The sequence below is a fragment of the Cornus florida genome, unplaced genomic scaffold (genome assembly GCF_030987335.1).
Source record: "Cornus florida cultivar Cherokee Brave unplaced genomic scaffold, ASM3098733v1 CherokeeBrave_3.0.0_Hap2_Chr01, whole genome shotgun sequence".
Classification (NCBI taxonomy): Eukaryota; Viridiplantae; Streptophyta; class Magnoliopsida; order Cornales; family Cornaceae; genus Cornus; species Cornus florida.
The window spans coordinates 110,500,017-110,622,564 of NW_026775571.1; the positions used below are offsets into that span (position 1 = coordinate 110,500,017).

Sequence of the window (122,548 nt, forward strand, 5' to 3'; positions counted from 1 at the left end):
TGGAAAGAAGACAAAAAATCCTTGAATTTGAGCTCAAGAATGACCCAATTTCGATTTAAAATGACTAAGTTATGACCGTTTTAATTTCTAGTGTCGAATTAGGCCAACATAGTTTACCACGCGCGCCCACGTGCTTACTATGCACTTGCACGCGCTGGATTCAAGCCTCCTTGTGTGCTGGTATTGGCTAAGCTCTTTCAGCTACCGTGAGCTCACCACACTGAATCCATCACTTCCTTTATGCCGCATCCAATGGTCATAAATGAGTGCGCAAATGAACACGCTCACACTAGATTATTTTCTATTAACTATAATAGATCTAAGGTCCAGATCAACGAGTGCACCATCTTTTCATGGTCTGCAATACACCAAATAATCCATAGTTGACCAGACCACTTCTATGGTCCAGATACACCTGCGCACCAAACTTTTATGCGCCGCGATGCACCATATCAATTCACATAAGTTTAATTAATCAAATGGCCCTAATTGGCGTATACACCCTATTATCCTACACCGCGCTGCACTGGATCAATTCTTTATTGTGCCGCCGCTCCACATGCGCCAGTTACCTAGTATATATATATATATATATATATATATATATATATATATAATTATTTTCCTAACAAATAATAGGAAAATAAATCCTAATAAATTCCTAAAAATATCAGAAAAATTCCAGAAAATTACAGAACAATTCTAGAAAATAAAGAAACCATAATTAACTCTCTTGGGTCACAAATTCACCTATAGATTGATTTTAAAATATACATAACACCTATATATATCAATTAAAATCCAATAATCTAAAAATCAAATATAATAGTTTATACTTTTTAATTATTCCGATCTAACCATAATTTTAAACAAATAAATTTAATTAAAGCCTTGATACTCAAGGTGAAATCCTTATGAGTTCTAAGAGGAAAGTTAGAGAAAACTCGCCTGAAGGTTTCGAAACGAAACCGACGCTTTAAGCTTTAATTATCTCTTCCAATTCCGACGTCCTCCTTTTCAGATCCGACCTCCTCCTTGTCAGCCCTTCTTCTTCCTCTCTCTCTGTCTGTTTTATTTTTCTAACGTGTAAAACCTTTAACCCTAAAGCCTTATGTGTATTTTTATACACCTTAAATTCCAAATCCTATTCCAACTAGTAGTATGAATTAAAATAATAATCTTTAAATAATTTATATCTATAAACATATATATATATAAATATATATTCCTTCCATAATTAACTCATTAGTTAATTAAATCATATATACTTATAAATATCAATAAATATATATCTATATATATATCTTTCCATAACAATTATTAATTAATTATATTTATATATAATTATATATATATATATATATATATATATATAATTGATACAAAAGTGATCATTTAAATAATTAAATAACCACGGACCTTCATTAATTAACCCAATAAGGTTTCATACAAGCCTAAGACCACATCTTTTGGTCCAACTTTCCTTAAGCCCAATCCAATTAATTTAAATAAATAAGATAATTAATTAAATACAGAAATTAAAATAACTAATTACATGAAGCACATAAACAAACAAGAATTTACAACTAAGTCATATAATACCAATAAAATCAACACACCAATAATTCAATCAATAATCAACCACACAAACAATCAATCATCATACATAATCACGAAATATAACTTAATTAAAATAAGATAATTAATCTAGCACTCAATAAAATAAAATAAATCATTGAAAAATAAAATAAAATAATTAATCCTAATTAATAAATCTTTTAAAATTATCGGGGTATTACAAATAATGACACCACCAACAAACCATACCCAGTTCCGTAAAGAGTTAAATTCATCACAAATTCTTTACTAAAACACACGAACTGTAGCTTCCAAAGTAATCTAATCAATTTATTTAAAGAATCCAGAATTAATCGAACATGCATAGGGTACGAATCAAAGGAGAAGAGTTAGAAAAGAACTTGCCTTTAGGGATTAGATAAAAACCCTAACCTCCTTCTTCCTTTTCTCTTCCTTCCTCTTCCTTCTTTCTCTCTCTAAAATATAGTACGTAATATATTTTCTAACCTCTTTCACAACCCTATAATTATATATTTATAGTCAAATAAAATAACACTAATCCTTTTCCCAATCCAAGCCAAACTAATAATAAAAATAAAATAAAAATCTAAATACTAAAAAGGTAACTAAAATATATGGTACGTATAATCTATGTGTAATCCTTTTTATATGTAATATATAAATATATATGACTTTCCTTATATATATATATATATTTAAATTCCTAAATAAATACACATCATCACACACAATTTCATTTAAACAATTAAATCAATTAACACATTTAACAAATAATTAAATCAATTAAACAAGTAAACAATTAGCCAAGAAATCAACTAAATAATTAAATGCAATTAAAATAATTTTTTTTTTTAAAAAATACCGAGACTATCCTTTTAAAATCAGGGGTATAACATTCTTCCCCCCTAACAAAAGGAATTCCGTCCTCGGAATTCGCCCTTACCTTCTTCCATTATATCTGGAAACTGTGAGCGAATGACATCCTCTTGCTCCCAAGTAGACTCAGCCTCATTATGGTGACTCCACTGGACACGCACTAACGATATGACTTTATTGCGAAGAACATGATCCTTACGGTCTATAATGCGACACGGTGGCTCCACATAAGTTGCATCCGGTTGCAACTCAATCTCACCCACATCTATGTGCTGATACCTATCCTCATCGCGCAGAAATTTCCGCAACATGGAAACATGAAACACGTTGTGGATGCGATCCAAATGATCCGGAAGTGCCAACCGATAAGCTACAGCTCCCACGCGATCGGTAATCATGAATGGACCCACAAACCGTGGTGATAACTTCCCTTTCTTTCCAAAGCGCATTAAACCTTTCATAGGAGACACTTTGAGCAGAACCTGATCCCCAACCTGAAACTCCAAAACACGAGTACGACGATCCGCATAACTCTTCTGCCTACTCTGGGCAGTGCGCATGCGATCCCTAATAAGAGCAATCTTCTCAGAAGTATCCTTAATGAACTCAGGACCCAAAAAACGACTCTCGCCAACCTCCATCCAACAAACAGGAGATCTACATGGTCGTCCATATAATGCCTCAAACGGTGCCATACCAATAGTCTTCTGAAAACTATTGTTATATGCGAACTCCACAAGTGACAAATACTCCTCCCAATGGCCCTTAAAGTCAAGGACACAAGAACGAAGCATATCCTCCATTATCTGATTAACCCTCTCGGTCTGTCCATCAGTTTGAGGATGATAAGCAGTGCTAAGATGCAACTTTGTACCCAAAGCCTGCTGAAAACTCTTCCAAAACCCTGATACAAAGCTCGAATCCCTATCCGATATAATAGATAACGGAATGCCGTGCAACTTCACAATCTCTGTAATGTAAAGTTTCACCAACTGTTCCGAAGTGTAATCAGTGCGAATAGGCAAGAAATGAGCAGATTTAGTCAACTTATCAACGATGACCCAAATGGAATTGTGATTCTTAAACGAGTTAGGTAATCCCTCTACAAAATCCATAGAAATGCTCTCCCATTTCCACTCCGGTATCGGCAGTGGCTATAGAGCTCCTGGCGGCCTCTGATGATCAATCTTGACCATCTGACAAGTACTACATCGTGAGACAAATAGAGCAATGTCCCTCTTCATACCTGCCCACCAAAACTGCCGCTTCATATCCTGATACATTTTGTCACCTCCAGGATGAACCGAAAACTCAGAGTGGTGAGTCTCAGTCATCACATCCTTCCTCAACTCATCAGCAGAAGGTACCACTAACCGTCCCTTGTACCTCAAACCTCCATCAGCCCCAACATAGTAGAATGGAACCTCTCCGGAAGTTATCTCTGCAACTTTATCAATGCACTGCTGATCCGTGAGTTGTGCCTTCAAAACTTTGTGAATGATAGAAGGTGTAACTACCATGCAAGCCAAGAAAGTATCCGACAATTCATCCACCCTCTTCAACGCATTCCACTCAGTAATGAACAGAGTGGAAAGACTACCAACAGGTCGACGACTGAGTGCATCTACCACCACATTCGCTTTCCCTGGATGATACTGGATAGAGAAATGATAGTCTTTCACAAACTCCAACCATCGGCGCTGTCTCATATTCAGCTCTCGCTGAGTGAACAAGTACTGCAGACTCTTGTGATCACTAAATAATCTGAAGGATTCACCCAACAGATAATGCCTCCAAATACGTAAGGCAAAGACCACAGCTGCCAACTCCAAATCATGTGTTGGATAATTAAGCTCATGAGGCTTAAGTTTCCGAGATCCATACGAAATTGGTCACTCCTCCTGCATCAAGACACATCCCAGACCCTGTAAAGAAGCATCTGTGTAGACAAGATACTCAATCCCGCTCTGTGGGGTAGACAAAACCGGTGCAGAAGTCAACTTAGTCTTCAGTTCATCAAAAGCTTTTTGACAATGTTCATCCCACACGAACCGTACACCCTTCTTAGTCAGATGAATGAGTGGTCCCGCTATCTTTGAGAACCCCTGGATGAACCTTCTATAATAACCTGCCAAACCGAGAAAACTCCGAATCTCGGTAGGTGATGTAGGCTGTCCCCACTCAACCACCGCTGAAACCTTGGCTGGATCCACCGCTATTCCCCTTTCTGACACCACGTGACCCAGAAATTTCACTTCCCGCTGCCAAAATTCACACTTCTCAAACTTGGCATACAACTGATGCTCACGAAGCGTCTGTAAGACTATCCGAAGATGTCTAGCATGATCGTCCTCTGACCTCGAGTAAATCAAAATGTCATCTATGAAGACAATGACAAATTGATCCAAGTAAGCTCTGAAGACTCTATTCATTAAATCCATGAAAACCGCTGGTGCATTAGTCAACCCGAACGGCATCACCCGAAACTCATAAGATCCATATCTAGTGAGAAACGCTGTCCTCGGGACATCTTGCTCCCGAACCCGAAGTTGATGATATCCAGACCGCAGATCAATCTTAGAGAAATAAGTAGCTCCCTTCAACTGATCAAACAAGTCATCAATCCTGGGCAAAGGATACTTGTTACGAATAGTAACCTTGTTCAACTCCCAGTAATCTATACACAAGCGGAGCGAACCATCCTTCTTCTTCACAAATAAAACCGGTGCTCCCCAGGGTGAAGTACTCCTGCGAATGAAACCCTGGCTGAGTAGCTGCTGAATCTGATCCCTCAGCTCGCGCATCTCCACTGGTGCCATCCTATATGGTGCCCTAGCAATAGGCGTAGTGCCTGGAGCTAAGTCTATCACAAAGTCGATCTCGCGACTAGGCGGCAACCCTGGAATCTCCTGAAATACATCCGGGTAATCCTGTACAATTGGTATGCTATCCAATAATACAGTAGTCCCCTCATCCGTTTCCTCCTCCATATGAAACAAATAGGTGCTAGTGATCCCCTTAGAACGCGGCATAGCGACGACGTACATGTTCTGACCAGGTATAGTGAAAATAACTGATCTATCATAACAATTAACTTGGGCATGGTAATGCGATAACCAATCCATCCCAAGTATCACGTCATAAGTGTGCATGTCCAGGACCAATAGATTGGTTAGAAATCTGAGTCTACCAATATCTAGTGTCACAGGCCCATCACTCTCATGTAAAATGGCTGTATCGCCCAATGGTGTAGAAATACCTTGAGGTTTAGTGCATACCCTCGTCCTCATCACAGATAAAGCAACAAAAGTCCTAGCTACAAATGAGTGTGTAGCACCAGTATCAAATAAAACACGTCCATGTAAACCATGAATAGGAAACTTACCCTCAATAGCCTGAGGTGCCCGAACATCCTGTGGCATGAGGTTGTACACCCTGCCATAATGTAACTGCTGCGATGCCTGTCCCTGAGGCTGCGGCGGCGCTGGTAAAGCTGGATATGTCTGTCCCTGAATCCGTGGAACCTGTGGAGCTGGTAAAGGCACCGGTGCCCTCTGCCCCTGCTGCACATGTTGTCCCTGTCTCTGTCCCTGTCTTACTGTAGGACACTGCCTGGAAGTGTGACCATACTCTCCACAAGTATAGCAACTACCCTGGAAAGTACCAATTGGCCTCCTCTGTCGGTTAGCCTGTGGCTGACCCTGTCCTGCCTGTGGTCCCCCATTCTGCTGCCTCTGAATAGGTGCCCCATTCTGCTGAGCATCTGAACCACCCTTGTGCTTCTTCCAAGGCTGATGTCCCTGGAATTTGCCCTTGTCATTCTGTCGGTGTCCGTTCCCATTCCCTTTCTCAGCTGACTGATTAGCAGAGTCTCGATCACCCCGCTTCTCACCCTTGGCCTGTCTAAAATCCACGGTCAACTGATACTGCTGTAGAGCGGCGTCTACCACCTGAGCATAAGTAGTATAGGCTGGACTACCCGTAATAGCTCTCTTGATAGACCACATCAGTCCCTTGACGAAACTGTTGCGCTTCTTCTCCTCTGTATCCACCTCCTCCGGTGCAAAGAGAGACAAGCGTGTGAACTGCTGCTCATACTCCGCTACTGTCATGTTCCCCTGCTGCAGATTAAGAAACTCAGTCTTCATGGCTGCCCTGATTGCATAAGGGAAATACTTTTCATCAAAGCGTGCACTGAACTGATCGTAAGTCAATGCCATCCTCTCCGCTGCGGTGGTAACTGACTCCCACCACTGTAGTGCATCCCCAACTAGCTTGAAAGTAGCAAGCATCTGCTTCTGAACCTCCGTGCACTGAACCAAGCGAAGATGTCGCTCGATGTCCTGTTTCCACTGATGAGCTGCTCTCGCATCGGTGGAGCCTGTGAACTCAGGTGGGCTCCCCTTTGTGAAAGAACTCCTAGCCTTCTCCCAAGTATCAATCCGAACAACCGGTGCCGGTAACGGTGCCGGCTGTACTTGAGGCTGATTCCGAAGTGCAGCGGTTACTCCTGCTTCTATAGCCCGAGCAATAAGGTCATTGATGTGAGGAGGAAACTCTGGATCTCCTCCCTGATCCCGAGTCTGCTGAACTTCCTCATGCTCCTCATAGAACTGACCCTCATCCTCCTGACGCTGCCTACGAGCCGCCTCCCTTCGTTGCCTGTTTCTCTGATTGTCCCGTCCTCTTCTAGCGTTAACCATTCTGTTAATATAGAAAGACAGACATTAGTACGATTTAACCGAACCGTAAAGAATACAACGAATCCTAATCTTAGGCTCTAAATAAAAGAATACGCTACGCGGAAGTCTTAAAACGATAGATCCCTAGAGACACTTGAACCTGGAGTGCTCTGATACCAACTGTGATACCCCTCGATTCTAGAGCCACGGGTGATCAAGTCCGAACACAGAATACAAGGGATATCAAATAATTAATATTTAAACAAGCATTGGAACACAAGATGAATTAAAAATAAACAGATAAGCTGAAAGGAAAACTAAATAATAAATTCTTATTTAAAAATCCTCAAATAAATAATGATTAAAACTCCATAATAAAATCCTCCAATCTTCTGATACCAGTAATTAATTAAACTACAACTCGGGAATCCATACTGTGGACCCCTAATAATATCCTAACTGACATAACTGAATCGAAAAAAATAATAAGTTACTAATGAAGAAGAGTCCTACGTAGAGTCGGAAGAATGAATGGCTGTCTCTGCTCGGCACGAACAATCTCTAAGACTGGAACTGACGAACACCTGAAAAATAATGGTGGGTCAGGCCCACATACAAGTTCTAATCTACTACATCCCAAACAGAGACCCGATACACGTACACATCCTAATTAATTCGACAATAACTAAATAATCCATATATAGATATATACACACACTAAAGGAACCTCACTAGACTATAGAGTTGTCTCAACCTGAATAGTAGGCAACATGCAAAACGCACATATAGTGGGCATGAGTACCTAGACCTACCAGGGTACACAACTACGCTATATCTAGCTACACATCCCTGGCAATATACGCACCCTAACCACTGATCCTGAGACTCAAGCTCATATCATGGTGTATAATTATATATTTAAAATCCGTTCTATCCAACCATCAAAAATAAACTATCCAATTATTATTTCAATACTATGTCATCCAACTATTCCGTTGACCTGACACGACTAAGTAGGACTTAACACTATGGTTAATCCGTTCCCTTATTAAAAATAGGTAGGACTTAACTCGTAAGTTAATCCGTCCCTAATATGCCCCCATCCCATAATGGTGCATTAATCCACAACATATCCAAATAACAGTTTCCAATCCAAGGATAATGTAAATATATATATATTTTTACATCTAATAAACCAAATAAATATGATATAAATCTTATACACGTCCTTTGCATTTATTTCAGCAAAAATATCAATTCTAATTAGCATGCATTTAATTTACATCACAAGAATTTAACATGCATCTCAATTAAATTGTACATCCCCATGTACTCATTAAATTAATTTAAATCTAAACAATTGATTAAACTAATTTAATCCAACAATATTTAATTAATTTATCCTTTCTAAAATTAATTAAATTCCATACTTAGCATGTACACTTAAAACATGCATTCCAACTCTTAATGAATCTAATTAAATTAAATAAATATTTAATTCAGATTCATCAATCAAAAATATATTAATTTAATATTATAACATTAATAAATATATATATATATATATTTAAAAACTGTTTAATGCATAACTAATTATTATTATTATTTTCCATGAATACAAGATTTACCTAACCAAAAATTAAATTTCAATTAAAATTAACAAGCTAATGCATTATTAAAAAAAAACGAAATTTAAATTTACAAAGCAAACTCACGCGTCATTTAGAGGAGAACGAAATTTACACTAGAAAGCACACTGATGCATCATTATAAGAGAAGGAAATTTAAATTAGAAAAGTAAACTGCTGCATCATTATTTAAAGCCTTTGACTTCATATCCCTTCCTTCTCATTCGGCGTGCTTAGTTTATGCAAAACGAATTCTATTTGTGGTAACAAACTGATTCATTCTTTTAAGCCATTATTCATGCAAACAAATTCATGTTTAAAAAAAAATACTAATAATGACACCACCAACAAACCATACCCAGTTCCGTAAAGAGTTAAATTCATCACAAATTCCTTACTAAAACACACGAACTGTAGCTTCCAAAGTAATCTAATGAATTTATTTAAAGAATCTAGAATTAATCGAACATGCATAGGGTACGAATCAAAGGAGAAGAGTTAGAAAAGAACTTGCCTTTAGGGATTAGATAAAAACCCTAACCTCCTTCTTCCTTTTCTCTTCCTTCCTCTTCCTTCTTTCTCTCTCTAAAATATAGTACGTAATATATTTTCTAACCTCTTTCACAACCCTATAATTATATATTTATAGTCAAATAAAATAACACTAATCCTTTTCCCAATCCAAGCCAAACTAATAATAAAAATAAAATAAAAATCTAAATACTAAAAAGGTAACTAAAATATATGGTACGTATAATCTATGTGTAATCCTTTTTATATGTAATATATAAATATATATGACTTTCCTTATATATATATATATTTAAATTCCTAAATAAATACACATCATCACACACAATTTCATTTAAACAATTAAATCAATTAGCACATTTAACAAATAATTAAATCAATTAAACAAGTAAACAATTAGCCAAGAAATCAACTAAATAATTAAATGCAATTAAAATATTTTTTTTTAAAAAAAAATACCGAGACTATCCTTTTAAAATCAGGGGTATTACAGTACTCTTGAAGTATACATAAATGAAGTTGAAAAATAACTAGATGGAAAAGTGAAAATCATAAGATCATATAGAGGTGGTGAATATTATGGAAAGTATGATGAAATGGGTTAATACTCTAGCCGTTTGTTAAACTCCTTAAAATGCATGGCATTTATGCTCGATACACTAAGACAGACATGCTACAGCAAAAGCATGTAGCTGAAAGGCGTAATCGTACAATGTTAAGTAATTCCTTATTACCCATAATGTTATGGATGTTAAGTAATCTAAAGGGTACAAGTTTTACTATCCTAAACATAATACGATAATTATTTAAACCGGTAATGTCAGATTTATTGAGAAGGGTGAAGTCAGTGGGAGTGATAAAAATGATAATGTGATCATTCAAGAAATTATGGTATAAATTTATTTATCTATAACTTCTAAGGAAATAATTGTTCCTTTAGTTGTTAAATCGTATAACAACGAAGAACAATTGAATGATCAACAACTCTGTAATAAAATTGTCACCAATGAATAGATTGTAGAAAAATCATAAGGAATAAGATGAAGACGATCTCAAAGAGAGAGGAGATCTGCTATTCCGAATGACTATGTGATATATGTGTAAGAATCTGATTTTGATATATAGTGAGATACATACGGATCCGATTACATATTCACAAGCCATTAACAGTAATGATTTTACTAAATGGATTAGTATCACGAATGAAGATATTATAAATAAACTTTCTCTTTAGTATTTAAGAATGAATCTTTTAAAATATCATGGCATTAGTAACTTATTATGATTTATAGTTACATCAAATGGATGTGAATACAGTTTTTATGAATAAGAGTTTATAAGAGGAAGTTCATATGGAACAACTTGAAGGCTTCACATTAGAGGGTAAAGAATTCATGGTCTGTAAACTTAAGAATTTAATATATGAACTTAAATAAGTTTCCTGACAATGGTATATTATGTAATACCCCTAGTTTTCAAAAGGATAAAATTGAGAATTTAATTTTTAATTTTGCTTTTTATTGATTAATTGATTTAATTATGTGATTTAGTTGTTTTGTTTTCTTGAATGATTAATTGTGTGTTTTTAAATTAATATTGTCTAATTGTGTATTTATTTAAATTATTTAACTGTAATTGTTTGTGTATTATGAGTGATTTATTTAATTATAAGTACTTATTTGTTTTCTTTATTTGTTTGTTTTACGTGTAATTAATTAATTAGTTATTTAATTGTAATCATCGTTATATTCGTGGGGGACATAATTCTTTGGCCACTGTTTAATACAATGGTTGCGTTATAATTAAGTTTAGGGTTTTATGTTAAGTAAATTGGTTAGCCGACTTATGTTTAGGCTGGACTTAGGATTAGGGTTTTTCCATGAATCTATATATATATAAGTTTTAGGTCTTCAAGGGTTTTAGGATGAGTTTTCCCCGTAACTAGATAATAGAGAAGCAGAGAGGGTTGGAGGGGAAAAACAGAGGGAAAATTAGGAGAATCAATTAGGAGTTCAGTCGTGGACTGAAGGACGTACCATAGAGGAAGGAAGGGATGGTTTGTGGGATTGAAACCGAGCAGTAGGAGGTTTGCCGGTAGGCGGCAGTCGTCGGAGAATTGAGATATGACGTTGAAAGGTTTCAAACCGAAACCTAAAGGCAAGTTTCATTCTATCTCCTTCCTGTAAACTTGTGTTCTGTGCATTCTTTATAGTCTCCAGGGATTAATTCAACTTTTAAAACTGATAGTTGGATTGCGTGCTGTTTTTAAAACTGATCCAGATTCCATGTCAATTTTAAATTACAACAGTTTTATGTAAATTGTGTAATGTTTATTTTGATCATGCCGCTTGGAGGCATCTTTTGAATAAGAAGGAAACAAAACCTCGTCTGATAAGATGGATTTTGCTTCTTCAAGAATTTGATTTCGAGATCAAAGATAAGAAAGGCACCGAAAATGTGGTTGTTGATCATCTTTCAAGGTTAATGGTAGAATCTTCCCTAAGCCCACCAATTCATAATTCTTTTCTGGATGAACAACTCTTCCAAATTTCTAATGGAAAAATGCCTTGGTTTGCCGACATTATGAATTATCTCGCAATTGGCAAACTTCCCACTAATTGGTCAAGGCGAGAAAAGAACCGATTATTTGCCAACATCCGGAAATATTATTGGGAAGATTCCATTTTGTTTCGATATTATCCGGATCAAGTTGTGAGGAGATATATTATGGAGAGTGAGGTTCCCAGTGTCCCTGTGTTTTGCCATACCCTTGCATGTGGCGGGCATTTTAGTGCAAAGAAAACCGCCTTAAAGGTTCTTCAAAGTGGACTATTTTGGCCCCCCATCTATAGAGATGCCTACAATTTTCACAAGGAATGTGAAAAATGTCAAAAGATGGGATCGATGTCAAAAAGAGACATGATGCCCTTGATAAATATTCTTGTTGTGGAGGTTTTTCATATTTGGGGCATTGATTTTATGGGTCCGTTTCCTATGTCTTATGACTTTCAATATATTCTACTTGCCGTTGATTATGCTTTTAAGTGGGTGAAGGCTTGTACTACCAAAACGAATGACCACTCTGTGGTTGTTCAATTCATTAAATCCAACATCTTCACTCGTTTTGGTATACCAAGAGCAATGAGAACTGATGTAGGAAAGCATTTTTGTAATCAATTCTTGAGGCAATTATTTCTTAAGTACTCCATTACTCATAAAGTTGCCACCTCATACCATCCTCAAACAAGTGGACAAGTAGAAGTGTCAAATCAGGATATAAAACAAATTCTTGAGAAAACAGTAAACATAACCCGGAAAGATTGGTCGCGCAAATTGAATGATGTTTTGTGGGCTTACCGAACGGCATATAAGACTCCCATTGGCATGTTTCTTTTATAGACTTGTATATGGAAAGCCTTGCCATCTCCCAGTTGAGCTATAACACAAAGCTATATGGGCGATTAAAAAGCTTAATCTTGACCTTGATAAAGCCGGAGAGAATCGTTTACTACAATTGAATAAGATGGAAGAGTTAAGACATAATGCTTATGATAATGCCAAACTTTATAAAGAAAGAACTAAAACTTTTCATGACAAACATATTGTGAAGAAATCTTCTGAACCCGGTCAAAAAGTATAGCTCTTCAATTCTAGGCTAAAACTCTTTCCTAGGAAGTTGCAAACCAAATGGGAAGGCCCATATGAGATCATTTTTGTTGCGGCTCATAGGGCGGTTGAAATACAAAGCTTAAAAGATGGAACTACATTAAAAAAAAATGGACAAAGGTTAAAGCCCTACATTGAAGGGTAAGTGTTCCAAAGACATATGGAGTTTGCCCTTTTGGTGGATCCAGTCTATGTAGCATACATGTTAGGAATGTGTTATGATCTAGTTTAGACACTTAGGAACTCTAGCAATGGAAGACAGAGGGTCTGGAACACACCAAAGAAGGAAAAAATTGAGGCTGGGAGAGTGGAGACGGCTCTACCCTTCAATGGAGGCGGCTCCATTGAAGTGGAGCCGGCTCCACATGATGTAGAGGTGGCTCCAAGAGGAGTAGAGCCTGCTCAACTTAAATTGGAGCCTCCTCAACTTAAATTGGAGCCTCCTCAACCTAAAATTGGAGCCTCCTCTACCTTTTGTAATTGCCCAGTAAGTGTTTTTTTTAGGTTTCTCGAACTGTAGGGGCTAAAGTGCAATACTAAAGTTTGATTGAGGGTTTTAAAATATTATATATAACATATTTAAAGACCCAGGAGTAATGGTTTAGGTTGTGGGTAAGGGACATCATGAATTATAAACATAATTATGCATGGTGTCAAGGAAGGAGAAATATTTAAATTGTTAGTTATTTTAGCTAAATGAATGGACTGAAATGGAAGTTGTTCTTGGGATTTTCTATCAATGACATATATAATCTAATCAGGTTCTAGGAACAATGGTTTCTGCTGTGGTTATAAATATCATGAACTTTAGATAAAAGTTACATGCTGTCAGGAGTTGAGGGAATTTTAATCACCGGTTTTGGTTTAAACCAATTTATATGGATTAGTATAAAATACTTTTGGGGTTTTATATAATGTGCAATTTAAATTTCTGAGTGTCATTATATCAGGCACAGGATTTACAATTGGGAATTAAAGGGACGTCATGAGATTTGAAGATTAATTTACATGCCGTCAATGATTGAGAAGGTTTTAAATGCTAGTCTTCGTTTTAATAATGTAAATGAACTAGTATGGAAGAATTGGTTGGGAATTATAGTATAATGTTGCTCAGTTTATAATTCTGGTAATCATTATATCATGTTATGGATGTTAATTGCTGAACTGTTATAATTTATGTTCTGTCAATTATATGGAAATGGATGGTTTAAATTTTTTATTATTATTTTAACAATTTAAAAGAAGGATTTATGATTATAATCATGTACTGGTTGCATGATGGGATCTTATCTATATCTGATTTCTATTATGTTGGTTTCTGGATATACTTGATGTTCATTTGAGTGTACATCATTTATGGATCATATGCATTATATGCACCGGTATGGGACGGTAGCATATGGAGGGACGGATTAGATCAAAACGCTAATTCCTACCCATTCATACATACGGAATGGATTAACTAAAACAGTTAAATCCTATATGGATGCATGTCCTGTCAACTAAAACAGTTGAACGATATAACAGATGATTGCCTTATTTTTCTGTATTAGGAATGATATTAAATATATACTTATGGACTGTGATACGAGCTTGAGTCTCCTGATCACGGTTAGGGTGCGTATATCGCAAAGGTTGAGTAGCTAGATATAGCTGATGTTCACTGGTAGGTCTAGGTATGTGATACCCATCGGATCCGAGACACGGGTTGATCAGGCCCAGGCTCAAACCCGAGGGAATATCAAACAATTAATATTTTATAATGAACACGGAATACAAAATAAATTAAGAAATGAAATTAAAGCTGGAAGAAACTAAAAATAGAATCTGCAAAATATTATAATTATTAAAATCCATCAAACCCAAACTCCAAAACTCCATCAGTTTACAACTTGGGAATCCATCTCTAGTGGACCCCTATTAAACATCCATACGGAAGATAGAACAACTGTAATAAATGTCCAGAAATAAAACTATAGAGAGAGCCCTACATCGTCGGAAGAGTGAATAGAGACCTCTGCTCAGCACGAACACGTCTAAGCCTGGAACTGTCTTGTACCTGAAAAAATAGAAGTGGGTCAGGCCCACGCGCAAGTTCTATACTACTACAATCCAAACAGAGGCCCGATACGCATGTACATCCTAAACAATTCAACAATAGTTAATAGTCTGTAAATATATATATAGTCACACTAAAGGACTCCCACTGGACTACAGGCCGGTCTCAACCTGAATAGAGGTAACATGCTAAAACGCATACGAAGTGGGCATATGTACCTATACCTAAACTGGGTACACCTCCAACCATCATAGCCAGCTACACATCCCGATGCATATACGCTCCCTAACCATCGGTCCTGAGGCTCAAGCTCATACCGAGGCACCATAACAGTACATATATAAAATCCATCCAAAATCCCTGGTATTGCCGCTCAACAAGTAGTTGCCATGATAATACAAATCCATGGGACTTAACTTTTAGTTAATCCCATCCTTATTCCAAGTAGGTGGGTAATGGTATTGTTTTAAAAACCAAACCCATCCTTAGTATGCCACCGTCCCATACCGGTGCCTACTTCCCAATCCTCCAGTAGTCAATAATACCAATAAATCAAGTATATATCAATTAAATTCCAACATCTAACATTCAATGTTAGCAGTGATAAAATAAGCATTGATAAATAGGGTCCCAACAACAACATATACATGCCCAGTTTACGTTGTTCCTTTTAGTCTGATATAAAGACAGAATTAATTAAAACTTCCATTTAACACCTTACAAATGACATACAGATATGTAGGGTATGTATCACAAAATCCTATCCTCCACAGTTGATACTAACTGTGATAATGTAAGCATCCAAACAATATTCACAGTATGTATGTAGACATGCTCAAATTATAGTGTTCCAAAAAACCGATCTAGTGTTAAACTCAAATCCTCCTACTATTTAAGTTCCAACAGTTGCTATTACAGAAGTTAAGATAGCTATCATCTAGACCCATCCTTCCAATAATTTATCCTAGCAGTGGTAAGGAAAAACGTGAACCACAGAACCACAATGCATCCACAAACATGCTTAGTCTAGATTGAACAAGCATACAACACTACTGTAACTACCAGTTTCATAGCAAAACAGATATCATTTTTGTTTGGTTTAATCTTCATTAATCCTGGAATCATTTAAGAGTGCAAAGAGTATGAAGCCTAAGGGAAAGAGTAAGGATAGAATCTTGCCTCAGAAACTTTTGTTCAAAGTTTCAACGTCGTCTTCTTAAAAAAAATCCCGGCAAGTTCCAAAACCCGGTTACTGTTCACGGGTACGAAACACTATTCCAGAACTCAAAATCTGATCTCCACCGTTCAGATTGTGCGACACTGAGTCATGAACCTATCCTACAAATTTCAGCTCGATCGGACCACGGACGAAGCAGGATTGGATGTTTGATGAAATCTGGCAGAATGGAAAAAACCTGTGCGACCCGGTTACTGTTCATGAGTACGAATCACTGTTCCCAAGGTTAAACTCTGATCTCCACCGTTCAGATTGTGCGTCACTAAGTCGTGAACTTCTCCTCCAAAATTTAGCTCGATCGGACCACGGACGAAGCAGGATCGGATGTTTGATGAAATCTGGGCAGAATGGAAAAAACCTGTGCGACCCGGTTACTGTTCACGATTACGAATCACTGTTCTCGAGGTCAAACTCTGATCTGCACCGTTCAGATTGTGCGTCACTGAGTCGTGAACCTCTCCTCCAAAATTCAGCTCGATCGGACAACGGACGAAGCGGGATCGGAGCTTTGATCAAACCTTTGCAGAATGTGAAAAACTGCGTTTTTCCTTCTCCACTTCCACAAAACGTGTGCTTTGTTTTAAAAAAAACCCTACACAGACATCTACCTTATACTTATAGAGTTTTCCTAAACCCTAGTTTCATTTAAGTCCAACTCACAATCCTAACCGGCCCATCCAATTAACGTAGAAACCTACGACGGTTATAATATAAAATCCTAATTTAAACTGTAATTAAAACCCTAGTTAGATGTATTTACCTAATTACTCTATTCACCATTAAATACTTAACAAATAATCTAATTGAACAAAATAATAATTAGTAAACCCAATTAAATCAAATAAGACACACATAAAATAAGACACACATAGAATAATTAAACCAATTACACTTAAACCATTAATGCCAATTAAATAATAAAAACACTAACAAGTAATTCTAATTAAATAATTAAAAATAAATATCATTTAAATAAATTAAATCACCACAAAAGAAAATAATTAAGCACATAATAAAAAAAATAATGACACATAATCAAATAAAATGCACTTAAATAATAAATTTAATACCATTAAATACCAGGAATATCCTTTTTAAAATTAGGGGTATTACAAGGTACTTGGCCGCTGAAAAGCGTTTTTTATGTGTTACCTTTTACCCAGGCTGAACTATGTTATAGGCTAGTGAGCATCCTATAGTGTGTGTGTGTATATATATATATGGACTATTTTAGATATTGCCGAACTATCTAAGATGTATCTGCATATCAAGTTTATGTATGGATTGTAGTATGATGAAACTTGCATGTGGGCCTGACCCATTCTTATTTTTCAGGTGTTCGTCAGTACCAGGCTTAGAACTTGATCGTGATGATGCAGATACAGACACTCACTCTTCTGACTACTTAGGATTTCATTTCTTATTTTAGTTTTGGATTTTGGTTTTGTAATTATTGTTCATTTGGGATTATTAGGGGTCCATTTGATGGATTCCCGAATTATAAAGATTGAAAATTAAATAAATTTATAATATTTTATTTGGAGGATTTTTATATTTAGATTTCCGTTCAGCGTATTATTTTATTCTTATTTCATTTTGTACTCTTACTTGTTTACATATTAATTGTCTGATATCCCTCGGATCTGTGCTCGAACTTGATCACCCGTGGTTCTAGAATCGAGGGTATCACATATTAAGCTCAATGATACCATTATTTCTTTTGGTTTTAAGAAAAATACTGTTGATCAGTGTATATACTAGAAAGTTAGTGGGAGTAAGTTTATATTTCTGATTCTATATATTGATGATATTTTATTTGTTAGTAGTGATCTTAGTTTATTATATGAAACTAAAAGTTATCTCTAAGAACTTTGAAATGAAATATATGGATGACGTATCCTACGTGATAGAAATATAAATATTTCATGATAGATCACGTGAATTTTTAAAATTGTCTCAGAAAGTATATATTGAAGAAGTTCTAGAAAGATTTGATATGGACTATTGTTCAATTAGTATTGTTCCATATCAAAAAGGGGATAAAATCAGCCTAATGCAATCCCAAAGAATGATTTAGTTAGAAGTTAAAGAAACGAAAAATATTCCTTATGCATATATTGTGGAATTTGATGTATATACAAGTTAGTAAGGGATAAAAGATTATATGCTCACACTTAAAAAGATATTTTTTAATTGGTTATTTGTTTATTTTGGCTGAAAGAACAATATTATGAAAAAATATAAAGTAATTTTTTATTACTTTGTCTATTATAAATTTATAGTGTACACTGCTGATTATTTTACTAAACCACTACAGAAGTTATCATATGTGCCAAGTGAGAGAATGTAAGATTATTTATTTAATTGTGGCCCACATGATTTAGACATGTGACATATTATTTGGTGGTTAAATAAAATAGATATCAGATTAATATTATATTATTTGGTCAACTTATAAATTACATTTTTGGTAATTATTTATTGGAGAAGTGTTTTCCTTTCTTGTTCCTTACTTTGGTGGAAAGTGGAATTAGGTTACTAAAAGGAAAATGGGTTCTCTTCTACCTTTATAAAAGTGCATATACTCTATCAATTATGTACACACAACACGTAAAAGTTTTATGTGTGCAAAAGGCCAAGAGAGATAAATCGGTTTCCACGTTTTGACGCAGTTTAGCATGTTGTTCGTTTTATGTGTGCAAAAGGCCAAGAGAGATAAATCGGTTTCCACGCTTTAACTATTGTAGTTTAGTATGTTATTCGTTCCGCAGAAAGGACCTCGACGTTTGCCTTAATCTCTTCGAGTTTTACAATTACAAATCGAGGTATTTATATCTAACTATTTATTTATGTATTATATATATGTGAAAATCATGAAGTTCTAAGATATGGGATTCATGTAAATTTGTGATTAATGGTTTTCACGAATTATTATAGTTTACAGTACAAAGATAATACCTGAAAAAGTGTTTTTCTTCTACGCGTTAGTATTTCCATGTGTAAGTAATAATTTCAAAAAATTATTGCTGGGCCATATGCTCAAGACTACTAGTATTAAAATGGTCTTATCGATAAATAATAAGTACATATATATAAATTGTTAAAAACTTAATAAAATTACATGAGAATGAAGGTTACTTTAATCAAATTTGGAAAAAGAAAGAGAATATATAAAAATATGACTAAAGTGTGTGTGATTTTCTCCTTTTGTTTTTATTTGGATGTAAAATATTTTTAAATTTTTATTTTTGGATGTGTGGTTGTCGTAAGTAAAGTATTTAGAACAAAAAAATATAAAACTTAACAAAAATAACTTACTCATCAAATATGGCAAGTTATTTTACACGATTCACCTCATTAAACTTGACATCAACCTTGACATTTATCAAATATGGAAAAAATAAAAATAAAAGTATATATTTTATCTTAAAAATATATATCTTTTCTAAAAATTAATATTTTATTTCGAAACAATGGAGGCCAAATAAATTTTAATTTGGCTGTGCAATCCTTGCATAGAGCGAGCGGTGGACTGTAGTCTGCAACAAAGCACTTCAAAACAAGACAATTCACTTCAAAATAGCTTGTATCTTCTAAATCATTTATTTATCTCTCTCCTCTCTCTCTTAAAAGAACTTCCAAAAACATGATTTCCCGTCTTTTATTTTTTCGCAATGGGACAAGGGAAAATGGGCAATATATTTACTTTTTCCTTTTCGTCCATCAAAAGTCAAACCGTCACAGTGGTTTGTCTTTGTAGCAGTTTGTACCAATGGTATATACTTTTAACACCTCGTGTACAAATTTAAATTGTAAATTGTTTAGTAGGGATAAAAGCCGCCATGGCACCATCGTAGCTTTAGGGGACCAACACTTTGATGTAGGACGTTAAGATATAAAAAACAATGGCACGACCCGGTATATATATATTTATATATTGATGATATAGTGAGTGGTGAAAAATATATATATATATATAGAGAGAGAGAAGGATGGTTTGTCATCATAGATGTAAGACAAGAGGTTAAAATGGTAATTTGACAATTGTCTTTATGTAGTTGTCTCTGTTGAAAGATTCCTGATCCCTTATATTTGTCGCATCATTTTTAAATAAAAGGCTACTCAATTGCAGCACTATTCCATGGTATCCGCGATTTTATCTTTTTATATGCCTATTTATTTCATGTGGCTCAACCTATTCACATGAATTGATGGATGACAAACAAGTCCCAATAATTGAGTAAATTATTGAATGGTTCTTCTTTTTCAGCTTATCTCTAGCTAGCTTTTTTTATTTATTTATTTTTCGAAATCATTCCACTTGTGATTAAAATGATCAACTCTTGCTTCTTTTTAAAGGAAAAGTTAACCTTTTATTTTTCACTCAAAAGGCATACTTCCCACCTAGTAAAACACCAATAATCAACGATCCAGTGATGGTTGAACATTTTCAAGTTTAAAAATAATAATGCTTTTAAAATAAAAAATGGAATCAAAATGTTTTTTTATAATGTTGGGTACTTTAAAGCAGAATTCAAAGAGATGATAAACACGCATTTCTTCTAATTTGATGTATTTTTTTCTTGTTGTCTGGAACACTTGCATTATTAGATAGAAGATTCACAAGCGGTTTCTTCTAATAATGCCAGGCAAACAAAAAATTATATGTAAAAAATGATGAGATAGAAGATTTACGAGCCGTTTTGAGATAAAATAACATCAACTTTTAGTACTACTATATGATATATATATATATATATATATATATATATATATATAATATTTTCGAAATATGATATTTAACTGCTGTATCTCAAGTGATCAAAAAGAAAAGAAGTTTCAAGTGATCTAAAGTGGGAAAAATGAGAGTAGGTACTAGGTATCATTTCAATAATATTTACAGGCCCAATAAATTTAAGACCAGCCCGAACATGAATCAATACAACCAGTTCAGCAGAAGCAGATCAGGCCTATATACACTCAACCTGAAGGTTCAAGTTTGGGCTGTGTTTGGGGTGACCCATTTGGGTTGATTACAGTAACTTAGCTCGTTATTGTATGAATGTGCCAAATTTGAACTCACTTTTTTCTTTTTCGGTAAAATAAATTTGAACTCACTTTCTTGTCCCATACTGTAGTAATTCTGAGAGTCTGACACTACATTTGACGGTTTGAAATTATCTACACATTTAAGGCTCAACCGCTACTTGTTGAGTTTGTTCACTCCAAGGTTGATCTTCCACTTCTCACACTTTTACTTAAAATTTAAAGTTTTATGTTAGAGATTAAAATTAAAATATAGAATTTTATGTTGTTTGATAAAATTTAAAATTAAGTATTGAAAATATTAAAAGTTATCAACAGAGTCAAATATGTGAGAAATCAATTAGTACTTAGGAGTTGTTTGGTAACGTTTTCATTTTTGTGTTCAAGCCTGTGCGTTATAGCCCAACCCGTGGATCTTGGATAAAAAACCTAGAAACTGTTTGAGCAAAGTAATCCAGATTCAATCCAATATTTTGAATTTTTTCAAGCCTTTAACTAGAAAAAATAAAAAATAAAAAATAAAAAAATGAGCACATTCTAACAATGTAATATTATATTTATCACCCAATTTCTAAGCTATCAATCATTTATATATCTATTGGTATATATTTTTTTCCCTGTACAACAACATATATCTTTGGTTTTTGATTTGGCCAATCTCTAAGGTTTGAATCATAATAAGATTGAGAGAATCAGGCATGATTAAGAGATAAAAAGTGAGAGTGAGTGACTGGCCAAATATTTAGGGTTTTAATTATGGAAGAGTAAGTATCAAACACAATGAGAATGATAAAGGTTAACTTTTAAAAAAGAACAAAAAAATAAATACTTGAAGAGAATATGGCATGAGTGACTGGCCAAATATTTAGTGTTTTGAATATGGGAGAGTAAGCATCAAATACGACGAATATGGGAGAGTAAGCATCAAATACGACGATAATGATAAATGTTAACTTTCTGAAAAGAACAGAAAAAAAGACTCGAGGAGAACTGGACATGAATATGAAGAGAAAATAAGGAGCAAATTTAAAAGATTTATGAGCTATATAAAAAAAAGGTACTAGTAATAAATGTATAATTTTGGAATAAGATGGAATATATTTTCCTTAATTCAGTCAGTAACAAATAGAAACAACTTATTTTTGTTTCATAAAACGGGAGCTTTGGAGATTATGTTTCCAAAATTAAAAATAAAAATAAAAATACCAAACATGATTATTTATTTTCTAATGTTTTGGAAACAAGAAACATGTAATAGAAACATTAACAAAAGACCCATTTACTTTTTTTTTTTTTTTGTTTTTGCACGAGACACACTCATATACTGATTTTGTTTATTTGGGATGCCAATTCACCCGGTCCTAACCCTATTGAGGTGGATTTAAGATTATCCCAATAAAATTTAAATCTTGCACAACTCCAAAACTGCTGCATAACAGTTAATATATAAAATAAATATTTTTTTATTAGTTATAATTTTTTTTTTCATTATAGTTTTAAGTTTCTTAGTATAATTGTTAAATATTTAACTTTATTATAAATTATTTATAAAATTTGTTTTAAGTTTGAATTATGACATATTCCAAACTAAATTAGAAAAAAATAAAAAAATAAATAATGGGACGGGTTTGAAAATTGAAGGCTCGGTGCCGACCTCTGTCCCATTTAACATCTCTTGCATAAACCGGACAAATGGTCGTGTTATTGAGTTGCAAGTTGTTCCATAAAAGGAATCAATTTGCGTGAAGCCCTCAACACCTGGATGCAAACGACCCTTGTAACGGTTGTTCCAAGAATCGATTCGATTCAACAAAAGTGGTCCCCACCTGCTTTTGCCACGAACTCACGCAGAACAGGCTTGAAGCAAAGCATCAAGCAAACCAAGTTGACAAGAGAGAAGACAGCGTCAATAGGGGAGAGAGAGAGAGAGAGAGAGAGAGCGAGCGAGAGAGAGAGCGCTTCCATGGCCAACGCGAATGACGAAAAGCCTCTCAGGAAGATCGCAGAGGCTTTCAAGGACCTCTCCAACACTTTAAATTCCCAAACCCTCGATGTCGGCGTGGTCGACCTCGAGCTCGCCCCTTTCTCTCGCGCGTGCTCACTCGTGTCCCCTCTCTTCGGCTGTTTAGGCATCGCCTTCAAGTTCGCTGAAATGGACTACGTCGCCAAGGTACCTAAATCTCTCTCTCTGTCTCTCTCTCTCTCTATATATATAGATATGCTTTGATTGATCGATGGGGAAATTTTGTTCATCTTGATTTTGTTGATGCAAACAGGTTGATGATCTTGCGGAGTCGTCAAAATCGATTGCTACATTGCAAAAATTGGTTGATCTGGATATTAAAGAGAATTGTGTAAGGAAATCCGGAAGTCATACGAGGAATCTTCTGAGAGTGAAGCGTGGGTTGGACATGGTTAGGGTTTTGTTTGAGCGGATTATTGCAATGGAGTACGTTTTTCAACTTTTTTTTTTCTATTTTAAAGTTATTTCTGACAAATAATTGTTTGGTTTTTTGATTTTTCCTTCTATTGACTTGAAGGATTCTCTCTAGATGATGAATTTGATTCCATGCAACTCGTCAATCTTATTTCACACCATATAATAGAGACTTGATTAGTGTGTGTATATATATATATATTGGGTGCAATTTGATGGCTTGTAGAGCTTGGGTAAATATAGATTATTTCACTCCTTAAAATTCCAAAAACGTAGGGACACATTATTTAGGAGTGGAAAGAAATAATATGTCCAAGACACTTGAAGGATTCTTTCTAGATGATGAATTTGATTCCATTCAACTCGTCAATCTTATTTCACACCATATAATATAGACTTGATTAGTGTGTGTGTGTGTATTTGGGTGCAATTTGATAGCTTGTAGAGCTAGGGTAAACATAGATTATTTCACTCCTTAAAATTCCAATAACGTCGGGACACATTATTTAGGAGTAGAAAGAAATAATATGTCCAAGACACTGTTGAAGTTGAATGACTGGTCTCACAATAAGCTAAAATTTGGTAATTGTAGAATTAACTTTGGGAATAGATATGTGTTACCCCCTGGGAAAAAAAGGATAGAGGTACCTTTCAGGATTTGAGGGAGAAGGTGGAGAAGATTTTATTGGGTTCATGGGAAATTGTGTTTGTAGCGTTAGAAAAAATGTCATGTTCTGACATATTTCTTGGCAAGAGTTGTATTTTGGTCTATGGCGTCATGTCACTCCCTCAAAAGGTTGGCATCAACATTGAAGTTGTGTTTTTTAGAATGAAGATTGTAGCGAAAGATCTCATTGAGAGCTTGTTTCAAGCTCCATCAAGAACAATATAAAGAAGTTAAGTGACTTTATAATATAGAGAAGAGAAGTCAATAACCATATTGATTTAATAAGTTTCTAGTTGATCATGAAAATTTGGTTAAAATTGGCTTAGATCAAATTAGAAAATTTGAACTAATTTGGATACAATTATGAAGTTAAAAACTGAATATCAATTACTTTATTGTTTTCTGATTTGGATTGTTTGATTATATGATGATACACTCAAGCTTGATTAATTAATGAATTGAAATTGGTTAAAATTAAAATTAACCTCAAGTCTAATTGGGACAGAGCATACTTTGATCCCACAGGTGGTTGTAGGGCATGATGTGGACCTATACCATTTAGTTACTTATGGTTTGGACCTGTCTTGGTCCGTCAATTGAACAAAATGAGTGGAATCAGAAATTGGTCTCAAGATTTTTAACATATTGGTGATCTCAATGACGTTCTAAGCGAGTATGATTCAACTCCTCTTCTTTTTCCCCCACTTTAAGAAGTTCAAAAATTTCCCCTTACCGAAAATAGTAATTAATCTTAATTGTGGGGGTAAAATGAACATTTTCTCTGCCTACGACAATTGAAAATTAACAAAGAGATGAAGAAAACCATTAAGAAAGAGAATTGAGGGATTATTTATTTATTTTACTAGAAATTTAGACAAAGGGAAACACATACGGCTTACCCTTGAAATACTGATTTCCCAAATAGGTTGTGTGGATTTTTTTTGTTAAGTAAGAAGTTGGAAACAGTACGCTTAACATTTTAGAGGTCCAAGGTGGAATGAGATATATAAAAGTCGACCTTGGATAGAGAGAGAGGGAGAGAGAGAGAGAGATCTGTAGATCCCTTGATTGTATGGCCTCGATAAGGGCTAGTCCAATTCTGGAGGGAGTTCTAGACTTCTAGTTCAGTACTCCTAACGTCTCAATAAGTCAGTTCCTTAAGTTTGTTTGGTTCCTTTCTATAGTGGAGCACTGGAGCATAGAACTATTTCTAACTGCAATCGAGAGCAAGAGGTGCTTATGGCTACTTGGTGGCCTTATGAAATCCTACCATGCTGCCATAATGTCACCAAATGGATACTGCCATGTACTTCTGGGCTGTTTTATTGGGAAGTGATAAGGCAGCATTTCAACCACTATGGATGGCTAGTGCAAGCAGCGATAGTAAGGTGGCATTGAGACATGTCACATATCAAAAAAGCTTCAACACGGTCCAATAGATGCCTCCACGTGTCAATTTGGTGACCCCCTATGCAGTGGTAGTGAGGATGAGATGTATGCTGACTTCAAGAGGAGATCACCTCTGCAAGCCCTGTACTTCAGCCACAGAGCCAAGTGGTTCTAGGACCAAGGACCATGTCATTTCTGCATATCACAAAGTGGCTCATATTAATAATAACATAGAAGGATATGACATGTCCATGTACCTTGATGGGACAAATGATTGCTGCAGAATCCCTTTGGCTCTTGCTCATAACCAGGTAGTGCATTATGCATTAGGGTTCACAGTTCTTGACAGAAAAGAGCCTATGAAGAAGGCAATAAGCCTTATTTGAGGAGAAGAGATCGTTGTAGCGAGACATATAATGGGGATAAGAGGTTCAGACTATGAAACTTGTATAATAGAAGAGGTCCTTGAAGCAAGACTTACCAAAAAAATGGTCAAATACTTGCCAAAAAAAAAAAAAACAAGTAAGGATAAGAAGTTGTCTAATATCATGTAATACTTGTGGAGAAGGCTGGAACCCATTGGCTTGAGGAGAGAATGCTTTGGCTGTAGTCAGACGAGTCAGTTCCACACAGATAATAATAGGAGGGGCTGACTGTAGAGAGAGACAAATTGCAAGATTGGAGAAATAATGAAATCAATTCCCATTGAAGGTCATACGCCTGGCAAAGCTAATAAGCCTGTAGATAAGGCGGATCTCATTGTCAGAGAAAGGAAGGTCCGGTTAAGATGGGTTTACCGAGGAGGCATAAGATAGAGATGCTGAATATATCAATATAACCTTGTAGAGGATACATAGGATAAGTATGCTGGTAGGCATTAGATATGTGAAAATAATAAATATGTTGATAACAGTTGACAAAGATGGTTTGCATGTTGAGAGGTCGCCGTTTCCTTAGCAATATGCAAAATAGATATATCTCCACCTGGACCAATAACCTTGGGTCATAATGATCTAAAAGCTTCTTGTATTCAAACTTCAAAGAGAGCTCTTGGATGCCATTAATGTGGAGGGGTGTACACATCATGTTGTAAGATTACATGTGGATTATGTGGAATGTGCCATGTGGCAGAGGTGAAAGTGGCATGCAGACTACCACTGTAGAATCACGTGGCAAGGTGAGATTTGCCACCTCTGTGATTTGTGTGGTATATAAATTAGGTACCATAGGTTGCAAATTTGATTAGCAATTATTTTGGAATAATTCATTTTACAGATAACTAATGCCCCTTCTTAATTATTTTTACGTGCATGGTCTTCAAACCTAATGTATAATTTTTATTTTTTATTTTACCTAAAGTATAATTTTACCATCATATTCGTTTTTCTGGTTAATATTTTGTTTTTCTTCTTTGTGGTTAACTTATATGGATAAATGTGCAAAGCTCTTAGCATATGGTATTATAGTGCTAGCATGTCACTTAAATGGGTGGGAGGGGTGAGTCTAAGGCTCCGTTTGTTTGGACGTAAAATATTTTTCAGATTTTTTTATTTTATTTTCTGGTGTTTGGTTGTTGTAAAATATTTACGAAAAAAAAAAATAAAAAAATAACAAAAATTAACAAAAATAATTTATCCATAAATTTTCGACAAGTTATTTTACGTGCCCAGTTCGATGGATTCGAGCTCAACCTCAACGTGTACATTTGCCAATCACCGACAAGTAAAAATAAAAGAATATATTACCTAAAAAAGAAAAATATTTTTCAAAAAGAATATTTTACGTCGAAACAAACGGAGTCCAAGTGTTAAATTCCTATTCTTATCAATACTAGAAGAAGAAAAAATGTGGATAAATGTGTAATATTTGAATATTTCTGTTAACAGGGGAAATTCCCTAAAGGATCCAGCTTCAAAAGCCTATGCACAGGTATTTGCTCCCTACCATGGATGGGCCATCAGGAAAGCTGTTGCTGCAGGGATGTATGCTCTTCCTACAAAGGCACAGCTACTGAAGAAGCTTAACGAAGATGGTAAGTTTATGTGCCTATAACGAGTTCCTTTGTTTTTTATTTAAAACCTCTTCCCGTTATGTGAAAGCCATTCTAATTGACAGTGAAGTGTTTAAACCTGCATGTCATCTGGTTTGCAACTTAAATTGCTGCTGTATTGTTCAGGGAAAAAAATAAATAATAATTGTTGCCTTGTAGTGGTTGACCAATCTTTGGATGGTTAAATATAGGCTTTTATGCTGCTGGTCTATTTTTTTGGTTGAAGTATGTCAAATTTGATTTTTGGATGTGTTGGGTAAATAAATCTTGATTTGTAGTACAATGCAATTTATCACTTAACCCAATCCAGCCTACAAACAACCCAATACTAAGTGCTGGTTTGGTTGTTTCTTGGGTTAAGCATGTTAGTTTTGATGCAGAAACTGCTATTCAATCTAACTATCCCTTTAAATACAAACTAAGTTCCCTTTGTAATGATTATGGAAAAGATTATGAATTCCAACGTCCCTCAAACTGAGATTGTATTCCTTAACATGGTTGTGCTAATGGCATGTTTGTTACCACTTTTGTTCCTTTCAGAAACCGCGGCAAGGATTCAGATGCAAAGTTATGTTGCCATGTCTGCCCCTGTTATTCTATACATCGAAAAACTTTTCCTCTCAAGGGAACTGGGTACAGATTGGTAAACTTGGACTGCATTTTATTGGGTCGGTTTATTTTTATGGCAGTTGTCTTGATGTAAAATGTAAATTAGATGCAGATTGGTAAACTTGGACTGCATATTATTCAGTTAGATATATTTTTATTTTAATTGTCTTGAAGTAAAATGTAAATGAGAAACTTTTCTTCTCATAAATTAAATTGTATCCTTTTGAACTCTATTTTAGTGGAATAGACATTTATTTTAAATTTGCTAATGTAATGAGTTGGAATTGTTAGTATTCACTTGTTTTTTTTCTCATAACCTTTTCTTCTCATAAATTAAATTGTATCCTAATTAATCGTTTATTGTATGATATATATAAATATTATATTTTCGAAATATAATATTTATCTACTACGTAGTATAATCATTTAAGTGATCAAAGGGACAGAAGTTTCTAGTGATCTACACCGGAAAAAATGAGAGGAGGTATCATTTCAATAATATTTACAGGCCTAATAAATTTAAGCCCAGCCCGAGCATAACTCAATATAACCGTTCAGCAGAGCCAGATTAGGCCTATATACACTCAACCCTAAGCTTCAAGTTTGGGCTGACCCATTTGGGTTGATTACAGTAACTTATTGTATGAATGTCCCAAATTTGAACTCACTTCTTGTCCCATACTGTAGTAAATCTGATAGTTTGACGGTACATTTGACTGTTGGAAATTATCTACACATTCATATCAACTCCATCAGTGCTTTTTTGGCGAAACTGGGTCAATTTTTGAAGATTGAATGCTCCAATGGACTGTGGAAAAAGTGGGCCCCAAAGAAGAACTCTTGATGGACGTAGCTAAAAAGCAAGAGTGGGTTGGCGATTGGGCTCACTTTTTGTGGGCCCATTTTTGTTTTCTTTTATTTTTAAAATTCAGGCCAAAATATTATTCCCAAGCCCAGAACACTATTTCTAAGGACATGTTTAGCTGAAATAAAAGTTAAAATTCAGATTTTTGGCTTACTTTTTTTTTTTTTTTTTTTTTCTCTTAAAATAATTGAACCAAATAGCCGTTAAGGTACTGTTCGACTGACACAAACAGTGCCTTAAAGTTTTTTTAGGCAAAAAAAAAAATTCAAAATATTGGGAAAAAGTGATTTTTTTTTTCATTTTTAAATTTTTTAGTGTTCTTATTGACAGTATAGCAATTAGAAATATAGTCGTTAGGAAAAAGTTAAAAAATAAATTTTATTTTAAAATTTAAAAATATTAAAATATTAATATTTTTGGAGATCGAAAGTGCCCCATTGGAGTTTATGCGTTAGTTAAAATTTAGAGACTCAAAAATGCTGACGTGGTTATGGGAAATGTTTTTGTGGCTATTGAAAAATGCTGATATAGCAAATTCGGATAGCCTAATTTTAGAGACTCTATTAGATATGCTCTCAAGGCTCAACCGCTACTTGTTGAGTTTGTTCACTCCAGGGTTGATCTCCAACTCATCACACTTTTACTTTAAATTTAAAGTTTTAAAGTCAAAGATCAAAATTAAATTTTAAAATTTTACGTTGTTTGATAAAATTTAAAATTAAGTATTGAAAATTTTAAAAGTTGAAATTTTAAGGTGTGGCAAGTAGAAAATAAATATATGTTTTTTGGAATTTTCAGCCTTATTGTCATTTTAAGTGGCGCTCAGGTTTTAGGAGAGAGATAAAAAAGTTTTAATAATAAAGGTATTTTTTTGAAATAAGAGAATATATTTTCCGTATTTTAGTCGGGAACAAATAGAAACAACTTATTTTTGTTTCATAAAATGGGGCTTTTGAGAACATGTTTCCATTCGATTCAACAAAAGTGGTCCCCACCTGCTTTTGCCACGAACTCACACAGAACAGGCTTGGAGCAAAGCATCAACAAACCAAGTTGACAAGAGGGGGAAGACAACGTAGATAGGGGAGAGAGAGAGAGAGAGAGAGCGAGCGAGAGAGCGCTTCCATGGCGAACGCGGATGACGAAAGGCCTCTCAGGAAGATCGCAGAGGCTTTCAAAGACCTCTCCAACACTGTAAATTCCCAAACCCTCGATGTCGGCGTGGTCGACCTCGAGCTCGCCCCTTTCTCTCGCGCGTGCTCACTCGTGTCCCCTCTCTTCGGCTGTTTAGGCATCGCCTTCAAGTTCGCTGAAATGGACTACGTAGCCAAGGTACCTAAATCTCTCTCTCTCTCTCTCTCTCTCTATATATATATATATATATATATATATATGCTTTGACTGATTGATGGGGAAATTTTGTTCTTCTTGATTTTGTTGATGCAAACAGGTTGATGATCTTGCGGAGGCGTCAAAATCGATTGTTACATTGCAAAAATTGGTTGATCGGGATATTGAAGAGAATTGTGCAAGGAAATCCGGAAGTCATACGAGGAATCTTCTGAGAGTGAAGCGTGGGTTGGACATGGTTAGGGTTTTGTTTGAGCGGATTATTGCAACGGAGTACGTTTTTCAACTTTTTTCTATTTTAAAGTTATTTCTGACAAATAATTGTTTGGTTATTTGATTTTTCCTTCTATTGACTTGAAGGATTCTCTCCAGATGATGAATTTGATTCCATTCAACTCGTCAATCTTATTTCACACCATATAATAGAGACTTGATTAGTATAGATATATATATATTTTGGGTGCAATTTGATAGCTTGTAGAGCTAGGGTAAACATAGATTATTTCACTCCTTAAAATTCTAAAAACGTCGGGACACATTATTTAGGAGTGGAAAGAAATAATATGTCCAACACACTGTTGAAGTTGAATAACTGGTCTCACAATAAGCTAAAATTTGGTAATTGTAGAATTAACGTTTGGAATAGATATGTGTTACCCACTGGGGAAAAAAGGATTGAGGTACCTTTCAGGATTTGAGGGAGAAGGTGGAGAAGGTTTTATTGGGTTCATGGGAAATTGTGTTTGTAGGTTTAGAAAAATGTCATGCTCTGACACATTTCTTGAGCAAAAGTTGTATTTTGGTCTATGGCATCATGTCACTCCCTCAAATGTTTGGCATCAACATTGAAGTTGTGTTTTTTAGAATGAAGATTGTACCGAAAGATCGCATTGATAGCTTGTTTCAAGCTCCATCAAGAACAATATAGAGAAGTTAAGTGACCTTATAATATAGAGAAGAGAAGTCAATAACCATATTGATTTAAGAAGTTTCTAGTTGATCATGAAAATTTGGTTAAAATTGGCTTAGATCAAATTGGAAAATTTGAACTAATTTGGATACAATTATGAAGTTAAAAACTGAATATCAATTACTTTTTTGTTTTCTGATTTGGATTGTTTGATTATATGATGATACACTGAAGCTTGATTAATTAATGAATTGAGATTGGTTAAAATTAAAATTAAGTAAAAATTATCATGGAATGCTAAAACCCTGTTCACCCCTCAAGTCTAATTGGGACAGAGCTTACTTTGATCCCACAGGTGGTTGTAGGGCATGATGTGGACCTACACCATTTAGTTACTTATGGTTTGGACCTGTCTTGGTCCGTCAATTGAACAAAATGAGTGGAATCAGAAATTGGTGTCAAGATTTTTAACATATTGGTGACCTCAATGACGTTCTAAGCGAGTATGATTCAACTCCTCTTCTTTTTCCCCCACTTTAAGAAGTTCAAAAATTTCCCCTTACCGAAAATATTAATTAATCTTAATTGTGGGGGTAAAATGAACATTTTCTCTGCCTACGACAATTGAAAATTAACTAAGAGATGAAGAAAACCATTAAGAAAAAGAATTGAGGGATTTTTTATATTTTTTTAACTATAAATTTAGACGAAGGGAAACACATACGGCTTACCCTTGAAATACTGATTTTCCCAAATAGGTTGTGTGGAATTTTTTTTTTTTTTTTTTTTTTTTTGAGTAAGAAGTTGGAAACAGTACACTTAACATTTTAGAGGTCCCAGGTGGAATGAGATATATAAAAGTCGAGCTTGGAGAGAGAGAGAGATCTGTAGATCCCTTGATAGTATGGCCTCGATAATGGCTAGTCTAATTCTGGAGGGAGTTCTAAATTTCTAGTTCAGTACTCCTAAGGTCTCAATAAGTCAGTTCCTTAAGTTTATTTGGTTCCTTTCTATAGTGGAGCACTGGAGCATAAAACTATTTCTAGTTGCAATCGAGAGCAAGAGGTGCTTATGGGCTACTTGGTGGCCTTATGAAATCCTACCATGCTGCCATAATGTCACCAAATGGATACCGCCATGTGCATCTGGGCTGTTTTTTTGGAAGTGATAAGGCAGCATTTCAACCACTATGGATGGCTAGTGCGAGCAGCGATAGTATGGTGGCATTGAGACATGTCAAATATCAAAAAAGCTTCAACACGGTCCAATAGATGCCTCCAGGTGTCAATTTGGTGACGCCCTATGCGGTGGTAGTGAGGACGAGATGTATGCTGACTTCAAGAGGAGATCACCTCTGCAAGCCCTGTACTTCAGCCACAGAGCCAAGTGATTCTAGGACCAAGGACCATGTCATTTCTGCATATCACAAAGAGGCTCATATTAATAATAATATCATAGAAGGTGACATGTCCATGTACCTTGATGGGACAAATGATTGCTGCAGAATCCCTTTGGCTCTTGCTCATAACCAGGCAGTGCATTATGCATTAGGGTTCACAGTTCTTGACAGAAAAGAGCCTATGAAGAAGGCAATAAGCCTTATTTGAGGAGAAGAGATCCTTGTAGCGAGACATATAATGAGGATAAGAGGTTTTTTTCATACTGACGGTACTGTATATGTGCCTATTGGGAAGACTATGAAACTTGTACAACAGAAGAGGTCCTTGTAGCAAGACTTACCAAAAAAATAGTCAAATACTTGCCAAAAAAAAAAAAAAAAAAAACAGGTAAGGATAAGAAGTTGTCAAATATCATGTAATGCTTGTGGAGAAGGCTGGAACCCATTGGCTTGAGGAGAGAAAGCTTTGGCTTTTGTCAGACGAGTCAGTTCCACACAGATAATAGTAGGAGGGGCTGACTGTAGAGAGAGACAATTTGCAAAATTGGAGAAATAATGAAATCAATTCCCATTGAAGGTCATACGCCTGGCAAAGCTAATAAGCCAGTAGATAAGGCGGATCTCATTGTCAGAGAAAGGAATGTCCGGTGAAGATGGGTTTACCGAGGCGGCATAGCTGCATAAGATAGAGATGCTGAATATATCAATATAACCTTGTAGAGGATACATAGGATAAGTATGCTGGTAGGCTTTAGATATGTGAAAATAATAAATATGTTGATAACAGTTGACAAAGATGGTTTGCATGTTGAGAGGTCGCCGTTTCCTTAGCGATATGCAAAATAGATATATATCCACCTGGACCAATAACCTTGGGTCATAATGATCTAAAAGCTTCTTGTATTCAAACTTCAAAGAGAGCTCTTGGATGCCATTCACGTGGAGGGGTGTACACATCATGTTGTAAGATTACATGTGGATTATGTGGAATGTGCCATGTGGCAGAGGTGAAAGTGTCATGCAGACTACCACTGTAGAATCACGTGGCAAGGTGAGATATGCCATCTCTATGATTTGTGTGGTATATAAATTAGGTACCATAGGTTGCAAATTTGATTGACAATTATTTTGGAATAATTCATTTTACAGATAACTAATGCCCCCTTCTTATGTTTTTTACTTACATGGTCTTCAAACCTAATGTATAATTTATATTTTTATTTTACCTAAAGTATAATTTTACCATCATATTCGTTTTTCTGGTTAATATTGGTTTTTCTTCTTTGTGGTTAACTTATATTGATAAATGTGGATAAATGTGCAAAACTCTTAGCATATGGTATTATAGTGCTGGCATGTCATCTTGAATGGGTGGGAGGGGTGAGTAGTGTTAAATTCCTATGCTTATCAATACTAGAAGAAGAAAAAATGTGGATAAATGTGTAATATTTGAATGTTTTGTTAACAGGGGAAATTCCCTAAAGGATTCAGCTTCAAAAGCCTATGCACAGGTATTAGCTCCCTACCATGGATGGGCCATCAGGAAAGCTGTTGCTGCAGGGATGCATGCTCTTCCTACAAAGGCGCAACTACTGAAGAAGCTTAACGAAGATGGTAAGTTTACGTGCCTATATTTAGTTCCTTTGCTTTTTATTTAAAAGCTCTTCCCGTTATGTGGAAGCCATTCTAATTGACATACCGAGTGAAGTGTTTAAACCTGTATTTCATCTGCTTTGCAACTTAAATTGCTGCTTTATTGTTCAGGGAAATAAATAAATAAAAATTGTTGCCTTGCTTCGTGTGTAGTGGTCGACCAATCTTTGGATGGTTAAATATAGGCTTTTATACTGCTGGTCTTTTTTTTGGGTTGTATGTCAAATTTGATTTTTGGATGCGTTGGGTAAATAAATCTTGATTTGTAATACAATGCAATTTATCACTTACCCCAATCCAACCTACAAACAACCCAATACTAAGTGCTGGTTTGGTTGTTTCTTGGGTTAAGCATGTTATTTTTGATGCAGAAACTGTTATTCAATACAAATATCCCTTCAAATACAAACTAAGTTGATCCTTTGTAATGATTATGGAAAAGATTATGAATTCCAACGTCCCTCAAATTGAGATTGTATTCCTTAACATGGTTGTGCTAATTGGCATGTTTATTACCACTTTTGTTCCTCTCAGAAACCACGGCAAGGATTCATATGCAAAGTTATGTTGCCATGTCTGCTCCTGTTATTCTATACATCGACAAACTTTTCCTCTCAAGAGAATTGGGTACAGATTGGTAAACTTGGACTGTATTTTATTGAGTCAGTTTATTTTATATGGCAATTGTCTTGATGTAAATGTAAATTAGATGCAGATTGGTAAACTTGGACTGCATATTATTCAGTTAGATATACTTCTATTGTAATTGTCTTATGTAAAGTGTAAATTAGATTCCTCTAACTTTTCTTCTCATAATTTAAATTATATCCTTTTGAACTCTATTTTAATGGAATAGACATTTATTTTAATTTGCTAATGTAATGAGTTGGAATTGTTAGTATTCACTTGTTTTTTTTCTTCCCCGGAAATTTTTGGTTCTCATTTTTGATGCCCCATGTTGTATGAACCAAGCTGTTGAGTTGAATGTTGCAACCAGAAGCTGAAAATCAGCTTGTTTCAAGATTGATTGGGTCAGAAAAGCCTACTCCCTTCCTCTATCTATGCATCAGTTTTAAACTTGGTTACTCTAATTGCTTCCTTATGAAAATTGGCAACCATTTTCTTTCTACATTGTTGCGATTCTGGCAGATCCCTTTTTTTTGTGTGTGTGTGTGTGTGTGTGAAGTGAGGTTTGTTTTTAACAATTCTGATGCAGCAGCTCATTCATTTTTCATACTTCGTAACATGTAAATTCACATGTTCATATCAATTATAATTTTTATTATTTAATTTTTTTTTTTTTTGAGTTTAACCTTTTTTTGACTCTATTGTTGTATGTGTCGTAAGGTCAACATCGGAGATTGAAGAATTGAAACCTTTGGTTACTTATATTATTTATTGGACTTTACGTCAAACTTATCCATTCTCAAAAGAGGTTAAACTTGTCCATTCTCCAAATGCATTAGGAAATAACTTTAGAAAAATGTTAAAGTAGTTGAAAACTCAAGAACAACTCGGTGCTAAATATTTACAATTCTTAAAATTAACTAGTTAAATGTGCATCATAGTTATTTCAATCAAATAATAATTTTATTCAATCCGATACAATATATATATATATATATTGAAATCTTACGAAAATTACACTTTTCAAATCTTAATAAATCCAATTAAATAATAATTTTATTCAATCCGATAAAATATATATATATATATATTGAAATCTTACGGAAATTACAATTTCAAATCTTAATAAATCGAACGAATATAGTGTTTATTTGATTCGTATTTGATCAGATTACCAACAATTTCATTCTAATTTGTAAATTTTCCCCAAAATAAAAATAAGAATTATTTTTCTGTAATAAAAAATATACATATGTGTGATACGTATATTCATACACATACACAGTAGGTTATTGGATATTTGGATTATATAAATATATTATTTGATTTAAAGGAGTTTGATAAGAAGTCAAGGGCGCGCCTCTTTTTCCAGCATAATAAGTTGATTTTCTAAAACAGATATATATATATATATTTTGTTTGAATTAAAACAATAGATTATTATAATTAATATACCATGACAAAATTCCAACTAATACAATTACTAAGCATTTAAAAATAAAATATAAAAAAAAAAAAAAAAAAAAAACCGCTATACTGAATCCCATTCCCCTTCCCCTTCTCAATTCTGCATCCAAAACCGCAGCTTCCTTCTTCCATTACACACGCCTCCCTCGTGCCACTCCCAATTCTCTCCTCCTTGTTTGCATTCGCCACGTCTAGACTGTAACTCTAACTAATTCACCTCTCTCTCTCATATATATATATATATATATATATATGCTTTGCAGAAACCCTAACTAGACTGCTTATTGAATATATCCATCGATGGACGACGGGGAAGGAGGTCTAAGCTTCGACTTTGAGGGCGGCCTCGATACGGGTCCCAGCAACCCCACTGCATCCGTACCGGCAATACAATCCGATGCAGCAGTCACGGTGGCGGCTAACAGCTCTGTCGTGACCACCTCCGCTGACCCGGTGGCGGGCAACCTACCGGGGCGGCGGAGTTTCCGTCAGACCGTGTGCCGGCATTGGCTGCGAAGCCTTTGTATGAAGGGTGACGCTTGCGGGTTTCTCCACCAGTATGACAAGTCTAGAATGCCGGTGTGCCGGTTCTTTCGATTGTACGGCGAGTGTCGGGAGCAAGATTGTGTGTATAAGCACACTAACGAAGATATCAAGGAGTGCAACATGTATTTTCTATCTGTATCTCTTATATTTGGTTCTTATATGTCACAACATATTGTTTTTTATGTGAATTTGATGTGTTTGGTTCTACGGTAGTTGTTTCCATTGTTGTTGTCTTATTAAATTTGATGAATTGGGATTCAGTAATATACTAATGATCATGGGTTCTATGGAGACCGAGTTAATTATAATTTTGTGTTTTCTTTGAAGATATGTACGCCCTCACACACACATATTAGGTTTCTTTGTGTTTTTAGTTTATACACACTCCTCCATACATTTGGAGGAAGTTGATCCTTTTTGGAAGACAAATTGAACATAGAGAAGAAGCAGAAAGGAAGACAAATTGAAAAAAATGATCCTTTTTGGAAGACACATTGAACAAATTGTTATGTTCCATCCACTTTCTCTCTCTTCACTTTGAGGGGTGTTGCCTAGTTTAGCGAGAAAATGCTTGAACATCAGTGTTGTTGGTGCGAGTTTGAGCTTCAGAGCAGCTACTTTTTAAAAATATTAAATGTAGTCTATTTCGAGTCCTCCGTCCCCAGGTCTATGTGAGACTAGAACTGAGTAATGTCCATTTATTTTTTTTTTTCCTTTTCCTTCTTTCATTTTTTCTTGTAATTGTTATTGTCTCATGTGATGTATTTGATAGTATATTTATGCTGTAAGGTTTTAAATTAGAAGTTTATTGGAATAGCCAAGTCAGATGTTGGGTGTAGAATTCGTTTACATTTTTTATGACTTCTAAGATTCTAAGTTCTAGTGGGATCATGATAATCCTAAATGGTTCGTTCTTCATTTTACTCTTTTAAGGCATTATGGTAATTTCATTGGGGTGGAAGATATAGAATTGATTTTGTTTTATATATTGACTTGTCAATCAATAGAAAAATTACCTATCTGGAGGAATGCATTTTCTTATTGCTGAAAACTATTCTTATTGCATTGTAGCCTAAAAAAAGCAGTCAACATCTTTTTAGTTAGGTCTACACCTTTTTTTACCAGATTTAACTGCTCAATTTTTTTGGTGTTTTGTTTAAGTAGAAAGTTTCTCTCATGACGGTTTTTTAGTAGTTTGAGGAAGATAGCCTTCCTCTCGTGGGAGCATTATATGTATGTTTCTGAAAGGGTTGTTCTATAATTGCAGGTACAAGTTGGGGTTTTGTCCAAATGGTCCCGATTGCCGGTATAGGCATGCAAAGCTGCCTGGTCCTCCACCTCCTGTCGAAGAAGTGCTCCAGAAGATCCAGCATCTGGCTTACAATTATGGCAACTCAAATAGGTTCTTCCAAAACCGGAATGCTAACTATTCTCAGCAAACAGAAAGAACTCAGTTTCCACAGGGCTCCAATGCTTATAGTCAAAGTGCACCTGCAAAACCTTCAACAACAGAGTCCCCTAATATGCAGCAACAACAAGTTCAACAGTCCCAACAGCAAGTCAACCAGGCCCAAATACAGAATCTTCCCAATGACCAGCAAAATCAAGTGAATAAAATTTCTACACCCCTGCCTCAAGGAATATCTAGGTGTGTTCATAGTTCAAAGGTTTTTAATTGGGTCATGTAAAATGACTTCGTGTACTTGAATGTTGATTTTTTTTTAAGAGGTCTATCCTCACATATCAGCTGTAAGTTAGTTTATTTGCAACCTACAATAGTAAACATAGCTGTTTCCAAACATTTAGTTTTGTACTTCTGTTTTAGTGATGTATAAATTTGATTTTTCCTCGTGTGCTTTCTTTTGTTTTCTCGTATTTATCTTTGCTCGCATGGAGTTGCAAGAAAAAAATTGAACAATTGTGGTTTTGCCCTGTTAAGTTTTGCTGTAGGTGAAGCTTTTAATCCATAAATAACTGGATATGCATTTTTGTTGCTTTTCTTATAAAACATATTCCTTTTCAGAAAATTACAAATTTGAGGGATGATGAATTGCACTGAAGTTAAGTGTATGGAATACAAGGGTCTGAATAAGAATATTTTTCTTCAATATCACTTTCGTGTAGTTCATGCTCCTTAATTGTTGAGAAAACGCATCTCTATAAATTTTTTTGCTTGTTTTGCACAGTCCAGCTGATTTTGTTGGCTTCCAAGGTCCCAATAAGCTATTTTATAACGTGCAGGTAAGACTGGTGTCTTGAAACTTGCATTTCTTCTGGCTTAAGGGAAATTTTTCAGGATGCTGCCTTAGATTTTTACTTGCTCTCGTTTTGGACATCTCTTCTCACGTCCAAAATTTTGTGTTGAATGATATGTTGCATTTTATTGTTCTTGTGATGCTTTGATTTTGTCCAGTGATATGCATGTGCTAACTTATAAAAAAATAAATAAATAAAATGCATGTGCTACACGCTCATTGGGGTTTGACTTATTCTGTCCTTAAGGAGTACACCTATTTTCTCATACTACAATATCTTCGTTCTACTATAAATTTTACAATGTCCTGCAGGTTTTTTTATGCTTCTTCTTTGACTAAGTTTTAGTAGCCTGTAGTCAAGGTAAGAGATAAGAGTGCACCTTGAATGTTAATCAACTTTCGTAATGCTAGTTGCTGTTTGCTAATGGCCCAATGATCATAGTTTTCTTTTATTTTCATTGAAATGGCCAAAATGTTCCCATTTTTTTGGGAACTGCAACGAGACATGGGTGGAATGTAATTCATGTGTTTCCTTCGAGACCTAGAAGTTATCGAAATAAACCAAGAAACGGTTGAGATTTTTTTATTGTGTGGATAACAATTACAAAAATGGATAAAAGGAAAGGATCTTATTCTTCTTCTTATAAGACTTATATAGTTCATGCTTATTATGTCATAATGTTTTAGTTGCTCACATTAATTTTATATCAAATGATTGTTGATTGAGGCTATGGCCTTAGATACGGAAAAATAGGATTCATGTAGCCGACTCCTAGTAGTTGGGAAAAAGGCTTTGTTGATTTCAGCTGAGTATTGCATCTATCTAAATATTCCACGAAATGGTTGAAATCTTTTTCGTGTCTATAACTATTACAAAAACAGATTAAAGGCAATATCTTCTTCTTATTCTTGGTTAAAGGGGGGAGACTGAAACTCAAAAAATAATTGAACATCTCTGATCCTTGAATAAACAGCATAAGAGGTGAAGTTGAAGAGGAGTTAGGAGAGGAGCTTATCACAATACTTAGATGTTAGCGACTGTAGTCCAACTTGCTGATTATTTTGCTTAGGTCGTTACTCTTAAAATGTCAATATGTCTACCTTCTTCTAAAGGTTCATCCCTGTAATGTCATAGCTTTTATTATACTAATTTAATTTCACATTAGAGATTTAGCTTTACAATTTTTTGTACTTTTTTCTTTACGAGTATTGTATTGTTTAACATTATTTTGATGAGTTACACAATTTGCATCTACTTCTCAACTCCACCAGTGTCCCCTTTTCTAGATGGACGTCTATGTCTGAAACATATTAGTTTAATAACTTATTTCACTTATCTTTGCTCATTAATATATTTTACTTTATGGTTTTAAGCATTTCCAAATTGTTTTCACCAGTCCATTTAATTTCTAAAGTATTTCAGAAACGTTTCCATTTTGGAGCCGACCAAATGACATTCCAAAAGGTTTTGTTCCTTGGATCCGCAAGTATAATGTACTGGATATGAGGCCATGGTACATGGGGAATGTACTGATTCAGAGAATTGTTTGAAGGCATTATTTGTCACGAATAATTTAAATGATTATAGCTATTAACAACAATCAGTATTTGTAGCTTTATCATTCTTTTTTACCTTTTCAGAAATTTTAAGCTATAATTATTGATCATACTTTGTCCATGTTTATCATTTGTTCTTTAAGAATTTGTTGCTAATTTACTACCGTCACTTCAATATATGAAAACCTAGGTATTTTATTGTCAAAAGTTGCAACCGTGAGAACCTGGAATTATCAGTACAACAAGGAGTATGGGCAACCCAAAGAAGCAACGAGGCCAAATTAAATGAAGCTTTTGACACTGTTGAAAATGTTATTTTGATCTTTTCAGTCAACCGGACTCGACATTTTCAGGTTTGTTTATTTATTACAATTCTGGATGTGATTTGGTAACTGCAGTCTAGATTACTGTGGCTCCCAGTAAATAGATTTCACATAACTCGCAAAGGTTGTAAGGGAATCCTTAGCATAAGAAAAAGTTTTACCTTTTGCTTTATATGAAGTGTTTGAGTATAAAAATTACTATGGTTTGCTAGGGTTGTGCAAAGATGACATGTAAAATTGGTGGCTCTGTTGGTGGAGGGAACTGGAAGTATGCACATGGAACTGCTCATTATGGGCGAAATTTCTCTGTCAAATGGTTAAAGGTACATTATTTTAAGTTCGTTTTTTCTTTCTTTCTTTCTTTCTTTCTTTTTTCCTCTTTCCTGATCCTGTAAACCATTCAAGTTTTCGATTTGCTGTCCTAGATTATTACCTAGTGTTTATTTTTAATAAATTTTCCATTTTTTTTATGGGCTTTCTTTCATATGAACGCTGTTGCTAAAGGCATGATTAGGCTCTAAAAGAGCCCCATGTTCATTGAGCCTAAGCTTAAGTGCTTCGACCTATTACAAGGAAGCTCTTTTAGTTAGACATACATAAAACCATCAGGTGTGTGCTTTTAGTCTCCAGACAAAAGAAATAATAAAAAATATTTTAAATAACACATTTAAAAAATGGCGCCTTTACTTTTTAGTCACTGAATCCTCCCCACCTCCCTTCTTATCTTAAGTATTGTTATTCGACATGCTTCATTCATTGGTGATGTAGTGGTGGCAATGGCAGTAGTAATGGTGATGGTGCAGATTGGGATAGCAACAAAACAGTAACGGTGTGGAAATTGGAATGGCGGCTATAATGTGGAGGTATTGGTCATGTTGGCAATGCTGTGGTGGTGGCAGGCAGTGCCTGTATCATATGTGGCGGTAGCTACGGTGTTGGTTGCTGCAATGTGATGGCGTCAACAACAGTGTAGTGGGTGCAGAGGTGGCAATGGCATGGTAGTGGTGGTGGCAGCAAAATGGAGTTGGTAATTGCTAATGGTAGCAGCAGTGAAGATAGCTATTCAGTTATTTCGATCCCTTGCCTTGGGGATTTTTAGAATGATACCATTAGGAACTCATACTATCCAAATACGTCATTAAACCCCACAAGAAATATCAGATATTCTTTCCTTAGTTTGTTAAAGGATAAGAGATTTTAAATTCCCAACCCTTTCGGAAGTGAAGTTTCCCACAAAATTTCCCAGCCAAGACAAATAAATAAATTGGAGAGGTAGTAGATATGAGGTGGTGTAGCTAATTCTGTTTTGGATTTCAAAGTCAAAGGTGCTCAAAACTTGGCCTTCTGCTGGTTGAAAATTTACAGTAAAGTGCTTTAGAGTGAAATGGTAACCTGCTGCAAGAGCTCTATTTACTCGCAGTTCAGTCTGAAATTACAATGCCGTTAAATTTATGTCAGTTTTCATTCTCATGCATTCACACATGCAAACATGCACAAACATGAAAATCTTGTTTGTATTGGTTGGTGACTCGTATACTTTTACTACATCATTGGACATAAAATACCTGTAGTGGAATTGTGTTTTCATTAATGCACTCAATTGAACTGTGGACATGGTGGGAATCAGTTACTTCAGGGCCTTGAAAGAAACCTTTCTTTGTGCCTGGCCAATTTACAATTATGTATTTTATATATTATTTTTTTAAGGCCGGGTATGCAGTTTTCTGTTTGATTTGCTACTTCTGTTTTGTTGCCAAGTTAAATTTACATGTGAAGGTAGATAGTGAAACACAAAAGTAATATTTTGTACTCCTAATTTTTATTGCTTTAATTTCATGGCTTTAATATATCAGGAAGCTGACACCCATCCATGATAGCTGGGTAATTGATTTCTTTTTTAATTTGTCTAATCTTTTTGATTGAAATCATACAATCTGTGTATGCAACCAATAATTTTGTTTGTTCATAGAGTTAGTATTTCCACATAGAATGGAATGTTTATTTGAAAGTTTCATAAGCATACATTTCTTGAAGACATATCTAAATTGTTTATTGGCAGAAATAAGTACTAAAATAATTATGAGGTGAAAGCTAATTGCAATATCTTATACGCAGCTGTGTGAACTTTCCTTTCACAAAACTCGCCATTTGAGGAACCCTTACAATGAGAACTTACCAGTGAAGGTAAAGCCCTTGGATCTGTTTTTAGTTTCCTATGACATGTTCAACAGTGTTAAATTACTTTCTTGTTGTTCTCCTTCCTCTTCTTTATATGGCAAATACAGCTCTGTGCTTGCAACAAGAAGTTACTGGTTTGTAAGAATCAATTTAGTTGGATTGACTTTAATGATGCATGGAAGTATGCAATGTTTTGGAATCAGGCCATAAGATTAGGCCATGGGTTAAACTTTCTACTGTTGGGGCTGCAAGTTGAACTGTGACATCAGCATTTTGTCATATATAAATTACTTATTATGTAAAAATATATACTAGATATACAAGCTCTGAACTTAATTTGTTAGTTTTCTTTTTTAAACAACTCAACTTTTGAGTTTGGCTCAGCTGATAATGGGGTTGTTGCCTTTTAAGTACCCAAACATAGTGCTACAAAGTCTGTTTGAGTTTGGCGCAGCGGATAATGATAGAGTTCAAGTTGGGGCTTGGAAATTGGAATAAAGCTGAGCAACTCGAGTTTGGCTTGAGATGGCTTGTTTAAGCCAACTTTTATTAGAAAAGTTATCTCCTCTACAAATATATGTTAAAAAAAGTAACTTGTCTTGGGTGCTTTAGAGACATAGTAGGTGGTATAATTTATAAAGGCAGCCTTTTGAAACAATAAACGCATAATGGTTACATCACTCTTCATGTTTATATACAATGGCCAATACCTTCTCATAATTACTTGTAAAGCTTCCCTTAGTCCCTTATGGGCTTATATGTAATGTATGAATATACGTATGTGGATCGCCCAACGAGCTGAACCTTTACCTGTTCAGGGTAGGCCAGTTCACTTAAATATAAAATTCATGCTTAGTCACTAGATGAATATATGAGCTTGAAAAGTTTAATGCCAAGTCAAGCCCAAACCGTTAATGTACAACTCCGTTTATTAACAGCCTTAGCCAAATTTAGTATGTATATATATACACACACCAGTTTTTTCTAATGCAAATCGGTTAAGTTAAATAGGTTTAATCTAAAATTATGTTATTTAAACTGCAGATCGAAATAAACAACTTGGTGAATGCTTATTGATCTTAAATATAAGTGAGAGAACCACCACAATTTGGGAAAAAAGATGATCCATGTTTGGTGGTGAGCGGTTGAACTCCGTTTGGATTATTAAGTAGAAAAGTAAAATATAAGTGATATTCCAAGGAGAGATATCAGGGATAAAAAAGAAATAGATGAAAAACTGAGGAAATGGGAAAGAAACCCAACCAAATTTGGTCTGAGAGAGAGGATTACGGTCTAGGCAGCCAGTACAATCCGGTTTTATGAAATTTTATTTATGTTACTGACGAGGAGGTGTTCCATGCAAGGTTTTAGCATATGAAACCATGTATTTTGCTATTGAAATAAAGAGTGATTGACATAATTCTTTTTTTGCACTCTTTACCGAGCAATTGTGAAGGTGAAAGTAGCTTTATTTGCACGAGGCTTTGATTTGCGTGTATGAACAACTTGAGAAGTAATAAAGGAATCACGGAAACAGCCTCTCCGCATGCAGGGGCAAGACTGCGTACATCCCCTCCCCTAACCTCTCAATGGCGGGAGCCTCGTGCACTGGGCTAACCCCTTTTTAACAATTTCAGAAGTAATAAAGGAAAATATATAATGCAAAACAAAATTAAAATATGATGACAAAGTTCTCACTTTGGTTTAAAAGTGGCTCTAGGTTTTCAGCTAAGAACATAGCATATTGCAGTGAGCCTGGATTTGTGCATCTTTAAGGTCGATTTTCTAACCAGAAAAGGGGAAAAAAAGAAGAAGAAGAAGAAGAAGAAGAAGAGAGAGTTGACATATTTTAATGGTTTTCTATATATTTTTAAAATTCGTGTTTGTTGGAAGTAGAGATAGAGAGTTGGCATCTCCCCTAATGGTGGGGTGGGTGAATTTTGGGGTTGGGGGACACTCTCATGACTAAGCATTGCTTAATTGATCACAATTCTTGTATTGAGGGATTCATTAGATAATTGATCTTGATTCTATGAGATGTGAACAGGACATGATGAGATTGAAAATATATGTAACAATGATCTCCTGTGTATTGGATTTTAGTTTAATTGTTACATAAATTGATTGATAGCTGCTTTTTAGCATATCATGGTAGTAGATAAGATATGTGACCTCAAATGGTCAAATATGTAACCATGATCTCATATGTACTGGGATTCAATTTAGTGTTCATTTGGTAGGAGGGATGGATAAAATGGAGGGAATAGATAGGAGGAAGGATGGAAGCAAAATGTAAGTGTGGTATTTACTTCTGGGAACTTCAGCCTTCAGGTTGGAGCACGACAAATAATGCTCAATGTGCTAATTTTACATGATGGACATATCAATTGCCATCTGCGTTTGTGAAAACCACCATGTGTGTACATGTTGGTGGATTGATCGGTATGAACCCATGCTATATTTTTGTTCTTCGAAAGACCCATGCTAATTGAAATTGTGTAGATTCGGTAGCTAAAGACATTGTTTATAGAGGAGGGTTATTTCATGCCGCTTTGGGGAGGAGAGAGGGGGATGGGCCTCTGTGGAAATTCATTCGGAAGGGCTGGGATGAGTTCTCTAAGCACATTAGATTCAGAGTTTGGGAGGGTTGGGACGTTTGGTTCTGGGAGGATGTTTGGTGCGGTGATCGCCCGTTTTCTTGTTTTTTCACAAGACTTTTCAGGATTGTTGTTGATAGATATGTTTTGGTAGCAGACTGTTATCGGATCGATATCGGTAAGCTTACCTGGGACGTGTGATTTTGGCAATCCTTTTAGGATTGGGAGCTGGACGATGTTTCTCGCCTACTGGACCTTTTGTATAGACAAGAGGTGCCTTGTGATACCCCCTGATTTCCAGGCCGTGGGTTGATCAAGTCCAAGCCCAAAAGCCAGGGGATATCGAAACAATTAATATTTTAAATCGAACACAGAATACAAAAAGAATGAATAATAAAGAAATAATATCGCTGAATGGAAAAACTAATAAATAAATAAAATAATATCCTCTGAATAAAATCTTTTAATTTTCAAAGATAAATGCTAAAATCCTTATAGAATTAATTCTCCAAAGAATACAACTCAGGAATCCTCAAACATGGACCCTTAATAAAATCCCATAATTGAAAATAAATAAATGTCTAAAACTGAAATAACTAATCAGAAGATAAAATCCTACGTCGATGACACTGGAAGAGTGATGATGCCAAGTCTCTGATCTGCACGAACAACTGCTAATCCTGCTATTAATGAGGACCTAAAAAATATAACAATGGTGGGTCAAAACCCACAACAAGTCCTTTCTACGACAACCCAAATAGAGACCTGAAGAAACTACACATCTATAGTTAATTCATGCAAGAGCTACATAGTTGATAAGTATATAAATATATACACTAAAGACTCTCATTGGATTAAGGCAGACTCAACCGTGTAGTGGATATCTCATGCAAATCGCACACAAAGATGGTCACAGGTCCTCCTTCTTCCAGGGCATGACATCCCTAATCCTGCTACCCATCTCGATTGGCAACATACGCCTACATTCTAACCACTGATCCCAAGACTTCAAGCTTGTATCATGGTACACATAATATCATTATAGATATAATTAGCCATATCTTGACAATGGTTAGCTAACAAATAACAACCATACCCATATCCTGAGAATAGGCTGGAAGTTATAAAAATATAATAGCTATATCTCAATAATGGCATGTCATCCATATCCTGATAATGGCCTGACATAGAATGAGTCTAAGCTTATTAGCCAGCTCATCCACAGAATACAAAGCAAAGCCATATCTTGACAATGGCATACATAGAACCAAATCCTGACATTGGTCCTCAAACAAATCCAAACACGCACGCGCACACACACACACACACACACACACACACATATCATGTTTCAAGATTATAAAATACAGATATGCAATTGATTATAATCATATCATATCATAGCAGCACATAACATAAAATTTCATGTTATCAAATCACAGGAATGACTTATAATTTATTTAAGCTTCGTACATCATTTATCTCACATAAACTGAATCTTAAGTATGTTGATATTTATTTTTAGAGCCAAGTAAGCATTCTCCAAACACATCTCATGCTAAACATTTAATCTCAATTGTTAACACAAATGAAAAGATTAAATTCATCAATTCTCAACAATTAAATTCAAATTGTATGCATCATTGTATTCATGCCTATTTAAATTCACATAACGTCATCCCATCCCTATTTAGTGTGCAGGATCTTAAATAATCAATTCGGGGTCAAAAATAATCTTTTACCCAAAATTTCCCAGAGCTCGAGCACTATTTCGTGAAACAACTCGAGAAACTCAATTTTAAGCCCTATTCTCCATTGTTAAGGGTCTTAAAACATGTTACTAAGTCCCATCAACACCTAAGCACGAAAATACATCAATATAGCAGGTAGAAATCCATTAAAAATCAGATCTAAGCCATAAATTTATCAATTCATACAATAAGAACAACCATAAACATAAACTCATAAAGACCTATGTTCTAGATCAATTTAAAAATGGATTCAGATTTTAATAGTCCTTTAAACATCCCCAAAGTTATACTAGAGACATATAGATCATAGATCTAAGGGAGAAGTATAGAGCAGAGAACTTGCCTTAAACTTTCGGATCCTTAAACTTTCGGATCGAAAGTTCAAGGTAAGTTCAAATGGTCCTTTTTTTTCTTCTTCTTCTTCTTCATTCTCTCTCTTTCTCTTTCTCTCTCTACTTTCTCTTTTTCTCTTTCTAGATCTACTATATATGTATATATATAGATAAATATATACTACATATATCCTAGACCTAACATACGTCTGACAATCTCAAACTTGGTAACTAATTTAATAAATCATTATTTTTAATGAAAATAATATAGATATATATATACACCTCATTATATATATAACTACTAATTCCCATTGGTCACTATCCAACCCATTTAGGATCCCACTCAAATAGTCCAAGACCCATCTAGTTGGTCCATAGGCTATAACCAAAATCCATAAACTTTAAAATAAAATAAAAATAAAACCAAATGAAGCATTTAAATATCAAAATAAAAACATTTAAAGACAATTCAATTACTCAAACACATCACATGGAATCAAATAAAAATGCACATACAATTAGCCAGCATAAATTAATTTAACTAATTCAAATAAAACAATTCAATAAAACAATTAATCAATTAAACACACAATTAAATATAAAAGCAAATAAGCAAATAGCCATATAAATAAAGAAAAATGTAATTAAATAAATTCCAGAAAATTAGGGGTATTACAGTGCCTTCTTCTTCTCAGGGGAGGTTTGCGGTCTGTTCCTTATTTCTCTACCTTTCCAGATTTCATCGTTCCAACTTCCCATTGAAGACGGTTTGACGCTCAAAGGCTCCTCTCAGGGTGGCCTTTTTTGTTTGGATTGCACTTTGAGGCAAGATTCTGAATTTGGCTAATCTGACAAAGAGAAGACAGTTCACAGTCAACTGATGTTATCAGTGTAAAAATGATGCAGAGTCCATGGATCACCTTCTTTTGCTTTGCCTTGTGGCTCATGGTTGCTGGAGTCTTGTTTTGGTTTGTTTGGCGTTCATTGGGTTATGCCTTGGTCTTCGAGGGATTTGATTGATGTTTGAAGAGGCTACAATGTGGGGTCCTACGCCCGTGATTTTTGGAGGGCCACCCCCTTTTGTGTTTGGTGGTGCATTTGAAAAGAGCGGAATAGAAGACCTTTTGATGGGGAGAAATCCTCCATTGAGACGCTGAAATTTTCTATTATTAGTTATCTTTGTAGTTGGGTGATGGGGAGAAATTGTATGGATGAAATCGTGGATTTTTTGGGTTCTTTGGGTCCATAGGACTCTCTCTTTGGCTTCGGCCCTTGTATAGATCTCGGGATGCGTTCCCATTTTGAACGATTTCTAATACACTTTTGCTTATAAAAAAAAAGTGTGTTGAAAGACATTATGCTTGGATAATTTACAAAAACGTTAAAACTAAAAGCCAAAACCTGCTGGCAGGTACATTATTAAGTTCAAAATTCAAATGCTAGATAAGTATGTTAATTGTTTGTTTAGCTCCTATATTTTGTAAATATTAAATGTTCACCATTCATAATTTCATCACACATCTTTCTTGGTACAATTATTTTTTTTGACGGCCCATTTCGCTCTTGTAATTATTTAGTTTCTGTAGCCCAAATCTTATGACCTCCAATCATCTTTTGAAATTGTTGTTTTGTTTGTATAATTACAGATAAGCAGAGACTGCCAGGAACTTGAGCCCTCTATTGGTGAGCAGTTGGCTTCCCTTCTCTATCTTGAGCCAGATAGTGAACTGATGGTATGTTCATTTTTTAAATTATTGACTCTGGGAGATATAATTTCATGGACTTCTACGAGGTCCTCACATTTAGGGGTGCAACTCGGGCGGTTTAAGAGTCAACCATAGGTCAACCTAAAATATGACCAATATTACCCAAGCCTGAGTTGAACCCGTCCTCATGTTGGAGAGACCTCGCCTGAGCTCGACCCTACTTGGGTTGGTCGGGTTGGGTTTCTATCACAATGGGATAAAAAAAAAAATGGCAAATAAACAAAACACCACTACAAACTCAGAATACACAAGGCAAATGAACTCATATGTAGTGAAATAAGAATACAAAGGAAAATGAACAAAACATATATGTGTATATGTAGAGAGAAAGAGAGAGAGAGGGGATGTCTAAAATGAATGAAACAACATGATAAAACTTAATTACAGGAGGGAAACATATGATAGTTTGCCCGGAGATGAAGATTAACACAAATGTGTAACCCGCAAGCATATGGTTCCGGCTTATGGTGGCAGCTAGGGTTCTCTCTTCTCACAAGCTGTCTGCCTCACTAGATTTTCTGAAAATGGATGGGTTAGAGACTTGGAGATAAAGGAGATTAATATAACAAACAGATGGGGCCATTGGAAGAAAAATTATGGTAGGATTGATCTCTAATATTCTAATAATAATAAAAATACAAAATATAATTATGGCATAAATTGGTTTGGGTTGGGTTCGGGTAACAAATCTCTTGACCCTAGGCCAAACCAAAATGAGATCGGTAATTTGAGCCCAAAGCCCAACCCCTAACATGTGAAAACCTAGCCGAAGTCCGTCCCTCACTTTGGTTGGGTTGAGCCCGATCAACTTGTACCCCTACTCACATTATTGGAAAATTTCAGGTTTCAGTTATCTGGAAAAGTTGTCTTCACCTGTGCTGCAAAGTTCCATAAAAAATGTAAACAGTGTGGGTGCATGATGCACCACGTGAGGTACAGTAGGATGCATAAAGAGGTAACAAAACTTAGCTGTAGAGAGGTACTCATAAAATAACTAGCCATAGTGAGGTCTGTCCATGGGAGGGTGTCATCACAAATAGGTGTCTGTTAGAAATTGGTGTTCATTTGGGGATCATAAGTGGAAGGGGATAAGGCTTGCGTTGTCTGTCTGCAGCCAGACCCACACAAACAACAAGTGCTGGGGCTTTTTGTTGCACGAGAACGATATGTTTGCAATCAAACCTCATTGGAAGGCAGAAGTCCACAAACTTCAGTACATGAAAAATGATATATCTTCCAGATGCAGAGGATGCCCACTGATTGTTATGTGATCCCCACTACATGACATCACCCTAACATCATGTGGTGGGACCCACACCCCAACTCACATATCCCCCTTTCGGCATCCTCTGAATTCGGAGGATGTATCATTGCTTGAAGTATATAGCAAAACCAGAACTAGACAGAGGTGACTGTAGTTAAGTTAGTTTAGTTCCGGAGATTTCTGCTCACATAGAACATGCTGTGGAAGTAGTATTCACCTCATAAATACTGTGGAAGTAGTATTCACCTCGTAAATGGTCTAGAAGTTAGAGGAAATATAAGTAACAACTTTGTCAAGTTAATTATTTGGCAAATCCTGTGGTCAGATGTAAGTTGTGATATATGCAAGTAGTTATCAACAGAATAAACATTGATGAACTGAAGTCAGGAAGGGCTGAGACTATTTGTTGCGCGAGATTGAGCGGGGATGGCTGGAGATGTTTCCAATCAAACCCCATTGGAAGACAGAAGTCTTTGAACTGAGTATATAGCAAAACCAGAGCTAGACAGAGGTGACTGTACTTAAGGTAGTTTAGTTCTCGAGATGTCCACTCACATAGAACACATCATAGAAGTAGTATTCACCTCATAAATGGTGTAGAAGTTAGAGGAAATGCAAGAAACACCTTTGTCAAGTTAATAATTTGGCAAATCAAGCGGTTAGATGTAAGTTGTGATATTGCACAGTCATCAACAGAATAAAAAATTGATGAACCGAAGTCGGGAAGCATCAAAGTAATCCTGTACAGGACCTTTGTTTACCTGTTGGTGTCAAGGTATATGAGGTGGACTCATGACGTGCCATGCTGTGATGTAAGTTGCCACGTGTCAAGGCAAGATCATGTGCCACTCGGTAACCATGTATGAAGTTAAGAGTTATGTACCCACAATTGCAACTGTGCTGTGCAATTGTGTTAAAGTATACTTCATTTTTATTTTTTTAATCGACCCCCTTAAACTATGTAGACACTTTTACCATTATGTTGCAACAGTTTTGAAATTGTTGTTAGTCAAGGACCAAAATCTAAGTGACAGTTACAACTTTCAGGTTTCAATATTTGTTTCCCTATTTTATAGCAAAAATTCATGGCCACTGTTGCAAATTTCAATCTGTTTTATGGTTTGCTAGGTGTACTGGGAATTGGTATATAATGAGATACTACAAATTGGTCTCTTACACGATTATTTAGTTTCTCATTATGTTGAATATCTGTTATATAATTTTGGACTTTGGGGTCAGCTCTGGAAGAGCTGACTCAGGCAGCTGAGTCTTGTTTTACACGTAGGTAGCTGTAGCACAAATTTCTACTTTTGATTTCTTGATTTTATTTATCTTCTTCTTTCTTCCTTCAGGCAATCTCAGTTGCAGCAGAATCAAAGAGAGAGGAGGAAAAAGCAAAGGGAGTCAATCCGGACAATGGGACTGAGAACCCGGACATTGTCCCGTTTGAGGACAATGAAGAGGAGGAAGAGGAAGAAAGCGAGGAAGAGGACGAGAGCTTTGGCCAGGGATTTGGGGCAACAGCTCAAGGCAGAGGAAGGGGCAGAGGCATGATATGGCCTCCTCATATGCCTTTAGCACGTGGGGCCAGGCCTCTGCCTGGTATGCGGGGCTTCCCACCTGTCATGATGGGTCCTGATGGATTTTCTTATGGAGCTGTCACACCTGATGGGTTTCCCATGCCTGATCTTTTTGGTATGGGTCCCCGTGCTTTTGGACCATATGGTCCAAGATTCCCTGGTGACTTTACAGGTGCTGCATCTGGCATGATGTTTCATGGCCGACCTTCCCAGCCTGGAAATTTTCAAGCTGGTGGATTTGGGATGATGATGGGTCAAGGACGAGGCCCTTTCATGGGTGGAATGGGTATTGGGGCTGCAGGCCCAGCTAGAGCTGGTCGGCCAGTTGGTATGCCACCATTGTTTCCACCACCACCATCACAGCCCTCTCAGAACTCAAACAGGATGGTTAAGAGGGATCAAAGAGCACCAGTGAATGATCGGAATGACAGATACAGTGCAGGGTCAGATCAGGGCAAGGGTCAAGATATGGCAGGTTCAGGTGGTGGTGGGGTTGATGAAGACACACAATATCACCAAGGAGTAAAGATTGACCAAGAGGATCAATTTGGCTCTGGAAACAACTTCAGAAATGATGAAAGTGAAAGCGAGGATGAGGCACCAAGAAGGTCAAGACATGGGGAGGGAAAGAAGAAGAGACGAAGCTCGGAGGCAGATGCCACCACCAGCTCTAATCAGCAGATCCAGTGATGCATTGACAAGGGAGGCCATCTTTTGCGTCCACACCCACTCATAACCGTATCTCATTTTGTAAAACTCATTTCACCATCTATTCTTCAGTTGCGGGTTGTATTGTTGTGAAATTCAAAAAGCTGGGCAGCTAAAGATAATTTGAGTTAACATTCTGGGGTTTTTATTTTCTGTACACTTTTATGTTTTTTGGTCAAGATTTTTGAATATCTTGCCTAGTGTATATTATAGTTTAACTATAAATATAACCAGAATCATCGAAGCTATGGATGGAATACGATTAATTTAGTTGCTTTGTGTTATCCCGATCAACATGATTAGCTTAACACTGTTGGGGAAATGGAATAGGATGAATTCTTGTGCTTGGTTCTTTTAAGCCAAGTTCAGGGTGGAAAAGTGGAAGGTGGTTTCTTCTCAATAATGGTATTCAAACTTGGATTCAGTTTGAATCTTATGATCCGCTTTAAATCTGAATATTCTTGCCTTTCTATCTTCAGTATATGATGGATTTTATCACGAGAAAGCCAACCTCGGGCTTCTACTTCTCTCGCAAGTCGCAACTATGCTTCCTACCTAACTTGACAGCATTGGTGGATGCAACTATGAAGATTGTGTAAAAAGAGTAAAAGCAGCAACCCAATTAGATGGTTGAAGGCCTGGGACCATTTTAGTCTAACTATTGCCAAATTCAATTAATTTATATGAGTAGAGGCTCAAGTCATTATGACGAGAAATATGAATAACATCGTGATGTTGTCCTTCATTCAAATAAATAATTGAAGTTGCCTGACTTTCAGACACCAACCCATTATCCAAATAAAATTACACTTAAATCTATCATATAGTTATTTTATTTTTATTTTTTATATATATAAATTCTGTATCCCAGAAAACACAAGGGTTGCTAGCGAAAAAATACCACTATAGCATGCATATAGAGCGTATAACCCCCTATACGTTTTAAAAGGTCACTAACATTCAATTTTAAAGCAAACAAGCACCGGAATACTGAAAAGACTAAAATGTCCTTCTATAACTGAATAAAAATAGATAAAAAAAACTAATTAAATGTGAAATGACCAAATTGTCCCTCTTTTCTTTTCTTTTTTTTAGGTTTCTTCTTCATCATCACTACTAAGGGTGTTCAAAAAATCTGCTAAACCGAAAAATCAGACCGGATCGTATTGAATTGGGCGGTTTGGTTTGGTCTTGGGCCAAAATTATGGAACCGTAATTTTTCGATCCGGTCCTGGTTTAGGGTCGTGCTAGACCGGACCAGCTCGGACCAAACCATTCATATGTTACATAATATATATATATATATGTATGTATATCATATCGTAAATCTAAATTGAGTAAAGTTCTCACGTGCCCCCTTTCTTTCATTTGTTCTTTAAATTCCTTAAATTTCTTTAAAAAAAAGTCAAAATTTCCTTTTCAAATATATCTCAATTTTCTTTCCTTTTAAATATATCTCAATTTTCTTTCATTTTTTCTTCTTAAAATTCGTTTTTTTTTGCGTGTTATATCGATGTTAGTTGATATATATATATATATATATATATATTTAAAAAAAAAAAAAAACTTTGCCCCCTCTAAATTAAAAAAAAATAAAATAAAAAATCAACTAAAACCGTCAAACTGAACCGAACCAAATCGGGTTTTCTCGGTTTGGTTTGGTTTGGTTCCATGGAAATTATGGTTCGATTTGGTTTCAAAAATAATAGAACTATTATAAATAGTCTGGTCTCAAAAAATTCCCAATCTGATCCAAATCGGACCGTGTGCACCCCTAGTCACTATTACCAGTAATGGAACAACGGCTTGATATGTTCGGTATATACAGGGTAATTTATATATAAGGACATTATCAAAAGATATAAGGACATTTTTTAAATTTTAAATCTTAACCATGACTTCAAGCATATTTGTATACATAACATAAACCATTTATTTGCTCATTTTTTAAAACATATATGTATTATTTATCAAAAATATAAACACTGGGATGGTTTTTCCACTTTGATTCTCTTCAAATTTGCCATCTTTTGTTGACATTTTAACATTTACCATTTTCAAAGGTTTGAAAATTGGAAGATCATAAAAATCAAAATGGAGGTTGTGAAAAGGTGACGCATTAATGCCAATGTTGACATCAAACCTCCAATTTCAGAGGGCCTAAGGGCTATTAGCCAAAGCAAATATTTGGCATTTCTATACAAATCAATTAACTTGTATTATATGCCATATATACATACATATACATATAAATTCGATTTATGTAGATAATTTATCCACGTCCTATTATTTTCAGACCCAAAACACTCTCACCTTCTCGCCATTGCAGGTAAATTGGTTTCTCTGTTTCTAATTCTCGAATCGATGGATTCCAATTCCTCCAAATTTAGGGTTTATTCATGATGTGGATCTTTCCGTCTCTTCACCAGATTTAACGACAACAATTTCTTCGTTTCGTAAGCGTTTTGGGATTCTAGGGTTTGACGTTGCAGATCTTCGGAGCCTGTCTGCGGAACACACAGAGGATTGCTTCTGAGGCGTTAGGGTTTTTGCGTTGACAGATCCGAGTTTAAAACTTTTGCAGAAGGCCATTTTGCAGTTCGATTCAAGATGTTTTGGCGTATGGCAGGATTGTCCACTGCGTCTCCTGTAAGTTATCGGTTCTCTTGAGCGACGCTTTGACTATTTTTACGATCCATTACTCTTGTGAATAGTGTGAAGTCCTTAAATTTTCTATTTATCGTCTTTTTGAATGCTGACAAAATGGAGGAAAGCGAAGAAACTAACATTGATTCCATGAGGTCTTTATTTTTGTTTCCGCGGGTCCAAATGATGGAAAATATAACTTATCCTTATTTTTTTAAAAATTTAAATCTACAGCCAATCTGATTACATGAAGGGGTTTTCGGATTTGTTTATTTTGTTGTTTTTAGTGTTTCACGAAGTATAAAGTTTATTTGACAGCATTTCTTGTTGAATTATAATGTTTTTAGTCAACTGATACCCTTTTTTGTTATTATCTACCTTAGCAGCCTGGACAAATTTATTTGAATTGTAAACTTAAGAATTAAAATAATGTTTAATCACCACATTCCAGCCCTGTAATTACCCATAATTCAATGCAACAGTCTCAAGGACAGCAGAATTTATGCAACAGTCATATTTGGTCGGACTTGTTCATATTGATTGCCAACTTTCTGTTGGTAAAGGAAGATGGCGGTAGATATTATGTAGTTTGCACTACATAAATAGGATGAACAAGCATTGGTATTGAATTTAACTAACAATATGTTATCTACAAAGGCTTGTAATTCAATATTTTACTTAATTGTTTCTTGTTGACTTTAATTGAGTTATAAAGTAAAACTTATCAAAAAAATTGAGTTATAAAGTAAAAAAATTGGATATTTATGAGATACTATCAAGTTGAGCCTTTTCATTTATTTTTATCACCTCTTGAGTATTTGAACTCCGTGGCAGCGTGGCTTCAATTGCAAGGAAGTAAGTAGAAATAGGATATGTTTGATTGGCTTTAGGTTTGAGTTTAAATTGTTTAGTACTCAAGGAGAACTTGGATTTGTGGGTGTAAAACCCTTGTATTCAACTGGGGATTTATGGGTGTAAAACTCTTGTGGGGTTTGCAAATGTTCAGCTTGGCATGGTAGGCACTCAATTGATTTTCCTATTCTGTTAGTTGCCAGTGGATCATCCTTGTTTATACAATTTCCAAGACAATTCTAGTATATTTCAACAGTTTTTATTGTATATTCCAAATAGTTTCTTGTAGGCCTTAAGCTTCCGATTCTTGCTATAAGTGAGTGTGATTAAGATAGGCCTTGATTATCTCATCCATATTTTTTATTTATATTTTTTCCAAACTACCTACAGTGTTTATCCTCACCACTCTAGCAAGGTTTTCTGACTGATCCTTAAACATTTGAGGTAATTTAGTCCTTGTAATTATTAGGCTGATCATATTGTATAAACGGTTTTTGTTTTAAGGTTCATCAATTAGTATCATTATTTGGATCTAGTCGAGTCTTAACTAAAATTTAGAAAGTCTTATTTCAGTGGAAAATTTTTACTTTAGAAGTTTAAAGTTCTTTTAACTTCTTTTTCTTTTACCCCTCGCCCCATGAGTTTCCTCTTTTTAAAGGTTTTACTTAAGAGTCCAACTTGGAGTATTTTGTTTGGTATTTTGCACCATATATACCCATGCATGTATATAAATATTAAAATTGCTTTGTAGGGGAAATTTTATGTTTTGTTTACATTAATTAGTCTTATTTTTATGAGGTTTTTACTTGCATAGGAAGTTTTCTAAAGCTTATGACGTCCACTGTCTCAAGAAGATTTTGAGTGATATGAGATGAGTGTATAAGATCAATTTGGTTGTGTGAAAGCAAGATACACACACACACAATTATATCTCGGTAAGTAAATCACAGACACACCCATTCCACCAGGACTTGAATCCTCAATCTTCCTTTTAGAAGTTTATGCCACTTAGACTAAGCCCTTGGTGAAGACAACATTAAGAACTTCGTATCATGGGATTGGTCATTGACATGGGGAGTATTGAGATGACTTGGTTGTGGTGTATCAAATTGATATTAGGCCAGCTACCTCTAAGGCTCAAAATCTATAACGATATGAAAAACTTAGAAATAGTAAGAACCTAAAACTAGGAAGACCATAAAAAAATATAAACAAAATGAAAAATATAAACAAAATGTGTAAATATGTTTTATAAGATATGAAAATGTCTTAAATATCTATAACTATGCTGCCAAGTTGGTGGTATAAAAGGTGACATAGCACGATATTACATTCAATAAAAAATAAATATATGGTATATTGTAAGTTAATTTGACATAAATTGGCTCCATCACCAACTCCAACATTATCCTTTGAACATCATCCTTATCATTCTCAGAACCCTGCCTGACTCTTAATTTCACTTACCTCATTCATTCTCCGGCAATTTTGGAAGTAATTGCACAAATCCAACCATGGTACCACAAATTTATTTTTGTTAAATTTATTATATACCTACAAAGATTGTTGACATTTGAAATAGTTTGTTTTCCTTTCTTTTTGAGAAAAAAGATATGTAAAAAAGGGTTAAATTACCCCTACCTTCCGTGAAGTTTGATCGAATTTTCATCGACTTTTAAATTTTGTAAAAGTCACCTTGACACCTCGGTCAATAGGCTCGAAATGAAGCAGATCCGGATCCATATTTTAAAATCACGAGCCATATCCGGATCCAAATCCTATGGACATGATTTATATACAATCCATATTATATTTAAAAAAAAGAAGGAAAGAAAGTATAAACATGATCAAAATATAGCAAAATATACTTGATCTGGGTTAGTTCTTTTGTGAAATCTGATACATTTAAGAAGTACCTGGATCCATATCTGGATTGAATCTGTGGAGTTTATAACCAATATCTATATTAGACCTGTTTTTGAGTTCGGGGTCAAAATTAAAGTCCAAATATGTTAAAATGGGCTTTGGATTGGATGGGATCTCAGGTCAAACAAGCCTTACTTGTCAGAGTTAGTCAGTTAACATCACAAAGCATTTTACAATTTTATCCTCTCAATGATTTTTTACTCTTTTGAATGCCTTTCCATTTCTCCCTCTTACTTCACCCTCCCCATCACCATCTCCAATACCGTCCCCTCTCCCTCTCCGCCATGACCACTTTCGCTTCCCTTACTAAGCGATTCTCGATCCAAACCCTCTCTGGATTACATTACTGGTGTCAGATTTTGATTGCATTTCTGGCTAAACAAGGGTAAATTCTGCTAAGAATAGTAGCTCAAACGCCATCTCTCTCTCTCTCTATATATATATATATATATGTATGTACGTCTCTTTGTTACACTAAAGTGCTTAGTTTACCTTCTGTTTGCTAATTTTTCATATATTTAACAACTATACATTTGTTATATGTTCTTTTGAGCTGATATATATATATATATATATATATATATATTTATTTATTTATTTATTTATTTCGATTTTGATCTATTGAATTGTTGGGTTGAGGTGTCAATTACCCGAGCCCAATCTGAAGTTGAATTTTAACTCTAATTTTTATGTATTTGTAATTTTAAGTCTACTTTGAGGGTCTAACTTTTTGTGGCTATGTGAGTCTAATTGGGCTGCACGCCCTGTTTTGTGTGCTCTTCAATTTATTTACTTATTGAAAACAGAAATTATATATACTTTATGTTATGATCAACCTTTTCATTTCAACTTATTTTTCTTTACATTTTCAATTTAGTGTATATATATATATATTTTTGATAAATAAAAGAATATTATTAAAAGACGCTCGAGAGGGGAGCGAATCCCAAGGAAATACAGAGGAGCACAAAGGTCTCAAGCCTTCAAAGAGGCCAAAAAATCAGCAATTTCCTCCAACGATCTATGATCTGTAACGACCCGAACTCGAGGGTCCGAATCGCTAACCGGGTCCTTACCTGAACCCGAGGTTAACTATAAACGTTACCGTCCTTTTCTATATCAAAACATAATATAAGTGTCGTCCAAGGGTTTATAAATAATAATAATAATAATAAAAATGAGATCATAGTTACAAAGTAGGTCAAAACGATCTACTAACCTATTGAACCCTGTGGAGGAGCGTCGTCCGCCACTTCCCGACCGTGTCCTGAAAAATGTTAAATATAAGGGGTGAGCAAATTGCTCAGTAGGAGGTGCCTAAGACACACCTCTTATGACCCCGTGAATCCACATAGAGAATAGAAAGCATGAAAACGGGATCATACTATATCGGGGATGTGAATCATAACCACAACATCCAATATAAACACAAATGTCATCTAAGTCACAAATACGCCATGTATGCCAATGAAGTGCAATGCCATGCTCGACATTTCCGTTTCAACTTCCAAACTGTTAGTGTAATCCGACCCAAGGCACCTCCAAGGCGTCACGAGGGAGGGGTTGGCTAGTCTTCACCGACCACATGGCACCTCCATGGCGTCGTCTGGGTAGCTCAACCACACTAGAGTCTCTCTCTAACCCCCTCTAGATCACACTAACACCACGGACCACTAGGCGCCTTCTAGACGTCCGGGTTTCCGCAAACACTTTTAGAAAACATTTTTCCTAAAATTTAATTTCCTTTATTTTAAAAACACTTTTCCCATTTCTCTTCCCAATGGATGCAGGAATGCTCCATGTTTCAAATCATCAATTCAATAATAAAATTTTCACACATACCATCCAACATAATTTTCCAAAACACATAACTCGTGCTTTCAATCAACATCAATTTAATATGGTAAGCATTTAAAACATGAATTTAACTTCACATGTATAAAGAATCACCACACAACAAGTAACAAATAGTCATGTGTTCCATAACCAACATTTTAACTAATTTTGCAAGAGATTATACAAATTGAGCATGCTTAACATCAAATTAAACAAGAAAACTCACAAAAAACACAAGAATTTAAGTATTAGAACACCCCTACCTCTTAGGATGCAAAACCCCCAATTTTGCCCAATCCAAACCCTAGAATTTGAAATTCCTAGGGTGCCCAAAAGTGTGAATTGCTCCTATCAATGTGTAGATCTTATTGTGCTCTTTGATTTGCCGCAAACGGCATCCAAAAATTCCAAAGGATGAAGGAGAAATCAAAGCTTGAAATTGTAGAAGAAAAAAAAAAAGAAAAAGAAAAGGGAAGCCACTGGACGCAGAACTAGACGTAGAAAGAGAGAATAAAAATGATGTGTTCTGTAAACCCATAAGTCATGTGTAATGGCTTATGTTTGTGGTGGGTCCCAGGCCAAATAAATTTTGTTTTATTAACTTAACTTTATATATATATATATATATATATATATATATATATATATATATATATATATATAAAGTTAAGTTATATATATATATAAACAAAGCCCAACCATTACATGATCTCTCCCTGAAACCTAACAAAAAAGAGTGGAAATAATCGAGAATTTAAGTACCAAAATCGACAACGCCTTTCCTTCAAAGTATCTCCTATTCCTTTCAAGCCAAATACACCACCACACACAAAGCGGCGTAGCTCTCCACGTATCCTGACTGAGAGCCCCCACATGGCAACCTCTCCATATCTCAATCAACTCTCTAGTAGATCCTGGCATAACCCAATAAAACCCAAATAAGCCAAGCATCAAATCCCAACACTCTCTAGCCAAAGAGCAATGAATGAAGGTGATCCATAGATTCCTCGTCACGAAGACACATATAACAACGATTGACCACCACCTGGCTTCTCCTTCTCAAATTATCCTGGGTTAAGATCCTACCCAGAACTGAAGTCCACACAAAGAAAGCCACTTTGAGAGGAGCCTTGGAACGCCAAACAGACTTCCAAGGAAAACGAACTCCAGGATCAAAAGAGAGGCACTTGAAGAAAGACCTCACCTCAAAACACCCCTTGGAGTTTGCGACCTAAGACCAACAATCCGAATCCTCCACCATAATCCTCTGGCGATATAACAACTCCAAGACACGAATTGCCTCATCAATCTCCCAATCCTGAAAGGCACGCCTGAATCGAACATCCCAAACCAGTCTCCCATTATCAAGATGATAACAGTTAACCACCAAGGCCTGCCTATCCGAAGCAATCCTGTAAAGCTGAGGAAAGGCAAGAGTAAGAGGAGCATCACCACACCACACATCCTCCCAAAAACAAATCCTCCTCCCATCTCTAAGACGAAACCGAATGTGCTTGGAAAAATCATCCCAACCCTTCCGAATAAATTTCCAAACTCCCACCCCCCGAGGATTTCTAACTTCCAAAGAGCTCCACCCTCCTCTCATCTCTCCAAAACGACAAGCCACAACCCTCCTCCAAAGCCAATGTCTCTCCACACCAAACCTCCACAACCATTTTCCAAGAAGGGCCTTATTAAAAGGCACCAATCTACGAAGACCCAGCCCACCATTCCGAATAGGCCTGCATACCTGATCCCATCTCACCAAATGGAACTTAAACTCTTCACCTCTACCCCCCCACAAAAAATTATGCTGCAACCTCTCAATCCTCTCCGCAACTGAAGATGGAATCTGAAAGAGAGAGATAAAATAAGTGGGAAGGCTAGAGAGGGTACTCTTAATCAGAGTGACCCTGCCGCCCTTGGAAAGATACTGCTTCTTCCAACCTGCCAACCTTCTCTCAAATCTATCCACAACTGGATCCCAAAACCCCACACACCTCGAAGGAGCTCCCAGAGGCAAACCTAAGTAAGAAATGGGAAAAGCACCAGTGCGACATCCAAGGATGTCAACAAAAGTCTCAATCTCAGGAACCTCCCCAACGGGCACCAAAACACTCTTGCCCACATTCACCTCAAGGCCAGAGACAACTTGGAACCAAATCAAGACACATCTCAGATATCTAATCTGGGACACATTCGCATCACAAAGAACCAAAGTGTCATCAGCAAACATCAAATGAGAGATCTCCAACCTGAAATATACATGCATGTTTAGAAATTTTCTATTATAAGGAGTAACCCAACTTGAAACTAACTTGAGATCAACTCGATTTTCAGCCTGATTTCTCTAACTTGTGCATAAAGATTTGAATGTGGGTTGGTCTCTTAACTCACTCAACCTACCCGAGTCGCATCCATTTTTGTACGTATATGAACTCACCAAGTCACCTTTCAAAACATCTTTATTCGGCCTAATCAACTTGTGTGTCAATACCATACTCGCAGTTTATCTATATCAGACTTAATGTCTCTCTTACCTCCGATCCAGAGTTCATTCTGCTGAGTTGACTCAGTTTTTACCTAGACATTGAGCCTTAATTCTGATGATATTTTGTTTGGGTTTTAATTTTATTTAGCACTGAACTTTGTGATTTTTGCAACATTGTGTAGGAGTTCTTTTTATAATTTAAATTTTGCTCCCTTAAATTCAACCACACCATCCATGGATAACTATTGGATGTGATTGCTATGTTTTTTTGGTAACTACCTTTTTTACATCCAATGATCACTATGCATGGTGCGGATGAATTTCTTGCTCACTGGTGAGCAAGAGATCATTACCCAATTTCCACATAATCCATATTGTGTTCATGTTTGTTTTTCAAAAGAATGAGCATATAGATTTTTCCCTTCTGAAAAGAAAGCTTGTCAGCATGTCATTTAGTGTTAATCTAGTATGTCTCTTGATACTTCTATATGGAAGCCGAGAGAGAGTTTCCAGCTACCTCATTCATTTTGATCAATTTTTATCATGCTAGATTTGAATGTTTATCTATTTATGTGTCGATGTATAAAAAATGTGATTTAGATTGATCCGTCGTTTATTTTTTTATATGTTCATTTCAGGTGGAGACAATTTTGGATAAAGAAAACTTTACACTCGAAGAGCTTCTTGATGAGGATGAAATAATTCAAGAATGCAAATCTCTTAATGGCCGGCTTATCAATTTGTAAATGTCCATAATTTGCTCATGCTAAAATTTCCAAGAATGCATCGTCGTTTTTTTTTTTTTTTCCTTCTGTGCTTATACAATCATTGGTTTTAGGGATTGTACAGCATTGTTTACTGCTATCTGACGGTACAATGGCAGAACTTTGTGATAATCGAAGCATAACATAGTGTTTTGCTGGCATTTGATTATTGGAATTATACTTGAGATTTTTTTGGAAAGTGTATTGTTTTATGGTTGTACTAACTCTGGAAAAATGATACTTCTGCTACTGGCTAATAGTAAAATGCTGTATTACTTCTGTTTAATTCTAATTGTTGTTGTCATTATTAGTTAGAGGTTTGTCAAAGCTATTTATCGCTAAACAGTGGAATGGGACTTGATGTTTTTAAAGACAGTTGTATTAAGTGCCGTCAAAAGCTTGGTAACTAGACTTGTTGAGCCTGCTTATCGCTCCTCTTCTTTTCATTTTTGATTTACTTTTACTTCTCAAGTAGTAGATAATTCACAGGTTTTCTGCTCCATTTTTCACACGAATTCATTAGAAATTTTGAGGATGCAGGCATGTTCTTAGCCATAAAAATTATTTTGGTGGGATTAAACGTGAAAAGATGTTTGTGTTCTCTGCCATGAAGAGAATGTGGCTTAGAGTAATTTATAAAGTCGGTCTCTATGCTCTTGACGGTTGAGTAAAAAAGGATAGGAACAAATACAAACATCCAAGTTTAAAAGGTCGACTTGATGGTGGGAGCCACACACTTTTGGGATGGTAGAAAGTATGCAGATTACGAGATGCACACCGGGCTGTCAACTAGAGGCAGTGCTGCTTCCTTTATTGCAAACTACAGAGAAAAAAGCAACTTATTTAGGAAAGGGAGAAATTGAAGCTTGAAAAGTTTTTGGGAGGCCGATTACTGCATCGGCTGCCGAGAGAGAACTGTTAATATTTGTTATCATATATTATCTTCTTATCAAATATTTGCCATTACTTTTGCGGCTACCAACAAACTGCTTGGGTGGGCCAAGTGTCGAGTTCAAGGTCAATTATACCTGCCTTAGACTTGATTCGGGGTTCTGATAAATAGTTGCCCTTAATGTAATGCTCCCAATTAATTGGATCATTTCTAGTTACTTGATTTGTGTGCTATAACATTTTAGTTTGAAATCCTGATAGCTATTAGTCGAATTCTTTTCGGGTTCAACTGTTTTTGATGTGAAGTTCTGAACTGGCGTAGTGTTATGAAGGACTTCTGGTGTACTTTGTTTATATATATTATATAGATTGTTCTTGCAAATTATTATTTTTTAAATCGTGAATTGTTTTTCTGATCTTGCATGCTTCAGCAGCAAGTTAATGTCTAAATTTAACCTTGTCATATAATTTCCTCACTGTCCTTGCAGCTTGCGAGAAAGAGTGCAGGTTGAACAACTTCTACATTATATAGTGGTGGAAGCTCCAGATGATGCTGAAAAGACACGATCTTTTAAGTAGGTTTCTATGGACAAATATGTAAATATTGTTTTGAAATGTTCTGATTAACATGTAAATATTGTTTTGAAATGTTCTGATTTACTGCTGCGGGTTCTTCTATGTACCTTGTTGCATTAATGGCGGCTTTGCTATATGCTTGTGCGTGTAGGTTTCCTTTTATTGCTTGTGAAATTTTTACTTGTGAAGTTGATATCATACTCAAAGCTTTGGTAGAGGATGAGGAGGTGAGAATCTAAAAGAGTTCAGTTTCCCTTTTCTTCATTAACATTACTTTCTTTCAATTATCAAGAATTTTGTATTTGTCTTTTTTTTTTTTTTTTTACTTTCATCAATATGTAAATTTGTTTGTTTATTTCTCATTGACAGCTGATGGGCTTGTTGTTTTCCTTTGTGGAACCTGAACACTCCCATAGCACGCTACTGGCTGGTTACTTCAGCAAGGTATCTATTATTTGGCTCTCAATTTTTCTCTCTTCGATGTATTTGAAATGGAAGAATGTTCACTATCTTTTGAAATATAGAAAGTACTGTTGGCAATTTATTTAAGGTTCTTTATGTCTTTCCATTTCTTGAGGTGTCATTGATTTTGTTTTCCCGGGTGTTTGATGCTCTGATTTCTTTCTGCAAGGTTGTTATATGCCTATTGTTGCGGAAGACAGTTCCTTTTATGAATTATATTCAAGTAAGTCCAGTAAATTTTGCCTCACTTACTAGATGAATTCTTCCTGCTTATGATGAGTTTGAAAAGTGTTGTGTAAGATCTGTGTATTATTTCGTATGCTATGCACATTTTTGTGTGTGCATAGATTCTTGATATGAGAATTTGGTGTTTTTGCTTCACCATGATAAATATATGCGATTTTTTTCTGTACCTGTTGAATAAGAACCTTAAAGTGTCCCATGGTCATGCTACTGACTTACTAACATATCCTTTATTGTCTTAAATAAAGTGAATAGTAGAATATGTATGCCTTAAGTGGCATTATTCAGATGACTAAACACTACAACTTTTCCCTGAACCCCCCCCACCTGAAATTATGAACGGGTCAGTGGCCTAGCGGTATTAGCCTCTTACTTCCTAAAAGGAGGTCAGGGGTTCAAGTCTCAGAAGAGACAAGTGTGTGTGAGTACCAACTAAGAAAAAAAAAAAAAAAAAACAGTACGATGTGGATGTAATTGCATCTGTATACCATTTGGTAATTTATTCAACTCTGCACACATCGCTCTCTCTATTTCACCCTTGCCTTTCTGTAATTGTTGAAATACTGTGGGCATAGTTACCAAAACCGCGATCAGGATAATATGCTCCTACAATTGATCTGGATCGCATAGGTAATTTATTCAACTCTGCACACATCGCTCTCTCTATTTCACCCTTGCCTTCCTGTTATTGTTGAAATACTAGTGGGCATAGTTACCAAAACTGCGATCAGGATAATATGCTCCTACAATTGATCTGGATCGCATAGGAAATTGCCAAGGGGTGGGATAGTAGTGGGATCACCAGGAGGTTTTCCAGGATCATAGGATCACAGTGAGATCATTATGATCATAATGGGATCGCTATAAGATCATATATGTATTTAAGAGCCAATGATTCATTTTTTTCCCTCTTCTTGGTCATGATGATCGGAACTATTTGTATAGTGTACTTGTCATACTTCATGAAAGATGGTAGTGGTATCATATGTAATAGGCATTTGGTAGGTTGTGTTAAGAATTATCTTGGTTTATTTCATTAAAAAGTATTTTTGCATTACAGAACTTAGAATTTTGTAACGAAAACTGAGGGTGGAAGTATTCAAACTTTGATCTCACCTCTTACAACTTTTAAATTTCAATGTAGTTTTGTGGGTTCTACCTTTCATGTTACTTTAAATTTACTTGATTGAACTTTTTTACATACAAACGGGTTCCGTATGTTTGTAATAACATTTATGTTATATTTTTTAATGTGTTTTAGGCTTGTTCTTTATCTATTTTTTAGAACTTTTTATTCATAAATATTGTTTGCCAATCCTGCTATCTGATCCTATGGACCCCCATGGCTTTGATGTAGTATCTCGATTTTACAACCTCGCTAGAGCCTATTTGTTAGAAGATGACATGGACATTGCCTTTGGGAGTTATATCCAATGTAACCTTGAAGAAAATGTGATGTACCTATGACTATATTGATTGTTCATTGTGTAATCATGTTAGGCATGTCAATCTGTTATCTTCAGCCAACGCATTATGAAAATGCTCAAGTTCAAGCCATACAGTTTGTAGAAAATTGGATCACTCCCATTAATTTAGTATACCTTATTATGTTTCTAGTAGTTTGTGCTGCTGATGTTTGTGATGTGAGATCATTCTCCTTTATTTAGTAAACTACATGATTTTAATAGTTTGTGCCACTGCTATCTTGTGATATTTCACCTCATAAATGTATGATATTTGTAGAGATTCAGATCTCTTTTTTATCTATTTACTTGTCAGATTGGTGGAATATGTTTAATTTTTCTACTACAATTTAGTGCTTCCTTTTTTGACGTTATGTATTTTAGCTGATGTCTTTAAATGTTGCTCATCTAGGCTCATCACGAAATCATCAGGAAGCTTGTTGACCTTATTGGAATTACATCCATCATGGAGGTTCATTGCTGGCCATTTTTGTGTATTGCTCACTGATTTGAATCTCTTGCTAACATATTTCTTGTTGAACAGGTTTTAATTCGTTTGATTGGTGCTGATGAACATCTTTATACCAACTACATGGACTCAATGCAATGGTTAGAAGAGACAGATGTGCTGGAGATGATTGTTGACAAATTTAGCTCGTCGGTATGTTGCATCAATGTTGTATGATCTTGAATCTTTTGAACATTGGGGTTGCCTATTCCATGGGATACTTATTACATGAGGCTCTCTGGCACCTTTGGTGGATTAGAAGAAATTAGGGATTCTTTATTTTTCCTTTAGTCATATGGGATATCCTGATGGTTGCAACTCATTTTTCCGTGGGTTTCAATTGAGGTTTTTTATATGGGTCAAATATTAGCTTGAGACATGAGTCGCATGCATCAGACATCTTCATTCCACACCATCTGCATATCAAAGTTGGTGTCTTTGTTGCCCAAGTGCAGACCATCTTATTGATTATCCATGAATGACTGTTACAATCATAAAGAGAATGTGTCTGTCTGAAAAAATGCTACTAGATAGATTTTACGAACTGGACGCTTGCCATCCGACCCAAAACTTAAGTTGTTGGGTGATGCCGCTCTAAGTCTCCAAATCCCTATCCAATGTGGGACAAAATCCTGTGACATTCTTCCCCACCTGAACTTGCAATGCCCTTGTTGCGATCGAACCACCTTGCCTACCTGTCCACCCTAACGGTGGGAGGACCCAATAATGACTGACCCGGACAACTCCGTGTGGGCGTTTGGTGTGACACTGGATAACGGACTGGACGCTTGCCATCCGACTAAAAAGCTTAAGTTGTTGAGTGGTGCTGCCTACTAGCTCTTATAAGCCCAAGACTACCCTTCCCTAATCCAATGTAGGACAAGACCCTTGTGACATTAGTCTTATACATCAAGCTCAAGTTCGTTTTATAATTTTCTCTAGAGCCTCTCAGTAACATGATCTGCATAGTATATGGCTGGCTATTCATTTTGTATATTTCCTTAAACTTGACTGTGTAATATATATTATAGCGTTCAGATTCTGTATGTATTTTAAGTAACTTTTTGTTTGGTGTGACAATTAAAGGATTGTCCAGAAGTGCATGCTAATGCAGCAGAAACACTTTGTGCTATAACTCGATGTGCTCCCCCGGGGCTTGCTGCTAAAGTCTCGAGCCCAAGGTAGTGCTCATGTTTCTTCTCGTGTGTCTCGGAAGTTGGCAAATTGATTCGTTGTGTTTGTTGTTATTTGGTAATGCTTATACAATTTTCTCTGTTTTACACAGTTTTATTGGAAGATTATTTCGTCATGCTTTGGAGGATTCCCGGCCAAAATCCGTGTTGATTAACTCATTGTCTGTATGCATATCTTTGTTAGACCCAAAGAGATTAACATTAGGGACGTATCACACGTACAACCGCCAACTAACTCATGGATCTACAATAACTGCCAATCCTGAGACCGTGGAGGGTATGCTGGAGAGCCTTGGTAAGGTTACTGTGCTGGTGTGTTCTGGGTTCTTTCTTGCTTTTTCAGCACCTCTTCTCCTTTCGAACAGTATATCTGCTGATATTGTTATAAAAATATCCCCTTCAGTTGTTTCAGTATAACTTACTTGTCTTTCAGCTGTTATACTGTTCAACATATTTATGCATGGTCTTTTAGATCAGTTCCACTATGATTTTTGCACCATCGGGAATGGAATTAATGTGAGGAAACTGTCTTTTGGTTAATTACATGTTTTATGCTACAATTGAGGACATTAGTTGTCCCAACTCCTAGATTCACAACATTGTGTGTCTATCACAATTTGGTAGGGAGATAAGTAGTGGTTAATATTCTGGAAAATATATAGGAATGATGCGCACTTCAAATTTTAGATTTTATATATTTTTATTTTTATTTTTTTGGCAACCATGCACAATCTTGTACATTAGAATAGGCATGCTTCAGAGAATAACAATGTTACTGGTCGATGATGACAAGTTGCAGTGCAAGTCCTTTTGCATGGTCGTTACTGGTGAATATGGATAAAAAGGGGCATGTGGGGCAATGCCCCCCTAAGTTCAAAATGTGCTGGGCACTTAAATTTTGGCCAACTCTGATGCCTCTAAATTAATGGATCACTCCCAATTCAAAATCCCTGAATGTTGTCTCATGGACCGTAACCTCCAAACCGATGTCTCTATAAGTGTTGACTTTTCTTCCCATGTTAACTGTTTTAGTGATTTCCGTAATGGTACATTTGGATGATGGATGGAACTGAAATGAAGGGATTTAGGGTTTAAATAAGATTAGTTATTGGAGTTGGACTAGGAGCCCCAAGGGGATGATGATTGAATAGAGGTATGAGATATATATATTTGATTAAGTCGTCGTGCAACTAGAAATCTTGCCTCCATGTATTAAAATAAGGTTCTCAAATTAATTTATGCATTTTATTGAAATTCATTTAAGCTATATTCCTTAGATAATTCTATTTACTTCCATTAGTTTTAAAGCTCAATCCAGATAGGATGTGGCTAGCAAAAATAAGGGAAGTTTATTTTCTTCACTTTTTCTCCCAAAGGCAAAGCGTTCTTTTTTGAACAAAAACAATTAAAGATAGTTCCCAAAACCTCTAATTAGAAATATCCATGCAACCATAGCATTAAGAGAAAACTGAAACACTTTTTTACAAGTATAAAATGTTATTAGTTAAATAATGCTAGAAAATGTGACTTCTTTTTGAATAAGAAAATTGAGAGGAACTTCAAGGAAAATGAATTTTCAATTATCAACACTCCTGAAAAATGAAAGCAATTGATGAATATAAAAAAGCATCATGGTTCTTTTTGTATGATAGGTAAGAAGTAATCCACTGAAGGGCTAATGATGGATTGATGGCGCAGTTCATGTACAATTGGCGTATGTGATCACTATGCTTGAATTTATCCACAAGTCATCGCTCTTCAAATAATCTATGAAACATTCCAAAGAGAAGCCCACAAGAACCAGGAAAAGGAAGACCTTAATGTAAAATTTCACTTTATAATAACATTTCAATCCATATAAAAAAACTTCTCTGCCCGCTTTTTTGATACACTGGCTAAGGCATACTGGGGCTACATCCTGACGCAAGTGTTCTACTTGAACAGCCCCTCATCCAACTACTTGGGACTCCTGTAACTCCCCGATATTACCCACCTAATACCAGATGAGGAAAACAATATCTCCTTGGCCACTAAATATTGACATGCACATCAAATGTTTCTATGAGGTCCTTGGGTGTTTCTATGAAATTCTTTGAACTAAAATGCATTACTTTATGTGATTAATTGCAAATTTCAAGCCTGATTTGTAATGATCAAGACATATCTTGTTTGTAGAATTCACGGGTTTTTTAGGAGGGAGGTGAGGGGTCTAAGTTTCAGTTAAAATGGGTGTGTTTGTTTCTTTTTTCTGTCCTATTTATTTAACGAAACCTAATAGTAGAGATCACGTTTGTCTGCTAGCTTTATAAATTTTAACCAACTTAACTAGACAAAATTACAAATAATTTATGTTCTAGTGGGGCAATTTAAATTGTGATACTCTTGCCAAGAACACTCAAATTGGACTCAAAACTTCTTCAAAACTATGCCCTTGTTTTCCCCTTTTGCAAGGCAACATAGAATTTATGAAGATAGAAATTAAAATATGATTCAAAGATGTGATTCATTTTTTTTAAAAATAACTTTCAGAATTCAATTTACATCTAGAATTACTTTATATATACCTTTGTGTAATTAGGTAATCTGTGTAAATATCTTACTCATCAAGCCACTTTTTGGGATGATATTGTACCGCATTCTATTTGCATTTTTAGTACTAAAATTATTATATTCTGCTTGCTTTATGGATGTTTGCATGTCTCCGCATTTGTGATTCTATTTGTCTATCAGTGTCTATGCATGTGCATGTGACTATTGACATCAACTGTTGATTGTAGGTTGCTTGTGCTCCATGTCGTTTCATATTGGTACATAATGATTGAGCTTGAATTAGGTTTTATGATTATTGAGCTTGAATTAGGTTTTATGCATGGACATGATTATTGTGTTTTGGAACGTATAGTAAGTTTAATTTGAGCAAACTGGCACTCTGCGCATCAAAGCATCTTAATTTTGTCATAGCATAGTAAATGAAAAGTTTGTCTTGGTTTTATCTTGCAGGGGATTTGCTCAAACTTTTAGATGTTTCATCCAAGGAAAATGTGTTGCTAACTACATATGGGAAGTTACATCCCCCTCTTGGAAAGCATCGTCTGAAGGTATTCATTATATATGCCTTTGGAAAAGAAAAAAATTTAAAAATCAACATTTAATCATTTATCTGTTGATTATATTTCCTCCTTTCTTGACTACACTTGTATCTTTTTCTTTTTGTCGTGTAAATTTGAACTCATCAAATTACACGGATGTTACTTAGCTGTTAGTTGATATCAAAATCATTATATTTGCTAACTCCATCTTAAAACATCCATTTATAGATACAATGGATTGGTGAGCAGTTTATTCTCTCTCTCTCTTCTCCAAATATTATACTCTCTAGAAAGAATAATAAATAGTCTGAATTATTTCTAGTTGATTCTTATTGTCTACTAATATGGACATTTCCAGATTATAGAGTTCATTTCAGTCTTAGTGACTGTTACTAGTGAAGTTGCTGAAAGGGAATTGATTCACCTTGGAGCAGTTAAACGTATTTTGGACTTGTTTTTTGAGTGAGTTTTACTTAACTTCATTTATTTATTTCTCTGGAATTATTGACATTTGGGATTTCATGATTTGCCTTTAATGTCTTCAGGTACCCATACAATAATTTTTTGCATCACCATGTAGAGCAAATACTAGTTGCTTGTTTGGAGAGCAAAAATGCTCAGTTTATTGAACACCTTCTCAAAGACTGTGATCTTGTTGGGAAAATTCTTGAAGCAGAAAAAAATTTCACATTGGCCACTGATCCAAACAAGGTACTGGTTTATTCATCAATGATGATGAGTTTCTTCTCAGTTGTAAATTTTTAAATGTATCTTTATTTTTTATTTCGTAGGATTTATGTGCATCATCATCATCATCATCATCTTTCTCATGGTATATTATTTATTTTGGGTAACATCTATTTAATCTGTATTGAAGTTCAATTTGTTGAATGCGATTTTGCAGCCGACGGTCACTGCTGAGGCAAGATTACCTCCCAGGATAGGGAATATTGGGCACATAACACGCATATCTAACAAACTCGTTCAACTGGGCAATAATAACAGTGACATACAAGCACATCTGCAGGTTATTTACTTAAATTTTATCATATTTCCTTCATTACCTCTTCGATGAGTCAATCTATGATGAATGATTACTCAGAGTGGAAGACTTTGTTTGGCTATACAAACCTGTAAAATAAAAATGCAGCCTGTGTTAAAAGTCCTTTTCCCCTTATTTACATTGAGATGTCTCCAACACAAATTACCCATAAGTGACAAAAGAATTTTGAATTGTGAAGTTGCAAATATTAAGGTGCTTGTTGCTTATCAATCAACTCTGTGTGGTTTAAAATTCTCCAGTTCTCTATTTGCTAGAAGGATTCCTGCAAATTTTCCATTTTTAATGTCAAATGCCCTTTTAAGCTTCTATTTTTTATTTTGACAGGAGAATACTGAATGGCTGGATTGGCACTCAGATGTCCTACTCAAGCGTAATGCAGTAGAAAATGTCTACCAGTGGTCTTGCGGGTTTGTGTTCCTAAATTATATTTTTTGCCATCATGTTCTGTCACATTAACATTTGAATTGCAGTTTGATATTTTGTACGGAGGATGTGTTAAACAGGCACACATAGTTATTTTTATGTTGCACTTAGTAACTTAAGAAGTTCTAAACTATATGGTGGTATTTCTGTTGCATAATTAATATAATGTTGTCCGTTGCCTTGGAGCATTTGCTGTGGGCACAGCAGTATAAGAATTTTTAGGATGCATTATGGTTATTTTTCCCTCTTTCGGGAATTTAGAAAAATGTTTGTGAAACTCTTTAATGACTTAGTTGTTAGAAACATTTATTTGTCTAGTATGTGTTTCTTGCATATATAAAACTTATCTAAATGTATAACTTACATTTTAAATGTCTTCAATTTCACTAGATCAGTTGAACTTGGGAGATTTGGAATTATTATATCGGAAGAATGAATACCTTACTCATCTACTTATATTGATCCTTTTTGGCTTACATTTTTCCTAATTAATCATGATTTTTCATCTATTGTAACAGGAGGCCAACAGCATTACAGGATCGGACCCGGGATAGTGATGATGATGATTACCAAGATAGAGATTATGATGTTGCAGCTCTAGCAAATAACCTAAGCCAGGCATTTCGATATGGCATTTACAGTAATGATGATACTGATGAGGTGCCTTTCATAACTTCTGATGTAGTCTACTCACTTGGTTTTAATTAATTAATTAATTTATTTATTTGGGATTGTGAAACAAAGTAAATGTGTAAGAAAGATATACATAACTTGTAAAAAAGGAGCCAAAGATGATGACTGCGTCAACATCCTGATGGGAAAGTGTTTCTGCTGGAAACTATTGTAACACATACCAGATGTTTTGGAAAGATGAAAGGGAGTCTAATCTCATGTTAGCTTTAGTACAGTTCCAGAACTGTCTTCCTACTTGCTTTGACGTTGTTCATCATCATTGTATAACATCTATGTATCATAGGTCCTTGTTATGTATTTAATTGATATTTATTCTGAATAATGTTTGTATCGTGGTTTATTCACCTGGTGGTGTTGCTGAATGCAGGCTCATGGCTCACTTGAACGAGATGACGAGGTACATTTGGTTTTACCCTGTATGGTGAATTCTAGAGTGACCTGCTTATAGTTGATTACCTTGTGAAATATCCTTTTGGGGATTCCAAATTTTTAGGGGAACATGCATCATTTTATTTCTTCTTTCAAAATGAATGAATGTGTGTGCGTGTGAGTGTGAGAGAGAGAGAATTTGTGTGTAATGTGGGCAACTCCGAGAAGAGTTTCATGGCGGTGGAATTTGTGTTAGGTTGTGTGTGTGAGAGAATGCTAAATTTTTTTCGCAAAAGATGTAACAACATACTCCACCACATGGTATGATATTGTCGGTTTTGTGCTAAAGCCCGCACGGTTTTGTTCTTGGGTTTTACTCCAAATGGTCTCATACTATTTGGAGATGGCACTTTCACATATAAGCACTTCACCTTCTCCTTACCCAGGCGTTGTGGGATTGTGCAACCTGTCCCTTGCCTAGTGTCTCTCACCCGCCCTCATCACCCTCCCACATAGGTCGCCACAATCACCCCCTCAAGGGGCCTAACGTCCCCATTGGCCACACTTTCGGCTGAAACTTGGCCCTGATATCTATTGTAATAGCCCAATCCACTATATGGTATGATCTTGTTCGCTTTGGCCTGGGCCCATACGGTTTTGTTCTTGGGTTTTACCCCAAAAGGCCCCATACCATTTGGAAATAGTATTAGCACATATAAGTACTTCACTTTCACCTTACCCAGGCGATGTGGGATTGTACAACTTGTAAGTTGTAGCTCATCCAGTGTCTTGCATCCGCTCACATAGGTTGCCACAATCACCCCTCTAAGGAACCCAATTCCCCCATTGGCCACACTCCGTCTGGGATCCAGCTCCGATACCATTTGTAACAGCCCACTCCATCACATGATATGATATTGTCCGCTTTGGGCCTGAGCCTGCACAGTTTTGTTCTTGGGCTTTGCCCCAAAAGGTCTTATACCATTTGGAGATAGCACTTGCACATACAAGCACTTCACTTTCACCTTTATCTTACCTAGGCGAAGTGGGATTTTGCAAGTTGTAACTCGCCCGGTGTGGTAGCTCGCCACCTGCCTACATCACACCTGCTCACATAGGTCTCCACAATCTCTCCCCTAAGGGTCTTAACGTCCCCACATTGGCCACACTTCCAATTGGGCTCCGGTTGTGCTACCACATTATCACGCTCCAGATTCAAAAACTCAGTTCGTGATAAAGGAAAGAGAAATTAAATTAAAATTGAACGCTAAAATCCTTAAACTTGAACTGACCCTTTTATTTTATTATGTTATTGCTACATGTTTTATTCAATTTTCTATTGTATCAATTCTTGAGATCACTATGTTTTAACTAGGTGACAACAATTTCATCATGCGAATGCCACTTATGTCTAAGGCACGTTCTCCCCAATTTATAGAAAATGTTGGGTGAGCCGGGCATTTTATGGAGAATGTTGGTTGGATGGGCATACCAATGACATGGCATACCCGGCAATATCTACTATAACTATTGGGGAGAACATGCTGTACGCATAAGTGCATACACTATTAAATTGCTGTTAGCCAATTAAAACATAGTGATCTCAAAAATTGATACAATAATAAAATAATAATAATAATAACCAAAAAAAAAAAAATTGAATAAAATATGTAGTAATAATAGAATAAATAAAAGGGACAGTATAAGTTTAAAGATGTTAGCGTTCAATTTTAATTTAATTTCTCTTTCCTTTATCATGAACATGGTTTTTGAATCCGGGCGTGACAAAAGATTAGAACAATCTTTAATAGTGGTTATGGAGGATGTGCTGATAAAAGTAAGAAGATGAGAGATGGAGTGTTCAATGTGGGCAACACGGTCTTCTCAACTTTTCAGTCTCGGGAGAGAGGAGATAGAAGAGAAGAGAAATAATTGAGGGTGATTGATAAACATAACTCATCTTTCCATTAGCGAAGATATAATATTAAACTAGAAAGAGGAGACAACATAGAGTGCAAGCGAAATGGATTTCCTAGTCTTGTTATAAATGGAGAAGAAAGACGAAACTAATATCATTGAGTGGTGGAGAGAAAGCTCTTCCATCTCGTTTCCCCTCCTCCTAAATTTTATTTATTTTTGATCCTTTTTCCGGGCTTATTTTTTGGGCTCAACACCTTACCTCATGTACCTGTTTGTTAAAAACTTCGGACCTTCCAACATTAAGAAAATGTGGCAGGTTTAAATAAAATTTATTTATTTTACTTTTTTTCCCCTATTTATATTACTTGATTACTAATAAAATTAAAGCTTGCTTTCTATGTACGGAACATTGTTTTACGGTGTTGGTAGACCACATGGTATGATTCATCATATTCATCGTTCGTCATGTGTCACCTCCCACTTAGGCCCACAATGTGCTCCATTTGCTGATTGATATGTGGACACAACTATGATCAACAGATGTTTCGTTTCATTATGCTCTCCATCTTGGATAATTCATGTTGGCCCTTAGCCTTTGCAATGCCTTGATTTAGGACCTCAACACATGGGGCAAGTGTGGATTTTCCACACCAGTTGTTGATGCTATTGAATGTGTCTAAACTAGGCATCTTCTACCGCAAGCAATTCTTTCACGTATTTTTCTTCACAATTTTTCTCTTTATCGCGTCTTACCATTAAAGCCATTTCAACATGCATGCACCACCCTTTATGACTTGAGTTCTACTCTTGCCAAATTTGTGCTCCATCTTCACTTCAACATGACAAACATTGTTTACCTACTCTTTAGATATTGTTGAGCTGTTGCTTTAGCTTAATAATTGTTCACAAGGTAGAAAGGTTCCTTACAGTGATCTTTTGCAGGACGTCTACTTTGATGATGAATCTGCTGAAGTTGTCATATCTTCTCTTCGTCTGGGAGATGATCAGGAAAGGTAGGTCAAATTTTTTCTTAGATCTTCCTATTTTTATATTAGTTAATCTAGAAATGTATTGTGTTACATTGGAGCTTTGTGGGAGGTTTTGCGTCTCTGTTTTCACGTATCATATGCATGCCTATCCCACATTCACACTTCATATGGTTTTCTTAGAAGACTTGCATATTTTACTTGATCTTTTCTTCTGATTGCCAATCATAAAACTACAATTTTTTCCAATGTTATACAATTGTTAGTGAATTGCAAAAAGAAGCCCTTGGGAACTATTGGTTTTTTTGCAAATACCCCCTTGATGAAGCAAAGCCCCCCCTAAACTACTAAAATTTAGAAAAGGACAATCCGATTGGTATCTACTAATGTAGAATTGGAATTAGGGTTTGTCCTTGTCAACTAGACGAATAAGTGATTCTAAACGTTCTTCATTGGCGTGGTTCTGATGTCTTAACCTGACTCTGTCGCTTCATCTTGCAGATTAAGCGGCAACCATTTTCACCTTGACCGCTAGGCGCTCCTGAATGAGATCAAGCTCACTAATCAATAGCAAACATTGGTTCAGAACAATAATAATTCTCTCTATTTTCCCTTCCCTTATCTTAACAAACTATTTTTCCACACGCACTCGAGCTTCTTAAGCCCTGTTTCTGTATGTGTTTATATATACACATACAGAAACACATACACTAGGCTGATTCTCTCAAATTCCCCACCGCTCAGTACAATTTCCAACCATTAACACCACCTGAAACTCGACAAGAACTTCTAATTCACCAGGGATCATAATCTTGGCGTTGCTGGGATCCCAAATCCTCATAAATATCTGGCGACGATGCCAAAATCTCTCTGTCTCTTCATATCTTCATCCCGTCAAAGTACTTCACCATCTTGAGACACTCCTATCTAAAACCTCTGTACTGACGCAAAATTCAAGCTAGGATTCATAACACAGAAAAGAAAATGCAAGCATAGATCGGAGACCTAGAGAGAGTAGATTTTGATGGTTTGGACACATACATTAGAGACTTGGAGACGCGCCAACGGGAAAGACTAGTTGTCATAGAAGGTACGAGACGGAGAGGGCGACCAAAAATAACATTAGTTAATAAGTTAAATATAATAAGTGAAATGTCATGTAATGGGAAAGATTGGAGACAGAATTCATGTGGCCAACCCCACTCATATGGGATTAAGGCAAGGATGATGATGTATACAGAGATGGGATTACAGTAGAAGGGGCGCAAGATAGTGGCTGACTCTATTGAAATAAACTGGAATGGAAAATGAAAAAATAAATTGCTGGTGGTGGAGATACCTAAGAGATGAAACGAGAAATGAAGTGAGGTTTGGGAGAGTAATTGTCATTTGTGGGATGAGGAGATTTGAGTTACCTTAATGCAATAGTGATTGGGTGTCCTGTTCATGAAAGAGACGTGGCTTTTTACTTCAGTTTCCTTGGTTAAAAGGCCTAATTGTCATTTTAGTGAACAATTGTCACCTGACTTGCTTGTGGAAGCTTAGGGAGGCAATTGCCGGTTTGTCAGAGAAGAATATGGGGGTTTCTTGAAAAAAGAATAGTTCATGGGGTATTTTTTTATTTTTGAAAACTATAGTTTAGGGGTTTTTTTAGGCGACTTACCGTAATTGTTAAGAAGGTTATAAGTATTAATTTTGGGAAAATCAGAGTTTACATTAGAATTAAAATTTTCCCTTTCTGCAGTTAGGGTAAATTGCAACGATATCTTTGTGTCATGCTGATTGATGACTTGAATTTAAAAAGTTTACTGGGCAGAACCATCTGCTCATGCAGATTTGTTTACGTTTTGGTCACACGCGACATAAATCATATGATTTCTTTCATGCTCTTGGACTTTGAGAATACACTTATGTGCCCTTACTTTCCTGATTTTGCTAATGGTTTTTCTTAAAGCTGATTGACCTAATTGATAATTTTGGTTTGCATCTTGTATTTTCAGTGGATCTCTATTTACAAATTCCAATTGGTTTGCTTTTGAAGATGACCGAATTGTCAATGAGCGCTCAACAGGATCTGTTGCTTCTCCGTCTCCTAGTACTGAGGGGATTGGTAATACCAATGGTGGCGGGGATGATGAGGTAATTGTTGATGAAGATGATGATTTAGTTGGCAATGCAACATCTCAAGTGCTAGAACCAAAGCCCAGTTCAGAAGATTCTGCACTTGGTAATATGTCTGAGAACGTGAGAGAAACAGGAGCCAGTGAGAGTGACAAGCCACCTGAATGGGTTGAATGGAGGGAAACTCCAGATTCTGTTGAACCGTCTGACACGGATAGACCTCCTGTTTTACCAAATGGTGAGGTTCAAGTGGAATTAGAAAATCGGGCTGATGGTATTGACCCAAGTACAGCTGATCCTTCTCCATCATCCACTGACGCATTGGTTAGTAGCAAAACTGATGCAGTGGGATCACCAGAATCGACAGCCGAGGGCTTGGGTTCCAGTTCTTCCCAAATGTGTGAATCAGGAGGTGTGAATCCAAGATCTGACTCGAGTACTTCTGTTGGTGTGCAGAATTCTGTTAGAACAGAGGGTCCTTCTGAAGCTGCAGAATCAGAAGATGGGAATCCATGCTCTGACAGGAGTACTTCTGTTGACGCAGACAAGCCTGTTGGAACAGAAGGCTCATCTAAGGCTGCAGAACAAGAGGCGAAGGTTGAAATGGGGACCTAATGTAAATTGTCAAGGTCTGTTAAGGAGCTAACTCAATCCCGGTGCTGTTAATCTGGTGGGAGCATAAATTCTGGAACCGGGACGCCTGCTTGGCTAGTCTACAATGTATTTATAGAGCCTTTTGTATATTAATGGGGGCATTGTTGTCCAATAGGACTGATGATTCTTTTCCCAACCAGTTGGTAACTGGGGGGCCCCCCCCTCTCACTCTTTTGCTCTCTTTTTTTGTGAAAAGAAGACAGGTTCGCCTTTTGATGTTTTGTCGCAAGTGATTCTTTAGGTTGGAAGGTGATTATGCTATTTTCATTTGATGTTCAGTACCTCTGACTAGGTGCAAAAGATCCTGTTTATATTATACCATTATCTTCTTTACATGAATTTACAGTGTCAGTTAGAGAAATTTGTTTCTCAAGAACAATTTAATATGTAAAAGTTGGTTTTGTGGTTCATAATTTTGTTCCTGGGACATTGCAGGATTTAAGTCAATCCTGTATAATAGTTTTGCGAAGGTTGGTTTAACAGCTTAAGAATTTTCTTGAATGCAACCAAGGCTTTTTGATGCAGGATCATGGTTTGTGTGGACTTATGCATATAATGATTTTACTTGTCATACATTTACTCTGATTCCGTCTGTTTAAACTGTTGGTAACAAGGTTATATTCACCACACTTTTTAAGTTTATTTTAGAGAGATATTCATGGTCGCCCGATCGCATGGGATTAAGGCAAGTATACATAAATGATGATGATACTTTATTGGGGCATTTCATGATTGTAGCTTTAGATTTTCCAACCCCGGTGTGGGGTTCTGAAAGGAGATTTCTGTGCAACTTTGTATATATGACATGAATGCCCTTCCTGTACAAGCAATTTTTGTAGGTGATGTTTTGCGAAGCATTACAGTGCATGGAAAAATGGAAGAGGAATTTTTATGGTTTTATGGCATAAAGTTCCGCGTTATTATTCTTTCGTAATTCTCATGGTGATAGTTGTTACTCGCAGTCGTGCTAAAATAAGCTTTGTAATATAGATAATGCAAAACACCATCATTTTAGGGGGGAGAAATAAGTTGTTTTTATCGAAAAACTGACATTTTTTTTTTTTTTTTTTTTGCCCTGGCAAAGAAACTGATTTATAAAAGAACTAGTACATGAAGAAGAGCTCACAACAAACAAGACATAAAACAACATGGAGCTCTATATACTTACAATCCTTACTCAGAAATGTTACTTGGCCAAGAACATGATCATCAAGAAAAAACATGAAACGCCACTTATTGGCGATGTCAAACACCAAATGAGGAATATTCCGTTCGATCACCAGCATCAGAACATCCCGGAGAACCAAAGTTGCTACAGAAAATGAAGCAACCACACCAAAACTCCCTACAATGGATGACTCCAAGGTCTTATCAACCACACCAAAACTAACATGGATTACCTTTGACAATGTCAAATTCGTGAAATGGGCCTGCCATTGGATAGAGCATTGTACCATGAAAACAACGGAAGGATATGATTTTTGTGTTTGGTATAAAATTTTGAAAGGAAAAGAGAATAAAGTCTAAAATTTTTAATGAAGCTTTGTAAATATTAGATTTATCTTTATTTTTGTAAAAGACAATATCTAAATAAAATGGTATGATGGTAAATTTATTAAAATAATTTTTTCTTTTCTTTTCTGGATAACATTTTTAATTAGTTTTTTTTTTTTTTTGAAAAAAATAAGTTAAAACGTTTAATGAAACTTTGTAAATATTTGATTTGTCTTTATTTTTATAAAAGATAATATTTGGTGGTAAATTTATTAAAGTAGTTTGCGTTTTTTTCTTCTTCTAAACATATTTACTTTTATTTTTTTATTATTTTTTTCTTTTCTTTATTTTCTCTTGTAAAAAAATATATATATATATATAACAGAGTTTTATATTTTTATGTTAACTATATTAATAATCTCAATTTGACATCCCTTCTCCTCAATTGTGGTTTGTGTAAGATGTGTTCTGCACTTACACCGGAGGAGATCAGATTCTCTTCAGTGAAATTAAACCCTAATATTGTCAACCATCTGTATATTTCAATCGTTTAGCTCTTCTCATCCGTTTTCTCTCTGTAGTTGATTCAAGCTGAGAGGGCTTACGAAGATCACTGTCTGAAATCAATAGTTGTACAATGCTTGGTGGATTGTACGGAGATCTCCCACCACCTTCATCCACATCTACAGATGACGAAAGAATCAACAATTCGTCCAATGTGTGGTCCAGCAGCGCCAAAATGGCTCCCCCGACGCTGCGCAAACCGGCGTCGCTCTTTGCCCCGCCGCAGACCGTTCTGAAGGCCCAGAACAAACCCAAAACCCTAACTTCCGCGCAACCAAAGATTGTTAGTGCCTCGGTGGCTCTGCCGCCTATGGTGGTGGCTGACGACAGGGCGAGGAGCCCTTTTTTCCAGCCGGCACTTGTCGGTGTCACGTCGACGGTTATCGAGGAATATGATCCGGCGAGGCCGAATGATTATGAAGAGTATAGGAGAGAGAAGAAGAGGAAGGCGATGGAGGCTGAGATGAGGAGGGAATTGGAGAGGAGGCGGCAGGAGGAGGAGGAGAGGGAGAGGGAGAGGAAAGAGAGAGAGACAACGGAGAGAGAAAAAGAGAAGGATTTTGGGGATTCGAGGTTAAATATTTCTGGCGAAGAAGCATGGAAGCGGCGGGCGGCAATGAGTGGGGCAATGCCGAGGTCGCCTTCTCCGCCGTTGGATGGGGATGGTTTCAATATAGGAAAGTCAGAGTCGGGTGGATTGGGCGTCGGTGTGGGCGGGCAGATGACTGCTGCACAAAGAATGATGGCGAAGATGGGGTGGAAAGAGGGGCAAGGGCTTGGTAAGCAGGAACAGGGGATCACAACTCCGTTAATGGCCAAGAAGACTGATAGACGAGCTGGGGTTATTGTCAATGCAAGCGAGTCTAAGCCAGAGAAGAAGGTGAAGAGTGTGAGCTTCAATGGTCTTCCAACTCGGGTTATGTTGCTCAGAAATATGGTATGCATGATATTAATCTTTTCATTGAACTTGTTAAACCCCTGCTTGTTTGGCGCTATTTGGTTAAATATTATATATTCCATGTGAGATTTGATGAGCATAATTTGATGATTGTGTAGAAGGATGTCACTAAAAAAATGGTCAATTTTTTTTTTTTTTAAAGTGCTATCCAATGGCTACTTTGCCGAAATAATGCATAAACGATTTTGCGAAGTCTTGAAGTGGGAATGTTATTATATATTCTGTTAAAAGCAATTTCGATTGAAATTAGAAGAACTTACTCAAAGAAGATGATAACTTTCATATATTCTGATAAAAGCAACTTCGATTGAAATTAGAAGAATGTACTCAAAGAAGATTATATTTTTTTTAGAAAAAAAGATCTAAAAAAAAACAGTACCAAAAGCGCCCCATAAATGAACATACGTTATAAACCGGAAACAAAGATGATGAGAATAGGCAAAGGCTAAGCCTAAGAGAGAGAAGTCAAGTAATTGATTTCTGTAGTTTGTTGCCAAGGCTTCCAATTGCCTTACGTGCCTCATTTTTCCCAATAAATTATATTGAAGGAGTCCCTCAACCACCGAAACATCTTTGAAATCATGAGCTGACCTCAAACCCTGGACATTCCACCCAATAGGCCTAGACAACGTGTATATAATGTTTCCATTGTAATTCTAAACAGTATGCTTGGGGTTTTGGAAGGAAAGGAAAGGATAATATAGTTCTAAGAAAAAGAGAGAAGAGAAAGAGAAAGTAGCAACTTCTTCCACTGTTTGGAACTTGTTCTCCTTTTGTTTAGTAATTAAAGTAGAAAGAAAAGAAAGCTGGCCTACAGGGACAAAACAACTGCCATTTTTCCTTGAATTCCTTTACTTCCAACTTCTGAACAAGATTTGCCTATAACTTCCTTCGTTTCTTTTTATTTTTTTTCAAACTAAGAATTTTTCTAGATCCCCATTATTCCTAGATTCTCTACGGGAAAATATCAAAGTTGAATTTTGTATTTCCGAAAGAAGAAGGCTTCTAGTTGTGAAGTGTAACAAATGCCTAGGAGTTTTTGGCACCCAAGAGGAGAGAGTAGGTGCAATTTTAAGCTTCAGATCTATTAATCTCCAGTAAATTCAAATGTAAAGGGACAATGTGAAATATTTATACTTTTTAATACTCATCTTTTAATTTTTAAACCTGCCCTCATGTCACATACATAATACTTCTTTAGAAACACTCGGACACTTTATTGGAACAACTTTTGAGGTTTAGAAGGATGATCTGCAAAGCCTGCCTAGGCAAGGCTCAAACCTTCTATTGGAAGCATGGAACACCATTAACTAAGTTGTGTGCTGTCCGGTTTGCGACCGCTACTAGTGTCTGGGAAAGGGTTTCGTGGACTTTGCTGCCTAGGTTTTGAAAAATATTGTTGCCCAACTGTCTTCAACAAAATTTGAGAGTAGGGCTACCCTTTGGGTATAGTTCTGGATCCTCTTAGTTTTCTGTTATTTTATTTTATTATTATTTTTTTAATGATAAAAAATGAGAAGTATTATTAAGATGGATAGAATGATAAATAAAGTTTTACATGGATGAACGATCCTTCAGGTGACATGTATCAAGTGTAATACTGAAAAGAGAAAAGGAAACATAACTTCATAGCAAAACAGGCTACAAGACCCAAACGAACCCTGAAATTGAAATTCCGAAAACCCAGCTCTCTTATTTTATGGATTTTCCATGTATTGAATTTTAGTTTTGATGGTTGTTCTATGCCGAATACAGATTACACTGAATTGTAGGTATTTTTGAGATACCACAGGACGCTTTATTATACTTTTCTTTAGATCGATCGGCTCAAGTTTTGCTGTTAATGTGGAGATTCTAGCTTCTTGTGGAGTGTGTTAGGGAAGCTGCTTCTGTGGATCTTCAGCGCTTGTTTGATTGAGGGGTGTACGACAAATGCTGTGAACTAAGAACACAATCAAGAATCACCCCAGAGAAATAAACACACGCCACACACAAAGAATACAAAGTTTTACGTGGTTCGGCAAATCCTACGTCCATAGTGCAGATCGAGCAAAAGATTTCACTATGTGAAAATCAGGAGATTACAAGTTTCAGCCCTCAAACCCTAGCTCTCTCTCTCATTCTCTTTCTTGCGGACCCTCAATGGCCCTATATACTGGGCTATAAGAGAATTATATACTCGGGTTACCTGACCCAAAAGAGAAAACGGGTCATGTTTTTTTTCTTTTCACCGAAACAAATTTCGGGCCACAACATCACAAGGGGGGATGTTGAGGTTGCCAGTTGGGTAAGACCTTTTTGGAACTGAGGTGGGTGCTTATGATTTGTAGCTTTAGCTATTTGGATTGCGAGCTGTTAGCTCACTGAAAGCTTTAACGTTTGTTTTAGGGTTTCCCAATTACAATAAATTCTAAATCCCCAAGATTTTGGAATTTTTTATTTTCTAAAGAACAAGATAAAAAATCCTTTGAAAATAAGTAGCTTTGACATTTAAGAATTGATCTGGATTGAAGTGGCTGTTGAGGAAACTGTGGTTGTAATATTTGTTCACAAGAATTTTGTAGAGCATATATTATTTGGAAAAATATTCTACAGAAGACATCAGGTTTAAGTGTGGTTATCAAATCCTCAAATTTTAGGACAAGGGAAACTATTGGCTCATCACGCTTGAATTTTTTTTAACGTATCGTTAGTTAAAATGATGCATTCATAATATGGCATGTCTAATATGAGTGTTTCACTCGTTTTGAAGTTTCTGAGAAGGAGCATATTATCATGGTTTCCAATGGAACTTATAGTGAAATTGGAAATTTGGAATACATTCTTCCCTTCCTTGTAACGGCATGACAGAAACATTATCTATGCACACACTTGTCCTGTCAAGTTTGGCATACGCTTTGCACGTTTCTAAGTGTTCAGTCAATGACACCATGATAATATGCTCCAACATATTTTCAGTTTTTGTAAAACTAAGCATTTCGGTTTAAGCCATGGTTTGACGTTGGAAATGATTGAAATTTGGTTGTTTGAGGGAAGTAAGGACGATGAGGGATAAATTTTGTTGAAATATTAGTCATTTTCTTAAAATGGGTTTTTAAGCGTGGTTGGAATTGGGGAGATTGAAATCCTTTGGTAATGTTTGATGTGAAGACACTCCTCATGCAGCCTCCAAGTGGCATTCCCCAATATGTTCAGTATCATGGCAAAGAAGGAAGCTATGGTTGGCCATTACCTTTCTAGATTGGCAAACAAAGTTACGTGGATCTCGCTGTTCTCTTGAGAGATTTTTAGAAAGAATCTTTGGCAATCTATTGCAGTAGTTTGAGTTGTATGGTTAGTGATGGGAGGAGCTGGTCTCTAAATATTTTCTTTTCAACAACTTTATGCAATCAAGCAAATAGTCAAGTACACTGTTATAGAGAGCGATGTCGGAGTTGATTTTTACATGAAAAATCTCTACGGGGAAAAACTGCAGATTTTGTCTAGAGCTTAGTAATCCTCTATGACAAGAAGTACAACATTACTGCCAGTTGCAAGCTCTTTCTCATAATACCATTTGCCACTGCAAGTGCAGTTGTTGTTCTCCACGTCATGTATTTCTCCTCACGTTCCATCTTTCTCACAGTGATTGCTAGCCAACAGCCTCCTTCTCACCAACCATGGCCTGCTCGTCACGGGTCAAAACTTGTACACACAAGTTGAACGCTTTCTAATATAACTTTACTTATCAAAAAAAAAAAAAAAAAAACTCATACACACAATGAAGCAGTCCAACCGGAACAGTCTTAAATTAAACAACTCGAAATATCAATATGCTCTACGAAAAACCCAATCAGCATTCTTATTCAGGTCTGTCGTGGAAGCTTGCAGATATATCAACTTGAATAAGTAAAGAGGACATAAATGTTTGCCTTTTGGGCATATAGATCTGAACGGTAAACCCGGATAATTGCATTCGTGCAGTTTTGATTTACCTCTTTCCCCTCATGCTGATGCTCTGCTCCCTCTTTTGTCCAATATGAGAATGAAGCTTGATGTATCAATTTTTTCAAAATGTTAGATTTATATGGTTCTCTTTACTAAGAAGTTCCATGACAAGGCTTTGCACAGATGAATATGGATGAACTTGGTTCTTATACTTCAGGTAACAAGAAGATTGCTGCTGATTGGTTCTTCCCGCCAATATTGGTCATTGATGGCTAATGCATATCTCCTCCCCCCAGGAGAGAATTTCTGTTCTCTGTAGTCCAGTGTTTGCATATGTACCCACTTCCACATCTGATGCGTTCTTGATTGTAAACATCATTATTTGTTTTCTTTTTCTTAACTTCTTTTTGTTGTTTTTCTTTGGAAAATGTATTGATCTAACCTTGAATCAATTTTATCCTACTCCCAATGGCAAATTCTTGTCTCATTATTTTTGTTAATATTTTATTTTGTCTTGTGCTTCATGATTGTGAATTGCATATGAAGAAAAGGAATATGAGATTAGATGACTAACAGTGTTGTGGTTTTTTTCTTGAAGGTGGGCCCCGGTGAGGTAGATGACGAACTAGAAGACGAGGTAGGATCAGAGTGTGCCAAGTATGGGACAGTAACTCGGGTTCTCATATTTGAGATAACAGAACCAAATTTCCCAGCTGAAGAGGCAGTTAGAATCTTCGTACAGTTTGAGAGATCAGAAGAAACGACCAAAGCACTTGTTGACCTTGAAGGTCGGTTTTTCGGTGGTAGGGTGGTTCATGCTACTTTCTATGATGAGGAGAGGTTCAATAAGAACGAATTGGCTCCAATGCCAGGAGAAATACCTGGTTTCACTTGAAAAAGTTTCCTCATTTGAAATGCTGATGAAGTATTGAACTTTAAAGAGAAATGTGAGAATTGATGTAAGTGGTATTTGAACATGGAGTAATATTTAGTTTCTGAATTGTTGTTACTTGTTGGTCCAAATCACGGTAGTAACATAAACAGAACAATTTTGTCGAGTGCATGTTACAATTAGTTCACTGTGATCAAGTTGTAACAATTAGTGCAGTTGTGATCTAATTGTGTATATCTTTTTCTGTATTTAAGATTTGTCTCATTAAAATACTTGTTAAAGTAGATCACTCAGGTTGCTTTTAGATCATTGATTGCCATGCCAGCTAACTAATAGAATCTTACTGCTTTTTGTAGGCAGTTTTCCTTTCTTCTTTTTCCACCGGTCACGAAATCTTGACCTAGGGCTTGGAAATTAAGACCTAAAGCCACTGGGACAAAGGTAGAACAGTTTTAAGCACGTAGTTCTTGCTAGTTTTGTAGGACATAGGGTTCATGGCTAGTGCTTTTGTAGGACTGATGTGTAATTGTCTAGTTATGTGTTTGGTGTGGGATTGATGCATAGGATTTTCATTTTATTTTGTTTATTTTTTTGGTAATTGGGGGTAATAGTGATCCTAAATTATTTTAGATATTTTTTATTATTTAGAAATTATTTCTTCAATAAACAATGTATTTTTACAAATTAATCTCACGAGGATTCGGGTGATGATGATGATAATGAATTAATGATTGTCGAGTAATCTAATATAATAAATTGATAATACAGAAATATTATGAAAAGGTTCTCAAGTTGAAAACTTGCAGCATTCTAGAATGTAATTTGATCCTTGCAGCTTAATTTTTCCCCAATGAGAAGATTGAGTTTTGTATCCTTTGTAGTTATTGTCCGTCTAGTTGGAACTTGGCCAAAGTGTGAGAAAGGAGTGAGAATCTTTAAGTCAAAAGTAATAATATAACGATGTGATGCTTGAGATTGTAATATTTGAAAGTGTGTTGTGGACACACACATAAAGTACAAAATCAATCAAACATCTAATTGCTACACTGCTATGTAAAGACTTCTTTGGACTCACGAAGACAGCAAACAAAGTAGAGGACCAGTTAAAATATTAAAATATATATATGTATTTGAGAGACATTTAGTTTTTGGACCATGGAGAGATTGTGACCAAGAAAACTCTCAAAACCAGAGTCCTAAATATATATATTAATAAGTGAAAACAAAAACAAAAACAGTTACTAATATATATATATATATTGAGTTTTTGAGAAACAAAAAGTATGTATTTTTACATGACAAAAGGAAGAAATGTTAGTTCCTAAAGGTCGCGCGCGCCTTTAGGTATGGCGTTGAGGTGAGGCCATGGGAGTATTCTGGTTTGAGGCCCTCGCCTCCTGCAAGTATAGTTGCTGCCGCTGATACGCCACCGTCACGGCAGACGAAGGTCCGCCGTCCGTGGAGGAGCCGGTTACGGTGGAGGGTTGGTTTATTCCGACATCTAGCATCCCGTACATGTACGGGGCGAGACCGCCTTGAGTCGTCGAAGCAGCAACGCCACCGGAGTAGTAGAGAGAAGTGGCGGGCTCGCCGAATCCCGTAACGGAGTCTCTGTCAGTCACGCGGCGAGGCGACACCGTAGTCGAACACTCTCCGCCTCCAATCCGTATCGAAGTGCTGCTGCTTCCCTTTCGGGTGCCGCAGAGTGGACAGACATTAGAACCCTAAAAAATGAAAGACAGAACCAATAAAAAAAATAGTTCGCTAGAAAATTTGAAGATAGGAAATGAATTTTACATTGGTGGTGGTGGTCGAGGTGGAGCGGTAGGTGGTGCCGTCGGGGTCAACGACCCAGCCGGCTTCTTTAGCGAGCTCGCGGAGGACTTGGTTGATGTCGGCGCGAGGGGAGAGGCGGTAACCACCGTGCTTGCGGAGGCCGTGGAGAATGTTGGTGGTGATGGACCTCCTCCGCCTCTCTCTCATCTTGGTCCTCTCCTTGTCAGCTGCACTTCGAGTGTTGTTGCCACTACTCTCACTATCCATCATCATCTCTCTTTCTCCTTGTATGTATCTCCGGCCTCTTCCTTCCTCTTCCTATGCGTCCTTAATTCATCCCTCCCTCTCTCTCTCTCTCTACCTCTACAAGTACTGTTTCTCTCTCTATCTCAATCTTAAGGGATTGTTTGGGAATTTTATGATGCACCGTTATTAATGTGATCGGACGGATTTCAGAGTTGATTCAAAGTATATATATATATATGTATGTATGTATATATATGTATGTATGTATGTATGTGTACGGGGCTGAATTGAAATGGTTTTGCATGACAAGAAGTTAGAAGAATCACAATTGCATGTCTGTGTCTATGTAATTGATAGGCATATCACGCGCTGGGAATGAGAGAGAGAGAGGCGGCTGCGGATCAGAGTATGAGGCGGTGTAGACAGAGGCAATCATGAGAGTGAGAAAGAAAAGGCCAGTATCTTTGTTATTGATCGGAGTTTGCTATTGCCACTTCAATTAATTTTTTTAATTACGTAATTAAAATTTTGATTGAATTATCCCTCTAAAGAAACTGCAATAGGTACTCTTCTAATTATGAATGTATTTATTAAATTGTACTCATGTTATTTAATTTATAAAAAAAAAAAAAAAAGAACAGAAAAAAAAAAAAAAAAAAGTGAATTGTAAGTGAGAAAAGTGGGCGCTTCCCATCCATTTTATTGATTATTGTGTAAGAGTAGTTGTTGAAAAATATTTTTTGAAATATGTTGAACAACATTTATTGAAATAAATAAAATAATCGATTCAAACATTGTATGTTATGAAGAGGTCTTGGAATCCGGTGCAATATAACACAAATTTATTTTTGAACAGTTTATAGCACACAAACAGTTGATTATGTGTGCGTGATTACACAAGTGTGTTGTTACTCGTTTGATGTCCGTGTACTCTAGAAGATTTGGGCTCTATGAATACAGATCCAATTATGTGAAAATTAGAAGGCGTTAAAATCCGGTTTGGTACAACACAAATGATATAATACGGTTCACAGTGTACAATTGGTTGATTATGTGTGCTGTGAGTTAAAATTAGATGTTAAGTAGCATGAATAAAATCATGTTTTATTTTGAATATAATTTAAATTAATTATTATATGAGAGTAGGCAAGGAGAGTGCTCTCATTGTGAGATCGAATACTCAGTTGTTGAATTGTGACGCGGACTTCACCATAGTCTGTCAATCCAAAATACTCCCCAAGTTCACAGTGAAGCATTCGAAACTCTTCCAATACTTTGTTTAAAAAAACATTAATACTGCATAATATATCTTAGTGAGTTTATGCAGCTTCAATGAAGAGTCTCATAATCAAATTTTTTTTTTTCTCTCATGTGTCTTCTCTTTCAATATTTGGAGTTCCTTTGATTTCCTGATGATTCCACTAAAACTTAATCCTGAAAGCACACTGGATCTCTGTTTCTTGTGTATAGAAAGACTAGGGTTTGCTATACTGTAAAACCTGAGACTCAACATGCAAACTTTAACGCTGCTCCTCAGATTTTCTTGAAGAAATACTAGTGTTGCCCAAGAATTGACTCGGGAGGGGGGGGGGGGGGGTTGGATAATTTTTGCAATATAGAAAAACAATTTCAAGCAAAGTACTTAACATAATTGTGCAATTATAAAGATAAGAAATAAACAATTAAATAGCACAATTATAAGAGAGATAAGGGAATAGAAATTGCAAACATTGACTCGACGATTTTAGCGAGGTTCGGAAATTCCTACTCCTCGGCTCAAGACTCTTCTTGAGACTTTCCAATCCACTATGGCTTCTCCTTATGGGTGGAGAGCAAACTTTTACATGAAGCAAGACTTTGCTTCTTTTCCTTGCTAGGAGAACACCCTTTTCCTAGACTTCTTTTGGGTCACACCAACCCTTACAAGTTTATAGAAAAGATTGTAATTGAAATACAAGATTGAATCTCTCTATACAAACTTTGGCTCTCAACTAAAATATATATGAATATCAATGAAGCTCAAACTCTATAAATGAAATGAATGAGAGAAGATGATATAAGTGAAGAACAAAAGTTCTAATGAACTCAATAAGATCTCTCAAGTGTAGAACAGAACAAAAGCTCTATGAAGATTCAAATTAGAGCAAAAGCCCTTTGAATCCTAAGTTAAATCTCTCAAGATTTGTATATGAGTGAATAAGAGAGATGAAGAGAAGATTTGAGAACAAAAGTTCTCTTTAATGCAATGTGAAGGCTTTCAAATGATGTTTCTTAGTTATTAAGACATTCCCACTCTATTTATAGAGTTTCCAAGCTCAATATAGCTGTTGGGAGTTGAATGCACGAGGGTCGAGAAGAAAAAAGCCGTTGCAGTTGAAATCTGCAGATCTGCGACCAAACCGGTTGACATGAGGATAAACCGGTTGACATCTTGGCTTGAATCAGTTGATGTGTACTCCAAACCGGTTGACAACTACTTATGAACCAGTTGATGTATTTTGCAAACCAGTCGACATCTCTTGCAAACCAGTCGACATATACTGAGCTCCATTTGGACATTTGCTACTGCCTAGATACCGGTCAACATGTGTGTCAAACCGGTCGACATGTGTGAGCTTCAGCTTGGATTTTTGCCACTGCCTAGATACCGGTCGACATATGTATCAAACCAGTCGACGTGTGTATTAACAGTTTTGACAGACAGCTTATGCATAGGACTTTCAGGACAGGACATCTGCACACAACTTATTTCCATTGAAAACATTTAAGTAAATGTCTTTACTTTAATTTACTTTAAGTTTACAATATAAATAAGGAAGTACCCCCTATTTGGATTCAATAAAAAATACTAAAAAATTGAAATCCAACTAAATCAAAATGTAAAAATTCAGTTTTAGTACAAATTTGGATTTCCGACAGTTTTGGTAAAAATGAATCCTTATGTAGACCAATGTAGACTTGGTCAAAAATTCTGATAAAATCAGTTTAGGCTAGTTTAAGTATAAAGAGTTATTACCGGGAAAAATTAATTTGAAATAATCATTATTTCAAAAATCCATTTTTCACACTTAGCCAAAAATACAGTTTTTTATGACGCGCATTCTGGGGTCCTAATGTCCGTTACCAACTCATGGTAATGAAGACTTCTCATGCCTTAATTGTTGACCAATATGAATTTTATGATTGATGTGCATGGTCTTAGCATTTCTAGCACAAGTAATGAGTTCTTTCAAAGCTTATGCAAGCTTGAACTAACTCACTCTTTAGCAAAGACTCCATATGTCAATTGCTAATGGATATAAGAACACATGAATGATGATATGATATGCATGGTCCTATAGAGATGAGCTTCAAATGGATTCATAGATACTTTGACATTGAATCCTAAACACTTACCATCCTATCTACCATTTTCTTTAAGCTTTGTTCATGATCTTTAGGTTTTGAGGTAGTCTTGCTTTCTTCCTTCCTTTGAGTTGCTTTCTTGCTCATTGTAGTCCAAGCTATTTTTCTTTGCAACTTCAACTCTTCTTTGTATCCATTTCTTTCCTTGATGTAATCTTGAATAATGGAATACTTGAAATGGTCTTTATGATCTTTATTAAGGTTCTTCTTTGAATATAAGTCATCTATAACACTCAATGTGAACATTAGTCCTTAAACACCATTAATGGGTTGTTATCATCAAAACAACTAGATTGTCATTGGATGAAATCTTTAAAGTCAACAACTAAGAAATTTACATAGGTGGTGGATAGGCTTACAGGTTCGTGCATATTTATTATTATGGACATTCATCGTCAAAAATTTACATAGGTGGTGGATAGGTTTATATGCTCATGCATATCTATTATTATGGTCAAACATTCGTCATCATACATGATGCATGACATAAATTAGAACATACTGTTGTTATTCGTGATTAAGTATGTTGTTAGATTTATGCATATCAATCATCTTTATATTAAGAGTGTCTGTTTAGTCTAGCTGTATCTTCTTATATTTTAAAATAGACGGAAAACATGAGAGCATGCAAAAGAAAAAAGAAAAATACAACTTTTTATATATCATATGACTTCTGATTTTATTGCACAGTTTGCACCAGAAAAGCTATTAATAAATTGGGACCAACAATTACTGTAGGATAATGAAGATAGCTTGGTAATTAGGAACACCTCCTGATCTTGTTTTGTACAAATACATTTAATGAGCTTCCACCTAGACGGATTGGCTTGGTTTGATTTTAATTTGTTTTGTTTTACCAGGTACAACTCGGAGCTCAAGTTGAAATTTCGGATACACTTGCTTTCTACCACATCGTTTCAAACGAAGTTTTACCATAACATTCCTCTAAATTGGAACCGGTATGGAAATGATTCAATATTAACTTAAATGAAACTTGGTAAATTACTGTAACGATTAAAAGATCAACCTTGACTTTATTACAATTGAGAGAATTGACGACATGCCAATACCTACGACAAAATAACACGTGAACCATTGACCAGACCAACCCAACCCAACCATAATTTGAAATATAAACACACACATACATACATACATATACATATACATATATATATATATATATATATGTAGTATAAATAAAATAAAAGCTTAAAAAATTTAATTGAAATTCGGGTTTGAGTTAAGCTGGGTTACTGATACCTCAAACCAATCCCAACCCTAATTGTATAAATTGTTACCCAACCTTGTAAAAAATTGGGCTAGGGTAGAGTTGGGTTTGGGTGACCCGCCCATGTTGCACCCCTAATATATTATATTATATATATAGAGACAGACACAAGCATATGATATGGACCTCTGGACCTCATAACTACTTCTTTAGCTAGAAAACAAGAGACAGTATGATGAATCTATGTCAATGCTACTAGAAATTACCATTCCTGATGAAATTGACCAAAACAAAAAATCAAATCAGGCAACAAACTGACCCCTCTGCTGCCAATATTCTCCATCTTGATTGAAATCCCAACTAACTTCTTGAGACATTCAACAAACCTAATAGGAGGCTGACCCCTCTACTGCCAATATTCTCCATCTTGATTGAAATCCCAACTAACTTCTTGAGACATTCAAGATAATTGAAATAGATGGCATTACTGTAACCACTAAGCAAAACATAATCACATGTGCCCCCATGCATACATAGATTGGCAGATGAGTCTACATTTACCTAAACAAAATGCATAAAATAACTTAAAGAGCTAGTACAAATTCTTGGAGCCATATGTTTTTGCTCATACAAAAGACCAGTTTATGAACATGAAAGCCAAGCAGTGACTGGAATCATCATCATTGAGCACTTTCCATGCTATGGCTTGGTCATAAGACACCAGCCTACCCATGCTAGACACACATATCCCTGCCGGCAAATACGTGTATCCCTGCAGTACAATAAATAAACATCATCAATACAATGTGGCTTTTGTTGATCCAATGATTTTTAAAAGGAATTTTTTTTAAGAGGAATAGTTCTTACAGTTCACTCGTGATTCTCACCAAGGCTTAGTAAGTAATTTTTACTTGTGGTGGTGGTCTCACCTGTTGCATGATCTTAGAGAACTCTAAGAGTAGAATTTTCCGACCAGCTTCGTTGAGAATCTTATCCAGCATTATGTCTTGAAGGGCCACAAGAGTAGTTTCAAGCATGTCAAGCCCTGCCTGGTTTGCAAAGGTGAAAACTGGAGATGCCTACAATTATAATTTTGATAATCATGTTAAACCACTTCATAGTTGAAGCAAAGACTGACAAAGCAGCCTCCTTATTGACTTAAAATGGATGACATTTTAAAACAGGTTTGACTTGATTACATTTGTCTTTGTAGAGCAGCACAATATCGCATCTGAGTGGTGCCAAAGTTGTTTCAAGACAGCATCACCAGCTTGCGAGTTGATCTGAAAGAGTTGTCCGCCAGTGTGGATCCTAAAACAACATATTACAAGCAGAAAGCAAGGTGTGTCAGAGATCACAAGAGAAGAAGGAAGAACACAACATGTTTATATTGACTCTTCAAGCATCATCACAGTGCAGATGTTGCTGTAGAGTTTTTATTTAAAACAAGTAAAGATGTAGCCATTCAATCAAACATTTTCACATAAATGACTAAAGCATACTCGAATTGACATTTTAAATTGTGATTGCTTTCTGTTGAAGTTAAACACGGATGGTGACTGACAGTTGAAAATCATATATTCTTCAGTTCTCTTGTATTATGTTTAATGGGAATTTAATAGTAATGGAGTAAAATAATTGTATTTTAATTTGAAACAATACCTGTAGCTCCTGCAAATCCATCGTGCTAAAGTAAGAGCCTCAGGTGAACCAGGAAGTGGTTTTGGCCCCATATGGGTGCTGAGCCTAGAGGGGGCAATAGCCATAGCAAGCCTCTGAACAGAGCTAACAACACTGCGCAAGTACTGGCGAGCCATAGCAGCCACATTGTTTTGAAAGTGGTTCTCAAAAGTGAATTGGAATGCAATAGTCAGAACGGACCTAAGGTTATAACTGCTCAGATCAGCTTCACCAGCAGGACGTACACCTCCAGGACCCACTTCGAGTGTAGAAGCCAAATCTAACGTTCGAGTTGCAGTAGGCCCATCCTACAATGTGTACAAAAAAAAGGATGCTTAAGTGAATGGTGAAGATAACTAAAAAGATCATGTTTCAGTTATGTAATGAGAGGTTCACTTTACAAAAAAAGATTAAAGAAATGCAAGACTTTACATTCGCTTTTCTAACATTTGGGAGGTTCTCCCTTGCTAATTTATATTTATTTATTATTTTTACACATATACATATATCATTCAGGTAATGTTTTCTAAAAATGAGGTTCTCCCTTGCTAATTTTTATTTATTATATATATATATATATATATATGTGCGTGTATATATATATACATATATATATCATGCAGGTAATGTTTTCTAAAAATGATTTTTGTTATATAAAAAATTATTCAGAGCATAAACAGAGATAAGTCACCAAACTGATTTAGGTTCCAGTGGTATAACACGGAAACCAGATGGCAGCAAAGGAGCATCATCAACAAATGATTCATCAATAGGTGCAAAAACAAGTTGAGCACAGGCACCAGTTGCATTCTCATCAACTCCACTGCATAACTGCCATGGTAGACTTGAGAAAAATTAGTACAAGAAAATGCATACCATCAACAAAATACCATTTTTATATATGAACAGAATAAATAGCCCGACCTGTAGTAAATACATATCTTGTGACAAAGCTATGTCCTCAGGGGAGAATGCACGACTTTCTAGCCGAACCACCTCCAAAAACTATAACGGGAGAAAAACATGATCAAATTCATAGTGCCTTAAATTAAAATGAACAAGACAATAGTGGACAAAAGAGTTACCTCCTCGTGCTCTGCAGCATGACTCAGAGGTAATATGACCTGGCTGCTAGGAAAGCCACCAGATCTGGCACAAGGAACCGCATGAGGACTAGCTTTAAGAGATGCATTAGAGTAAGCATCAACCCCATGGTCTGCCCATTCAGAACGGTGCTCCCTTAGGAAACGCACAAGCAAAGCAGGAGAAACATTCTGCATAACAAGATGAAAGCAGTTAGTAAGTAATACACCAAATAAACAAACACTGACAAGGAACTTTAACCAATTTTTTTTTCGAAAAAAAAGGCTGGAAAGAGAGGAATATGAAATGAAACGGGTTTAAGCCAGCCAAAAATTGGCAACTGCTGAGAGGATTTCATCCTAAATAGGTCCCATATAGCTAACTCATTTAAGTACCTGAAGAAGCATTGATGCCTTTGCGCACAGCACCCCCCCAAAAGTTGGGAGCATTGACAATGTGTTGTATTGAGACCAGAGATATTTGCTTGGAGATGAGTTTATAGCAATTGTCACATCTTCAACACCATCACTAACCATAATTGACCAACCATCATCCACAAACCCATTAAGAGCATCATTGAATCCCCTGAGAACCAATTTCCATAACTTTCAGGTAAAGGAGGAAAAATATCAAACCATAACCAGCATATACAGACATGCTAGGTTGCAATGTCTCATAAACCTAACCGAGTACCATCCACCCAGCCAGCAGGTGGATCAGTTCCCTGCAATTTACCCAGTGGGTCAGTCCAGGTCGGCTTGGTCATCAACAGATGATAAACCCAGCTGACACGACATGTTCAACAAATCCACTTTGCCCAGATTTCACCATACTGAGAGGTAGAATGCCGCACCTGAACATTCTCTGACTAAATGTCCTTAATACAGCAGGTTGGTGAGCCCCACCATACTGAATTTCTCCACTGGTTTCCTGTGCAATTTGTCGAATGTGTCGCAAGGCCTGCATATAACATTAACAATGATAAAAATGAGAAGGCAAAAGCTAACCAAAATATAGATGTAACCCAGGAATGTTCTTACAGCCATAGTCATTTTCTGAGCAAGAATTTTGGATGATTCATAAAGTGGCCTGAGAACTTCAGGAACGCTCCATGCCTAAATCACACAACAGGTATATTTTAAAAGGAGGGAAAACGAAGAAACCAAAATTTTAAGTATGAAATAAACTGCGAAGAGCTGGTTTGATCTAATCCTTTACATTCAAGTCGAAGTGATCAACAATGTGAACCATGGAGCCACCACCCTCACAAGGCCGTATTAGGTAACCACTAGGCAGCATTTCCGCTCTCACAAAACATGAAACAGAAGGCCCCGTTGGGACACCAGTGGAAGAAGTCAACGACCTCTCGCATATCTGCAGGTTTAATTTTAAAACCATCAACACAAAAAGCATACATTGGGAACTTTTCAAGGGTTGTCATTTACTACTGCTATGAGTCCCTCAAAATAATCTGGAACAGGTTCCGGTTCAAGAATCACTTCAATGCCAAGAAAAAGCATTACCAGATTGCAGATAATGGGTACGAGTGATTTGTAACCAAAGTGACTTCAAAACTTGCAAACAATTTTTTGAATGGAGAAATTGGTTTTCGATTTTTTTTCAAATTTATTATTTTACCCGAAAATAGATGCTTACATTGTTTTGGTCAAATGTCTTTGTAAGAAGTTACATACGCACAAACAAGTAAAAGCACAAGTAATTTGGGTAAATTAATATAGAAGAAAGGGAAAATTCAAAACAAAATTTGGAGTCAAGCTCAAAGATTTACCACTATACTTCCATCTTCTAAATTTGTAGTATATCTCAGCGTCCAAAAGTCACGAGCTGATGCCAATGTTGTTGGTGCGTAAGTCTAAGGGGGAAGAGTAGAAGCTTTAAAATAGTTTCATACCCAAGTGAAAATGAGAAATTTCAAATCTCGTGACCAAGTTTTGGTTTGCAAGTACAACAAACCTGCATGTATATGAGTTCTATTGTCCCCCCATTTCCAGCAGGGATTACACTCAATACATCAAGGCAACGGCAGTCATGAAACCAAGATAAACGATCTTTAAGGATTTCAGCGACCTGAAACATGATTCATCACAAACTATACACTAAAACTAAGGGAAACCAAGCCATTTTTCTATCCAGATGATACAAATAAAAAAGGAAAAAAGAAAAAAGAACATCAAAACAAAATTCAAGGTTACTACCTTTGTGGGCTCTAGACTCACAAGACCACAGGCTCGTGCTGCTACACCACTACAATTGTGGGAAACAGCAATGATTCCAATAGAATCCGGACCAGGCTACAAAAAAATCAATGGGATTTTTACATATTGAAACTAAAATGAAGTATATAAAAGTTTAAAAGATAAATAAATAAACAAATGAATAGAAGGAAATACCTTCATCCCAATCATTTGGACCCAGCTGACAGCAGTCCCAGTAGCCTTAGAAAGGAACTCTGTCAGGGTCTCCTCAGCTATTGCGAGAAGACTGAGACACACAAACGCAAGGGGAAAAAAAAGAAGACTTATTCATACCAACTGTGAAGAAAAAATATGTTGGAATTGGCATAAAGGAAAGAGATTTAATTACCCGGCTGGGTTGTTAGCATCCCTCTGTGGACCCTGAGATGTTGGATTTTGCTGTTGATGCTGACCACTCACGACCACAGACTCGCAGCTAGTGTCTGTGGTTGTTGTGGATGCCTGATACAGTCCATTAAATATTCCTTAATAAATAAGATCATGTAAAAAATAAAATCATGCGCAGGAGCAATAAGGCAGGGAAGAGAATATAGGATTTACAAACTCTCAACCTATAGAAACCAAAAGTAGGATACATATTCAACTCAACTCAACAAAGCATCTTCCTAACCTCAGTCAAACCACACGCTATTATAAAGTAGGTCGACTTCATGAATCATGTTTTGTCTTTCCACTCTAAGTCATAACCTCAGTCAAACCACATGCTATTATAAATTGTCCTACTATCTCAACTCATACTAATTGATCTTCCCTAGCATTACCCTAAAAAAAAAAAAAGGAAGGGAGGGGAGGGGAGGGGGACCAAGAGCCAACTAATAAATTAATTAAAAAATCATTGTAAGTGGAAAATTGGACAACCATATAATTTCTAACAAAATAAATAATTTGGGAAAAAAATTCTGAGGAGAACAACGCGCTTCCCTTTATGGTAGCAAGAGAAAAAACCAGGTAATGTTAAAAAAGAGGAGCCTGTGGGAGAAGGCATAAATCTTACATTCTGGATTTGCTGGCGCGTCAATCCATTCTCATAAACCAAGTGTGAGACCTGCTTCTGCAAGCGGTCATTCTCCTCCATCAACAGTTTGTTCATGGCACTCAGCTTCCTGTTTACAGTCTGGAGGCGAGAAGCTTCCTTCTTCTGTTTTTCGCGGCATCTACCCAAGAAAATATAAGCAAAATGTTAATTGGAGAACAGATTCTTCATCCAACATATATTGCTCAAGGAGAAAAATTAGTATAGCGTTCAACTATTGGTAAGAAAAAAAAAAAACTTGACAAGAAGAAAGAAAGACTTTAATTCAGGAAAAGAAAGACTTTATATAAATATGGCATAGATGACTTTAGATTGAGGGTCAAGTGTTAGGGGAAATGCTATCAAGAAGTCACCCACATGGCAAGAGTCATGAGCTCTTGACGGTTAATACGAAATTTCTTATAAGATTGCTTCGATTTTGACTTTTTATTTAAAGATCTCGAAACCTTTCAGTCCAGTGGTCAACAAATAATGAGAGACCTTCTGAGCCTTACTCATAGCATTATCAGCATTCTGATAGCACTTCAATGTCGAAGTTTTAAAGCGAACAGATCCACCAACAAAACAAGAACTAGATCAACTTTGTATCCCATGGCATCAAAGCGACAAACACTGGCACATTTAACTAGCCAATATAATATTTTTAAAATCGTCAGGATGCAATAGTATGTTCACTGAAAAATGAACCTGTACCATTTCTCTTTCCATTTGAAGGGCTTTGCCATTATAGAACATGGGATTCTATGGGAGCAATGATAAAGATAAATAGGTATGAAAAGAGCAAGACTTTACTCTTTTTGTTTCCGAAACAACTCTCATCAACTAGCACTATAGAAAGAAAAAAACAAGTATCTATGATTATCAAAGGAATTTATTGCAAATCACAGGGACATTCCGAGGTGAAAACCTTGCCATACGACAATGAGAGACAGAGACCTTCCGTATGTAAAAAAGGAATAAATAAATCAATCCAATTCCGGGAGGCTTCATGAAGTGCTTCTTTAAGAGTCATTTCACTGAATATTGATAAAATACATTATTGATTGAATAAACCCAGTATTTTTTTCTATTTCATCCTTATTCATTCTTCCATCTACACTTTTTTGTTTGTATCTACGTAACTGAAACCATAGAATACAGGGTCATTACCACTAACAATAGTGACTGCAACCATTGCTTTCTCCTAAAAATGATCTACAAGCGACAAAAGTAAATTAGTCCCAGGAACTGCAAAACACAAGATGAATCTAAACTTATTCCAAAATGCTAATAGAATGAAATGGAATAGTTTTGTACCTATACGACATTCACATACACCCTTATGGAAAACACAATGAATCTGAGTAGTTATCTCTAAAAAAATAGCTGATAAACTCAGAAACAACAATATGAAACATCACAGAAAAAAAAAAATCATATCACCTCAAGTTCTAAATTATGCTTCCCTAATCATTTGTTTATTTTTCCCATTTTTGTTTCCATTGTTATAGCATCTGCTGCAAAAATTAAAATAAAGAGAAAACATTGCAAAATATTTAACAAGAAAGATTAACTCGAAAATATTATGAAACAAAGGATATACTAGTGTAATCCTAAAACGATGTTCAGAAGAAACAGATCAGTTTTTATTTTCTTTCATTTAATTCCAAATTTACCCAAAATAGGTAAGTGAAAAGATACCCATTATTCATAGAAAACCCCAACTGAACAAGAACAGAGAAAACCAATAGAAATAACAGGATGATGTTCATCAAAAGTAAATGAATTGGCTGTCACTAACTATCTCTTATTTCAAAACTACCCAGAAATAGAGTAGGCCGTTAACAAAATTTCAGAAATACTTCATTTAATGTTGAAAGTAAAATAAGTGATGACTAAATAAAATAAAATTTTTGATAAACTTCCACATCTTCTCAGAAACCACAGGGAAGAAAAAAGACAAGAAAATACGATAAAATATGGATAATCAAAAAACATTATACGAAAAAGAGAATAAAGCGACCGCAAAATCATAATCAGAGATTCAGGACCTTTTGTCCACATCATAATGACACGACCACATGAATGATTAATGCAAACCAAGACAAACCACCACTATTACTCCAAAATAACATCGTGTAGTTTTCAACAGAAAGATTTTTAGGCTCAAGTAAAAATAGTAAAACAAATTGAACAGAACACAACAAAACACGAATCCAACTCCAACAATTGTATATAACAGAACATAGGGATTCAATCCTTGTTAGAACTACATATTTTCTCTTCAACTAAAATCTATAAAATAGGAAGCTCAACCAAGAATAGAAACCATTTCGAAGAATAATGTTCCATACTAATTTAAAGAAAATATTCAAGCAAAACAATATTTTCACTCTTTTTACCCATTTTCTAAAATTGAGCAACAACCCCCCCCCCCCCCCCCCCAAAAAAAAATAAATAAATAAATTTGTTGCAGTGATTAAAAGGACGCGATAAAAGACTAGTCCACTGAGAGCGGTCAGTGTGTGTAAAATAATGCCGGAAATTAGATATAGAACAAGTGTATGATTATCCAATCTCCATGTCCCTTATCAAGTCTACCAAAACTAGTAATGGCTTTTTTAACCAAACAAAGCTTGACCAACCATGCATGACCAGGTAAAGACAGCACATTTAAACCAAAAACAAGAACAAATCAGCCACATCCATCACACAATCTATCTTTTTATTCCGCCCCAGCTTTAAGCCTTGAGAAAAAAGGAACAAAGCAATAATTTTTTTTCTAGGAGAAGGCGAAAACAAGAAATAGCAAACCAATAAGTACCCATATTACAAATCCTTACTCTCCTAATTCCAAGAATACACAAAAGAGAAAACATTGACAAAACAACAACAAATCAATCATACCCATATATCATTTCTCATTATACTTTAAACCAAACTAAAAATCAAACCAGATAATAGAAACTGAAAATGTTAAAACCCCAGATAAATTAATCGCCACATAAAATAACTCATTTTTTTTCAACAAACAACAAATAGATAGTGATACCTGCGATTCTGAAACCAGACTTTTATCTGTTTAGGCTCAATGTTAGAGAGAATAGCACATTCTCTAACAAGCTGTTGCCTCCTCAAAGAACTAGGTTTTGGGCATTCCAAGTACACTCTCTCTAAGGCCTCCACTTGTTCGGGTGTATATCTAACGTACTTACTCGCATCCATCTCTTTGTGCATCGAAAAGGCCATTAAAACACAACCCAACAAAGAAAGAAAATTACCCAAAACAAATACGAAAACAGACTGACTCAGAAAGAGTATGAGAGTGTTTAGAGCTTTGGGTTCACAGTTTCAACACTGAAATGGTGATTATTGCTATGTACAGGCAAGCTCTCCACCGAGAGAGCGAGCCTCCTCTCTCACTCATCAGACTTTCTCTCTCCTTCACAGTAGACGAGAGTGTGGAAGAGCTTGAACAGGGTGCTCTGGTCTTTATCTCAGACGCCAATCTCGAGAATTTCAGTCTAGAGAGAGAAAATTGAGAGAGAAACAAATCAACCCACAGAAAGAATAGAGGGCATGAGAGAGAACAAAACAAACACCCAATGCGCAAATGAAGGCCAGGTATCAAATACCTTCGTATGTTTTGATCTGAGAATCAAAATGTGTCTCTTTCTCTTTATATTTCCTCTCTCTACAAAATAAACCTGAATTGACTTAAATGGGAATGCAGAGGGTCTGTTTTTATTGAACCAGAGTGTGCCACAGGCGTTCTTAGACAACAAAAGGGGTAGCTGTTGGCTGTAGGTTTCTCTCTATCTCTTCCCTCTCTCTTTCTCTCTCTAGAAAAAAATATATACTCCGTATCCGTTCAAAGCACCGTTTTCTCTCTCTTATGATGTAATCATGTAATGTAGCAGAATGAGACGTATGGATGTCAATTTAAAAAAAAAAAAAAAAAAATTTGATGTATGGATGTGGATCATGCGGTGAAAAACTGAAACTGTGGGCATGTGACATTTTTGGGGTGCATATATATGAAAAAGAGCATGCAATGGGGAGGTGTGAATTAGAGATAAAATGATAAATTTTTGCTTTGCTGGATGCATATACTGTAATCATGTATGTGGGGTGTGTGTGTATATGTATGTATGTTTGTATGGGTTAATGTAATTTGAACGGGTTGACCCGGAGACAGATACCGGTATTATTGGTGTAGGCCCATTAGAAGGTTGGGATTTGAGGCCTCGAGGCTTGTATTAAGGACACCAGATACTGTTCCACAAACCCAGTGAGGAAGGAAGGAGGTGATGGGGTTTCTTGCAAAAAGAGGTTGGGCACAAATTTTGAGCAACAAAATTGAGTTTTTTTTTTTTTTTTTTGGGGCAATGGTCATGAGACTTCCTCTCGGTAAAACCAGAGAGAAGAAAAGAAAGAAATGATAGTATTAATTATGAAAAGGAAAGAAATAATAATACCAATTATTTATATTTATGTTTTCATAAATTATGAAAAAATGATAACATTCTCGTTTGGAAAAGTTATAAGAGGGAAAAGTAAAAAGGAAAAGAAAAGAACAACAATCAAATCACTATCATAATCTTTTATAATATGAGACTTGAGTGATATAACAACTTTTTTCTTTTAAACTAGTTTTGAAATTAAGAAAATATTACTTAATCACTATCATTTATCTCCAAAATCCTCCCCTTTTTGCAAGGATAGAATATGAGGTATTTGGAGGGATAGAAGGCCAAATTTTCCATTTTTTTTTTCTCAATCTAAGACAACCTAAACACTATACTTTCTTTTCTTTTTTATCCAAACGCTCCAAATCATTCAATCAAACATGAATGAAAAATGATAGACCAATCTACAACCATTCAATCAAACATTAATAAAAAATGATACATCAAATGTGTTGTGTGAATGGAGATGTGACCATATTAGCATCATGTGGTGAGATTCATGTCCCACTCACGTATTCTCTATTTAATGTTCTCTAAATTCAGAGAATGTCTCATTACTAATCATGAATATATTTATTTATCACTTTCTTATAGATATCACTTTCTTTCTTGTTATAGTTGGTTTCAGTTTGGATATCAGTGATGTCTCCGGATCCCCTCTTATGAAGGGGATTTTGTGTCTTGGCCATATATTGCACTATATACAATATTATAAAATAATATTGTAACGTAGTAATTACATATGCATTGTAAAATTATTATATAAACCACGTGAATTGTTGCACAAGTGATCACATGATGAAAGAGCACATCCGCAAATGATAGATAGCTTGATTCTATACACACAGAAAACATATCTAAACGTGCTGCTAATAAGGTTATTATGCAATGTTTTTCAAAACATGAAAAATCGTCAAACCACGCTCTAAAAGGTTGACATTTGGCGAAAAGGGGTTTCATATTTTGAAAGCATCCAAGGCATATAGTCGCTCCTCAAGCTCCAAAGTGCTCACTCCTGGAGCTTCAAAGCGCTCTCTCTTTCTCTGTGTTGTGTGAGTGATACACATACATACATACATACATACATATATATATATATATATATATATATATATATACATATAATATATACATACATACATACACACACACACACACACATATATATATATATATAATTGATGGAGGTTTAGGAGGAGTCAATGGATGGATACACGGATTCACTCGGTGTCTGCTTGTCCCCCTAGCCATATGATGATGGTGAAGCTCTTTCTATTCCTATAACTTCTCTTTATATACCTTTCCTTTTTGGAAGATGGTCACATAAAATATGGTCTTTGGGACACTATAGTCCCACCCTAGGGCAAAGTCCACTGAGGAAGTCCCTTTCCAGCCTTAGCCAGAGAGGTTTTTCATCTTTTGGCATGCACCAAAAGAAAGTTTTGACACTCCATATAAGGCCCACACTAGCATGTTTCTCACTCTAGAATTATGTGTCTTTGCTTTGCTTCCATTTTACATCTCCTCCTCCTCTGACCAGTTCTAGCTCTATGATATATCTATATTTATACATACAAAACCATATAAAAGGATCCAATAGGACACAAAAAGGTTTCATGGGTTGACTGCCACTGTGTAATTAATGGTATTAATCATATGAAGTATCTCCATGCAATATTCCCTTTCAACTTTTTTTCTTTTTTTTTCTTTTTTTTTTTCTTATTTAAGTTTATTAATGTAATTTTTGAACTCAATGTGTGTATTACATGCATGCACCTATCATGCATCACTTTCAAAATTCGAAGAGCTACTTTGATAAAATAAGAATATTATCTATCAATATTGTCAAGTATTTATCATTCTTATACTAGTTAATTAGTATATTATTTTGCAATACATTTTTTTCTTATAATTTTTCATTTTTTATCAAACACATTGTGTCCTCTACAGTCAATGCCTGACTCTGTTCCTAACTAACCACTTTCCTTATAATACAGTCAATTTATGCTGACTTTGACTTGAAAATTATTTTTCCTATTAGCACAGAAAACTTGTAACTATGATTCACAATTGCGGCATCATTCGCGATCACGGTGTAACGAATTCGGGTAAATATCGATATAAATCAACCGAACTGACTGATTTATAGATGTTCGTAACAATATTGGACCTTTGAAAAATGATTACGAACTGACCGATACGATGAACCATGTTTGTAACTCACAATACAATTAGAGCCAATATATGGTGGATTTCCTACTCTCTCACACACACTCTCCCTCTCCGTAATACATTGTATCCATCCTAGTATATATGTAGTTTCTTTTTACCCATACATGTTTTGTGTTTTTTTTTTTTTTCTTTCTTGGTAAGTCCTATATGCATGCATTTTGTTTTTTTTGTATATATGTATTTAGTTCAAATTTGGGTGGGAGGAGGTGTTGTTTGGATGTGATTTTGTCAAAGTCCTACTTTACCCGGTGGGTCAGAAGTAACATCTACTACAAGTGATAAGAATCTGACCTAAACAAGTCCAAGTCCTACTACATCAACCAACAACTCAATTTCCAGATAAGAGTTGAAAAGATCATGTAGGTCCTAAAGAGACAAGACCAAGCAACGTTAGAAATACATTGGCCAAAAGGGAAATGATTCAAGAGTAGAAAACTTTGGAAATAAGAGAGATATATATATATATATATAAACAAAAAAAAAAAAAAAAAAAAAAAAAGGTAATTGTGGTATGTTGAATTTTTGAGTAACCATACCCCTTTGGTGGGGAGATAATTGGGACATCATGTTGTTTGAATAAGACATTACTCAAATCATTGACAATGGTGAACAGTGAAAGCCACTCTTTTGACTACATTTCAGATACTCTCATGTTATTTTTCTAATGAATAAATTAATAGCAAGAAAAAGTAGCTCTTGTTATCATCATTTAGTGCTCTAGATTTCTCAGCTACAACCTCACAAATTAGCTATACATTTTTTAAGGCTATTTTTGGCAGGAATTGAAGCTTTAGATTTGAAATTGGAATTAGTCGAATTAGAGAAAAACAACTCATAAAATTGAACCAAAATTTTCTCTAATTCTACTGATTCTAATTTTAAGGCTCCAATTCCATATCGCTAAATAGAGCTTAATACAAATCTCAACTACATTATTATCATAGAACTATATTTTTAGAACAATATTACTCTAATCAATAATTTAAACCTACAACACTAGTGGACAGGCTTTTATCCCCTTAATATATTTTAAGTGATAAACATGAGTCTCCCTTAAAACATATATAGGGGTAGATAAGTCTTTCACTAGTGTTCCGGCCCAAATATCATTTTTCAAATTTTTATGGCCTGAGCTTAAAACGTGTTCTGGTAATATATCCCAAAGCTTGATCCTAAATCTTCTATGTTTTCAATCACAAATATTCAAAAAAATAACATTAAGTTACATACCAAAAAACAACAAACAAATAAAATATGAAAAGAGAGAAAAACAATGTACTGCGCAATTATATATTATGATATAAACAATACATACAACCTTACATTTATTTTTGAATGTAAATGGGAGAAAAAAATAATTTATATAGTACACCTATTGGTCAAGAGGCATCCACTCTAGTTCTAGATTTATTTCTCCAGATTCCACATTCTGGAGCTTAAGTGATACTGCCTGTTTCACCTTCCCATCAACAATGTTTACAGTGCTATCTTCCATGAGGGCGTTGTCGTATGATTTCAGCCATTTCCCGATCTGCATGTCTCCAAACATTTCGATGTCTCCAAATGCCATTGCAGAGGTAACAATCGGCTGGATATCAACCTCGGCTTCCCCCATTATGTCATCGGCTGAGAATGTGTCCCGATCAAAAACTTGCTGCATTATAAAAATCAAAATATCAGGCGAAATGTTGTGAATGCAATGATGGGGAAATAGTAGTGATGTGCAGTGAACACGAGGGGTAAGGTCCAGAATTGGATGTCATTCAAATTTTAACTAAAGAATAGAAATGAAGAAGAATTATTCTTATGAACATTCCTTGACCACAAAGCAACAAAGATGAAAATACAATAGTGATGTGCCGTAAAAAAAGAAACAACTTCTGAGAGAGAGAGAGACTGGAACATTAGAGGCTACACCTGGACTTGCTGGAGGCTGGTGCTCCTTGTCCAGGGCTTTAAAGAATTTAATTGAGTTCAACAGCTTTAGCTTCTCTGAACTTACGCTACTTGATTACATTTTTGTCCAAAAATTACTTCTTGGGTCCAAAATTGTGCTTGATTTGTATATTCACTTATTAAATATTATTACATAAGAAAATCAGATATATGCTAATAATCCAATCCGTAAACTGACCCGAGTTCTTTAATTATTTTCTTCTTCTTTTTTTCAAATTTTACTTCTCAGGTCCAGGTATGCACTTTATTTACTTCTCATTAATTACTTGAGAATATCCAGATAATACCAAGCCAAGTGCCAAGTAAACTTAGGTGCACAGAGGAACAATTGCAAAGCCCTCAGTGACCACTATCATGGGAATTACAGAGACCCTAATGCCCAGCTGTTGATCGGGCGTTACCTAGCAAGATTTTACTGCACAGATCAAGATGGAGCAGATTGTCTCATTATTCTGTCTCTTCTACTCTGAATAGATAAGGAGAGTCCTCACTCAAAGGAGTGAAGATATTAATCATGAGCACAATAAGATGCATCAAAACTCCTTGTTTTTCTACCTTTGGAGGAGAGTGCTGTTTTAGTGTTTTACGTGGATTTCTTTGCTGATTTTCTTTCGGAAGTCTAAGTAGCCAGAGGGTTTACTGTTCTTTCACTTTGCTTTTAAGGATACTCTTGTAGACATCACATGAATTCAGATTTTACCCAAGTGTGGAGAACAAAAAACAAAAAACTTTATTCCCAACATTTGACTGAAACTGAAACCAAAATTGTAGTCCGGAACAATATTTCTTCTCAAACACTCTTCAAACTTATTGATCATAACTCCAGCTGATCTAAAACCACCAAACTTCAGTCTTTTGTCTACATTACCCTTATCTAATACATTGAAAAGCAGGCTTAGTTTATGTTAAGTGAGTGCATCTTCTGTATTCCCTTTCCTTCCATCCTCTTGAAATAAAAAATTGTGATTAATAAGATAGTTTTGTCTTTCGGCACTGATTGTACAACATATAGATTTTTTATTCAATTGAAAATCAGATTAATAAGAGGAAAGAAATTTAGTGACTGTGCAGTACATGTCGATTCAGTGTCAGGTTTATTAAGGAGAGTTCAATGCTGAGCTGAGGTGGAATTCCAGCTATAGTGGTCAATAATGTGCATTATGGCTGCCTTGTCATAATATTCATGTTCTTCAAGTTGCAAAGCAAATGGAGCAAACACCAAAAATTTATAAAGAGAAGAATTTTAAAATAGCAAGATTAAGACAATAAAGCACCATAGTTATGGAGATAGAGCTTCAGAAAAATGAAAGAGAAAAATCATTTACAGCAATCAAGAGGAAAGGGAAAAGACAGGCTCACCAGTTTTAAGGGCCCAAAACGCTGAGGAACAGATAGCATGAGCTCCTCATTCCAAATGGGATTCAAGTTGCTTTTAATTACTCTCGACTGGACCTTCTAATAACACTAACAATTTGTTTCATATCAGAAAAGGATGATAAAGAACATTTAAAATATCATAAGTTTTTCATAATTAGATAATACAGAACAATAAAACAATAACAAGGTTTTTTATAATAAGATGATGAAGAACAATTAATATATATCTCGAGAAGATCTTGCTGCCAATGCTTCACAACTCAAACTTGAATAAGTAGCAACCATCATGGGTGTGTACTACCTGTCTATGTGGACCCGGTTTATGCCCTTAAGGTTCAACCAGAAGAGAAAAGGGTCGAAAAGGAGGAAACGGTAAGATTGACTGACCTGCTGCCCAAGAGTCAGGATAACATAAGGATCACTTGACAGCACATCTCTGATAGCTAGATTTGTTCCTTCTATTAATTTGACCTTCAATAATCCGATAAATTCCACCATACCTTCCTGTTATCAGTTGGAATTTCAGTGGGACAGAAGTAATTCATAGAACCACAAAAAGCCAGTGAAACACAGATTATGCAGATTATATTGTTATGACTACTAAACTACTATAACCCAATAAATGGATAGCATTTACAATGTCTTCCTACGAGACAGTTGTATCATAACAATCTGCTACGGCATCATCATACACATCTGATCCATATGCTAAGCATTCGTGGCTATATAGGTCATCAAACAAGTCTCTATACCATCCTCCAAAACAATGTGAACCTAAAAAATAATCCTTGGAGTACAGAACCAAAAGTGGAAAAAGACAAATAAAAGACTTTACCAAGCGTGATGAACTTGAACTTTGAAAACTATCGGTCTTTCTAGATAAACTTGATTGGAGTGAGCTCTTTCCGGCAACTGACAAGATTCGCAAGCTAGGTTTCAAAAATTCTTGAAGGTCATACTTAGACCTACATAAAAAAAGTGAAGAGACATAAGTAACGAATACAAAGGGGAAAGTGATCCGCACAATCTTCGCATCATAACAAATAATTTTTTTATGTGTGTTTCCATAAAAAAAAGTGAAGAGACATAAGTAACGAATACAAAGATCCTGTGACCTTTCAGTCCATGTGCTATATGGTGCCAACAATTCATGAATCCAAATTATTTTTCTGGCAAGAGAAATGGTATGGCTGAATAACTGATTGGAAGATTAAGTATTACAATAGGTGGTAGTTTGACCAATACAAATCTCACATCAATATACATCCACGTCATCACCCAACAAACAAGTGGTCAAAATCAAGTATGGGATGAAGAAACTGAGAATAATCCTGAAGCTTCAGAACCACAAGCATGATACAAGATACAGAGCTAAACACATTATTGTATTTTGACTAACCTAATGTATTTTAAACGCTCCTCATTACTAGAATCTGGACCAGGCTTTGAGAAGCCTTCAGGAATAAATGCCTCGTAAATTGCATTTGCCGAAGCATTTCCTCCTACGTCAACCATTGCTTCAATTTCATCCTCAGACCATTCATCTAACGTCACAGACAAAACCTGCATGGTTTAAACTCAGGTAATTGTAGAGACATAAGGTAGAGGTATGGAGGAGAAACCCGCAAACAGAAACAATTTAACATTTTGAGTCAATAAAAATATATTGCTGCCACCCATCCACAAAAAAATAAAAAGCTTAAAAAGAAAAAGAAAAAGACCATATCCCTGCTGACAATAAATTTAAACTTGCAAATAATCATGGCATATTGTAAAAAGTTTATGGCATGAGTTTGTGATTTATAAAATCTGAAATTGCCAGCTTTTGCTAGGGTAAGAATTGAGACCCATTCTTGGTTTTCTTGTTTGAAAGATGCTTACAATATAAAGGTTAATGATAAGTTCCTTGTAGTAAGAATAAGGAAAACATGTGCAGCTGTTCACTTACAAAGGTCTTATTCCATTCAACTTATGCATACTAAATGGTTTCAAGGAAACATAATACTTCTACGTGGTGGTATGGTCATATTTAACATAGACCCGGTGATGCACCAATTAAAAGAGGAAGAGTTTGTCTAGAAGGCAAGTGACAAAAGGGCCGACAAAAGCTTACGTGGGATGAAGTAATTAAAAATGACTTAAAAAACTTAAATTTAAAGGGGACATGGTGTATAATAGGAAAAAATGGAAAAGGAGAATTTATGTGGCCGAACCCATCCATTTGGGATAAAGACAAGGATGATCATGACAGTGATAAAACTTCAACCCGGTAAGGTCATCAGTAGGGGCGGAAGCACACAAAGTTACAACCCTGCTTTATGAGTCCCATTAACAGTGAGTTTGGGAAAAAAGTTAAAAGTCTCGGACATTCAAAAGAGGAGATCAAAAATTCAAGAGAGAGAGAGGTGCTCGGTACTTGAGTCGGAAGAATATGCCCAAAGTTAAAACTTCTGAGTTTGTCCTGCCTATCAGTTATGCAATGGTTGACCAGTGAACATTTCTGTGAAGCAGAAGCGTTTCTCCGTGGCACAATTAAGTTGTCCAATAAAAGCAATAGGTTAGGGAAAAAGTAATTAAGAACAAAAATAAATCAAATCTGCTTGGGGAAAATAGTTAAAAACGAATTATTTTAAACATCTTTTTTTTTTTTAGCCCCATGGTTTTCGCTTTTTACTGTTTAAGCTCAGTAAACACTTTACAGAATGCTACCAAATGCAGCACAAAACTTTATTTGAAAATATTCAACATTTTGTAGACAAACTTTTATGAGGATCATTTAGATTGTGATCATGTAACATGCATGTCTATTTAAATCTAGAATTCAGATCCTTCTGGCTCCATTTTTAGTATAAAAATTATTTTCAGCAAAAAGTATAATATGTGCTGCTCAACAATAAAAGAAGTTTTTAAACATAAATGGGAAATTTGAGGAAAAATGAAATATATTGGGAGATGATAATTCAAAAACTTCAGTCAAATAGCAAATTACATCTTTCCAGTATGAAAAAGTCATATAGTCTTAATTTTGTTGTACATAACCAACAGCCTACTATGCCTTCTCATCAAAAAATGAAGAGATAAAAGGATATAGGGGAAAAGTAGAATATCTGATGGAAGAACTCGGATATCCTTTTGAACAACTGTTCTAATAGGAAAACCTTATATTTTGAAATGAACTTATCAAGTTGATGAGACAATCTTAGAGCAATTACCTTTGAGATATGTGTGCCAAGGCTTCTGTGCGCACCAGAGCATTTTAAGCATATAAAAACTCCGATGTTTGCCGACCTGAACATGCAACATTATAACGTACTTTTTAAACAACCATAAAAGATATATATAATCAAAACATGCATTCTGCACACACCACTTGGTCTCAAATCCTTCTATCCAAAGTATAATCCAAAAAACACTATATAATTAGTTGGAGTTACTAATCCAGGGAAGACCAAGAAATATACAGGCAAACCTTCCTTCTCTATATATTATATTCTCAAGCACAAATAGTTTTGATTTAGACATGTTTGGTCAGTACGACTTATATCAGCATATTTCGTGGATCAAAACTAGAGTCCGTAATTTTGTTTTATTTTTTAGTTTAGCTACTATTTTAAAAGTTTGTTAGTGTCAAGTTAATAACTTTTGGTCAAGACAAATGAGATGCACCACAAATTCTTTTTGAATATTCACTCTCCATCAACGACGAAAATAAGAAATAAGGGCTTAATCCGGACCTTGATGCCTGTTTGTTATGAATGCAAACTCACGTCTCTCCTATTTTTTATGCTTTCAGTTCAATCATACATGTCCCTGATTTTATTTTATTTTTTTAAAAGGCTGTGGCCATGCATGTCTTTGATACATCAATAAAATGCTTTTTCCTTTTCCACCAAATATTTCTTAAGGGACTTTATTAGATGCTTTTCCAAGTCAATAAACCCCATAAGAACGTTCATCGTCATCCAAGCCTTTCCACATAACAAGAATAAAAGTTTTTTGGTACCTCATGGCAAAAAGCAAAACAAATTTTTTACTAGGATTTCTTCTGTGTCTTACTTTTTTGCTTGATCAATATCCACCAAGTATTACGGTATGACTCATAATCTGGAAATATTTCTTTAATTGTAAAGAAGCATTACAATTTTATTAATATAGTCCACCAAGCACAGTTATCATCCACAAACTTCCAAGCTTCCATTAGAATACAATGGAGCATAAAGCCTTCAGGCCCTTCACTAAGATTATACAACCCAAAGAGCTACAACTCCATTTAAGCAAAACCATTAGGAAAAACTCGGCCGTGGATGTATATGAGCCCATTGACTATTAAAAGCCTATTAACAGAAACACAAACAGAACAGAAAAATCTAAAGGCGTCAGGATGGTAGATCTTACGCCCATTTAGGGTTTGGAGCAGCACAATCAGCACAGACACGATTATCACTTTGAAGGAGTAAATCTTTTAATCTTCTTTCACCTGCATAATCACCATTCATGTTTTCAACTTTACTAAAAACAAGCTTCAAGTTATAGTATTGCAAGGAATGGAGAAGGGGTAGGAGGGCTATCATTCTAAGTAATTGAGAAAACCAAGTCAATTAGATCATTAATAACAATAAACACAAGTATTTTTGCCAAAATTTTATGGGTAAAAAAGGGCATATATCTTTCATGTGAAATTATATTCCATGTGATACACAAATAAAATGGCTATAAAGAAAAGAAGAAAAATAAGCAAAGGAGAAGAAATGTTTATTGTTCTCCGTGGTCCTTTATTCAAAAATCTCATTACACACAACATCAATATCAATGGCATGGAGTGAACTTTCTCAACTAGCAGAGTTCAGCAATCAACATTATAGATTAGAACCCTTCAATTGATTAAAGTACTAAACACCAGTTCAGGTTAAATTGCCAAACTGCCACTTAAAATACTAATTGATTACCACTATCAAAAAACAATTCAGCAGAACAAAGAAAGCACACCTGATGATGGCCTCCGAAGGGTGGATCGAGGATTACTCATATCACTGCTTTCACACCAAAATCACCCCCCAAAAAACCTGTCTTTAAGAACAATCTACACAAAATAACCCACCAAAAAAAAGATGAGAAATATAAAAGCCTTTCAACAAATCAATAACATAAAGCCAAAAGAAAATACAGGTGTTTCATAGTTTCAGAAAAATAAAATTGAGAAATGTCTCCAAATTAAAATTTAGAAAGAGATTCACAATTAATATTAAACTTAACCAAACAATGAGTAGAAAAGATTAGAATAATATAGAAGAATCAAGCTAGCTCATAAAGGGCTTAACAAACACTAGTGGACAGCAACAGGCAAAATAACAGCTTGAAGATATATAATAAAATTGATACAAAAATGAGCTGCTTCATGTAAGAGCTTTTGAATTATTCTCATGATTAACAAAAGCCCCAAATCAGTTAGATTCTGTCCCAAATTTCAAAGCAAACAGAAACTGCAATGATAGAGAAGAAAACTTAAAGATGTAGTTGAAATGAAACGAAGATCTACAGAAAGTGTTTGAATTCTCACCAGAACTCAGGAAATTGCACCGTCTTACTTCAATGTTCAAATCCAAAGACCAAGGAACAGATAGAGACAGAGAGAGAGAGGGAGAGAGAATTTAGATGATGAGAGAGAGATGAAGTTCAGATGATTTGCGTGGGCCGTTTTATTTGATTTGAACGAAAAGGAGTGAATTTACATGTTACAGTACTTTTTAAATTAATTATTGAAAAAAATAATATAACAACAATTTTATATATATATCGTCATGTTATCTTTTGATGCGGAGTAATTGATTATTAAATAAAATAATATTAACAACAATTTTATATTACAAAATTGGTCATAGAGTCTGTAATATTCGTTGGAATTGTCTCCCCATTTTTATTTTTATTTTTGTTTTTTTCCCATCACGATCGGATTTAGTCCATAGGACCATTCTATTCCAACTGTTACAAAGAAAAAATTACGCGTCAATTACTAGTCTACCAGAAAGGAAAATTTCCAAAAGAAACGTCAATTAATTTATCAAAAAATAAAAGGGGCATTAATGTAATTTTAATCAGCAAAATACTTTGAATAAGATGGGTGTGTGTGAAGAGACAAGAGAGAGTGTGCGTGTTCAGATGTCAATTGTTTTACCTAAAATATTTATAATATTTATTGGATAAATATATTTAATTTCATTAATAATAATTACACTATTCTTAATAGTAGCATGTAACTATTAAATTATGAAAACGTTTGTCATAGAAAAATGTTGTGTAGTTCAAAGGTCATACTAATCTAATTGTTTGATGTGAATGGGAATTGAACAATCCCAAAAATAATTAGTGTAACTGTTAGATTTCGTATGATAATTTTTTATTCTATTAAAAATTCAAACTCTCCATATTTTATTATTTGAACTAAAATTTTTGTGATAAAATAATTGTTTTGCCGACTTAAATAAGTTGAAATTATCATCAAGTTTTAAATTTAATGATCAATATAGAGTTCAATGAAAAACTAAGTTAATTAAGTAAAAGGTGATGCAACGATGATATATCAATGTGGTGCTTGCACAATTATTGTTGTGTTACTCTTTAAAATATATAGATAAAGTGGGAGAGATATTTAATTGATTATTAATGAAAAAGTCAAATTCAATACATTTCTGAAATTAATGGCCAGCTAAGCTGCTACGCGTGAGCTGTAAATGTATGTCGAAATACAGTCATTAAAAACAAAGCCTGCTTTAATTATTAACTTTGCAAACTACCTCTCATTTTACCTTTTGTGTTAACGTAAAATATTTTTTAAAAAATATTTTTTTATTACTTTTTGTTGTTTAATTGATTCAAAAACTTAAGTAAACTATAACAAAAATAATTTGCTCGTGAATTTTTGACAAGTCATTTTAAAAGTTTAGCCCGACACCCATCGACCTTAACCTCCCTGATATAGGGATACCCATTGACCTCAATCTCAAACTTATAATTTCATATAACTTTAATATGACTTTTAACTTTTTCTCTATCCACCATGCATAAGCCTCTCTTCAAACCACAAGTTTCTCTCTTCAATTCACACTTCACAACCTTCATGATTTAAAAATCTAAAAAGAAAATTTTAATCTCAATCTTTATCCTCTTCTATGAATTGTTCATTCAATCTAAATTTTTAATTTTTCTTTAGTTATAATCATATTGACTATAAATGGTAATATTATGATGAAGCTTTCATCTTGCATTTTGAAAGCCTTCAAATGCCATTGGAGCCGTATACTCACGTGCACACGTATATAATCCTTTTGATAATTATTTCGTGTGAAATAAATAAATTACATATGTTCGTCATGAAATATAAAGTATTTTAAGTAATTTGACACAAGGTGAATAAAAAATAAAATAACAGTAATAATTATAGTAAAACTTGCAAGTACTTCACAGGAAATTAAAAATAATAATAATAAAAAGATGAAAAATACGTAAGTAACGACCTTTTCTGTCATTGTAATAATATACATCGGTCTAGTTTGGTTCTCTTTCATATACGTGTCTTTATCTGGAAATGGTATATGGAGAAAGTCAATAAGATATAATGAGATTCACATATAATGTCGACACCTACTAGAAAGAAGTCTTGTTTTTTATCCAGTAGGTGCTTGTATCCTTTTAAGGGTCAATTTGGTAGAACGAAAATGAAAGGAAAAGGAAAAGAATGGTAATGGAAGGGGTAAAAAAAAAAAAAAACAAAAGGTGTTTAGTAGGAAATATTGGATGGAAAGGAAAAAATAAAAGAAGAAGGATTTGGATGGATAGAGTTGGCCATGAATAATAATAGCTTTTGTTATCCTCTAATCGATGGGAGGTAATAGAAAAAATGGTTAATTACAGTTATACTTCTTGAGGTTTACAAACCTTTAAGAAATGTAAAAAGACGAGATAGCCCTTCAATAAAATATTAACTTTTATCTAAAAATATTAAAATATTTAAATAACAAAATTACCATTGAACATTATTAACCATACGTTTCTCTCCAAAAACCCATAAATCTGCAACTGTCTCTCTACCATCCACTAAGCCATTATTAGTAAAACATAATTTTTCTTTTAGATCAAGTCTGTTTACATGCACACATAGATGTAAAACATGTTTGTATATATATATATATATAAATCATGTATTCATTCATTCTCTGATTGTAATTTGTTGAAGAAAAGTTCAGATTTGACACATTAATATCAATCGGCATGGGCACTACCTATCTTGATTTCTTCTAATTTTTTACTTACGAAATTTAAATATATAGATCCAATTCGTTAATTATATTTGGGGTTGGTTTTGTGTTCTTCAATTACTGTATTTCTATTTATTTTTAGTTCACAATTCTTATATGGTTCAGAATCCCGATATCCATATCGATGCTATTGAGTTCTATTCTTTAATATCAATCGCAGTAATAGGTTAAACCCTCCCTCTCTCATAATCATGACAGGGTAATTTTTTAAACCTAATTCTTAAATTTGCTAAATAATCCATTCATTTTGTTGTTGTTGGGTTGGGGTTAGATTTGAATTTGAAATAGGAAGGTCGTTGAGCTCTAGCCGGAGAGACGATGACCCACTGGTTGCATGTTCACTATGTCCTTCTTTATTTTTAGGTTTCAATCTGATGATGCCATCTTTTTTGTAACTTTCCTCTAGTTTTCATAGATTGAGCAACGAGGGTGAGGATGACAGTGAAGGGTGTTGGGTTGGTGGCAATTTTGGACTTGGTAGTGCTGGTGGCTAGTTATTGAGTGGTGGTGGTGCTAGTGCTTCCCTTTTTTCTTTCCCAACATTAACTCTAAAATCAGAATTAAAATAAATATTATATAATAACTTATTTAAGGTCATTGAAATGAATATTGATTTGTTCACAGGAGGATAATGGAAAAGGGAAAAAGAGAGAGGGGAGAGATAATGGAGAAGAGGTAATTGATCTTGGCGATGGTGGGGTAGAGGGAGATGGTGACCACAGGTGGATAGAGAGAAAGGCTACTTTGGTCCAATAAAGGTTAAAAAGGTAATTTAATTATTTAAAATGGTCAACTCATAAGTCAAAGGGCAACAATGTCAATTCACTATGGGCATATGATCATTGGGGTGTCTTTGTGAACTTTATCAAAACTGAGGGGGTGTGATTGTGCAAAATGGAGCTAACTTTCATTTAACTGTCAATAGAGCAAATCTCAAGGGGTGTGATTGTAATTAACCCTAGAAAGAAAGTAAAGGACGTCCAAATTTGTCTTTATTTTAAAAAAAAATAAAAATTTTATAAAAAATAGCATGACTGTAGATTCATTATATTACTTTTATTTTCTTTTTTTCCCCAAACATGATTACTATCATTTTATTTTTTTTCTTTTATTAATTAATCAAACAAGATAAGTTATTAACACTATCATCTCTTTTCCTTTTCTTTTTTTTTAATTAATGTTATCCTTCCTTTTCTTTTTTTACTGTACCAAACATACCTAAAAGTTGTGGTTTCAACTTTCAACTTGGGACTTTAATGCAGATATGCTCAAATTCTGTGGGACTGCATGGTTCAACATTTTGATAATAGCTTTTCTATTCCTTAGAATTGAAATTTTAAAAACTGTACAAATATTTGCTTAATTAATAATTTTTTGAAAATTATTCAATCTCAACTGTAAATCTTTTATAGTTATTTGAAATCTTTTTTTTCTTGAATTTTTTATAACAGTTTTTTGAAAACAATTTTCAAGGCAGTTCTCTGAAAATAAATACCTTTTTATAACTGAATTTTTATAAAACGGTTTTCAAAAAACTAAACCAAACAGAGTTTTCTTGTACAGTATGTTTTCAAAAAAACTGTTCTTTGAATTACAAACCAAAAAATATTTTTGTAAAGTTTTCTGTTTTCTCATAGTTACAAACCTAACAAATTACTTTATTTAGAGTTGCAACTTAACATAGGATTTTGGTATTCTAGGTCACCTCGTGTGTCTAAGGACTTGAGAAAATAATTAAATATTTTTATTTCACATCATTTTTAGTCTATGAAAAACGAGATTAAAGATATGGGATTTTGATTGTGCATTAGGTGTTAGGTATCCCATGACACCCATAAAAACACTGTTTGTTAATTTACTTTATATGTTGCATTTCAAAAAAAAAACAAATATATATATATATATATATATATATATAGCATTTAAAGATCCTTAAGATAACATTGACCTTGTCTCTCATGGGGTATAGTTAAGCTTTAGTTTCTATATCCGAACATGGGCGTGTAAGCAGATGAAGGATGATGTATGTTGGTGCGCTGCTTATGGGTGGCCATGGTGGTGAAGCATGGAGTTAATGGAAACTGATTGCTAAAAGCACTAACGATGAAAGTGGCTGCGGTTCACGGATGGTGATGGAAATATATGTTGTTTGATGTTGATGTGGGTGGGTTAAACTGTGTGTTGTGATTATTATTTTATTGACTCACAAAAAATTGGTCCATCTGCCTCAATTTCCTTTCATTTTCTATTATTATTATTATAACTAAAGATGAATCAGTATATGATTAAGCATTGTTCAATTACCCAAATCTGATGAGTAATGCTACTATAATGTCAGATTTGTTGGTGGCCTAATAATCCATTTTTTATACTAATGGGTTGTTCACTTGAGACAAAAATTTAATTATCTTTCACTTTTCAGGTTAAACCTTAATTTTGAGACAATTTTAAGGCTCCAAATTAATCTAGGTGATCGAGGTTTAATCTAGCATTCCGTCTCAAATCGTAATGAGGTTAAAAGCTTGAACACTGAACTCAGATTCGGTTCGTCATTATTTTGAAAGACTTAAGGTTTAATTCTGGTTGAATATATAGTTCAATATAAAAAATCACTCTCCTTATTATTCTTATATTCGAGCATGATTTAAGCTCATGTGTAAAACCTCTTGGACTAATTCATGAACCATTATAAACTTATACATATAAACAAGCAGAATCGATTCATTTACTAAATAAACTCACAAATTCAACTAATCAAATCCGAATTGTAGCCACTATATGATTCAATGAAATTGGAATAATCACACTGACTTGTTGAGCCCCAAATTATCCTTTGACCTCATGGTTAAATCACTAACCGTTATTGAATCTCCATCATAATT

The 122,548-nt window shown here is 35.4% G+C and overlaps 8 protein-coding genes across 12 annotated transcripts; 5 read left to right on the plus strand and 3 right to left on the minus strand.

Annotated features, from left to right (window-relative positions):
* Window positions 1-23,031: 23,031 nt before the first annotated feature.
* On the plus strand, window positions 23,032-28,745 carry LOC132313611 (accelerated cell death 11-like). Its single transcript, XM_059812461.1, has 4 exons — window positions 23,032-23,494; window positions 23,601-23,773; window positions 27,704-27,849; window positions 28,408-28,745. The coding sequence occupies exons 1-4, from the start codon at window positions 23,087-23,089 to the stop codon at window positions 28,512-28,514; spliced, it is 834 nt and encodes a 277-aa protein (XP_059668444.1). The 5' UTR covers window positions 23,032-23,086; the 3' UTR covers window positions 28,515-28,745.
* Window positions 28,746-30,353: 1,608 nt separating this feature from the next.
* Window positions 30,354-35,530, plus strand: LOC132313619 (accelerated cell death 11). Its single transcript, XM_059812473.1, has 4 exons — window positions 30,354-30,673; window positions 30,792-30,964; window positions 34,469-34,614; window positions 35,188-35,530. The coding sequence occupies exons 1-4, from the start codon at window positions 30,467-30,469 to the stop codon at window positions 35,292-35,294; spliced, it is 633 nt and encodes a 210-aa protein (XP_059668456.1). The 5' UTR covers window positions 30,354-30,466; the 3' UTR covers window positions 35,295-35,530.
* A 1,168-nt stretch (window positions 35,531-36,698) lies between these two features.
* LOC132313627 (30-kDa cleavage and polyadenylation specificity factor 30) lies at window positions 36,699-53,877 on the plus strand. Its single transcript, XM_059812486.1, has 7 exons — window positions 36,699-37,415; window positions 38,561-38,937; window positions 41,292-41,458; window positions 41,641-41,751; window positions 43,544-43,612; window positions 49,936-50,022; window positions 52,672-53,877. Exons 1-7 carry the CDS (start codon window positions 37,048-37,050, stop codon window positions 53,587-53,589), a joined length of 2,097 nt encoding a protein of 698 aa, XP_059668469.1. The 5' UTR covers window positions 36,699-37,047; the 3' UTR covers window positions 53,590-53,877.
* Window positions 53,878-55,820: 1,943 nt separating this feature from the next.
* Window positions 55,821-81,300, plus strand: LOC132313634 (uncharacterized). 2 transcript variants are annotated; one of them, XM_059812500.1, is made up of 20 exons: window positions 55,821-55,936; window positions 56,037-56,256; window positions 63,997-64,100; window positions 65,502-65,588; window positions 65,741-65,816; window positions 65,959-66,033; window positions 66,221-66,274; window positions 68,170-68,229; window positions 68,302-68,418; window positions 69,352-69,446; window positions 69,551-69,753; window positions 72,459-72,556; window positions 72,906-73,009; window positions 73,093-73,258; window positions 73,452-73,574; window positions 73,935-74,017; window positions 74,552-74,693; window positions 75,094-75,123; window positions 77,958-78,028; window positions 80,002-81,300. In XM_059812500.1, exons 2-20 carry the CDS (start codon window positions 56,218-56,220, stop codon window positions 80,735-80,737), a joined length of 2,463 nt encoding a protein of 820 aa, XP_059668483.1. In that variant the 5' UTR covers window positions 55,821-55,936; window positions 56,037-56,217; the 3' UTR covers window positions 80,738-81,300. The 2 variants fall into 2 exon arrangements, with proteins under 2 accessions (XP_059668483.1, XP_059668491.1); XM_059812508.1 differs by having other exon boundaries at window positions 55,821-56,256.
* Window positions 81,301-82,669: 1,369 nt separating this feature from the next.
* LOC132313646 (DNA-damage-repair/toleration protein DRT111, chloroplastic) lies at window positions 82,670-88,864 on the plus strand. Its single transcript, XM_059812521.1, has 2 exons — window positions 82,670-83,771; window positions 88,318-88,864. Exons 1-2 carry the CDS (start codon window positions 82,908-82,910, stop codon window positions 88,612-88,614), a joined length of 1,161 nt encoding a protein of 386 aa, XP_059668504.1. The 5' UTR covers window positions 82,670-82,907; the 3' UTR covers window positions 88,615-88,864.
* Window positions 88,865-89,951: 1,087 nt separating this feature from the next.
* Window positions 89,952-90,654, minus strand: LOC132280744 (BES1/BZR1 homolog protein 3-like). Its single transcript, XM_059782471.1, has 2 exons — window positions 90,409-90,654; window positions 89,952-90,335 (listed from the first exon to the last, which is right to left on the minus strand). The coding sequence occupies exons 1-2, from the start codon at window positions 90,652-90,654 to the stop codon at window positions 89,952-89,954; spliced, it is 630 nt and encodes a 209-aa protein (XP_059638454.1).
* A 4,851-nt stretch (window positions 90,655-95,505) lies between these two features.
* Window positions 95,506-105,346, minus strand: LOC132313654 (homeobox-leucine zipper protein HOX32-like). Of its 4 annotated transcripts, none has more exons than XM_059812540.1 (19): window positions 104,956-105,336; window positions 104,373-104,844; window positions 101,303-101,462; window positions 100,637-100,749; window positions 100,444-100,534; window positions 100,249-100,344; window positions 100,007-100,120; window positions 99,822-99,905; window positions 99,251-99,406; window positions 99,073-99,147; window positions 98,886-98,992; window positions 98,428-98,617; window positions 98,035-98,223; window positions 97,874-97,954; window positions 97,646-97,780; window positions 96,932-97,257; window positions 96,469-96,580; window positions 96,199-96,348; window positions 95,506-96,041 (listed from the first exon to the last, which is right to left on the minus strand). In XM_059812540.1, exons 2-19 carry the CDS (start codon window positions 104,567-104,569, stop codon window positions 95,895-95,897), a joined length of 2,523 nt encoding a protein of 840 aa, XP_059668523.1. In that variant the 5' UTR covers window positions 104,570-104,844; window positions 104,956-105,336; the 3' UTR covers window positions 95,506-95,894. The 4 variants fall into 4 exon arrangements, with proteins under 4 accessions (XP_059668523.1, XP_059668541.1, XP_059668515.1 ...); XM_059812558.1 differs by lacking the exon at window positions 104,956-105,336 and adding an exon at window positions 102,491-102,535 and having other exon boundaries at window positions 104,373-104,437; XM_059812532.1 differs by having other exon boundaries at window positions 104,373-105,336.
* A 3,930-nt stretch (window positions 105,347-109,276) lies between these two features.
* On the minus strand, window positions 109,277-117,070 carry LOC132313675 (ADP-ribosylation factor GTPase-activating protein AGD12-like). The gene is made up of 9 exons (XM_059812571.1): window positions 116,912-117,070; window positions 116,341-116,434; window positions 115,750-115,831; window positions 114,567-114,642; window positions 112,754-112,917; window positions 112,190-112,319; window positions 111,742-111,858; window positions 111,337-111,432; window positions 109,277-109,675 (listed from the first exon to the last, which is right to left on the minus strand). Exons 2-9 carry the CDS (start codon window positions 116,378-116,380, stop codon window positions 109,394-109,396), a joined length of 987 nt encoding a protein of 328 aa, XP_059668554.1. The 5' UTR covers window positions 116,381-116,434; window positions 116,912-117,070; the 3' UTR covers window positions 109,277-109,393.
* Window positions 117,071-122,548: the final 5,478 nt, after the last annotated feature.

Excerpts from the sequence above, each read along its gene's own strand:
- LOC132313675 (XM_059812571.1), bottom strand. The coding sequence starts at position 116,380 with ATGAGTAATCCTCGATCCACCCTTCGGAGGCCATCATCAG. Across the intron at positions 112,320-112,753 it reads GAGCGTTTAAAATACATTAG|GTCTAAGTATGACCTTCAAG; the intron begins GTTAGTCAAAAT and ends TTTTTTATGTAG. Across the intron at positions 111,433-111,741 it reads TCCTGACTCTTGGGCAGCAG|AAGGTCCAGTCGAGAGTAAT; the intron begins GTCAGTCAATCT and ends TAGTGTTATTAG.
- LOC132313654 (XM_059812540.1), bottom strand. The coding sequence starts at position 104,569 with ATGGCCTTTTCGATGCACAAAGAGATGGATGCGAGTAAGTACGTTAGA. Across the intron at positions 99,906-100,006 it reads TAGAACTCATATACATGCAG|ACTTACGCACCAACAACATT; the intron begins GTTTGTTGTACT and ends CTTCCCCCTTAG. Across the intron at positions 98,224-98,427 it reads AGGCATCAATGCTTCTTCAG|AATGTTTCTCCTGCTTTGCT; the intron begins GTACTTAAATGA and ends CTTGTTATGCAG.
- LOC132280744 (XM_059782471.1), bottom strand. The coding sequence starts at position 90,654 with ATGGATAGTGAGAGTAGTGGCAACAACACTCGAAGTGCAGCTGACAAG. Across the intron at positions 90,336-90,408 it reads CCTCGACCACCACCACCAAT|GGTTCTAATGTCTGTCCACT; the intron begins GTAAAATTCATT and ends TTCATTTTTTAG.
- LOC132313611 (XM_059812461.1), top strand. The coding sequence starts at position 23,087 with ATGCAAACGACCCTTGTAACGGTTGTTCCAAGAATCGATTCGATTCAA. Across the intron at positions 23,774-27,703 it reads GAGCGGATTATTGCAATGGA|GGGAAATTCCCTAAAGGATC; the intron begins GTACGTTTTTCA and ends TTCTGTTAACAG. Across the intron at positions 27,850-28,407 it reads GAAGAAGCTTAACGAAGATG|AAACCGCGGCAAGGATTCAG; the intron begins GTAAGTTTATGT and ends TGTTCCTTTCAG.
- LOC132313627 (XM_059812486.1), top strand. The coding sequence starts at position 37,048 with ATGGACGACGGGGAAGGAGGTCTAAGCTTCGACTTTGAGGGCGGCCTC. Across the intron at positions 38,938-41,291 it reads ACCCCTGCCTCAAGGAATAT|CTAGGTATTTTATTGTCAAA; the intron begins CTAGGTGTGTTC and ends ATATATGAAAAC. Across the intron at positions 50,023-52,671 it reads AGCCAGATAGTGAACTGATG|GCAATCTCAGTTGCAGCAGA; the intron begins GTATGTTCATTT and ends TTCTTCCTTCAG.
- LOC132313634 (XM_059812508.1), top strand. The coding sequence starts at position 56,218 with ATGTTTTGGCGTATGGCAGGATTGTCCACTGCGTCTCCT. Across the intron at positions 56,257-63,996 it reads GATTGTCCACTGCGTCTCCT|GTGGAGACAATTTTGGATAA; the intron begins GTAAGTTATCGG and ends TGTTCATTTCAG. Across the intron at positions 73,575-73,934 it reads ACATACAAGCACATCTGCAG|GAGAATACTGAATGGCTGGA; the intron begins GTTATTTACTTA and ends TTATTTTGACAG.
- LOC132313619 (XM_059812473.1), top strand. The coding sequence starts at position 30,467 with ATGGCGAACGCGGATGACGAAAGGCCTCTCAGGAAGATCGCAGAGGCT. Across the intron at positions 30,674-30,791 it reads AAATGGACTACGTAGCCAAG|GTTGATGATCTTGCGGAGGC; the intron begins GTACCTAAATCT and ends TGATGCAAACAG. Across the intron at positions 30,965-34,468 it reads GAGCGGATTATTGCAACGGA|GGGAAATTCCCTAAAGGATT; the intron begins GTACGTTTTTCA and ends TTTTGTTAACAG.
- LOC132313646 (XM_059812521.1), top strand. The coding sequence starts at position 82,908 with ATGCTTGGTGGATTGTACGGAGATCTCCCACCACCTTCATCCACATCT. Across the intron at positions 83,772-88,317 it reads TTATGTTGCTCAGAAATATG|GTGGGCCCCGGTGAGGTAGA; the intron begins GTATGCATGATA and ends TTTTTCTTGAAG.